Source organism: Neltuma alba, unplaced genomic scaffold, assembly GCF_004799145.2.
Source record: "Neltuma alba isolate B1F8T4 unplaced genomic scaffold, ASM479914v2 tig00011324_pilon, whole genome shotgun sequence".
NCBI lineage: Eukaryota > Viridiplantae > Streptophyta > Magnoliopsida > Fabales > Fabaceae > Neltuma > Neltuma alba.
Genome location: NW_021636031.1, coordinates 1 through 120854, shown reverse-complemented (window position 1 = coordinate 120854; position 120854 = coordinate 1). Strand labels below are relative to the sequence as shown.

The following is a 120854-nucleotide window of genomic DNA, read 5'->3' as shown; positions in this document are numbered from 1 at the left end:
TGGGGTGTAAAGTAGCTCTACTTCCCAGTTTCTCTCGAGCATAGATTGGCATTCTAGAATGACGTTCCAATGAGCATGAAGCTCATCAGCTCCATCTCGTATGAGTGTGATGGCCTTAGCACAGTCAGATCAGAGTATGATTTTACAATCATCACCGTCCCAAGCCTAGCGAAACCCCAAAAGGCATGCCCATAACTCTGCAAACAGAGGGTCACCATCTCCCAAATGAATCACGAGGGCCTCGTTAGGATCTCTAATGATACCTCCAACCCCGGCTTTCTTGGAAGATAGGTTAAAGGCTCCATCTACCAGCACCTCTGTTTTACCTGAAAGATGTGTTGAGAACTGATTTTCGTTCACTCCGCAAAGTGTCACTTGCTGAAGATTAGATTTAGCTTGTAGAAAGTTGCTCATTATGGCGTTAGCCTGAAGAATGATGCGATGAATATTACCCATGCTCCGTTGAAAAACCCATTCGTTTCTATGCTTCCAAAGAAGCCAGTAGATGATTACAAACCATTCCTTCCATCCTTCCTCAATCAACCTAACCTGAAGCTTAAGGTTCATGACACACCAGTCCCATAGGTTCTTATTAAAGAAGGCTCACTTCATGGATGGTTTGATAATGGTTTTCCATAACGTCTGAGTTTCTAGGTAGTCCCGTAAGACATGCAAAGCAGTCTCCTTCGCTTTCTGGCACCTGCTACAAGCTTCGTCAATGCTCATGCCCCTACGAACTCTTTCGCTATTGGTAAGGAGTTTATTGTGTAAGGTGAGCCACAGGAAGGTTTTACATCACTGAGGTGTATTCATCTTCCAAACCCGTTTCCAGACTGGATTTAGAGCTGGAGCATCCTCTGTAAGTAAGTTGTAGGCTGACTTTAAGGAGAAATGACCATTTATCTCTGATTTCCATCTCACCGTATCTTCCCCATTTCTTAGTCTAGCGAGTTCCGTTGCCTGATGGACTTTGTTCCAGTTATTTCGAATCCCTCTCTAGAAACTTGATCCCGAGCACTCAAAATCTATCGAAGGGAGGAGATCATTGCCGCATTTGTATTTGCTTCTAATCACTCTAGCCCAGAGAGCATCTTTATTTTTGATAAGGCCCCAACCTGCTTTCATCATAAAGGCTTTATTTAGAAGATTGGCATGAAGAAGACCCAACCCACCTCTTGACTTATCAACGCACACTTCTTGCCAGGAAAGCAGATGCACCTTCCTACTGTCATTGGCAGAACCCCATAGAAAACCTCTAGTTTTCCTGTCAATATCGTCACACATGCCTTTAGGGAGAGCGCAGGTTTGCATGGGATATAATGGGATAGCCTGGATAACAGCAGGGATTAGGGTGTGTCGGCCTGCTAAAGAGATAGAGTTTGCCTTCCAACTGCTTAAACGGGCTTGGATTTTGTCTATCACATATTGGTAAAGATCTTTGCGCACGTTGTCATGGTGAATGGGAATGCCAAGATACTTGCCCAGATCCAGGGTGATTTGGAAGCCCAGTTCCTCAGAAAGCTGCCTCGATCTGTTGTGGTTCACATTTTTAGAGAAGAAAACCCGCATTTTTGATTGACTTACTTTTTGGCCAGATATAGTGCAAAAGTGCTGAAGGTAGTTTTTAATAACCTCTACTTGATCTATGGAGGCCTCAACAAAGAGAATCAAGTTATCTGCAAAGAATAAGTGAGAGATAGGAGGCCCCTCCTTATTTAATTTTATTGGCTTCCATAGTCCTTGAGCTATTGCCTCCTATATCATGTGAGCAAGCTTCTCAATACATAAAACAAACAAGTAAAGAGAAATAGGATCACCTTGTCTTATGCCGTGAGAGGGGGAGAAAGCTTGAGTTTTGCTACCTTCCCAAAGGATCTGCGTGGAAGGGGAAGTAATACATCTGGATAGTACATTTAAGAGATAAGGTGGTAGCTGAATTTCCTCAAGACACTAGATGATAAAGTCCCATCTTAGCCTGTCATAGGCCTTTTCAAGATCAATTTTAATAGCCATGAAGCCCTTTTTTCCTGATTTACCTCTCATAGAGTGAATAACTTCCTGAGCAATTATAACATTATCTGATCCCAAACGTCCAGGAATAAAACCACATTGATTAGGAGATATAATATCAGGCAGAATCTCCTTGATCTGGTTGGTAATAAGTTTGGTGATCGTTTTGTAAATGACATTACATAAACTGATGGGTCTAAAGTCTCGAATTGTTTCAGGCTGCTCCTTCTTAGGAATAAGGACTATGAGTGTGCCATTAATATCATCGATCATAGATGGGTCCCTAAAAGCCTCTTAAATGGAGTTAGTAACTGCATTCCCCACATAATCCCATTGACTCTGGAAAAATAGAGCATTAAGTCCATCAGGTCCTGGGGACTGGAGAGCCCCCATGTTAAAGATGACTTGTTTTATATCTTCACTAGAAATTTTTCCCCCCATCAAGCGAAGCTTATCAGCATCAATTCTGGGATAAGCAAAGGACAGTGGAACTGTGGGGACCACCTCGCTATCAATCTGAAAGAGATTGGTGTTAAAAGAGAGCGCTATCTGTTGTAACTCTATTCTCTCGTAACACCAAGTGCCATCATCATTCTTTAGAGCTTCTATCTTGTTGCGTTTTTTCCGTGCATTGGCTTTGGCATGGAAATATTTGGTATTTCAGTCACCGAGACCATACCATTTGCATTTAGCTTTTTGGGCCCACAAGAGTTCTTCTTGTACTAGTATAGACTCCAAGTCACACCAAATTTTTTGCATGAGAACTTCTAGGGACTCTTTGTTCACATAGTGTGCTGAGAGGTTACTTAATCCCTTAAGTCTATTGAGAAGGTGACGGCGTTGCCTCCCCAGGTGGCCAAAGACTTCTTTACTCCATACGTTAACCTTATCAGTGAAGTAGAGTACTGCGTCATGCCATCATAGATCATTGTGCCAATTTTCCTGAACAAAGTCCTTGAAACCATCATGTAGGACCCACGACGCTGTAAAACGGAAAGGGACTTCTCTTCTAGTAGTAACCCCATCATCACTAGAAAGCTTTAAGAGAACTGGCCGATGGTCAGATTTGAAGAAGGGAAGATTAAGTACCGAGGCATGAATGAAGGTTTGCATAAAAACTGTGTTAACCAAGATTCTATCAAGCCTTCTTTCGCACCGTTCCCTTTTCTAAGTGAAAAAGGGTCCTTTACAGCCCAAATCAATCAACCGCAAGTCTGTAACCCATTGACTGAAGTTGCAATCAATGGTAGAGCCCACACATGACGTTGAAGCTCTCTCATGCAAATATAATGTACTGTTGAAATCCCCGCCAATGCACCTGTAACATACTATTTAAAAAAAACTATAAAATATTTTATTATTTTTTAATAAAAAAATTAAAAAAAAAAACCACCCCACCTTTTTCCACCGACAGTGGAAAAAGGAGGGGGTTATTAATGAACATAGAAGGGAAAAAAAAGCAGAGAGAGGGGCGGCTGAAGAAAACGAGATGAGACGTAGTAAGTGTAAGTTGAAAAGAAGGAAGGAGTATTAAATAGAGGAAGGAAAAGAAGGAAAGGAACGGATGAAGGAAGAATTTTTGGGAAAACAATAAATGAATGAAGAAAATGGGAGAAGGGATAGTTAGAAGTTGGAGAAGTGAGTTTAAAAGAGAAGGAGGGGAGACGGAAGAGGAAGAGAGAATGAAAGGAGAAAAGAGAGTGAGGAGCGGAGAGGAAAAGAGAGAGAAAGCTAAATTGCAGAGTACCTAACAGTTTGAAGATCATTTAGGTACACAAAACTACTTTTGTTATCATATTTTCTTCATGAATATTTTCTATATATTTACAGTTTATATTATTAGTATTATTATAATGTTTAGAGAAAATTTTACTGTTGGGTATAGAGTAAATATGAAGTTTGACAACGTATGACCGTAGAAATTTAAAAATATATTATTAAGAAATTTTAATCGGCTTATATTTATTCAAGGATTATTTTGAGAGTTTTAAATTAATTTTTTAGTTGAAAAATGTGTGTTATTCGAGGATATAGAATATTTTTACTGATTAAATTTAAGTTAAATAATTATTAGAATTATTTAATATATTATGTAGGTTTTAATCGATTTAAATATTGAATTTGTCAAAGATATATTGTTGAAATAATTTTTGAAAGCTTAAAGAATTGTAAATTGAGAATTTTATGAAATTAAATAAAATTTTAGTTTGTTTATAATGCAAAGAAGTTATTTGGTTTGAGAAAAAGTTTTAAATAAGATTATAATAAATAATTGAGAATTTTATTTTGGGTAACATATATATATTTATTTAAGTTAGTAAATTTAAATAGTTTTATATGTAAATTATATTTTTAGAATAATATTATATATCCTTTATATAGTAAAGTTTTGGAGAGTTAATATATTTATGTAATTCTAGTTTAGAGGGTAGTTTTAGAAGTTTTGAGTAGTTTTGAGTTTTATATTAATAAATACTTATGTGCAATTTTGTAGACTCTTGAGAATTTTGGAGTAATTTTTGTGTGATTATTTGTAAGCTAAAGAGTACCAGGTAACTCTAAAAATTCTTTCTTGTACATGTGAATTGTGTATGATTATATTGTGGATTTACTAATTTTTATATCAGACTGAAAAGTAGTATTATGATTTCAAATAAATGTTTTGATATGTTATTTGATTTTGTTAAGATTTATTACTCTTAATTACGATCAATATTTAAATATATTGATGGCTAAGAAATTGTCATGAGTTGCGATTAAATGGTATATAAGTTTTATTACTATCTTATCTTTAAAATATTTGAGGACGTATTTATGATGTAACATTATTGGCATCTGACATGTATTGTTAGGCTAAGGATAGAAGGAAATTGCATGGATATAAAATTACCATGTGGTATGCCATCACTCGGTACACAGTGGATGGCACGTCAGGGCTCCTTCTTCCATGTTTTCCTTTGGTCGGGAATTCATTGGAGCTGTGGGACATGTGACACCTCCCTATTCACAAAGGAGGGGAGCCATAGTCCGAGCTTGAGCTCTATATCTTTGGCCGGATATATCTCTTGTATCGTTGAGCTTGGAATAATTCAGTAAAATGGATTAGTTCCTATCAGACTATGTGTTAGCCTATGGCTCCAGTCAGCGGTATAAGGGTGGACAGTGATATAAGGGAAGTAGCATATTGCATTATTTTGGATATATTAGAAAAATAAAATGAATTGAATGTATCAAATCCGTGATTTTTAATATATTTATATACACACATATAAACAGATTTTTGGTTTATCATATATGATTTGCTTGTATAAGTTAGAATTTCAGTAGTTACTGAGACGTTTGATCTCACCCTCTATATTAACAATTTTCAGGCGAAAGATCTAGTAGGAATCAAGGGAAGGCACCAATGGAGTGAGCCGTGAAGGCTTTTGTACTCCTCAAGCACATGCCATGTTATATTTTTATTTGCTATGACTATAAGACTTGAATAGTTTATTTTGTTGTTATGTTAGAAATATTTTGAAATTATGAGTTGTTTGAAGTATTAGAAATTTGTATGGACTTTTAATTATGCCCCACAACAATGACTATGAGCGGAAAACTCGTAACGGCAATTAAAATATACCACTGGGGACCAAGGTTTTGGTTTACTGATGGTGTTTCCCACAGGACGAAAGAAGCCCTATCATTGGGGGTTCAATTCCTCCCACTGAGCTTTTTTTTTTTTGTGTGTGTCTAGTTTGATTTCGCTACTTATCATTTTCTTCAAAGCCTGCAAAATACATCATATGGGGAGTTAAAATAAGCATTTCTTCAAATGAAACATCAGCATCTCTGTTAAGACAGGCTACTGCATTTTTCTAAGGACATCTATCTCCTCTCATGGATACTAATGATAAATAAATTCTTCCCGCCAAACAATGCAGATTGAAAAAATTGGATGGCATCTAGGCCCTAACACAACAACTATTTAATGAATTCTAGTAAATGCCAATAACCTTGCAATGTTGGGACAACCACTAACCATATTTCGAAGTAAATTTCAAAACATACAGAACCAATGTAATAATAACATGCTCTGACTTGTAATCACATGAAACACACAATGTTAATCAAGGTAAGCAACAGTAATATAAACAGCCTCTTTAATTCTTGTGACTAATCTTAAGCACATCAATGTCATAGTTTCATTCTCGTCAAAGCAGAAGGCCTACCAGGTTGCCAGGAGAGGTAACTACAAAATATTCTAGGTACCAATAACATTGCTATGCCCTAAAGCTCCACAAAATTCCAGGGATTAGGAGTGAGCAAAACCAAACTGTAACCGAAAACCGAACGAACCGAATTCAATTTCAGTTTTTCGGTTACATATTCAATTTTTATTAATAATTTGGTTTTGTGTTTGATTTGATTAGTAGAAAAAATTTCGATTATAACTGAAAAACCAAAATAAATATATTATATATTTATATTTATAAATATTATTATAATAAATATATATGTGGGTTTATGTGAACTCTTAAAATATATTTATATTCAATAAATACGGTTATGATAAATATTATTATAATAAATCACATTGAATAATGAAATATTTATTAATTAATGATTATAATTGTGTTTTATTATTATTTTTAATTTAAAATCACTTTTCATATTTATCTATTTTGGTTAATAGGTAAACCAAACTGAAATATTTCTGTTAATTTAGTTTCAGTTAGTTCATTTAATCGATTTTGGTTTGGTATTTAAAATTTGCTCTATTTGATTATTCGGTTAATTCGATTATCATCGATAACCGAACTGAAAAACCGAATGCTCACCCTACCAGGAACATCAAGAATCAGGACATCAAAAATGTCATTGGGACCAAGAAGACTCAAAACCGCTTTTCTCATGGCTGGTAGGCGGAATCGTTAAGGGTGCTTGAGATCATGAGATATGAAGAAAACCTATTTGGATCATCAAAATTTGTTGCGGAAAATTCAAACACCATAGAAAGAATGACGAAAGAATAACAGACTGTCATAACGACTAGGTTTGTTGCTGCCTAAAAACGAAGCAACATGTACAAATAGAGGAAGAATAGCGAAGCAATAAAAAATGGTAGGTGGTTTCTTCTAGGGTTTCAGATTGCCCCAATCCAGAAAATGAAAATTAAGGCCCAACAAGTTTATACTTTTATCTCAAACTACGTTACGTGGATTACTATCATCTTTGGGTTCAACAGCCTATCACCCCAATCAGCCTATCAAAGTTTAAGAACTGAGCATCCCCAAGAACAATTTTGTGTGTGCGCGCACGCTCGCGTTTTAGAAAGTCACCATAATGCCAGGAGCTAAACATCTCCACAGCAAAAAAAAAAAAAAAATGCAGAATATAAGTGACGAACACAATACTTCTTTAACTCTTATCTCTAAGGTATTAATTTTGTAGGTTTAAATTCACCCAGTATCTTAGAGTATTTTGTGGTGTATACAACACTTTAAAATATCTTTTTTAAACATGTCTAACATCTCAGTATTTTTTTGGGTACATCTAACAATGTGAAAAAAATTTTAGCTGCATCTAACATCCTAAAATATTCTTTGATACATCCAACATTAATACACAAAAAATACTTTAAGGTGCACCCAAAAAATATTTCAGGATGTTAGATGTACCTCAAAATATTTTAAGGGACTACGTGTACCTAGGAAAATATTTTTAGGATGTTGAATGCATTTTAACCCTAATTTTATTGCTTTACTCCTTTCCATATATATATATATATATTATAAAAAATAATATTTTATAGAAAATATAAATTAAGAAAAAACATATACATTCATGTCGAAAATTTAATGAAATTAGGAAAAAATGTACCTTCTCAAGTTTCACCTCATGGAAGGGGTTAAAGAAGTACTCATCTTTTCTTAATATATGACCTAATTGGAAAGTAAATGTTAGTTCTATATATAAGACCTATTTCATATGTTTATTAATTTTTTTAAAATTAACCCTATTAATATTCTCCTAATAATAATCAAGTAGAAAAAAGGAAGAGAGAATTAAAAAAGATACTTACAGTATTTTAAGAAAAAAAGTCATATTAACTAATTTAACTAGTATATTTAATCTATTTAAATGAGAAAAATATTTTCTTAATGAAATAACAATACTTTTTACCCAACTTTTAGCTTTTCCAAGTATTGATTCCACCGTCTTTTTTATATATTCCTTTTCGCTAATTCTTCGTCTCTCCTCTATATTCAACACGTAACTTTCACTTGGATTGCAAAGAGATCCCGAAGATTTATCCAAAGAAAGAACCTGCGTGCTGCCCAAGTTTTCCTTTCATCCTCTTGACTTTTGAGGCCGTTTCTGTAGCTCTTTCTTTTTCTTTTTCTTTTTCCTGTATGGTTATTTTTTTGGCCAAAACTTTTGTATGGTTATTAATCCCACGGCTTGATGTCTTATTGTTGTGTTCACATTCAAAAATAGAAAAATAAAAAAACACTTATACTACCACACATAAAAAGAATATTTTAGTAATAAAAATATTAGAAAAATGATCAACAAAGTACATATTAAATTTTAAAAAGACAAATAAACCGTACTAACTATTTTTGTAATAATTTTGATTACTTTTGTAATATTTTTAATATGTCAAGATATATAAAATTTATTATTTTGAAATTCAATAAATATTTTTTATGGTTTTTCAAAATGGTCCCATTTTCTATTTTAAAACAAATGATAGGTCCTGTAAGTAAAATCTGCAGACCAAATTTATTAGCTACTACCGATACAACGATGTTGAAAAGTTAAATCTACAAACAAGATGCAAATGGATTACCATCATCTCGATTTATTTTAAGATAGATTTATATATTTTTTTATTTTTTATAAGATATAACATGCATGTAAGTAATTTTACTTGTTGAGCAATGAAAATATTACTCATAATGTTTTTGAGGACAATATTTGCCGCAAACCTTGATTTTAGTTTCCATCATTTCTCAAACTAATTTTTTTATCAAATTTTCAACCGAAAAAAAACAGAGTTCTTTTACACAATTCAACGCCATAATATCAATGACCAATTTAGCATATGAAAACAAACTCATTTTGGATGCACACAGTGAGGTACACACTGTTATTAAGATGTTTATTTGTCATCGTTATTTAACAATGTTAATTTTTTTTAATTTTTATTTAAAAATAAAGGCATTTTTTTGGGGGTTATATCTAATATCCTATATCTATAGCGAAGAAACTGCTGCTGATCATGGCAAAAAAACAATCGTTTTTGGCATGGCAAAATTGCATTATGTAAAACCGAAGGATCAAGGGTACAGGTAAACAGCCCCTGGTCCACTACAAGCCATAGAACACGAGAAAGATGATACAGAGCAATTCTCTTGCTAACTTATTAGAACATCATAATTTACAAAACCGACTGGAACCAAACAAAAAACAAAAAAACAAAAGCAGATACATCACACTACTTTAAATTATTGATAGCTTTCTACGCTTTCTATCAGCGCAGACCAGATATCGCCATCATTCTAAATAACCCTTGCTCATCCAAGGTTGGAGACCACAGCAAGAGTAAGTTGATGTCAAATTCTCATGCATCAAGTGGTACTTCAATGCTAGAATTTGGCATAAATGGTGCACAAACCATTGAGTTTATATTTTCATCCAATTGAAAGAGTGCTTGAATCATTAAATCTATAGATTCAGATTCAATTGATTGGGAAGGTATTTGAACCTCTGGGTTCATAACTTCACTTGAGTGAAAAAATGTTTGAATCAATGGATCTTCTGCTTCATTTGATTGGGAAATCATCTGAATTATTGAGTCCATAGCTTCATTTGATTGGGAAGGTATTTGTGTCAACAAACTTATAGCTTCATTTGACTGGGAAGATACTTGAGTATTTGAACTCATATCAGAGAAACAACATTCCTGAAAAACATAACAACCAAATATTAGTTCATTTGCCATCTCACATACGACTTGTAAACTTTAAGAATTCCTTTACTTACTCTTGAATTCATAGACATATTTACCTGATTTTTATCTTCAAGTATTATATTACTTGCCTTCCTCTTATCATCAACTAAGTGATAAGTTTTTTCTTTTGTTTTCTTCTCGTTGTTCTTTTTTAACCAGCATAAAGCATGAGTCCTCTGTAAGTTGGAGCATAAAATTAGAAATGAAAGTTGGAGCATAAAATTAGAAATGATAGTATTGATAATTTTGATTGAAAAAAAAATATTACACCAAATGACATACTAATGAGAATGGACAGGATCACCATTTACCAATAATAAATATCAGTTACCAAACAGCGAGAGACATTAAAAGAGTAATATAAAACCAATGATAGCCACGCTATTTACTCTAAAAATTAGACCTGAAAAAACCCCATATTAATTGTATGACCATAGCACAAAATCGACAGAAACACAATATATACTCTTTATTATCTAAGAACATCTATCTCAAGAGAAAATCAACATGTAATTTACCTCATGTGCTGGTAAGGTAGCGTCATGATATTCATGAATTACCCAATTAGTTTTCAGTGCACAAGGTTCGTGCTTTTTATAGAAAACTAGATTCTTCTCGGTCCCAATGACATTGTTAGTGTCTTGATCTATGATTTTACCGCCTCTACCAGTAACTTTCCAGAAGCCACGCAATGTTCTCCTGTCCCTCCGGGCACTGTTAGAGTACTTATAATTGTAGGGACTGAAGAAAAAGCACTCCGAATCGTCAAACTTATTCGCCAAAAGCGCTGGAGAAGACCAAGAAAGCAAAATCAAACGCCATAGCATAGGAAAGATGACGAAGTCTAAGAAATTTGAAAGAAAAATTTAAATTAAAGTACCTAGTATATCCCCGGGTTCGAGCTTGCAGGCATCAATTTCCGGGATGGTGTTGTGGACGGAAGGATCACGGGCCTTCAATTTGCGGCGGAGGTAGTGAGCGACGAGCTCTTTCTCCGTCGGACGGAATCGGTATCCCACCGGCACACGTCTCTTCGTCGGAGCTGAATTTGCCATGGCTGTCTCACCGGTAACAATACAGCGTCGGAAAGGGCAAGATGCCTAAGGAGACGGAGAGAGGGGCGGGGGTGGTCGGAGCTGGCAATTTGGATTCAAGGGAGCACTGGGCTTTATCTCTTGAAGCGAATAGCAGAGGCGCACCTCTTTCTTAAATAATGGAGAGATAAATTACAATTAAGTTGAAAATAAGCAGACGATGATGCGTGAAGACCTGTAATGTTCGGACACGTAAAAAGTACAAAACCGCGTAAGACTAAAGAGAATCTTTTGGTCTTTGGACTCTTCCCCTCAATTATACCCCACTTCACCCCTCTTTTCTTTGTTCCCAGTCAGTTACAAGTCCCAATCACAGTCATAGTATCTCTACTCTCTGAAGGTTCTGGAATGGGATATTAAACATTAAAAATATATAAATAAATAAGAAAACTTGCTCACCAAGGCGACAACTTTGAATATTGAGGGATTTTGTTTTTATTTAACCTCGTTCGGATGGTGACAAAAGTATCATATTTGTGTATAGTTTCTCTGCTTTTTTTTTTTTTAAAACTATGTTCTCTTCTCACTCACATAAAATTTAATTTTCACTCTATTTCATGCCAGCTTTTTCATTGTAAATTCGCACAAGTTTTATCGTGACATCAAGGAATGTGAAATCATAACAACTCTGAAAATACATAGTTTATAATTTCATTATCATTATCTTAATCTTCAACATATAATGAAATGGTTATAAAGTGTTCAATCTGATGATAACTTTAGCAGATATCCATCCAAGGTTATGCACTCGATTGTAATTCCAAGTATTCTGAAAATGAAGCAAAGGCAAGACTTGCTCCCCAAGTTTTAGAGTTGTAGGCTGGGGATGGACCCTACCATCTTTTCTGAAGCTCTTCTTTATTATGGTTTGTTATGCTCCCCACTAGGATTTGTTCCCTGACCTTTATTATTTCACTGGTTCATGAACCATGAAATGTTTATCAAATGTAACTATCGTTTTGGAATTACTTATTCCCCCTTTTTTCAATTCTTTTTTTATTCCAATCCTTAAAAGGCAATAGATAGGTGTTTTTCTAAATAAAATTTTTATACACTAATAAGATCTTATTTATAGTTTTCGTTAACTATAAAATTTTGTTTGTAGTTTTTGTTTCTAGTTTACAAATAAGATTTTATAATTAGAACTTGAGATAATATATATGTTATTTTCTCAACTGTTTAACATCAATCATCTTTTTGGTATATAGGTAAGGAAAATTTGTCATTTTGAATACCCAAAATGATAGGTATATATATTATTAATATAATTAAGGAAAGTTTGTGTCCAAAGGTATACATATTATTAAGTTTCCAAAAGAATTAAAAATCTTATTGAAATAGATTATCTTTCTAATGATGCTAAAATTTATTTTTATTAGAAGGTATATATATTTTATTTTCTAATCTCACATCTACTATACTATAGATGGCTTGTTTAGAATAGTTTATAAACAGTTTTGTTTCGATCATGATTTACGAAGTACAAGATAAATAAGTGAGAATAATTTTATCTCAACTTACATAAAACACACTTCTAGTTAGCCAAAAAAAGTAGTATTAATGCAAACATAATTTAATCAGGAGTAGATCACAACTTTATTACAACAAGCACTAAATCATTTGAAAAACTGGTTTAAACAAACACTCAATCCCAAGAACACTTCAAAAAGATAACCACAATCGTATTTTTTCTCCCTAAACATAATAGGTAGGTTTCCTTTCTTTATTGTCTCGACGCATATGTCAGATACTGTAAGCGCTTCCAGTTACTCTTACTTATCCTCACTCAGAGACCACAGCAAAAACGAATCCACATCAAATGCGTCTTCTGGCTCATCAAGTAGCATCTCACTGGTTGACCCCACTTCGTGCGGTGAGCCTCCAAAGTCACCTGACTCCGGAATTTGTAGCTGAATCATATATCAATCATCAAGTATCAGTTCTCATTATGTTTCACATCTTGAGCTTGTATATGAAATATATGAACAATATACTTATCAGTAGCTCGAGAATTTTTCTACTTACTCCTGGAATCATATCATTTGCTTGATTTCCGTACTCGGCAGCCATAGTGTCCTTTGTCTTCCTTGTCTTATCCGTCTTTTCTTTTGTTTTCTTCTCGTATTTCCTCGTTAACTTACATAGAACATAAGTTCCCTGCGACACGGAAGAATAATCAAGCATTTGTTTGTCGAACCCAGATATAATCTAGAAGAAACGATAACAGACACAATGCTCCACACGTGAAAATTGGTGTTGAACATTTAGTCACCAATTAGTTGAGTTTCCGTAATCTCGCAACTATAAGCAAACAAAGAATAGAAGCTTACCTGGTTTGGAGGAAAAAGGTCATATTCATGAATGATCCAATTACTTTTGGTGCGTCCTTGGTAGAAAACCAGACTCTTCTTGGTCCCAATAACGTTGTTGGTGGCAAGATCCCTGATTTTTCTGTCTTGACCGGTTACTTTCCAGTAGCCACTCGATGTTGCCCTATTACACCGATTGCTATTAGGGTACTTGTAACCGCGAGGACTGAAGAAATACCATTCTGGTTCGCCTGACTTGTTCAGCGAAAAAGATGAAACAACAGCTGTTGGATAAGAAGAAGAAGAAGAAGCAAGATCAAACGGCAGAGAATCGTAAGATGATTGAAGCATAAATAATAATGTTACAGTAAAACAAGTATTGGTTTGTAGAAGAAGAAGATGAAGGGTTTGGATTATGAGACCTGGTAATTCCCCGGGTTCGAAATTGCAAACGTCAATCTCAGGGATGGTATCGTGGATGGAGGGATCATCAGCCATCAATTTGTGTCGAAGGTAGTGACCGACGAGCTCTTCATCGGTGGGGCAGAATCTGTACCCCAACGGCATATCTTGCTGCATAAGAGCTGGGTCCGCCATGGCTGACTCTCAACTATAACCTGACGAGCTTATCAAAGGGCAAGCGGAGAGCTTGAGGAAGAAGAAACCTATAGAGAGAGAGAGAGAGAGTGCTTGTGGCGACGTTGTTTGGTCGGGAATGACAATGGAAGGCAATACTCCAAAAGTTTGTCGCTCTAAGCAAAACTCGCATCGCCATTTAAAGAGGGGGGAGTGAATTTTGAATTAAAATAAATAAAAATGATGTTTATTTATTTTTATCGAAGGCAAATACAAATACATAGAGGTTATATAAAGTGGGGGTAACTAACAGATATATTTTTGTGAAGGATGAAGCTCAAAAATTAAATAAATGACACGCCATGAAAGAATAATTTGTGGCGTCTTGGGTAATCTTAGTAACTTCGGGCGTAAGGAGGGGAAAGTGGATGACTCATGCATGCAAACGACGATGCGTCAGAGAACTTGTAATGTTTGGACACGTAATCAACTGTGGGACCCACCAGCAAATAACCGTGTCTGTACAGGTCAAGACCTTGCAAAACTCCTTCCTCATTCCATCCTCCTTTCGAATTTTCATTGCAAAATTGCAACATTTTCTTCTTTTCTTTTTTCCCGCTTCCCACCCCTTTCCGTTGCGATTCTAAATCAGCTTTCTCTCTTTTAATCATCATCGAATCTCACGCGTTTTTCTCTGCATAGTACAGTTTGAAAGACCAGTCGTATTCTTTTGTGAAAACCAAGCATCTGTCTCAGATTTCTTATTTGTCAATTCGTGTAACAAATTAATGAAGCGTTCCATCTTATTCCTACATCTGCGCTTTTGCTCTTCTTTGCAAGCACCATTTTCGGGCAAGTTTCAGTAAACGCAGGATCAATCGAAATAATTCTGAGATGTGTAAATTCAGCTGACCTTGCAAAACTTTGCTTGACTAAAGGGTACGGTCTTTTGGAAAAGAAACAGAAACCAACGACGTATGATCTCAGTTGAAAAAAAAACACTTTCATCCCTCCCGGGGGGACAGCGAACAACAATTCAATGCCATGGGTAAATGTACTGAGATAAGCTGCTTATTTCAGTACATTACAATTCTCAACAGAATTTAAATAAGTCAACTATACAAAGATTTCGCTATAGGCCTATATCCACAAGGGAAAAAAATAATTTAGCCCCTTTAACTAACTTCACAGACCATTTATGACAATTGCGAAGGAAGCCGACGAGGGATTGCATCATTTATAAACCCCCTTTAATTAACTTCATTTCAGACATTATCATAGGCAAAAGCCTTGGACGAAACTAGGAAAGGGTCACCCCCTCCTTCATACCTCCTACCCACCAGTAACGAAAGGCATCAATGGAATCTCCCACATGATACCTCACACACACACACACAGAGAATAAAAAGGAAGGCTTGCATCCCAAGTTTGAAATTTTGAATATTCTGAATTTGTTGAAACATGGTGAGAGTCACTGGTCAAGTCTCTTCCTGTGTTAAACCCCACCATGACCATCCATCCCACCGCAAAGTGCCTCTTCAGTCTCCCTCTAAAAGGAAAACAAAGTCAGCTTCTCATGTTTTCACTTTTTATGTGGGGTTTGTTATGTCCCCCCATCCCCACCTTTATAAAGTTACCTTCTATACTCGTATCATTATGAGCCAGAAGTTCGCTGCGGGTACATTTTCCTGATGACGTCACATCCCAATGACTATATCCTTATGGTAAATTGAGGGAGGATTTGGATTTTAACTCAGCTAGCTAATTTATGTGCACTACAAAAAAAAACAGCTAATTACCAACAGAATTAGTGACAGAATAATTTTCGTCGCTAATTTCTGACAGATTACCCATGAAAATTTCGTCGCTAAATTAGCTACGGAATTAGCGACAGAATCTAATCCGTTGCTAATTAGCCACGGAATTTTTTTCGTCAGAAAATTCCGTGGTAAACTTTTATAATTAAAATTAGTCACAGAATTTTTTCCGTCAGAAAATTCCGTAGCTAATTCCATGGCTAAACTTTTATAATTACGATTTGCGACAAAATACTTTTCCATGGCTAATTTAGCCACAGAATTAGAGACAGAAAATTATTCCATCCCTAATTTCCATGGCTAAAATATAATATTTAATATAATATAATATAATAATATAATAAATATATAATTAAATTATATATCTTATAAATATTAAATAAAAGAATTAAATTTAAAAATATATTTATGAAAAAATTATTTACTATTTAAAATTCAAAATTAGTGTCATTGAAGATTAATATTATATTAAAATAATTTTTTAAAAATAAAGCATTATAAAATAAATAGTAAAACAAATATCTAAAAATTATTTTGTTACAAAAATAGTTATGATTAAAATTATCATATAGTTTATTCTTACTTTCTAATAATATATATGTGTATAAATAATTATTTGTGTAAGAGAATATTATATATATATATATTTAATTTTGCATAATAAGTCAGTAAGTTCATTGCAGCTCAACTGGTGAAGTCGCGCTCGTGCACAAGTGAGGTCTTTGGTTCAAACCGTGGAGAAGTCACTTTACAGAGGAATTATATGGTGGCGACATGTGGTAATACAATTTTAATTTTTTTAAAAAAATATATTAGCGACGGAATTTCAATTTACTGACGGAATTTGATTCCCTCGCTAATTCCGTCGGTAATCCAATTAGTGACGAAAAAATTAGCGATGTAATCAATTATGTCACTAATTCTATCCGTAATTTGATTTCGTCGCTAAATAAAAATTCCGTCCGTAAATTCTGTCGCTAATCAGATGTTTTTGGTAGTGGTGAAGGATCTAACCCTTCTATTATTTCCATTGCTTGTGGTTTCCATACTCTTCCTTGAATTGTTACCCTGTCTTCGCCCTGCTTTCCTTGAATTGCTCTTTCTTCTGAATAGCAAGATGCTTCATTATAGGTCAACAGACTATCCTGAAGATTCAAAATGATGCAACCCTTTGTCACTAATATTTTGTTAGACTTAATGGATGGGAATGATTCAAATGATATAATCACTGCCGCAATCAAATTATCAGTTGTTTTTGGTGTTTCCTTGTATTCTAAAGATTGTATGCCATTAAAGAAGCCAAGATCTAGAATATTCAAGTCAAGAGTATTAGGAGGTTGGTTCATCGAGCTAATACAAAATCGATGTTCTATGGCAACTCAATAAAACTCATTGTCATTTGGATCAATGTGACATCTTGCATTGTCCTGTTGAATATAAATCGGCTCCCCTATTTAATCTCTAGGCCACTTTGCTTTTATGGTGAGCACAACATATCTAATAAGAAACTATCTACTAACTTTTTTGGTAACTAATTAAAGTTATAGGCTTTGTTATCAATGAACCTACAGGTGTATTAACACTTTTTCTCTTTGCTAGCTCTTTTGTCACTAAAGGAAAGACTCCAATTTTCCCGAAGAAAGTTTCATTGCCTTCACTGTCAAACCTTGGATGGCCAACACCAACCAAGAACATGACCTTTCCAATAAAGTTTTTGTTTTGCATAGTACGCAATGGATCATTTTCTATTGATAGCATGTAATGGTTCACAGTCTTTTTAGTCATATAGAACCACTTCTCATCAATGTGAACTACATTATACATGCTTTTAAAAGTTAGATCTCCTAGCACTAAACCACTTTCAATCGTGGATGAAAAAAACTATAGTCTAGCAAATCTTATTCTCTGCCCTTAAATATGGCTTAATGGCATTAGAGTGATGTTGGATAACTCCCTTCTTTTGAAGTCTAACTAAAGAGGTTTTATTTATATTCAGTACACAAGATAGATCTCGCAAGGTCATTCTCTTAGCAAAAGGAACTTGAAGAAATTGATTAGTATGAAGTTCGACTCTCTTGCGACCACAATTTCCTGTTTTTTCATGACATGCACCATCCCCAACCTTTGTTTTTTGCCAAATACGTTTAATGATAGAATTGGATACCGAATACATTGATGCAACCTTCTTCATACCCCCTCCAATTAGTTTCCCATCTCGATTATACTGCAATAGGAGATAGGAGATGGCTCTGCGGTCTTCATGACTCAAGAACCTACGGTGTTTGCTTATTCCATGATACCTAATAGCACTTGCAGATTTTATTAACCAGGAGAGACAAAAGTAACAAAGCATAAAAAATTAAAATTAATAAACATGGAAGAACATGCATATTCTAGTTTGAAACAAACAGAAATACTACTAATACAAGGTGTTGATTCAACTAATAATCCATGCGATGGAAATACTTGGCAGACAGCTCAGTTATCCTTACCAGCCAAGAACCAAAAGAAGATGACACATATAGATGGAAAGAGAAAGAGCAGATCCCTCTAATTATAAAGAATAAGCCAAATAAGCAAAACTCAGAGCAGGACACAACCTCTATATATATAGATATGATTACCATAGGAAGTCATAGTCTCAAAATTATAAAAGAAGCATGTAAAATTAAAACTCAGTGATTTGATTTGATTTGATTTCACTAACTACTATTTTCTTCAAAGCCTGCGGAATACATCATATGGGGAGTTAAAATTCGCATTTCTTCAAATGAAATGCATCGGCATCTCTGTTAAGACAGGCTACTCCATGTTTCTAGGGCATCTCAAGGATATTAATGATAAATTCTTCTCACCACACAATGCAGATTGAAAAAATTGGGTGGCGTCTAGGCCCTAACACAACTACTGTTCAATGAATTCCAGTAAATGCCAATAACCTTGCAGTATCTGGACAACTACTAATCGTATTTCGAAGTAAATTTCAAAACATACTGAACTACTGTAACAATAGCATACTCTGGCTTGCAATTGCATGAAAGACACGATGTTAATCAAGAGGTAAGCAACGGTAATATAAACAGCCTCTTCAATTCTCGTGACTAATCTTGAGTACATCAAAGTCGTTGCTTCATTCTTGTCAAAGCATAAGGCCTATCGGGCTACCAAGAGAGGTAACTACAAAATATTCTAGGTACCAATGACATTGTTGTGCCCTGAAGCTCCAAAAAATTCCAAGGACATCGAGAATCAAGACGCTAACAATGTCATTGGGACCAAGAAGACTCAAGACCACTTTCCTCGCAGCCAATAGGTGGAATTGTCAAGGGTGCCTAAGATCACAAGATTTGGGGGGAAAAAAAAAACCTACTTGGATCATCAGAATTTGTCACAAAGAATTCAAACCCCATAGAAATAAAGACGGAAGAATAATAGGGTGTCATAAGCACTAGGTTTGTTGCTACCTGAGAATGGAGCTACATGTAGAGATTCCAGCAAAGAGGAAGAATGGCAAAGCGGCCAAAAATTGTAGGCGGCTTCTTCTAGGGTTTCTAGATTGCCCCAACCCCAAAAAACAAATTGGGGCCCAAAAAATCAAACTACATCACTTAGATTATTGTCATCTTTAGGTTAAGAAGCCCATCGATTTGTTAATCAAAGAAAGCCCATGACCTTGTTAGTCAAAGAAAGCCCATTACACCAATTCGCCCATCAAAGTTTAAGAACTGAGCATCCCCTAGAAGGATTGTGTATGCGCACGCACATTTGTGCGTGTGTTTTTTGGTTTTAGAAAGTCATCGTGATGCGAAGAGGCAAACGTTTTCACACAAAAACAAAAACAATGCGCATAATATGAGTGATGAAGCCAATGCTTCTTTACGCCCTATTTCTAAGGTATTAATTTTGTGGGTTTAAATCCACCTAACATCTTAGAGTATTTTGTGATATATTCAACACTCTAAAATATTTTTTTTAAATATATCCAACATTTTAACATATTTTTTTGATGCATCTACCAATGTGAAATATTTTTTTTAAGTGCATTTAACATCCTAAAATATGTTTTGATACATCCAGTATCAATGCACAAAAATACTTTAAAGTGCTAGACATACCTAAAAAATATTTCATGATACTAGATGCACCTCAAAATACTTTAAGATGCTATATGTACCTAAAAAATATTGTAATATGCTGAATGTACTTTAAGCCTAATTCTATCGTCTTAATCCTTTTAACATATATACTTTATAAAAAATAATATTTTATAGAAAGTAAAAATTAAGAATAAAAATATACATCCATACAGTAAATTTAATGAAATAAGGAAAAAAAATATACTTTCTCAAGTCTCACCCCCATGGAAAAGGCTAAAGAAGTACTCTTCCTATCATTAATATATGACCTAATTGAAGAGTTGATATTAGTTTTATAAGTAAGACCTATCTATATGTTTACTTTTTAAAAAAAAAATAACCTTACTAATTTCACTTAACAATAATTAAGTAGAAGAGAGGATGAGTGAATTAAGAAAGATACTCATAGTATTTTTTAAAAAAAATCATATTAACTAATTTAACTAACATAACTAATCTACTAAAAGTATTTTATTTCATGTTATAATTATAGTGCGTGTTTTGAGAAGAATGAAATAGCAGTCCTTGTTGCCCAAGTTTTAGCTTTTTCCAAGTATTGATTCCACCATCTTTTTTGTATATTCCTTTCATTAATTCTTCTTTCTTCGTCTCTCCTCTGTATTCAACGCGTAACTTTCACTTGGATCGCAGAGAGATCCCGGAGATTTATCCACAGAGAGACCCTACATGCTTTCCAAGTTTTCCTCCCATTGTCTTGGCTTTTGAGGCCGTTTATGTAACTCTTTTTTTTTTGTATGGTTATTTTTTTGGCCAAAACTTTTGCATGCTTATTAATCCCACACATAAAAATGGAATTTTAAAAGGGAGAATTACAATGAGGTCCCAAGTAATTAAAACAAGTTGTCATTCTCACTGTAAACTTGTTATTTCAACTGCTCATGTTACTTGGACTACTTGTGTACTGAATGTAACCTTTTAAAAAAATAAACTGTGATAACTTTCAAAATGGTTTTAACGGGTCAAAATATGTAAAAGTTACTATTTATCGTTTTGAAATCCAACAAATATTTTTTTTTATGATTTTCCAAAATGGCTCCATTTTCTGTTTTAAAACAAATGATAGGTCCTGGAAGCAAAACCTACAGATCAAATTTATTGGCTACTACCGATACGACGATTTTGAAAAGTTAAATCTACAAACAAGATATAAATGGAATACCATCATCTTGATTTATTTTAGGATAGATTTATATATTTTTTTCTTTTTCATAAGATATAACATGCACGTAAGTAAAATATTACTTGTTGAGCAATGAAAACATTACTTATCATGTTTTTGAAGAAAATATTTGCGGCAAACCTTGATTTTAGTTTCCCTCATTTTTTCAACTAATTTTTTTTTTATCAAACTTCTCAGCCAAAAAAACAGAGGAGTTCTTTCACACAATTCAACACCATAATATCAATGACCTATTTTAGCATATAAAAACAAACTCATTTCGGATGCACAAGGTGAGATTCACACTCTTATTAAGATTTGACGTCATTGTTATTTTAACAATGCTAATTTTTTAAATTTTTATTTAAAAATAAAGGCTTTTTTTTTTTGGTTATATCTGATATCCTATACATACAAGGAAGAATCTGCTGTTGATCATGGCAAGACAACAAACGTTTTTTGCCACAAAAAATTGCATTATGTAAAACAGAGGGATCAAGGGTACAGGTAAATAGTCCCGGGTCTATTACAAGCCATAGAACCCAAGAAAGATCGATGATACACAGCAATTCTTTTACTTAATTATTAGAGCATCATAATTTCCAAAACCAGCAACAACAAAAAAAACCAACTAAAAAAACGGAAGATACACCACACGACTTTAAATTATAGATAGCTCTCTGCGCTTTCCATCATTGCAGACTAGATATTGCCATCATTCTGAATAACCCTTGCTAATCCATGCCCGGAGACCGCAGCAAGAGTAAGTTGAAGCCAAATTCTCATGCATCAAATGGTAGTTCAGTGCTAGAATTTGACATAAATGGTATATAAACCATTGAGTTTATATTTTCATCTGATTGCAAAAGCCTTTGAATCAATGAATCTATAGATTCAGATTCAATTGATTGAGAAGGTATTTGAACCTCAAGGTTCACAGCTTCATTTGAGTGAAAAAATCTTTGAATCAATGGATCTTCTACTTCATTTGATTGGGAAAACATTTGAACTAGTGAGTCCATAGTTTCATTTGATTGGGAAGGTATTTGTGTCAACAAACTTATAGTTTCATTTGACTGGGAAGATACTTGAGTGTTTGAACTCATATTAGAAAAACAATATTCCTGAAAAACATAACAACCAAATATTAATTCACTTGTTAACTCACATACACCTTGTAAACTTTAACAATTCCTCTACTTACTCTTGAAGTCATAGACATATTCGCTTGATTTTCATCTTCAAGCATCATATTACTCGATTTCTTCTTACGAAGAGTTTTTTCTTTTGTTTTCTTCTCGTTGTTTTTCTTTAACCAGCATAAAACATGAGTCCTCTGTAAATTGAAGTATAAAATTAGAAATGATAGTATTAACGATTTTGATTGAAAAAAAAAGTATTACACCAAGAATGGATGGCATCAACATTTACCAATAATAAATATCAGTTACCAAACAATGAGAGACATGAAAAGAGTAATATAAAACCAATGACACTCATGCTATTCACCCTAAAAGTTAGACCGGATACATATAACCATAGCACAAAATAGATAGAAACATGATATATACTTTTTATTTTCTAAGAATGTATGTAGAGACATCTCATAAGCAAATCAACATGTAATTTACCTCATGTACTGGTAGGGTAGCATCATGATATTCATGAATTACCCAATTAGTTTTCTGAGCACGAGGTTCGTGCTTTTCATAGAAAACCAGATTCTTCTTGGTCCCAATGACATTGTTAGTGTCTTGATCTATGATTTTACCGCCTCTACCGGTAACTTTCCAGAAGCCACGCAATGTTCTCCTGTCCCGCAGGGTACTGTTAGAGTACTTGTAATTGTAGGGACTGAAGAAAAAGCACTCCGAATCGTCGAACTTGTTCGCCAAAAGCGCTGGAGAAGAACAAGAAAGCAAAATCAAACGCCATAGCATAGGAAAGATGACGAAGTCTAAGAAATTTGAAAGAAGAATTTAAATTAAAATACCTAGTATATCCCCGGGTTCAAGCTTGCAGGCATCAATCTCCGGGATAGTGTTGTGAACGGAAGAATCACGGGCCTTCAATTTGCGGCTGAGGTAGTGAGCAACGAGCTCTTTCTCGGTCGGACGGAATCGGTATCCCACCGGCACACGTCTCTTCGTCGGAGCTGAATTTGCCATGGCTGTCTCGCCGGTAACAATACAGCGTCGGAAAGGGCAAGATGCCTAAGGAGATTGAGAGAGAGAGAGAGGGTGGTTGGAGGTGGCTATTTGGATTCGAGCGAGTACTGGGCTTATCACTTCAAGCTAGTAGCAGAGGCGCACCTCTTCTTAAATAATGGAGAGATAAATTACAATAAGTTGAAAATAAACAGACCATAATGTGTGAGGACCTGTAATATTCGGACACGTAAAAAGTACAAAACCGCGTAAGACTGGAGAGAATCTTTTGGTCTTTGGAGTCTTCCCCACAATTACACAGCAATTCACCTCTATTTTCTTTGTTCCCAGTCAGTTGCAAGTCTTAATCACAGTAATAACATCTCTGCTACCTGAAGGTTCGGGAATAGTGTATTAAAAATTAAAAATATAAAAATAAATAAGAAAACTTGAGGGATTTGACAAAAGTATCATATTTGAGTATATTTATTCTGTTTTTTTTTTTACGGTGTTATCTTCTCACTCATCTAACAAAGCATAAAATTTAATTTTCACTCTATTTCATGCCAGCTTTTTCATTGTAAATTCGCACAATTTTTATCGTTACATCAAGGAATATGAAATCATAATAACTCTGACAATACATAGTATATAATTTCATTATTATTATCTTAATTTTCAACATGAAATGAAATGGCTATAAAGCGTTCGATCTGGTGATAAGTTTAGCAAATATCTTGTGATTCCAAATATTCTGAAATGAATAAAAAGCCAAGCCTTGCTTCCAAAGTTTTAGAGTTGTAGGCTAGGGATGGACCCTAGCATCTTTTCTGATGCTCTTCTTTATTATGGTTTGTTATGCTCCCCACTAGGACCTGCTCCCTGACCTCTATCATTTCACTGGTCCATGAACCACGAAATGACCATCAAACGTAACTTCTGTTTTGGAATTCCTTATTCCCGTAGCAGATTGTTCAATTCTTTTTTTTTTTAATGATAAAACCCCATTTGCGTTTTATTCCTATCCTTAAACGCGATAGACAGGTGTTTTTCTAAATAAAATTTGAGAGATTTCTATAAAAAAATCTTTAAATTTAAAACTTTAAGTCTTTTTTATTTCACTTTAATAACAATTGATAATATTTAAAAAGTAAATGATAATACATTTTTATAATCATTTTAAAATTTCAGAGGTATTTCTTTATGATTTTTTTCATAAAATTTTTGTACACTAACTAACTATATATATTATTTTCTCAGCACTTTAATATCAATCATCTGTTTGGTATACAATTAAGGAAAAGCATATGTCATTTTGAATACCCAAAATGACAGGTATATATATTATTAAGTTGTGGTTAGCTTGATTATTATTACTGTTTTTAACATTATTCATTTTCATTTTTATTCCAAGGTATGTATATTTTACATTTGACCGGTACATTACAAATGACTTATTTGGAATAGTTTATAAGAGGTTTTTTTATCATGATTTACAAGATAGAAGGTAAATAAGTGAGAAAAATTTTATCTCAATTTATATAAAATATTTTTATAAGTTATTTTAATCGTGATACCAAATAGGGCCAAAATCTGTTTCTTCCTATCAGAAGTTTATACCGAGGAACATGGAAAGGGGGAAAACATTAATCTCTTATAGCCAAAGGAAATAGTATTCATGCAAACATAATATGATCAGGAGTAGCAACTTAATTACAACAAGCGCTAAATCATTTAAAAACTGATCCAAACAAATACTTAATGCGAAGAACACTTAAAAAAGATACACACCACAATTGTATTTTTCCTCCTTGAACATAATAGTTTTTTCTCCCCTTCTTTATTGTCTCAACGCATGCATGTGCCTGAGACCGTAAATATTTCCAACTAGTCTTGCTTATCCTCAAGCGGAGACGACAGCAAAAACGAATCGACATCAAATCCGTCTTCTGATTCATCACGTAGCATCTCATTGCTTGACCCCACCTCGTACTGTGAGCCTCCAAAGTCACCTGAGTCCGGAATTTGTACCTGAATCATATATCAATCATCAAATTTCAGTTCTCATTATGTTTCACATATTGACCTGGCATATGAAATATATGAACAATATACTTATCAGCAGCTCGAGAATTTTTCTACTTACTCCTGGAATCATATCATTTGCTTGATTTTCATAGCCGGCAGCGATACTGGCATTTGCCTTCCTTGTACCATGAACCATCTCATCCGTTTTTTCTTTTGGTTTCTTCTCGGATTTTCTCGTTAACTTGCATACAACATAAATTCCCTGCGACACGGAAGAATAACCAGGCACTTGTTTGTCGGAACCAGATATAATCCGGAAGAAACGATTATACACAAAATGTTCTCCACATGAAAATTGGTGATAAACATTTAGTCACCAATTAGTTAAGTTTCCGTATTCTCCTAGATATAAGCAAACAAAGAATAGAAGCTTACCTGGTTTGGAGGAAAAAGGTCATATTCATGAATGATCCAATTACTTTTGGTGCGTCCTTGGTAGAAAACCAGACTCTTCTTGGTCCCAATAACGTTGTTGGTGGCAAGATCCCTGATTTTTCTGTCTTGACCGGTCACTTTCCAGTAGCCACTCGATGTTGCCCTATTACACCGATTGCTATTAGGGTACTTGTAATCGCGAGGACTGAAGAAATACCATTCTGGTTCGCCCGACTTGTTCAGTGAAAACGATGAAACAACAGCTGTTGGATAAGAAGAAGAAGAAGAAGCAAGATCAAACGGCAGAGCATCATAAGATGATTGAAGCATAAATAATAATGTTACAGTAAAACAGGTATTGGTTTGCAGAAGAATAAGATGAAGGGTTTGGATTATGAGACCTGGTAATTCCCCGGGTTCGAAATTGCAAACATCAATCTCAGGGATGGTCTCGTGGATGGAGGGATCATCAGCCATCAATTTGTGCCGGAGGTAGTGACCGACGAGCTCGTCATCGGTGGGGCAGAATCTGTACCCCAACGGCATATCTTGCTGCATAAGAGCTGGGTCCGCCATGGCTGACTAACAACTATAACCTGATGAGCTTATCAAAGGGCAAGCGGACAGCTTGAGGAAGACGAAACCTAGAGAGAGAGAGAGAGTGGCGTCGTTGTTTGTTCAGGAACGACAATGGAAGGCAATACTCTAAAAGTTGGTCACTCTAAGCAAAACTCGCATCGCCATTTAAAGAGGGGGAGTGAAATTCGAATTAAAATAAATAAAAATGATGCAGATATTTGAAACTGTATAATTTCAGTATTATACATAGAGGTTATATAAAATGGGAGTGACTAACAGATATATTGTTGTGAAGGATGAAGCTCAAAAATTAAATAAATGGCACGACATGAAAGAATAATTTGTGGCGTCTTGGATAATCTTAGTAACTTCGGGCGTAAGGAGGGGCAAGTGGATGACGTCATGCATGCAAACGACGATGCGTAGGAGGACTCGTAATGTTTGGACACGTAATCAACTGTGGGACCTACCAACAAATAACCGTGTCCGTACAGGTCAAGACCAGCGTAAGCGGAGAGAGAAAGAGAAGCGAAATCCTTTTTCTGAGTTGAGGGCTCCCTCCTTCCTCATTCCTTCCTCCTTTCGAATTTTCATTGCACAATTGCGACTTTTTTTCTTTTCTTTTTCCCCGCTTCCCCCCCGTTTCCGTTGCGATTCTAAATCAGCTTTCTCTCTTTTAATCATCATCGAATCTCACGCGTTTTTCTCTGCATAGTACAGTTTGAAAGACCAGTCGTATTCTTTTGTCAAAACCAAGCATCTATATCAGATTTCTTATTCGTCATTCGTGTAACAAATTAATGAAGCTTTCCATCTTATTCCTGCATCTACGCTTTTGCTCTTCTTTGCAAGCACCATTTTCGGGCAAGTTTCAGTAAACGCAGGATCAATCGAAATAATTCTGAGATGTGTAAATTCAGCTGACCTTGCAAAAATTTCCTTGACTAAAGGGTACGGTCTTTTGGAAAAGAAACAGAAACCAACGACGTATGATCTCAGTTGAATATTAATCGACATTGTTCATTTATTATTAAAAAAAAAAACAGCGAACAACAATTCAATGCCTTGGATAAATGTACTGAGATAAGCAGCTTATTTCAGTACATTACAATTCTCAACAGAATTTAAATAAGTCAACTATACAAAGATTTCCCTATAGGCCTATATCCACAAGGGAAAAAAATAATTTAGCCCCTTTAATTAACTTCATTTCATACATTATCATAGGCAAAAGCCTTAGACGAAAATAGCTAGGAAAGGGTCAACCCCTCCTTCATAACTAACACCCGCCAATAACGAAAGGCATCAATGGAATCTCCCACATGGTACCTCACACACACACACACAGAGAATAGCAAGGAAGGCTTGCATCCCAAGTTTGAAACTTTGAATATTCTGAATTTGTTGAAACATGGTAAGAGTCACTGGCCAAGTCTCTTCCTCTGTGTTAACCCCACCATGACCATCTATCCCATCGCAAAGTGCTTCTTCAGTAACGAATCTTTTTCGTCAGTTTCTCATGTTTTCACTTTTTATGTGGGGTTTGTTATGTCCCCCAATTCCTACCTTTACAAAGTTACCTTCTATACTCGCATCATTATGAGCCAGAAGTTCGCTGCGGGTAGATTTTCCTGATGACATCACATCCCAATAACCATATCCTTATGGTAAATTGAGAGAGGATTTGGATTTTAACTCAGCTAGCTAATTTATTTGAAGGGATCTCCTAGAAGATGACTGTTGGCAAAGAAGAGGACGAAATAGACAAATAGAAAAGCAAAGAAATAATAAACAAATGCTTTTTGTATTGCTTCTGACTTGGTGTAAAATGACAGCATCACAGGTCCCTATATATAGGCTAAGAACAAATTGAATATCCCACGTATCTCGGTCCTCTAACCCACTAAGTTGTACACTATCACCTTACTTGAGAAAATAAAGGACTCTGGAGAAAATAAAGGACCACTAAATACATTACTAACAGCCTTGAGGATAAAACAAAAAAATAAATTAAACAAATAGAAACGTGGAGAAAAATACGAGCATCAGTTTTGAATTATTCTTCAACACTCCCCCTTAATTCAAAACTACAAACACCAAGTAATTCTCTGAAATAGCAGAACTTCTCTTTTGATAAAGCCTTGGTCAAAACATCAGCCAGCTGCTCTTGTGTGCTGCAATATTCCAATGCTATCTCCTTCTTTGCTACCAGATCACGAATGAAATGATAACGAATATCAATGTGCTTGGTTCTGCTGTGAAATGTTGGATTCTTTGTCATGGAGATAGTTGCCTTATTGTCACAAAATATCTCTGTTGGTCCCTTCTGTTGTTGTTGAAGATCTACAAGCACTCTTCTTAGCCAAATAGCTTGACAAGCTGTTGAAGTTGCTGCATAAAACTCAGCTTCTGAGGTTGACAATGCTACAGTAGCTTGTTTTTTTGAACTCCAGGTGATCACTCCTGAGCCTAGAGTGAAAACATTAGCTGAAATACTTTTTCTATCATTTAGTGAGCTTGCCCAATCACTATCTGTATACCCACACAACCTGAAATTAGAGACTTTAGAGTACCAAATGCCATACTCCAAAGTTCCAGCAATATAGCGTAAGACCCTCTTTGCAGCTCCATAATGAACAGTTGAAGGTTGCTGCATAAATCTAGAAATAACACTGACAGGAAATGCAATATCAGGTCTAGTGTGGGTTAGATAAATTAGACCTCCAACCAAGCTTCTGAATCTCCTTGCATCTGCCATCTCTCCTCCATCTTCTTGCTGTAATTTTTCATTTATATTCATGGGAGTAGCTGCAGGTTTGCAATTAAGCATGTGAAATTTATTGAGAAGGTCCCTGGCATATTTCTTTTGTGAAAGAAATATTCCATCTTTAGCTTGATAAACTTCAAGACCAAGGAAGTAATGTAGTAAGCCCATATCTGACATTTCAAACTCATTCATCATTTGAGACTTAAATTCATCCACAAGAGCAGTAGAGGAGCTACTATAAATGATATCATCAACATAAAGACAAATAATGATGAAATCATTACCTTCCTTCTTTACAAACAAGGTGGGTTCATTTTCACTTCTCATATACCCCTTTTTTTGAAAATATCCATCAATTCTGCTGTACCAAGCTCGAGGAGCTTGCTTCAAACCATACAAAGCCTTTTTCAACTTGTACACCTTTATTTCACTGCCTTCTTTTATAAAACCTTCTGGTTGTGCCACATAGACTTCTTCTTGTAAGTCTCCATTGAGGAACGCTGATTTGACATCAAATTGATAAACTGGCCATTGTAGTTGTGCAGCTAATGCTAGCACTAATCTCACAGTTTCAAACCGAGCTACTGGAGAGAAGGTTTCTTCAAAATCAACACCATATTGCTGTGCATAGCCTTTTGCCACAAGACGAGCTTTATGCTTTTGTAAGCTTCCATCTGCAGCAAACTTTGTCTTGAACACCCACTTTAAGCCAATTGCATTTTTACCATCTGGTAAGTCCACCATCTCCCATGTTCCATTCTTTTCAATAGACTTCATCTCTTCCACCATTGCTTTTTGCCATTCTTCCTTTTCAGTTGCTTCTTCATAGCTTAATGGATCTGAAACAGTAAGAGCAAATTGACAATTATATATGTCAGTACTATATTTGGGATTTGGCTTTTTGGTTCTTGTTGATCTTCTCAATGGAATTGGTGCAACAGAAGACTCTTCAAGAGTTGTTGAGGAAGAGTTTCTGCTAGATGAATCTGTTGTAAGTGGCTCTTGCCCTTCCTCTTGAGAAACTTCTATAGGAATCACTTGTTGCACTTGCTTAGCATTCCAATCCCACCTAGCACCTTCATTGAATACTACATCTCTGCTGATGGTAATTTTGCCACTTATGGGATTATATAGCTTATATGCTTTTGATTCAGAAGAATAACCAACAAAAATATGTTTTTCAGATTTCTCATCAAACTTTTGAGAGTAAGTTTTAATCAAAGCATAAGCTATACAACCAAAAATTTTGAAGTGGCTTACCGTTGGCTTTCTACCAGTCCAAGCTTCATATGGTGTTTGATTACGAACAGCTTTTGTGGGAGACAAATTGAGAAGGTAAACAGCTGTTGCAACTGCTTCTGCCCAAAAATAAGTAGGAAGTTCTTTCTCTTGCATCATACTTCTGGCCATCTCTACTACAGTACGATTTTTCCTTTCTGCCACACCATTTTGTTCTGGTGTATGTGGTGCTGTAAGCTCCCTACAAATTCCATTTTCATCACAAAAGTTCTTAAACCCAGTTGAGATAAATTCACCTCCTCTATCTGTTCGAAGTGTCTTTATTAAAAGACCACTTTTTCTTTCCACAAAAGCTTTGAACTTCTTGAACCTGTCAAAAGCTTCAGACTTGTTTTCTAAGAAGTAAACCCAAGACATACGACTACAATCATCTGTGAACAGTAAAAAAATACCTACTACCACCAAGAGATCCCATACTCATAGGTCCACACAAATCAGCATGCACTAATTCAAGACATTCAGAGGCTCTCCAAGCCTTACCAACAGGAAAAGATTTTTTACTTTGCTTTCCATAGACACATCCTTCACAAAAGTCAAGAGAATCAAGTTTTGGTAAACCATAAACCATTTCTTTTTGATTCAACAACTTCAAACCACTGATATTTAAATGCCCATATCGTAAATGCCATAGTCTAGTTTCATTATCACCACTAGCAGCCAAAGCATATTTTTCAAGCATTGAAACATCCAATGGAAACATTCTATTTTTGGCCATAGGAACTCTAACAATGATTTGCCCAGATTTCTTATCTCTAATAGTGCAACAATCATCATCAAACAGAATTGAATATCCACTACTCATTAATTGCCCAATACTAAGCAAATTATGAGATAGACTAGGAACATGCATCACATCCAGGACAATCTTAGCATTACCTTGATTGGTTTTAATGCTAACAGTACCTCTACCTTCAACTTGAATATGCTTGTTATCACCAAGGGTCACGTCTGATTTCTGAGACTCATCAAGCTCCTTAAATAGAGACTTGGTTCCTGTCATATGATTGGAACAGCCACTATCCAAAAACCATACATCATTAGTTTTTTCTTTTTCACAAAATAAGGCCATGAACAGCTTACTTTCAGCATCTGCATTGTCTGCAAAATTGGCTTGGTTGTTCTCATCTTTCTGCTTTTTCCAACAGAAAGCTTCTTTGTGACCTGGCTTTTTACAGTAATGACATTGAAAGGTTTTCTTCTCTTCATTTGAACCTCCCCTGCCTTGTCCTCTTCCTTGGCCTCTTCCTCCTCTTCCACGGCCTCTACCATGTCTGCCACGACCACTACCACGACCGGCAGAGTTTTGTGGTATCTCTTCCTTCACCTGAAAAGCCTTTTCCTCATGCTTTTCACTAGACCTGAGCAACCTTTCTTCATGGGCTTGCAAAGAGCTCATCAGTTCATTAAATGAGTAATCAGACAAGTCATGAGCTTCCTCAATCGCAGCAACAATATGTTCAAACTTTGGAGTAAGACTCCTTAAAACTTTTGCAACAACAATTTCTTCAGAGATATTTTCCCCATAAGACTTCATTTGATTAACAAGAGAAGATACTCTAGATAAATAAGTCTGAACAGGTTCACTGCTTTTCATAGACAGAGTTTCAAAATCACGACGGTAAGTTTGCAATTTTACCGTAATCACTTTTGAAGAACCTTGAAACTCCTTTTTCAAAATCTGCCAAGCCTCCAGTGACGTTGTTGCTGCTGCAATTCTTGAGAAAATCGTCCCATGGACAGCTTGTTGAATGAAGAACAAAGCTTTGGCATCCCTCTTTTTGGTTTCTTTTAATCTTTCCTCAGCCTCTTCATCTACATCGATGTGATCCACAAAGCCAAATTCCACCAAGTCCCAAAGGTCTTGAGACATAAACAGCGTCTTCATCTTGATACTCCAAAACTCATACTTTTCACCTGTGAAAATGGGTATGAGCGGTTGTGAAGAAGAAGAACCAGCATTCACAGTGAAAGCCATTTTGCTTTTCGTCCTTTCTCTCTCCTCTCGTGTTTCCCTTGCTCACAGACACTCAAAAAAGCAGAGAAAGTGTTCTGCCTAAACCCAAAAAGTGTCTCACACTAATATCCAATGGACCCAAATCTCACTCTATTGCCCACAGAACCAACCTGGCTCTGATGCCACTTTTGTTGGCAAAGAAGAGGACGAAATAGACAAATAGAAAAGCAAAGAAATAATAAACAAATGCTTTTTGTATTGCTTCTGACTTGGTGTAAAATGACAGCATCACAAGTCCCTATATATAGGCTAAGAACAAATTGAATATCCCACGTATCTCGATCCTCTAACCCACTAAGTTGTACACTATCACCTTACTTGAGAAAATAAAGGACTCTGGAGAAAATAAAGGACCACTAAATACATTACTAACAGCCTTGAGGATAAAACAAAAAAATAAATTAAACAAATAGAAACGTGGAGAAAAATACGAGCATCAGTTTTGAATTATTCTTCAACAATGACAACCCTTCTATTGCTTCCATTGCTTATGGTTTCCATACTCTTCCTTGAATTGTTACCCTGTCTTCACCCTGCTTTCCTTGAATTGCTCTTTCTTCTGAACAGCAAAATACTTCATCATAAGTCAAAGGACTGTTCTGAAGATTCAAAATGATGCAATCCTTTTCTGATTATCATCGTACTGAACTCATAGCAGGCATGCTAGTAGGTGACTATTAGGATTAGGATTACCTCTTCTCTGTCCTTATCTTAGGGTTTATTGACAGGGATATCTGGAACCTTTCCTCAAAGCCTATTCTTAAGCAGCGGATAAGATAAAAGAATGGCCAGCTTCGAAGCATGGATGAGCCCTCTGAGAACTTGGACTAGTAATTTGGACTAATTTTTCAAGCCAAACTTTCTTTGAAGTAGCGAGTAACTAATACATTTGATAATTCTGCTTGATGGCGCCACATGTAAATAATCTTATACTACCTCTGATCCTAATTATAAGAGTTAGTTTGACTTTTAGTTTGATTCTAAATATAAAATTCCAATTCACTTTGTCTCTCATGTTTATCTATTTTTTTTCCAACTACCCTTGCTTGTATTACATTAACTATAATCAAATACTAGCATAACAATTACATGTGGAGCAATTTTACTTCCTCTCTCCACTTCTCATTTCACCTGTTGAATTAAAATTTGATTAGGTTAGTTTTAATATTTTATAAATATATTACTACCTTTGGTCCTTAATATAAGATCCTGTTTAACTTTTATTTTGATTCTAAATATAAGACCCCAATCTACTTTGTCTCTCACGTTTACACATTTTTTTTAAAGTAGCCCTTCTAACAATGATAGTTCTAGTCAATACACTTGATTAGTAAGGATATTTTAGGAAAGATAACACCTATTTAAGATAAATAACTAACTCAACTTATTTCCTTAATTTCCTCAAATTAGTCAACTAGCTCTTATAATTAGGATCAGAGGTAGTAATACACTTTTAAATTATTAAAATATATATAAATAACTCAAATTGTTAAATTTTAACCGTCCCTGTTTAAATAGCAACAAAAAATATTTAAAAGATTAATTTATGTTTGGAAAAGAAACTAAGAAAAAAACAATAGAAAAATGAAATCCTGGGCATTAAAATATTATTTTAAATTTATAAGCCGGCGCCTCGTGACTGTTAAAAAATTCATTTTAAATCTATGAATAACTTATTTTTTTTAAAAAAATCTATAAACCACATAAAAAATTATTAGATGGACTTGAATTTGTAAATTCTCCAGAAACAACAACCAACAAATACTATAATATGGTGGATTTTATTAATTTGAAGGACTAAATAGTTCTTTGTACACAGAATACTATAGATTCTGATGACAGTATGAAAGGCTAGAACAATAAGTAGAACTGTCAAAAATATAGAAACAACACCAAGAAATACCTAAGCAATTATGAACTTCCTATATCCTATGCATTTGTTAATCACTCTAGAATATCCATCAAACAACACCGAATAAACCTTCAAGTTTTTAGAAACACAAAAACTAAACCCCATTCTTCAATCTCAACGAGGTGGTGGCTGGTGAGTTCTTCTTTTGCAAAAATTAGTAGTTGAAGCCAAAGACTAGTTTGCTATTGAATCATCCAATATTGCCTCAACTATGAATTATCCAACACACAAAATTTAAGCACCATGCATACATATTAACCAAAAGAAAAAAAATACTCAAGGAAAAATTACCTCAAATACTCCATCACTTCTTGTACTAACTTTGGATCACACTTTATTTGATTTGGTAGTGGACCTTCCTTTTCCATGACTTCTTTTCTTATATGTGGAAGATCATATTTATTAGAACCTCTATCCTTCATGATTTCTGCCATGTAACATTCAAGTGTTAAGAATATTTTGTTAGACTTGATGGATGGAAATGATTCAAATGATCTAATCACTGCCGCAATCAAATCATCAGTTGTTTTTTGTGTTTTCTTGTATTGTAAAGATTGTAGGCCATCAAAGAAGCCAAGATCTAGAATATTCAAGTCAGGAGAATTAGGAGGTTGGTTCATCAAGCGGATATGAAACCCATCTTCTGTGGCAACTCGATAAAACTCACTGTCATTTGGATCAATGTGACATCTTGCATTGTCCTGTTGAATATAAATCAGCTCCCCTATTGAATCTCTAGGCCACTTTGCCTTTATAGCAGGCAAAACATGTCCAATAAGAAACTGTCTACTAACTTCTTTGGTAACTGAAGTTATAGGCTTTGTTATCAATGAACCTACAGGTGTATTAACACTTTTTCTCTTTGCTAGCTCTTTTGTCACTAAAGGAAAGACTCCAATTTTCCTGGAAAAAGTTTCATTGCCTTCACAGTCAAAACCTTGGACGGCCAACACCAACCAAGAACATGACTTTTCCAATAAAGTTTTTGTTTTGTGCAGTAGATAATGGATCATTTTCTATTGATAGCATGTAATAGTTCAAAGTCTTTTTAGTCATATAGAACCACTTCTCATCAATGTGAACTACATTATACATGCTTTTAAAAGTTAGAACCACTTTCAATCATGGACAAACAAAACTGTAGTCAAGCAATCTTACTCTCTTCCCTCAAATATCACTTAATGGCATTAGAATGACATTGGATAACTCCCTTCTTTAGAAGTCTAACTAAAGAGGTTTTATTTATATTTAGTGTGCAGGATAAATCTCACAAGGTGGTTCTCTTAACAAAAGGAAAACTTGAAGAAATTAATCAGTGTGAAGTTCAACTCTCTTGTGACCATAGTTTCCTGTTTTTTCATGACATACACCATCCCCAACCTTTGTTTTTTGCCAAATGAGTTTAATGACAGAATTGGATACTGAATACATTGATGCAACCTTCTTCATAGCCCCTCAAATTAGTTTCCCTTCTTGACTATACTGTAATAGGAGATAGGAGATGGCTCTGTGATCTTCATTACTCAAGAACCTATGGTGTTTGCCTATTCCATGATACCCAATAGCACTTGCAGATTTTATTAACCAGGAGGGACAAAAGTAACAAAGCATAAAAAAATTAAAGTTAATAAAATGGAAGAAGAACATGCATATTCTAGTTTGCAACAAATTAAACAGAAATACTACTAATAGAAGGTGTTGATTCAATTAATAATCCATGCGATGGAAATACTTTGCAAACAGCTCAATTATCCTTACCAGCCAAGAACAAAAAGAAGATGACATAGACAGATGGAAAGAGAAAGAGGATATCCCTCTCATTGCAAAGAATAAGCTAAACAAGCAGAACTCAGAGTAGAACACAACCTCTATATATATAGATATGATTACCACAAGAAGTCATAGTCTCAAAATTATAAAAGAAGCATGTAAAATTAAAACTCAGTGATTTGATTTGATTTGATCTCACTAACTATTGTTTTCTTCAAAGCCTGCGGAATACATCATATGGGGAGTTAAAATTCGCATTTCTTCAAATGAAATGCATCGGCATCTCTGTTAAGACAGGCTCCTCCATGTTTCTAGGGCATCTCAAGGATATTAATGATTAATTCTTCCCATCACACAATGCAGATTGAAAAAATTGGGCAGTATCTAGGCCCTAACACAACTACTATTCAATGAATTCCAGTAAATACCAATAACCTTGCAGCATCTGGACAACTACTAATCATATTTTGAAGTAAATTTCAAAACATACAGAACCACTATAACAATAACATACTCTAGCTTGCAATCGCGTGACTAATCTTAAGCACATCAATGTTGTAGTTTCATTCTTGTCAAAGCAAAAGGCTTACCAGGCTACCATGAGAGGTAACTACAAAATATTTTAGGTACCAATGACATTCTTCACCCTGAAGCTCCACAAAATTCCAGGGACATCGAGAATCAGGACACCAACAATGTCATTAGGACCAAGAAGACTCAAGACTGCTTTCCTCATAGCTGATAAGCAGAATAGTCAAGGGTGCCTGAGATCACAAGATCTGAAAAGAAAAAAAAAACTATTTGGATCATCAAAATTTGTCATGAAAAATTCAAACGCCATAGAAAGAAAGACGAAGGAATAACGAAGTGTCATAAGCACTAGGTTTGTTGCTACCTGAGAACAGAGCAACATGTAGAGATTCCAGCACTGCAAAAGGGAAAATAGAGGAAGAATAGCAAAGCAACCAAAAATTGTAGGTGGCTTCTTCTAGGGCTTTCAGATTGCCCTAACCCCGAAAAACAAATTAGGGCCCAAAAGGTCAAACTGCGTCGCTTAGATTACTGTCATCTTTAGGTTAAGAAGCCCATCAATTTGTTAATCAAAGAAAGCCCATCACCCCAATCCGCCCATCAAAAGTTTAAGAACTGAGCATCCCCTAGAAAGATTGTGTGTGCACACGTGCACGCATGTCTGCCTGTACGTTTGTTTTAGAGAGTTATCATGATGTGAGGAGGCAAACATTTTCACATAAAAACGAAAAAATGCAGAATATAGGTGAAGGAAATACTTCTTTAAGTCCTACTTCTAAGGTATTAATTTTGTGGGTTTAAATCCATCGAACATCTTAGAGTATTTTGTAGTATATTCAACACTCTAAAATATCTTTTTCAAATATATCCAACATCTTAACATATTTTTTTGGTGGATCTAACAATGTGAAATATTTTTTTAGATGCATCTAATATTTTAAAATATTCTTTGATACATCCAACATCAATGCACAAAAAATATTTTAAAGTGCTAGACGTACCTGAAAAATAGTTCATGATACTAGATGTACCTCAAAATATTTTAATGCGCTATGTGTACCTAAGAAAATATTTCAGGATGCTAGATGCCCTTTAAGCCTAATTTATCGCTTTAATCCTTTTATTATATTTACTTTATAAAAATAATATTTTAGAAAGTATAAATTCAGAATAAAAATATACATCCATACAGTAAATTTAATGAAATAAGGAAAAAATGTACCTTTTCAAGTCTTACATTAACTAGGCCTGATATATCATTTACTGTGCAGGTTTGAAGCCAATTCATGCAAGAACCAAAAGAATCACACATGAAGGCAGCACTAAGGCTAGTTAGATATATTAAAGACAGTCCAGGCCGTAGCATTTTTCTCTCAGCTAATGGCTCTACTAGCATGGAGTGCTTCTGCGACGCTGACCATAAAGGCTGCACAAATTCAAGGTGGTCAGTTACTGGCTTCCTAATTAAGTTGGGGGGTTCAATTATTTGCTGGAAGTGTAAGAAGCAAAGCACAGTATCTATTTCTTCCGCTGAAGCAGAGTATAAAGCTCTAAGAATGGCATCTGTTGAAATCACATGGATTGTAGGACTAATAAAGGAGTTACATGTTCATGAGGTTGAACCTGTTACCATTTATTGTGACAGCAAATCTGCCATTCATATAGCTTCAAATCCTGTTTTTCACGAAAGAACCAAGCATATTGAAATTGACTGCTACTTTGTAAGAAAAAAATTGCTAGCTAAAATGATAAATTTCAAGCATGTCAAGTCAGAGGAGCAACTTGCAGACATCTTAACTAAAGCTCTTGGGGGTCCGCAGCATGAGTATATTCTGAGCAAGTTAGGAACTTGTGAATATAGAGTTCCTAACTTGAGGGGGAGTGTGGAAAATATTCAAATATGTTTGTAATTTGTTGGGCTTAGTAGTCCTATTCAGTTTGCATTAGTTATGAAATTGGGCCTACATATTGGACCCGGAGGCCTATAAATAGTCTTCTTGTGATCTGTTTTGGGTGTGAGATATTATCAATAATATAGAAATATTATTTTCAGTTTTTGGGCAAGGTCCATTATCACTTATCATGTTTTTGAAGAAAATATTAGCGGCAAACCTTGATTTTAGCTTTCGTCGTTTTTTAAACTATTTTTTTTAATCAAACTTTTCAGTCAAAAAAACAGAGGAGTTCCTTTTACACAATTGAACACCATAATATCAATGACCAATTTTAGCATATAAAAACAAACTCATTTCGGATGCACAAAGTGAGGTGCACGCTGTTATTAAGATGTTGATTTGTCACTGTTATTTTAACAATGCTAATTTTTTAAATTTTTATTTAAAAATAAGGGCTTTTTTTTTTTGGTTATATCTGATATCCTATACATACACGGAAGAATCTGCTGTTGATCATGGCAAGACAACAATCGTTTTTTTGCCACAAAAAATTGCATTATGTAAAACAGAGGGATCAAGGGTACAGGTAAATAGTCCCTGGTCTATTACAAGCCATAGAACCCAAGAAAGATGATACACAGCAATTCTTTTACTAAATTATTAGAAAATCATAATTTACAAATTAAAACCAACCACAAAAAAAAACCAACTTAAAAAAAAAAAGGAAGATACACCGCACTACTTAAAATTATAGGTAGCTCTCGACGCTTTCCATCAACGCAGACTAGATATTGCCATCATTCTGAATAACCCTTGCTAATCCATGCTCGGAGACCGCAGCAAGAGTAAGTTGAAGTCAAATTATCATGCATCAAATGGTAGCTCAGTGCTAGAATTTGACATAAATGGTATATAAACCATTGAGTTTATATTTTCATCTGATTGAAAAAGTGTTTGAATCACTGAATCTATAGATTCAGACTCAATTGATTGGGAAGGTATTTGAACCTCTAGGTTCACAGTTTCATTTGAGTGGAAAAATGTCTGAATCAATGGATCTTCTACTTCATTTGATTGGGAAAACATCTGAATTATTAAGTCCATAGTTTCATTTGATTGGGAAGGTGTTTATGTCAACAAACTTATAACTCCATTTAACTGGAAAGATATTTGAGTGTTTGAACTTATATTAGAAAAACAATATTCCTCAAAAACATAACAACCAAATATTAGTTCATTTGCTATCTCACATACGCCTTGTAAACTTTAAGAATTCCTCTACTTACTCTTGAATTCATAGACATATTTGCTTGATTTTAATCTTCAAGCATCACATTACTTAACTTTCTCTTATGATAAGTTTTTTCTTTTATCTTCTTCTCGCTATTCTGCTTTAATCAGTATAAAGCATGGGTCTTTTGTAAGTTGGAGTATAAAATTAGAAATGATAGTATTAATAATTTTGATTGAAAAAAAAAAATATTACACCAAATGACATATTAAGGAGAATGGACGGGATCACCATTTACCAATAATAAATATCAGTTACCAAACAATGAGAGACATTAAAAGAGTAATATAAAACCAATGACACTGATGCTATTGACTCTAAAAGTTAGACCTGAAAAAACCTCCCAATATTAGTTATATGATCATACACAAAATGGACAGAAACACGATATATACTCTTTATTTTCTAAGAATATCTGTAAATATATCTTTATTTTCTAAGAATATCTGTAAAGACATCTCGTAAGCAAATCAATACGTAATTTTGCCTCATGTGCTGATAAGGTAACACCATGATATTCATGGATTATCCAATTAGTTTTCGAGGATTATGTTTTTTTTTTTAATAAAAAAAACAGAATCTTCTTGGTCCCAATGACATTGTTAGTGTCTTGATCTATGACTTCACTGCCATTACCAGTAATGTTCTCCTGTCCCTCCGGGTACTGTTAGAGTGCTTATAATTGCAGGGACTGAAGAAAAAGCACTCCGAATCGTCAAACTGATTCGCCAAAAGCTCTGAAGAAGAACAAGAAAGCAAAATCAAACGCCATAGCATAGGAAAGATGACGAAGTCTAAGAAATTTGAAAGAAGAATTTAAATCAAAATACCTAGTATATCCCCCGGTTCGAGCTTGCAGGCATCAATCTCCGGGATGGTGTTGTGAACAGAAGGATCACGTGGCCTTCAATTTGCGGCGGAGGTAGTGAGCGACGAGCTCTTTCTCGGTCGGACGGAATCGGTATCCCACAGGCACACGTCTCTTCGTCGGAGCTGAATTTGGCATGGCTGTGTCACTGGTAACAATACAGCGTCGGAAAGGGCAAGATGCCTAAGGAGATTGAGGGAGGGAGAGAGAGAGGGAGAGAGAGAGTGGTCGGAGTTGGCAATTTGGATTCAAGGGAGCACTGGGCTTATCTCTTGAAGCTAAGAGCGGAAGCGCAGCTCTTCTTAAATAATGGCGAGATAAATTACAATTAACTTGAAAATAAACAGACGATGATGTGTGAGGACCTGTAATGTTCGGGCACGTAAAAAGTATAGAACCCGGCCCACAAACCGCGTAAGACTAAAGAGAATCTTTTGGTCTTTGGAGTCTTCCCCTCAGTTACACGGCACTTCACCTGTCCTTTTTTTTGTTCCCAGTCAGTTACAAGTCACAGGGGATATTTGGAAACTCCTGGAAGCGTTTTCAAGAAGTACTCCTCCGCTCTTTAATATATGACCTAATTTTTGAGTTGGTTTTGATCCTAAATATAAAACTCATTTCTTATATTTATCAATTTTCTCTAAATTACTCCTATAAATACTCCATCAACTATAATTAAGTAAAAGAGATAGGGGTATTAGGAAAAATGATTATAGTGTCTTAGGAAAAATGTGTCAATTTTCTTATAACTAACTAACTTACCTAACTTCTTTGATATAATCAAATTAGTTAAATGAGTCTTATATTAAGGATCGGAGGAGTATTTTTTTATAAAATAAGACAAATTTTTTTTTTACATATTTATTTCATAATCAGTAAAAATATTTTTAAAATTTTGATTTGGTTTCTATCCAAATATTTCCTTAATCCTACTCATCATAATATCTCTATTCTCTGAAGATTCTGGAATGGTATATTAAAAATTAAAAATATATAAATAAATAAGAAAACTTGCTCACCAAGGTTACGATTTTGAATATTGAGGGATTTTTTATGTTGAACCTCGTTCGGATGGTGACAAAAGTATATTTTCTCTGCTTTTTTTTTTTTTCCTCTAACCATGTTATCTTCTCACTCACATAACAAAGCATAAAATTTGATTTTCGCTCTATTTCATGCCGACCTTTTCATTCTAAATTTGCACAGGTTTTATCCTGACATCAAGGAATATGAAATCATAATAACTCTGAAAATACATAGGATCTAATTTCATCATTATTATCTTATTTTTCAACATAAAATGAAATGGTTATAAAGTGTTTTATCTAGTGATAATTTCAGCAAATATCCATCCTACCCAATTGTGATTCCGATTTCCAAATATTCTGAAATGAATAAAAAGGCAAGACTTGCTCCCCAAGTTTTAGAGCTGTAGGCTACGGAGGGACCCCACTATGTTTTCTGATGCCCCTCTTTGTTATGGTTTGTTATGCTCCCCACTAGGATTTGTCCTCTGACTTCTATCACATCATTTCACTAGTTCAGGGGCCCCGAAATGATTATCAAATGAAACTATCGTTTTGCAATAACTTATTCTCCATTTTCTTCCATGCCACATTCTTCAATTCTTTTTCTTGTCAAATAAAACCACTGTTGTGTTTTATTCCTATCCTTAAAGGCAATAGATAGGTGTTTTTCTAAATAAAATTTGAGAAAATTCTAAAAAAATATTTTTTAATTTTTTAAATTTATTGAAATTTTGAAATTTTAGAAGTATTTTTTTTTATAAAATTTTTTTGTGAAATTTTTGTAAACTAACTATATATATTATTTTCTCAACACTTCAATATCAATCACGTGTTTGGTATATAATTAAGGAAAAGCATTTTTCATTTTGAATACCCAAATTGATTATTATTATCATTATTATTTAACATTATTCATTTTCATTTTTATTGGAAGGTATATATATTTTACATTCCTTTGATATACTACAAATGGCTCGCCCACAATAGCTTGTAAACCGTTTTTTATCATGATTTACAAAATATGAAGTTAAAAAGTTAAAAAAATTTGATTTTGATTTACGTAAAACTTGCTTATAAATTATTTTAATCGTGATACCAAATAGGACCAAAATCTGTTTCTTGCTATCAGAAGTTTATACTGATGAACATGTTAATTGTCAGCCAAGGGGAAAAACATTAATCTCTTATAGCCAAAGAAAATAGTATTCATGCAAACATAATATAATCAGGAGTAGATCATAACTTAGTTACAGCAAGCGCTAAATCATTAAAAAAAAAGAAGAAAAAGAACAACTGATCCAAACAAACACTTAATCGCAAGAACACTTTAAAAAAGATACACACCACAATTGTACTTTCTCTCCTTTAACATAATAGATAGTTTTCCTTTCTTTATTGTCTCAACGCACGCATATGCCTGATACTCGTAAACGCTTCCAATTAGTCTTGATCATCCTCAAGCGGAGACGACAGCAAAAGCGAATCCACATCAAATGCGTCTTCTGGCTCATCACGCAGCATCTCATTGCTTGACCCCACTTCGTGCGGTGAGCCTCCAAAGTCACCTGACTCCGGAATTTGTACCTGAATCATATATCAATCATCAAATATCAGTTCTCATTATGTTTCACGTATTGAGCTGGCATATGAAATATATGAACAGTATACTTATCAGCAGCTCGAGAATTTTTCTACTTACTCCTGGAATCATATCATTTGCTTGATTTCCATACTCGGCAGCCATACCGTCATTTGGCTCCCTTGTCTCATCGGTTTTTTCTTTTGTTTTCTTCCCGGATTTCCTCCTTAGCTTACATAGAACATAAGTTCCCTGCCACATGGAAGAATAACCAAGCATTTGTTTGTCGGAACCAGATATAATCCGGAAGAAACGATTATACACAAAATGTTCTCCACATGAAAATTGGTGATAAACATTTAGTCACCAATTAGTTAAGTTTCCGCATTCTCCTAGATATAAGCAAACAAACAATAGAAGCTTACCTGGTTTGGAGGAAAAAAGTCATCACAATATTGATATTCATGAATGATCCAATTAGTTTTAGTGCGTCCTTGGTGGAAAACTAGACTCTGTTTGGTCCCAATAACGTTGTTGGTGGCAAGATCCCTGATTTCTCTGTCTTGACCTGTTACTTTCCAGTAGCCACTGGATGTTGCCCTGTTATACTGATTGCTATTAGAGTACTTGTAACAGCGAGGACTGAAGAAATACCATTCTGGGTCGCCTGACTTGTTCAGCGAAGACGATGGAACAACAGCTGTTGGATAAGAAGAAGAAGAAGAAGCAAGATCAAACGGCAGAGCATCATAAGATGATTGAAGCATAAATAATAATGCTACACTAAAACAGATATTGGTTTGTAGGAGAAGAAGATGAAGGTTTTGGATTATGAGACCTGGTAATTCCCAGGGTTCGAACTTGCAAACCTCAATCTCAGGGATGGTGTCGTGGATGGAGGGATCATCAGCCATCAATTTGTGGCGGAGGTAATGACCGACGAGCTCTTCATCTGTCGGGCAGAATCTGAACCCCAACGGCATATCTTGCTGCATAAGAGCTGGGTCCGCCATGGCTGACTCTCAACTATAACCTGATGAGTTTATCAAAGGGTAGGCGGAGAGCTTGAGGAAGACGAAACCTAGAGAGATAGAGAGAGAGAGTGTGTGCACTTGTGGTGTCTTTGTTTATTCAGGAACGACAGTGGAAGGCAATACTCCAAAGTTGGTCACTCGAAGCAAGACTCACATCGACATTTAAAGAGAAGGGAGTGAAATTCGAATTAAAATAAATAAAAATGATGCGGATATTATTTGTTTATTTATTTTTATCGAAGGCATATACAAATATATAGAAGTTATATATAATGGGGGTAACTAACAGATATATTATTTTGAAGGATGAAGTTCAAAAATTAAATAAATGACACGCCATGAAAGAATAATTTGTAGCGTCTTGGACAATCTTAGTAACTTCGGGTGAAGGAGGGGCAAGTGGATGACGTCATGCATGCAAACGACGATGCGTAGGAGGACTCGTAAGTTTTGGACACGCAATCAACTGTGGGACCCACTAACAAATAACCGTGTCCGTACAGGTCAAAGGCCAGCATAAGCGAAGAGAAAGAAGGATAAGTGGATTCCTCTTTCTGAGTTGGGGGCTTCCTCCTTCCTCATTCCTTCCTCCTTTCGAATTTTCATTGCCAGATTGCGACATTTTCTCTTCTCTTTTTTCCTTTCCGCTGCGATTCTAAATCAACTTTCTTTCTTTTAATCATCATCAAATCTCACGCGTTTTTCTCTGCACAGTGCAGTTTGAAAGACCAGTCGTACTCTTTTATGAAAACCAAGCATCTATCTGTGATTTATCTTATTCTTCAATTCGTGTAACAAATTAATAAAGCTTTCCATCATATTCCTACATCTATGCTTCTGCCTTTTTTCGCAAGCACCATTTTTTAGCTGACCTTGCAACACTTTGCTTGACTAAAGGGTACGGTCTTTTGGAAAAGAACAGAGACCAACGATGTATGATAATCTCAGTTGAATATTAATCGACATTGTTCCTTTATTTTAAGAAAAACGCTTTCAGCAAGGGGGGAAAAAAGAAGGAGAAGCGTTGAACCACAATTCAATGTTTTGGTTAAATGTACTGAGATAAGTAGCTTATTTTCCTATGGGCTTACTATTCTGTCTCTTATTATAAGATCCTTTTAACTAAATCGTGCGGTTTAAGAAAACAGTTAAAATAAGTTAAAAACAATTAATATGTAGCAAATAAAATTTTTTTTTCTAAATATGAGAAAGTAATAGTGAGATAAATGAAGAAAGAAAATGCATTAAATACATTAAATTAAAGGTAAAATAAGTAACACTGTATTAAATACTCAGATAAACTCAAAGAAGAGTTGATAAAAAAAAAAACCCATTCAAGAAAATTAGATTTTATAATAAGACACGGAAGGAGTATATCCACAAGGAGTAAAAGTTTTAGACCCTTTAATTCACAGAACATTTGATGAAAATTGCGAAGGAAGCTGATGAGGGATTGCATCATTTATGAACCCCCTTTAGTCAACTTCATTTCATACATTATCATAGGCAAAAGCCTTAGACGAAACTAGGAAGGTTCACCCCCTCCTTCATACCTCATAACCCACCAATAACGAAAGGCAACAGTGGAATCTCCCACATGGTACCACACACACACACACACACACAACAAAATAAAATAAAAAGGAAGGCTTGCATCCCAAGTTTGAAATTTTGAATATTCTGAATTTGTTGAAACATGGTAAGAGTTACTAGCAAAGTCTTTTCCTCTGTGTTAAACTTAAACCCCACCCACGACCATCTATCCCATCGCAAAGTGCTTCTTCAGTAAGGAATCTTTTTGGTCAGTTTCTCATGTTTTCACTTTCTATGTGGGGCTTGTTATGTCCCCCGATCCCCACCTTCATAAAGTTACCTTCTATACTCGCATCATTATGAGCCAACAGTTCGCTACGGGTGCATTTTCCTGATGACATCACATCCCAATAACCATATCCTTATGGTAAATTGGGGAGGATTTGGATTTTAACTCAGCTAGCTAATTTATTTGAAGGGACCTCCTAGAAGATGACAACCCTTCTATTGCTTCCATTGCTTATGGTTTCCATACTCTTCCTTGAATTGTTACCCTGTCTTCACCCTGCTTTCCTGGAATTGCTCTTTCTGCTGAACAGTAAAATGCTTCATTACAGGTCAACGGACTATCCTGAAGATTCAAAATGATGCAACCCTTTGTCTGATTATCATCGTACCGAACTCATAGCAGGCATGGTGGTGGTTAACTATTAGGATTAGGATTACCTCTCCCCTGTCCTTATCTTAGGATTTATTAACAAGGATATGCGGAACCTTTCCTCGAAGCCTGTTCTCAAGCAGTAGATAAGATACGAGCGGATAGCTTCGAAGTATGGATGAGACCTCTAAAAGCTTGGACGAGTAAATCTGGACTAATTTTTCAAGCCAAACTTTCTTAGAAGTAGTGAGTAACTAATACATTTGATAATTCTGCTTGATGGCGCCACATGTAAATAATCTCATAACATCCGACCACGATGGGAGTCACTAAGGACCTTTGTTGTTGTTTTTTTTTTTTTTGGGGGTGACATAAGGAACCTATTGAATACGACCAGCAATTATGAACAGCATCAAATGTTTCCTTGAGCAGATAGGCTCCTTTTTTATTTCAACAGTGCTCCGAAGAAAATTTTAAATTTACTACATAAAAACGGTTCACCTGCGTAGATTACTCAACAACACTAGTCATACCATAACATTTTAATCACAGAGAACATCAAATGACACGGCAACATTAGACGATCAGAACAGCTACAAAATCCCCATTACATAAGAAAGCTGTAGTGAGATTGCATCACTTTCGTAACTCAACCCATGCATCTTACCAAGATAAAAGTTTTCTAATACTCATAACCCAGAACAGTGACTATGAACAGAAACCTGGCAACCGCAAATAAAACATAGGATTGGGGACCAAGATTTCGGTTTAATGGTGTTCCCTACTGAACGAAAGAAACCCTATCATTAGGCTTCAATCCCTCCCACTAAGCTTTTCTCTGATTACAGTATGATTTCACTAATTAATGGTTCCTTCTGAGCCAGCAGAATGCATCATATGGGGCATGGGATATCAGGCAACAAGACTTTCTTTAAAGGAAGCATCGGCTCCCCTCTTATGGCAGGATTCTCCAAGTTTCTGCAGCAACTATCTCCTCTCAGGGATATTATTGATAAAATTATTCACCAAACAATGCAGATCGAAAGAGTTGGGCAATACTAGGGCATAACACAACAATTGTTCATTGAATTCCAGTAACAGCCATTAAACTTGCAACGTCTGGACAACCACTAATCATAATCCCACAGAACTGATGCTGCAATAACATGCTATAGCTTACAATCACATGAAAGACACAATGTTAATCAAGCAAGAAATGACAATATAAACAATCCCTTCAATTCTTGTGACCAATCTTAAGCAAATCAACGTCGTAGTTTCATTCTTGTCAAGGCAGAAGGCCTACCGGGCTTGCAGAAGAGGTAACTACAGAACATTCTAGGTACCAATGACATTGTTGTGCCCTGAAGCCCCAAAATTCCAGGAACATCGAGTGTTAGGACACCAACAATGTCATTGGGACCAAGAAGATTCAAGACCGTATTGCTCCAACCCGGTAGGCTGAACAGGGTGCCTAAAATCACGAGGTCTTTTGAGGGGGGGGGGAGGCAACTATCATAAATCATCCGAATTTGTCACAAAAACGCTGGGAAAGCATAACAGGGGCATAGAACAGGGAGAGAAATTCAAACGCCATATAAACAAAGAGTGAAGAGTATTAGTGTGCCATCTACGCTGGATTTGTTGCTGCCTGATAACGAAGCAACATGTACAGATTCCACGCCTACAAAAAGCGAAAGGGAAGGAGGAAGAATGAATGAAAAGCGGAGAATAGGAAATTCGGCTAAAAAAGGAAGGGACCTCCTTCTAGGGTTTCCAGGGTCCGGCTCCTCGCCGCCACCCGAAGAAACAGGAGGCCGATTTTTATTTTTCTGCTGGAACCACATCTTTGGACTTCTGTCATTTTTGGGCTGAACAACCCATCACATTGTTAACTAAGGAAAGCCCATAGCACCCATCAGCCCATCAAAGTTTAAAACCGAGCATATTCCAGAAGCATGGACCCCACAGTCTTTTCTAATGCTCTTCTTTATTATGGTTTATTCTGTTCCCCGCTAGGATTTGTTGCGTGACTTCTCCCATTTCACTGGTTCATGGAAAATAATTATGAAATTTAAGTATCTTTTTGAGGTCGCTTATTTCCCCTTTTTCCATATACAGTTTCACATTCAAAAATCAATACTACGATCCACCCTTATTTAATATACCATGTGGTTTCAAAAAATATTTTTAATAATAAAAATAACTCTTTTTTATTTTTGAAAAATCCTTAGATAGGTTTTACTAAATGAAATTTACAGATTACTTACTAATTCATTAATATGATATACAAATATGTTTTTTTTTTGTGGTTGAAATATGTTAAAAGTTAAACAAACGAGATTTTTTTAAAACGTGTAATGGGAAAATTTACAAAAAAAATGTATTGTCACTAGTTTTGATGCTTCTCACTTTGATGAATACCTCAAACTCATCGAATCTGAATCGTTCATATTTCATTTGAATTGTCTGGATTTAATTTCTTTTTTATTTTTATTTGTTAAAAATAATTATTTTAATATGTATAAAATCTGAAATATAAATAATATCTTAAGTATCAATTTTTTTTTGAAAAAATAATTTTTCTATTTAAAAACAATTAAATATTTTAAATTTAAAACCGTTCAAATCAAATACAAATAATCCAGATTCAATAAACTTAAAGTTTTCATCAAGATAATGTGCACTAAAACTGATTCAAATAAATGACATACTGTCATGTTTATTTACTAGCATCGATTTACTGGAAGGGATTGACTTAAAGGGATTGGATTACACCGAATCAAAATTATCTAAGAATTGAATTACAAGGGATTATCAAAGTAGGCCACAACTTATGACAAGCCAACTTAGCTAGCTATACAAACCAACCCTTCTCTACAAACAAGCTCGAAATCATTGGAACATTATATTGAAAAAAGATACCACAATTCCTTTTCCTTTTCTTCGTGTCTGACTGCATATACGATATTGTTACCACTTCCAATTACTCTGGATCGGGTCATCCATACTTGGAGTCGATCGCAAAAAAGAATTGATGAAATCAAGTTCTTCGGACTCATGTGAAATCTCAGTGGTTGAGTCCATTTCAGGCGGTGTTTGAATCATTGAATTCATATATGGGTTATATTGTACCTAAATCATATATAAATCAAATATCAGTTCCCATAACGTTTCACATCTTGACGAGCTAGCATGTGATTATATGAACAATATATATTTGTCAGTAGCTCAAGAATTTGTCTGCTTACTCCAGAAATCATACGGATGAGCCCTCTGAAAACTTGGACTAGTAATCTGGACTAATTTTTCATTCCAAACTTTCTTAGAAGTAGTGAGTAACTAATACATTTGATAATTCTGCTTGATGGCGCCACATGTAAATAATCTTATAATATCCGACCTGGACCTTTGTTTTTTTGGGGTCACATAAGGAACCTACTGAATACGAACAAAAATTATGGACAACATCACATGTTTCCTTCAGCAGATAGGCTCCTTTTTTATTTCAACAGTGCTTCAAAGAAAACTTTTAAGCCTACTACATAAAAACGGTTCACCCGCATAGATTACTCAACAACACTAGTTATATCATAACATTTTAATCACACAGAACATAAGATGACACGGCAACATTAGACGATCAGAACAGCTACAAAATCCTCATTACATAAGAAAGCTGTAGTGAGATTGTATCACTTCCGTCACTCAACCCATGTATCTTATCAAGATAAAAGTTCTAAAACTCATAACCCAAGACAGTGACTATGAACAGAAACCTGACAACTGCAAATAAAGTATAGGATTGGGGACAAGGTTTCGGTTTAATGGTGTTCCCTACTGAACGAAAGAAACCCTATCATTAGGCTTCAATCCCTCCCACTAAGCTTTTTTTCTGATTACAGTATGATTTCACTAATTAATGTTTGCTTCTGCGCTAGCAGAATGCATCATATGGGGCATGGGATATAAGGCAATAACACTTTCTTCAAAGGAAGCATCGGCTCCTCTGTTATGACAGGATTCTCCAAGTTTCTGGGACATCTATCTCCTCTCACGGATATTATTGATAAAATTATTCTCACCAAACAATGCAGATTGAAAAGGTAGGGCAATACTAGGGCATAACGCAACAATTGTTCGTTGAATTCCAGTAACAGCCATTAAACTTGCAACGCCCGGACAACCACTAATCATACTCCCACAGAACTGATGCTGCAATAACATGCTATAGCTTACAATCACATGAAAGACACAATGTTAATCAAGCAAGAAATGACAATATAAACAATCCCTTCAATTCTTGTGACCAATCTTAAGCAAATCAACGTCGTAGTTTCATTCTTGTCAAGGCAGAAGGCCTACCGGGCTTGCAGAAGAGGTAACTACAGAATATTCTAGGTACCAATGACATTGTTGTGCCCTAAAATTCCAGGAACATCGAGTATTAGGACACCAACAATGTCATTGGGACCAAGAAGATTCAAGACCGTATTGCTCCAACCCGGTAGGCTGAACAGGGTGCCTAAAAAAGAAGAAGAAGAAGAAGAAGCACCTATCATAAATCATCCGAATATGCCACAAAAACGCTAGGAAAGCATAATAGGGCGTAGAAGAGGGAGAAAAATTCAAACGCCATATAAACAAAGAGTAAAGAGTATCATAAATCATTCGACGCTGGATTTGTTGCTGCCTGATAACGAAGCAACATGCACAGATTCCACGCTACAAAAAGCGAAAGGAAAGGAGGAAGAATGAATGAAAAGCAGAGAATAGAGAAGCGGCTAAAATAGGAAGGGACTTCCTTCTAGGGTTTCCAGGATCCCGCTCCTCGCCGCCACCAGAAGAAACTGGAGGCCGATTTTTGTTTTTCTGCTGGAACTACGAGTTTGGACCCCTGTCATTTTTTAACCAAGGAAAGCCCATAGCACCAATCAGCCCATCAAAGTTTAAAAACGGAGCATATTCTAGAAGTATAGACCCCACTGTCTTTTCTGATGCTCTTTTTTATTACGGTTTATTAGGTTCCCCGCTAGGATTTGTTATGTGACCTCTCTCATTTCAGTGGTTCATGGAAAATAATTACACAATGTAAGAGTATCCTTCTGGGGTCGCTTATTTCCCCTTTTCCATATACAGTTTCACATTCAAAAATCAATATTACAATCCACCCTTATTTAATATACCATATAGTTTCAAAAAAATATTTTAATAATAAAAATAACTTTTCTTAAAAAAAAAATCCTCAGATAGGTTTTACTAAGTGAAATTTGTAGAATACTTATATATTCATTATTCATTAATTCATTAATATGATATGCAAATAAGTTAATTTTTTTGGCGGCTGAAATATGTTAGAAGTTAAACAAATTGAGATTTTTTTCAAGCATGTAATGGGAAAATTTACAAAGAAGATGTAGTAAATGACATACTGTCACGTTTATTTACTAGCATCTAATTTATTTGAAGGGATCTAGTTACACCGAATCAAAATTATCTAAGAACTGAATTACAATCAAATGTCAAAGTAGGTCACAACTTATAACAAGCCAACTTAGCTAGCTATATAAACTAAACCTTGTCTACGAACAAGCTCGAAATCATTGGAACATTATATTGAAAAAAGATACACACCAAAATTCCTTTTCCTTTAACATAAGTAGTTTCCTTTTCTTCATGTCTGAATGCGTATACGATATTCTTACCATTTCCAATTACTCTGGAGCATCCATACTTGGAGTGGACCTCAAGAATGAATTGATGAAATCAAGTTCTTCGGACTCATCATGTGAAATCTCAGTGGTTGAGTCCATTTCAGGCGGTGTTTGAATCATTGAATCCATATGTGAGATATATTGAACCTAAATCATACATAAATCAAATGTTAGTTCCCATTGCGTTTCACATCTTTACGAGCTAGCATATATATGACTATATGAACAGTATATATTTATCAGTAGCTCAAGAATTTGTCTGCTTACTCCTGAAATCATATACCCATTTGCTTGATTTTCACACTCAACAAAGATAGGCTCCCTTTTATCATAAACCAGCTCATCATCCGTTTTTTCTTTTGTTTTCTTCAATAACTTACATAGAACATGGGTTCTCTGCAACATGGAAGAATAATAATTCAAGTATCCATTTTTCAGAATCAGAGCATAGATAATCTGAAAGAATGATAGAGCAACACAAAATTAAATCAAATAATTGTGATGACCCCCATGAAAATTAGTGATAAACATTTAGACTCATCATGTGGCGTGTCAACGAACAAATTTTCCATGCACCTAGCTTGAACTAAACAAGGAATAGAAGCTTACTTGGTTCGGAAGGAAAAGGGTATGATGATATTCATGAATAATCCAATTAGTTTTCATGCCTGGAAGACGTTCTTGGTAGAAAACAAGAGTCTTCTTGATCCCAATGTTATTGTTGGTGACACGGTCCCTAATTTTCCTGTCTTTTCCGGTTACTTTCCAGTAGCCACACGATGTTGCCCTATTAAACCGAGTGCTGTTAGAGTACTTGTAATCGCAAGGACTGAAGAAAAACCATTCTGGGTCGTCCGACTTGTTCAGAGAAAACGACGAAACAGCAGCTGTCGGATAATAATAAGAAGAAGCAACATTAAACCGCAGAGCATCATAAGATGATTGAAGCATGAAGATTGTTAAAGAAAGACAGATATTGGTGTGTAGAAAGAGGATACGTATAGATCGAGGATTTGGATTATGAGACCTGGTAATTCCCAGGGTTCGTACTTGCAAACCTCAATCTCAGGGATGGTGTCGTGGATGGAGGGATCATCAGCCATCAATTTGTGGTGGAGGTAGTGACCGACGAGCTCTTCATCCGTCGGACAGAATCTGAACCCCACCGGCATATCTTGTTGCAGAGGAGCTGCGTCCACCATGGTTGGCTCTCAACTATAATCTGATAAACTTCTCAAAGGGGTAAGCGGAGAATTTGAAGGAGACGAATTAGCTTTGAGTTGTTTGTTTGGAAGAAACAATACAATGGAGGAAAAGAGACTTGAAGTTGGTCACTTTAAGTAAGCATAACTCGCAGTCACAGCTCGCTATAAAGGGGAGATAGTGAAATTGAAATTAAAACAGATAAAAATGAGGTAGATATTTGTATCTATTTTCAGTATCATGCATTGTTCAGCTATATCTTATTTTTTTTAACGAAGGACGAATCATAGGGTCATATATATAATTATATATAAAAGGGGTAACTAATAAATGATGCAGTATATTTTTGTGAAGGATGAAGTTTAAAATTAATTAAATAGATGAACAATCTGATGTGGCGTAATGAATAATCTTAGAAGCTTCGCCGTAAGGAATACTAACGTTAGTGGGGATAGACAACGTCATGCGCGCAGTAAAAGGTCTGTAGGAGGACTTGTAATATCTGGACACGTAATCAAGTGTGGGACCCACCAGTCAACCCGTGTCCTTTTTCTGAGATGGAGACTTCCTCCTTCTTCCTCCCTTCCTTCCTTCGTTCCTTCCTCCCTTCCTTCCTTCAGGTTTTGACCCTGAATTTTGATTTCTCTGTTGCAACTTTATCTCTTTTGTTTGTTTCCATCCCATTCTGTTGCGAGTCTCGATCAGATTTCTGTCTTTTAACCATCATGAAACCTCACGCGTCTTCACTGCTCAGCACAGTTTCAAGGACCAGTCATATTAGTCTTTCATGAGCTTCCAAGCATGTGATCTGATTCCGGTCAAAAAAAAAAAAAAGCATGTGATCTGATCTGTATTAGTCTTCGTGTAACACATTAATGAGACTTTTTTTTCCATGTCTTATTCCCACATTTTTGCTTTTGTTTTTCAATTCTTCTTTACAAGCACCATTTTTTTGGGGCGAGTTTCTGCAAAATGCAGCATCTGTTGAACCACTTTTCTGAGATAATGCATAAGTTCAATTGATCTTATTGCAGCGCTTTGTTTGACTAAAGGGTTCATCTTTCTTGAAAGAAGACCAATAGTGTCTGGTCATGTTCATTAATTATTGCAGGTCTCGTCAAAGATAGACTAATTTAAGTCCTAAACAGGAAAAGAAAAAGCCGAAAATACGAAAATTTGAACACTGCTGTGAATTAATTTCTAAAAACACGTCAAGGGCTGATGGCCAATCTCTTTTTATACATATGTTGACCCCACCATGACCATCGACCCATCGCAAAGTGTCCCTGTGACTCCTGTCTTCCTCTCGTCAAAAATCGAATCTTTTGAGTCAGTTTCTCATGCGTCTTTTTCTTTTTGATGGTTTGTCATGTTCCCCACCACCACCATCAGAAAGATTTTCAATTTAAAATCCAGCTTTCCCACCCTCAAGAATCTAGTTACTGGATCGGTGTTTAATAAGCTATCACCTTTTTCCTTTTAATAAAAAATAACAATTTATTCGGTACTCTTCACTAATATGGATTTGTTGAGTGGGTTTTAGCTCTAATCTATGTAAAATTCTTCTACCATCACTTTTTCGGTTTTTCCAATCATAAATTCACATAATTAAGTTTTACCATTTTGTAAGATCAGATAAATAAACACTGGAGTCATATACTGAACTTCATCTGCATTTTATTTTTCCCAAATTTCCTTAGGCGGATTATTGTAGGCGTCAAACTATTAGTAATACACATGAGCCAAATGGAGATGAATAGGATTGTTCTGACCTATGTTTAAGTATGCATTGTGCGGCAACTATGAAGAAGTTTTGGAACCTGTCTTCTGCACTTTTAAACCACTTTCCTCTATAATATCATATAATCATAGTTACAATGGCAATTCTAATGGAAACTCAGCAACTTTGACTCATATAACATTTTGATTTGCAGAGGGAAGTTACAAAAAGTACACGACAAACTTGGACCGGACTTGATGATCATAAACAACTTGTGTAAATGATATTTTTCTTATTAAGGTTTTCATGTAGGTGTTGTTTAGGAGCCTATAGACATATGGCTATGAGCCCTGTCCTGGCAGACGTGGGGTTTGTATAAGTAAGAACAGCACATTTTAAAAGGTTTGACTGCCTTTTCATATATTCATGCTTTTGTGGTCTGTAAATATTAAGGCTAGTTTCACTGTTTTGTGAAAGACACAATCTCCCATTGAAAACGCCCACAAAAGGTCACAAGAACAGTGCACATATGGAGGCATTTCTGGCTGCAACAGGGGGCATCCTAAAGCTGATGGCACTGCAAACTCAAACTGTGAAGAGCTAGCCATGGAGGCCTGCACAATATTGCAGAAGTATATTGCACACAGATATATATATATATATATATATATATATGTTAACCCATGGTGTGTCAGTCCATAGTAAATAAAAAGCTTCACTTTCGGCTCCTTCTTTTAGGACCTTATTTTCATCCAAGTTGTCTTTGCCTCTCATGCTTAAAAATCATTTCCAAATGTAAAGCCAACTCTTTCAAACTTCCTGTGCTAGACATGGAACCAATTTTATGTAATTGTAGTTTTTCGAGATCATTGTGTCAGCTTTTACTTGATACACATTTCTTATTCTGTCAGGATTTGTTGTGTGTTCTGTTCAGAGAAAGTGCAGGCTCTGAGCTCTATATATGTTCTTGGCTGGCCTGAAATATTTGGAGATATTGAAGGGATTCTGGCAAGCAGGGATGGTGCTATAAAGGATTTTGTGTCCATGTTTCCTCATTCTATCATTCTATTACTCATTTACTCTATCAAATGATACTGAAATTATTTCCATGGTGGTCCAACCTTACTAAGTTCAATTTTGGTATTTATTTTTTCTCTTAATTAAATAAGCAAACACTAATAACTTGAGGTAGGAGTGAGAAATGAACTCCTACCTGTAAAAAAGTTTTCATGTTACTAGGCCACGAGCCATTAACTTTCGTCTAAAGCTTTTATGAATAATTGATTTAATTTCTTAGATTTGGTCAAAATCATGAATTCCATTTCTCTTAATGTGCTTGGCTTGGGTATTACATTTTCAATCAATAGCCATGAATTTAAATGATTAAAATATTTTGAAAGTACATGTCATATAAAAAAGGTAAATTTCAATGTTCAAAATTGGACTGCAAGATATCTGATATGCTTCCATACTTATGTCAAAATGGAGTTGGAAGGCGAATTTGCATGTTTTAAGGAAAAAAGGATAGCTGCAACATGAAAGCAGACTTTTTGTTTTTTTTTCTTTTTGGCCATAGCGTGAAAGCACAGTCTGCTATTATATGTTTCCCCCCACTTCCTGATGATCAATGTCCTGTTATGATCTGAAAAAGCAAGAGTCTTTTGAAAGCTTCTTTTGAGAAGTTTGAAATAGAAGCTTATGCTCATTATTCTGATATTTAAAATTTTAAGGAACCGCGGAATATGTTTAAATCCTTAGCTCTCAATGCTTTATTAGTATGTTATTTTCTTGGCTTTAAAATATTTATAAAGGGATTATTTTAAATGTTGGTAAATAAAAAATAATATGAAAATTTCCTTTAATTACCTCAACGAAATAGATGTTGCCCGCAATGTTGTTTTGTTATTGTTATTTGCCCATGGGAGGGTCTCTGGCTAATAAAGAATAACATAAGCAGGGATATTATGGTACTAACCCTAATTCTTAATATAAAAACTAGTTTGAGATTTAATTTAGTTTTAAATATAATATCCTAATTCACTTTGTCTCTCATATTTATTTATTTTTTCTTAATATAATCTTTATAACTGTTGCACATGTTAAATGTTTTATCAAATGATAGTTCTAACTTTTGACTAGTTTTTTTATCTTTTTTTTTCACTAGCAAATGACAGTTATAGTTAACACACATTGGTTTGTTTCAATTAGTGGTAGAAAATGTAACTTATTTGAGTAAAAATTAGATTGGATAATATGATTTATATTTGAATCGACTTTCATAAAACTCAGCTTGTAAAGTTTAAAAAAAAATTGTTTGGATTATGATTGAATAAGTAAGTTTAGTTTGTAGAATGATCAAAATGGACATGAATTTTATTAAATAATAAAAAATAATTAAAAATATTAATTTACATTTTAAATTATTATAATAGGAAAAATTATATTTAATGAATAAGATATATTTAAATCAGAAGTCTAATGTAAAAATTTTCAAACCAAATAATATAACATAATTAATTGGATAATATACTCTGTGTAATACTGTAATTTATGTAAATATAAAATTAAAAATAATATTAAAAATTAAAAATACTATAAAAATTATTAAAAATTATTTTTACTTGAGAGAATATTAAAAATAAATAACTAACAACTGATTGGGAAGTACAAAGAATATATAGAGAGAAGCATAAAAATAACATAAACATAAGGGCAAAAATATCTTTTAATTTCAAAAAGCTATTTTTACATAATTCACAAGTATTCCTCTGGTTCTATTTATAGGGTAAAGAGAGAAGATTTTTTTTTATTCTATTTATAAATCACTTCATTAAATTTTTATCATGAATTTACTATATTGTCATTCATTTATTATAGTATAGATAGTTATTTTTTTTAAAGAAGTATATATTAAATATAGATAAAGTTAAAAAAGTGTTATATTTTAATGAAGAGTTAATATAGTTCAAGATTTTTCTTGGTTTGTGTGAAACATGTTGGAAATACCGTATAAATAGAACCAGAAAAGTAAGTTTTAGCTGCTTTTGTAATAATTGTGTTTTAAAAAGCAGCTTTTAACCCATAAGTTAAATTGGCTAAAAGTTATGACAAACAACTCCTAAATTTGCAAACTGACTTATCACACCTATAAACTATTTTTCCCCCCTACAAAATGCCTTACCAAATAGGCTGATTATTAGCAAGAGTATTTTAGAAAAAACAACATCTGTTTATTACAAATAACTAATTTAACAAATTTTTTAATTTATTTAAATTAGTTAACTAGTTTTTATATTAAGAACGGTAACTAATTTATTACATGCAAAAAATTAATATAAAAAATTAGGTTTATGTTCTCGTTGTAAAATACGATAATAACGACTTATTATATTTATATTTACAGTTTTATCCCATTTAATTAGCCTATCAACTTCTACTAGGCTTTCCCCAGACTGCAAGTTCTCAAGTTAGTCTACAGTCTACACACATGGAGCGTATGTTATGTTAATAGAATAATAAAAAGTCGAATGTCGTAAGAAACCAGGAACTCTGGTTTTGGCGTAGACGTTAAATTATCAGATCTCAAATCCTCATACAATGTCCTCCCAAGTCCCATCCCACGGCCTAAAAAAATTTGGCCAGGGATCACACCAAATCGGTTAGGATTCTGCACAAGGTTGATTCCACGCACAAACTACAAATAGCACTTTACAGGGATGCTTTTATTGGCTTTACACAGAGCTACACCAACACACTTGTACATAAAAGTTACATAATACCATGCTTGCTCTTGGAAAAACAAGGCTGCTTAGGTTGGATAAGACAAAAAGTATTTTCCTGGGTAACGACCACAAACCATTCTTCACCTCAAAACTTGATTGTTGCCGCCTGCTTGCGCTTCAGATTACTCACGCCATTGAAAAAGCAGTTCTTCCAAGCGGGAAGGCATTAACAGAGCTTCCCACATGATAGCATTTCCCAAATAATGAATACAAACAGCAAAAGCCCTATAACAACATTGCCAAGATATACGAATGGCGGACTAAGGTTTTGGCTTGATGGTGTCTCCAGTTGAATGGAAGAATTCCTCCGACCGACACCAGAGGATTCCTTGCTTGCGGCTTTTGAAGTATTTCTTTTATCAGTAACCTGTGCTTCCCTCTTATTATTGTTTGAACACTCCAGTGTTTCTTTCTGAGCCTGCATGATACGTCATATGGAGAATGGGATATCAACAAGAAGGTAAAATAAGGTTGTCTTCCAATGAAGCATCTCTGTCAAGACAAGCATTTTTATTTTTCTAGCGAAGCACAACTTGGCTTTCTCAAATTCAGATCCTTTGAAGAACTTCACCACGATGAAGTAGAGAAAGATAGAAACCGAATAGTGGGTCTCACCTCTACCCATGTAGAGGCCTAAGTGAGACCCACTATTTTTTTTTTTCCTATCTTCCTATACTTCAACAAGATGAATCATCTCTGTTAAGACAAGTCTCTGCATTTTCCCCATAAAGTGCAGCTTGGTTTTCTCAAATTTAGATAATGAAGTAGACAAGGATAGGAAAAGAATAGAGGGTCTAGCTTCGGCACATTTAGACTCCATATAAGCAAGACCCACTATTTTCTTCCTATCTTTCTATACTTCACTAAAATGAAGCAACCCTGTCGAGACAAGCTTCTCCATTTTCCTTGCAAAGTGCAGCTTGATTTTCACAAATTCAGATCCTCTGAAATATTTCGTCATGATGAATTAGGGCCTGTTTGGGTGCTCCAAAACCGTAGTTTCAGAAGTATTTTTCCGCAAAACGAGGTAACCTCCTCCACATATTTACTTCGTAATCCGTAAAAACACTTCTGAAACCATGGTTTGGTTTCTATCCAAACACTCCCTTAGACAAGATAGGAACAGAATATCGAGTCTCAACAAAAGTAAGACCCACTATATTCTTCCTATCTCTACCTCATCCCCTGAAGTATTTTAAGGACCCGAATTTGATTTTCTCACCTCATTATATGCCTCTTTGGTTGAAATCTTCCTATGTGTTTGAGATCTTCTTGCCCCAGGTCTCAGTGACACAGAGCTGGCTGATCTTGGTCGATATTGGGTTTTGCACGTCTTTAGAGTGGAAGCAGAGCTAGCAAGCTTTATCCGATTGATCTTGAGTGGTCTAGCAGGGGTCGAGTCCCCAGAGGAAGAGTCCACGTCATATTGAAAGGATCTGCCCTTTTTCTCTTGTTTTGCTTCTTGGTTCGAAGAAGGTTCAGAGCTGTTAACCTCTGAAATTAGCATGATTCCACCCCTTGGACCATCATATTTATTAGATTTGGTCGAAGTATCTGGAATATAGCCATACTGTAACAATTTCCAAAGAGAATATACAGATGGTGTTAATTCTTCATGTCGCCAAAAAGAAAACCCAATAAAAAGAAGTGTGCTTCTGAAGTACTCCTCCGGTCCTTAATATAGGACCCAATTGTTGAGTTGGTTTTGGTCCTAAATATAAGACTTATTTCTCATATTTATCAATTTTCTCTAAATTACCCTTATGGATACTCCCTCAACCATAATCAAGTAGAAGAGAAAGATGGGGTATTAAGAAAGATGATTATGGTGTTTTAGAAAAAATGTGTTACTTTTCTTATAATTAACTAACTTACCTAACTTCCTTAATCTAATCAAATTAGTTAAATGGATCTTATATTAAGGACCGGAGGAGTATAATACGCCAGAAATAAGTAATTCACAGGGCATAGCAGAATAACAACGCTAACTCCAAGCTAAAATTTCATTCGCTTCTCAGAAGCTATAGGAGAAAATCAATTTATATTGTAGCAATAATCCTGGGAAATGCACATCACTACAATGCCCTCAATGATTTTAATCTACACAACGATGTTTTGTTTACGAGATATTAGAGATATAGTTCCAATAATATTAGAAGAATGTATCTTTACCTGTGCAGAGACAACTTCTGCATCTGTGTCACTGCTTTCACAGTGCACCATTCTCAGAGGTTGAGAGGGGTTGAACCCATGGACAAAAGCATCTTTCCTTCCCTCGTTCACAGACAGGTCCACCTCCTCCTCAAACAGCTCCAACTCCTCCTCATCATCGGCAAAGATTGAATTCATGAACACGTCAGCATTGTCTTCCTCTTCAGTAGTTTGTAAATTCCAGTTTACAATGCTGTTGTCATTTCCTGTATAGGAATTGAGCCTTGGGGAAAATTGGAAAGAAAATTCCTGCCCATTGACTATGGGAGAAAGAGATAAGAAGTCTGTGTCAACTTCATCTGCTGGGTGTAGTGTCTGAAAAATTGAATCCAGATTGATTGAGGGCGAAGAGGGTACCTAAAACACATATATAAGCCAATTGTTAGTTCTCAGCATGTTTAACACACTATGCATAATTGAAGAACTAGCTCTCAATGTGTCCAAGAATTCTTTTGCTTACATCCGGGATTCTGCTCCCACTTGCTAGAATTTCAAGGTCAGAAGGCACATTGCTACTCGGCTCCCCTTCATCAAAGATTAATGCATCGGTTCCCCCTTCTGCTCTCTCAGGTTTCTTCATTAACTTGCATAGAACAAAGGTCCTCTGCAAAATTTGGAAGAATGATCAGGCATTCATTTGTTAGAACAAAGCACAGTAAAAGCCAAGACAAACCAAGCTCATCCTTCAAAGTCGGGAAGCTTGTTGCCTGAACAATTCAATCACGGCAAGAACCGTAAAAGAATAATCGGTATTGAACTTATATTCCATATCTTGATTTTCTCGGTTGATATATACAAATTATCCTGTCATTTTTTTTCTTTTTAGTTTCATATCGTATAACATATATTATAATAATAAAAAAAAAAGACTTATATACATCTGAAATACGCCTAGTAAAAAAATGAATATTTTTGGTATTGACTGTTTTACCACGCAATCAATGGTAAACATTTCCAATCAAATACTGTGATGTAAAGAAAATTGAGCCATAAAAAGAGTAAAACACAATAATTTCTCATGGTATTCCAGTAGCTAGAGTCGTGAGTCGTAACCACTACCAGAACCAGAAATTTTGAAACCCAAAAAACCCATGTCATAGAACGTAAGCGCAAAATGTTAAATTAAGGAAGCGTTGATGTTTGATAATGCCGAGAAGCATTTCGATCCAAACACCTCAGATGCCCACCAATCCCTGAGCTTACTATTCTATGAAGCCTACCTTGTCAGCAGGAAATTCTAAAGCCTGATATTCATGGATGACCCAGTTGGTCTTGACGCCATGAGGAACACGACCTCTATAGAAAACCAGAGTCTTCTTGGCCCCGATGATCTTGTTGGTGCCTCGAACCTTGATGTCCCTGTCTTTGCCAGTGGGTTTCCAGAAGCCACGCGATGTTGCCCTGTTAGACCGAGTACTATTAGAGTACTTGTAATGGCGAGGACTGAAGAAAAACCATTCTGGGTCATCCGACCTGATCTTCGAAAACACTGAAAACAGCACAAGTAGACAAAGAAAAGAAGAGGAAAATCAAACCCCACTGCATGAGATCATTAAAGCACACAAGTTTAAAAGAAAAACACACACACATATTCCAATTTAGAACGGAGTTATACCTGGTAAATCCGAGGGCTCGTGCTTACAAACGTCAACCTCGGGGATAATCTGGAGAACGAAATCTTCACCGATCAATTTGTTGGTCAGGTAGTAATCCACGAGCTCTTCATCTGTTGGGCGGAATCTAAATCCCACAGGCATAAATTCCAGCAGTGGACCTGGGTTCGCCATTGTTAGTTCAAGTATACAATAAGCTTACGAAATGGAAAAGCAGAGAATTGGAGCTGAAGCTTGAGAGAGAGAGAGAGGGAGAGAGAGAGAGGGAGAGAGGCTTTCAGTGAAGGGTGCTCGGAGCTCGCCTTCGCGACGCCTTCGCTATTTGTAGTGCGAGCAATAGTAGAAGGCATTGACTGACTGCGTACTTCCGTGGTGGCTTAACTCAGAAGCTACCTTTTTTGACACCAACAAAAAAACAATTATAATTTTAAACTCATTTTGTTTTAGTTTTAGCGAATAAACATTTTTAAGCGGATAAAAATTAAATCAAAATTTTCAAATAAAAAATGATTATTTATTTTAAATTTCAAAAACTAAAATTGGAGATATCATAGCATGATAAGCTAGTACATGTACATATTTGTATACATTATTTGTGTTTTCTGTATTGTATTTTTTTATTTTAATATAACAATTTTTTTTAATAACAGTAATGAAAGAAGCTTCCTCCTTTTGTATGTGTGATATCAATGACATAAACCAACATTACAAAAGTATTTATAAACACTTTTACGTAAGTTGAGATAAAATTTTTATCATATTCTATAAATTATGTTTGAAAAGCTACTTATAAATCATTCTAAATAATTCTTAGTCAATAGATTCTACAACTAATTTTACAAATTTGAATTTTTGCATCAATAAAAATAAATAAACATAACATATCTGAGAAAGCAGATAAAACAATAGAAGCAGGAAATGGAATATAAATTTTATTTCATTTTATATCATATATAATTAACACACTCCACTTCTATGATTGAGTTGACGTCGACATGCCTAGGTCATGAAAAGAAACATATCGTAGCAGCTTCAAAACCGTGTTTGTTTTTACTCAAAAAATTGCTTGGAAATTGGAATGGAACACCGCGTAAGGGAGGAATGTGGGTGCCGACTTGGACGCTTCCCCACCACTCTTTACTCTTTTCTCTTCTTTCGGATAACCTACGACACTGTCTTTTTTTTATTACCAGAAATCTACGACACTGTTTACTCCTTTACAATCATCATTTACATATAAAATAAAAGATTAATACTTCTACGCCTCTAAATATAAAAGCCAAGTAGATTTTATATTTAAGACCGAAAAAGTATAATTTTTTATCCCTTAAATTTAGTAATTTAATTTTAGTATCTCAAGTTTCAAATCATAAATTTCTTCATGACACTGTCTTTTTTTTTTTTTAACCAGAAATCTACAACACTGTCTACTCTTTCACAATCATCATTTATATATAAAATAAAAGATTAATAATCCTCCGACCCTAAATATAAAACCCAAGTGAGTTTTATATTTAGGACCGAAAGAGTATAATTTTTTATTCCTTAAATTTAGCAATTTAATTTTAGTATCTCAAATTTCAAATTATAAGTTTTGATTTCTCAAGAAACAACATGACTCAAGTTTTTATTAAATTATAGGAACCGGTATTTTAAATAAAAAGAAACTTGAGGGACCAAAAGATATGGTTTGAAACTTGAGAAATTAAAACCAAAATAAAAATAAACTTAAAACACTAGAATTGTATTAACCCTGAAATAAAACAACAGGTACTTTTTCATTTACATAAGGATTACAAAGAGAGAGAAATGTGCATATAAACAACAGCTACTGTTTTCATTTATATAAGGATTACAAAAGGAGAGAAATGTGCATAAAATGACAAATATTTCCTCTCGCTTTAATGCAGAGACGATTTTTTTTGGTTAGATATAATAACAAGATAACAATCTAAATGCATATTAATCTTATTTTATAATTCTAATAATAAACATTTTTTTTGGTTCGGGATCAATTTTCAGTTAACCATAACGTGCGTTCCGTGAGATAGCAAGAAATGAAAATAAAAGCTTCTTTTGAGTTGCTAAAAAGATCGGCTAACCATATTTTTAATAGAAGTGCTAGCTGATCAACCAATAAGGATTAAATCCAGAACTAGTTCTGCATAACGTGGTGAACCAAGGTTCTAATTCCTACTGGGAGGAGTGCCCTCATTTAGTATCTGACAATATCTCAAATAGGTTTATATTTAAAACCAAATTAAATATCAAACTAACTACAATATTAAAAACGTGAAGAAATAAAATGTCTAATATACTCTAATAATTATAAATATAGGTATAAAAATGATATATTCAATTAACAGAAATATTTAATGAACTTTTTAATCCACATGCTTGTGAAATTAAATACAATTTGTAAGCATCTCGTGTAAAATTTAAAAACGAATTGGTTATAAATGATTCAGTTAAAAAAAAAAAAAAAATAATGACCAATGATAGGAGTAAAAGGGGAGAATTTCAGTACAGTCCCACAGAAGCCACATAATTCCCAATAGGTCCCAAAAGATTGTACTCTTTTAATCTTTAATATAAGATCCATTTAACTAATTTGATTAAATTAAGAAAGTTAGGTAAGTTAGTTAATTATAAAAAATATGACACATTTTTTCTAAAACACCATAATCATCTTTCTTAATATCTCATCTTCCTCTTTTCTTTGATTATGGTTGAAAGAGTATCTGTAGGGGTAATTTAGAGAAAATTGATAAATATGATAAATGAGTCTTATATTTAGGATCAAAACCAACCTAATAATTGGGTCCTATATCAAGGACCGAAAGAGTAGAATTTCAATAAAGAATTAAAAGACCAAAATGAAATCATGCTTCAATATTAAAATACCAGAATCCCCTTTCTTTTTTTAAAAAGGAAAGTTGTACTAAAATTCTCCCTTCAAAAGACAAGTTCCTTCTCTGCACCATTACTGTTGATGACGGGCGATATTGGTAGCCTTTTTCTCTTCGTTGGTGACATCCTTGGACTCCCTCCCTCTCCCCCTCGCTAAAAGCTTCTCCTTCATCTCTCTTTCTCTTTGTCACCATCTTCTGTTTGCTCGACCTGCCTTCACCTTCATCTTCCTTTCTTAGTCCTTTCTTAGCAAACTGTCATGGCTTGTCACTGCACCAGATCTGTTCTTTGTTTTTTTCTTTTTTTTCAATCCGGTTTTTGTGTTTCAAAACCTACTTTTTCATACTTGTTTTCTTAGATGTGTTGGGGAGGGAAAAGGAACAATTCGCAAAGCCAATGAAAATTACAAAGTTTGATCTTTGCTTTCCAAATCTGGTTTTTTATGGTTTATTTTTTCTGTATCTGACGTTGGAGATGGAAGAAAAACAAAGCAAAAGGACGCCTTTTCAAATGAAGAAGGAGGTCGTCAGGGTCGCGGGTCACCGGCGAGGACGGTGTAGAGACGGAACGGGAGAACTTTAGTCTAATTTAAATGTTAGGCATTTTGGCAATGTAATATTGAAGCATAATTTCATTTTAGCCTTTTAATACTTTACTGAAATTTTACAATCTTTTGGTACCTATTGGGAATTACGTGGCTTCTGTGGGCCTACCCTGAAATTCTCCTGTAAAGGTGATAACTTTTAAGTTTTAATAGCACTTAGCTACTCCCCTGCTTCTATTTATAAAGTAAAGAGAGAAGATATTTTTGGTCCTATTTATAGGACTCTGAAAGAAATTTTTTATATGAATATATAATTTTACCCCCCATTTATTATTATATTGACTTTGTTTATATGAGGTATAATATATATTAAATAGGGATAAAGTTGGAAAGTTATTAAATTTTAAAGGAGAGTTAATGAAGTTTAAGGTTTTTTCTAGCCTGTGCGAAACATACTGAAAATGCCTTATAAATAGGACCAAAAGAATACTAGTTAAAATCTGACAACTTTTAATAGTCTCTGTCAAATTAAAATATAAACTAAATTTTGTGAGAGGTGTTTGGGTTTTTTTTTTTTTACAAGATAGTATTTATTTTTATCTAAACATTTAATGAGTTTTTTTAAAAAATTTTATTCTCATACTTTTTTTTTATTCAGTACATCTTTCACTTATTTTTTATTAATAAGGATATATTTAAAAAAATAACATGACTTATATATTGATTGTTTCAAACTGATTTTAGCTAGTTTTTTTTATAAACATAAATAAATAAAATTTAACTTATATTTTGAACAGGAGGGAATAACACCCAACTTTTTAAATCCAAATAACATGGTTAAATAAATAGGATAATTTTAAAGCTTTAAACTTAGAGAGTGGCAGATAATACAATTGTTAAGGGGGTGAATAATTAATGAAACAAAGAAAAGTTTTTTGCTTTTGGGCAAAATGAAATATAGTACTCCTCCTGTCCTTAATATAAACTTAATTATTGAGTTGATTTTAGTCTTAAATATAAGACCTATGTTTCATATTTATCAATTTTTCTTAAGTTACCTATATAAATAATCCCTTAATCATAATCAAGTAGAAGAGGGAGAGAGGATATTAAGGAAGATGATTATAGGGTTTTGGGAAAAACATATCATACTTCTTATAATTAACTAATTTACCTAACTTTCTTAATCTAATCAAATTAGTTAAATAGCTCTTATATTAAGAATTAGAGGAACTGCTATTGATTGTTTGATCTCCTCTTCGTTCAATGCTTTGTTTTTTTTTTTTTTGAGCTGACAATGCCTTGTTTTTATTGAGAAATGATCACAGCCTCTTATGCTTGTCTCAAGAATTCATACTAACAAAGGAAATATTGATGACTCTTGACTTGTCCTTAAACGCGCTGTGCTTCGGTATGTAAAGTCTTCAATGGCCTTGAGGGCCCATCGCTGCTTTGGTGCGGGGCCCAGGAGGATGTTTGTTTTTTTGACCAAGGGGCCCAGGAGGATTTACAGAAACAACGCTTTGTCAAGCCCGAGTTTTGTTGATTGTAGAAAATGCGTTGACACTAAAGATGAATCTAGTGGAATATGCTATTTATTTATATCGTGACTAGTGAATATTTAAATTTAGAAGTGTTTGTATTTAATGGCAAAAAATTATTAGGTTTTGTGGCAAAAAATATATACTACCTCCGATACTTAATATAAGATCTGGTTTAACTTTTATTTTGATTGTAAATATAAGATCCTAATCTATTTTGTCTCTCATATTTATATATTTTTTCTCAAAATAATCTTTTTAATAATAATAGTTCTAACTAATATATTTGATTAGTAAAGATATTTTAAGAAAAATAACACTTATTTATTACACATAACTAATTTAATTTAATTTTTTAATATTTTTAAATTAGTTAATTAATTTTTATATTTTAGTCGGAGGTAATACTTTGTGGCAGGAGATTTTGGGTTTGATAATTTCAGGCTCGGGTCTGGGGATGAAAGAAAAATGTTGGGGATCGACCCAATCTACCCGGAAAAGGATTAAGAATTTTTTTTTTTTTTTTGGGTTTTAGAATAAGGACCTGAATCTTTACACCCAACATGAAAGCACAATGTTATTTTTCCATTCCATTAGTTAATACTCATCGCTAATAAATATAAAACCTAATTATTAAATTGATGATTTTAGTGTTAAATATAAAACTCATTTATAATATTTATCAATTTTTTTAAAATTATTTTTATAGATACTGTTTTAATTATAATCAAGTAGAAAAAGAAGAGAGAGTATTAAAAAAGATGATTATGATATTTTAAGAAAAATGAATCACATTTCTTATAATTAACTAACTTACCTAACTTTTTTAATCTAATTAAATTAGTTAAATAGATTTTATATCAAGTATTAATTTCTTCAGCTTTTCTCACCAGCCCCCTATTCTCCAGTATATTTTGCCTATGGTCTCCTTATTATCTATTATTCACAGTTTACCCCAGCTCTTGTTCTTCGTCTTCTGTCCTAACGCGTCTACCATAATCGTCTGTTGGAACTACTGGGTATTCGCAATGCAATGCGCCATGGAAGATCCCCAAGAACGATATCTAAACAACTCGGAGACTTGCTCCTGGTGGCTTCTATCACAAAAACTCTGTCCGAGTCCGGAACTCGGAACCTTGCCCTCGACCCAGCTCACACATCTCAACTCACTGAGCCTATCCTCCTCCGAATCCTCTCTAATCCATCACTTCATCCTTCAAAGAAACTTGATTTCTTCAACTGGTGTCGTTCGCTCCCAACCAAGTACGCGCACTCCGCCGCCGCCTACTCTCACATCGTCCGCACCGTTTGCCGCGCCGGCTACCTCAACGAGGTACCGAATCTCCTCCGCTCGATGAAGGAAGATGGCGTCGCTGCTGATTCCCAAGCCTTCAAGCTTCTCCTCGATTCTTTCATTCGGTTGGGTAAGTTCGATTCGGCGGTAGAAATTTTAGACTGCATGGAAGAACTTGGTGCTACCTTGAATCCCCAAATGTTCAACTCAGTTATTATTGCTTTGGTAAGAAATAACCAGGTGCGTTTGGCTCTGTTTATATTTCTTAAGCTTCTGGATGCTGAATCCGATGGTTGTGGTGACTTTGGTTCTGCACCTAGCTGCATTGTATGTAACGAAGTGTTGGCTGCTCTTAGAAAAGCAGACATGAAGGTAGAATTTAAAGAAGTTTTTGAAAGACTGAGGAACAAGAAAGAGTTTAAATTTGATATCTGGGGTTACAATATTTGTATTTATGCTTTTGGGTGTTGGAGTGATCTGAGTACTTCTTTAAGTCTCTTCAAAGAGATGAGGGAACGAGAATCTGATGGATCTGGGAGTTCAGTTGGGCCTGATTTGTGCACCTATAATAGTTTAATCAGTGTGCTCTGTAACGTTGGGAAGGTCAATGATGCACTCATAGTATGGGAGGAGCTTAAAGGGTCTGGTCATGAACCTGATGAATTCACTTACAGAATCCTTATCCAAGGTTGTTCCAAGACTTGTAGAATAGATGACGCAACTAAGATATTTTACGAAATGCAGAATAATGGATTTCAAATGGATACAGTTGTTTATAATTCTCTACTAAATGGACTTTTGAAGGCTAGAAAAATTTCAGAAGCTTGCCAGCTTTTTGAGAAAATGGTTGAAGATGGGGTAAAAGCCTCATGCTGGACGTATAACATTTTGATCGATGGATTATTTAAGAATGGAAGGCCAGAGGCTGCTTATACTTTATTTTGTGACCTGAAAAAGAAAGGCCAATTTGTTGATGGAATTACTTACAGCATCATTGTGCTGCAACTTTGTAAGGAGGGTCTACTTGAGGAGGCACTCCAACTGGTGGAGGAAATGGAAAGCAGAGGTTTTGTTGTTGACCTAGTTACCATAACTTCACTCTTGATTGGCATCCATAAACATGGCCGTTGGGACTGGACAGACCGGCTTCTAAAGCATGTAAAAGAGGGTGATCTGGTGTATAATGTTCTCAAGTGGAAAGCTGGAATGGAGGCTTCTATGAAGAGCCACAAGAGTAAGAAAAAGGATTATACTCCATTGTTCCCTTCCAAAGGAGATTTTGAGGAGATGATGATGAACCTTATAACTTCTGATAGTACCCACCTCGATCCAGATGCTGCTACAACTAAAGATGAGGGATTGATATCGTCCTCTGAAACTGATGAGTGGTCTTCATCACCCTACATGGATAGATTGGCCAATCAAATGGAATCTAATGGCTATTCCCCTAAACTGTTTTCTCCTACTCCAGCTCAACGAGTTCAAGAACAAGGTTCAGATTCTTTTGATATTGATATGGTGAATACTTTCTTGTCCATTTTTCTGGCTAAGGGGAAATTGAACTTGGCTTGCAAACTGTTTGAAATTTTCACTGACATGGGTGTGAATCCTGTGAGTTATACATATAACTCTATAATGAGCTCATTTGTGAAAAAGGGCTACTTCACTGAGGTTTGGGCTGTTCTCAGTGAAATGGGGGAGAAGGTTTGCCCAGCTGACATAGCAACATACAATGTGATAATTCAAGCCTTAGGAAAGATGGGAAGAGCAGACCTAGCCAGCTCTGTTCTTGATAGACTACTGAAGCAGGGTGGTTATCTTGATATTGTTATGTATAACACCCTCATCAATGCACTGGGGAAAGCAGGCCGTATTGATGAAGTGAACAAACTCTTTGAGCAAATGAAGAATAGTGGTATAAATCCTGATGTTGTGACTTATAATACATTAATTGAAGTTCACAGCAAGGCAGGTCGATTGAAGGATGCTTATAAATTCTTAAGAATGATGTTGGACGCTGGATGCACGCCCAACCACGTTACGGACACAACTCTAGATTTTCTTGGGAAGGAGATTGATAAATTGAGATACCAAAAGGCCTCAATTTTGAGTGAAAAGGATGATTCTTCTTGAGGTTATGAAGCCTGGTGTAGCTAACTAAACTTCGGAGAATATAATTCTGTAAGTTTCATGAAAGTAGAATTCTGCTCTATAGTGGTACTTTATTGTCGTGAAATGGTAGCTTTAAGGATTGGAAGTCTCAAAAATTTAACACTGTCCGCATTACAAATCTCAGCTTCGTTGGGGAGATTATTATCAAATGAGTGTATCTGTAACGTAACTCTAGCATCAATATATCAAAATCCGCTACAGCATATATTTCAAAACTTAGATTAACAGACAATATTCTACAGAAAGGTAATTGCATAGCATTATAGCAAAAATCCCTTTTTTGGCCCCAAATTAATGAACCAACTCTTTGCTTTATTCTTTATCACCTTCTGTTGCTGCGTCATAATACGTATACCAAACAGGACCTATGGATAACATTTATCATATGACAGCTCATGACATCTTTCTACTCAAGCTCCCATTAGTCTGCTTCACCTTCGAATTTTGAAGAGCCAACATTTCAAATTTTCCTACCTGTTAGAATCACAATTACCAAAAGAAATAACAAGTTAGAAGAGATTATGTTTAAGGGAAGACAAGAAGAAATTAAGGAACAGAAGCCATAGCTAGACTTCTACATACACGCCGATTCGTCTCAACACTTATTATGCACATGTTATTAACACATATTTGTCCAAACTCGTTTATCTTTGGTCTATATATCAGTTATCCCGAAAAATACTCACAGAATGTGTAATTAGAGTTCAATATACATGAATTTTCTTCTGTAAAGAACTAATGTGAGGTTTCTTGGAAATTTTCATCACAGTTTACTCCTATGCGTTACTTTGTGAGATAGATTGCCCTGAGAAAATTCCAAGTTCACGGCGGTTGCTATATTCTTCTCTTAAATACAACCATTCTTTCCATACTTTTGCCTTTCTATAGCCTTTACAAATAAATTTCATCTGTGTTTTTGCCATCATTTGTAAAATTTAAGCAATTCCTCATTCCCTTAAATTCAAGTTTACCGTGCTTTAACATTGTGATATGCCTCTACATTCGCACCAAGTTCTAAGAACTGTTTTTCCAGTTCCTGCTTCTTATTTTTCAACTGCATAACTCATCAATGCTTATGCAAGAATGACGAAAAAAGAAATTGACATCTTTTATATTCAGTGGCATTTCTTGATATAAATTTCTAGAGCTGGATCCCTTGTTTTTCAGTCTTCCGTATAAGCTAAGAGCAAGAAAAAGGCTCACTATTCCAAGGATGGCGTACCATGAAGGCTCTTGCTCCACAGGACCTGACCATCAATGCCAGTAAGATGTTTATCATCAAGGCGTTTCCACGTTTTAATTGACTTGACATCTCCCCAAGTTCCCTTCACTGTTTTCTCCAAGCTAGCTACGACCACTCTTGCTCTTCTAGACCACCCAGCCTTTCCATAAGCATGATATCCAAATCCCCCACCATAACAAAGATGTATACCTGTTAGCTTGCCACAGAAGTCATTAATGTGATCATGGCCAGTGAAAACTGCCTTCACATCTCCAGCTTCGACTAGCGTTGTAAAGAAACCAGAGTTCACGGAAGCCGAGCTAATGCCTTCCTGTCTTACACCTGTGTAGTTTGATGAGTCAAAAAAAGCATATTCTGGTAATGGGATGTGAAAGTATGCAAGACCGGGAGCAGGCGCTTTCTGAGGCATTGGTTCGTGCATGTAGGCTCTCTGCAGAACAAAGAGGAAAGTGGTTGATCAAAAGATAACAACCAGGGGTTAAGTTTTGACATATTAGCAAAGAGCTAGAGGTGCAGATACAACTATAGTAAGCCATTCAATTAGGTCTTGTTCATTAAGGTTCTTGACTTGGGCATCAGGATTAAATAAAGGATTTGGATAAAGTAGTTCAGACTATGGGCTACTTTATCATTTCAGACATAACCTATACTCTGTCTATACATAGGCAGCCAGCCAGTTACACCAGCCACCTTCCTCTAATATTTATTGGTATTAAAAAATCCGATTATTGAGTTGTTTTGAGATTGCCCATTGCGTGTTTCCTTTTGGTTCCACATCAGCTAAGTTAGGATCCGGTGATCCACAGAAATTTCCAGCCATAAGCAGCAGTTGAAGCAACAATCAAGAAGATCAGGATGAACCCATTTAGAGACTAAACTAAAATGATATCCAGGGAAATGATGAAAAAGTACCCGAAGTCTTGCAGATGTTCGTTGGAACCAAAATTGCTGGGAGGGCTTGATCCAACCATAGCCAGGAATGGAAGGGGAAGTGGAGTAATCACCACTATCAAGAAAGTAGAGATTGAGAACTGATTTGTTTGCAAGTTCAGTTCCCTCAACTCCTTTGACCTCCAGGTTATAGTTCCCAAAACCATCAATGATGTGTACTTCTAAAGGATTGAGTTTAGAAAGAGTGTTTTTCAACCCCACAATATGTTTCATCACCCCTTCCCTAGAGAGGGTTCCTTCCTGATCATGATTTCCCAAAACAGCTACCCAAGGAATGTTGGATGCAATTGCTGGAGCAAATGCAGCATCCAATGATTTTGCCGAATCCGAGGAATCAAATCCAAAGATGTTATCCCCTGTCACACCACAATGAACACGAACCTTTATGGGATATCAAACAAACATGTAACTAACTGGCTTCACTACAGGTGCGACCGAAAACTCAAAATCAAATACTTTGTTTCATACATACCAAACACAATCAACGTACTGATTTACAAATCATAGAGATAAATCGATTTTACTATTCCGCATGTATTAACTACTAAAATACGCGTGGATCCTTTCACAAGGATAATATATTAAATCTTTGTTCGTTCTCTAGTATACTGTTTCAATAGGCTGAGTACGAGAACGTGTTTTAAGGTTCATTTCTGTCATCAAACTATTGAATGATTGGGATTTCACTGTTCCTGATGCCATGTTTCACTCGAAAGTATCAAAGGAAGGAGATTGTTTCCAGAAACCAGAAGAAGGATGCGAGTAAGAAGCACAAATACAGAAGATAACATGAGCAAAATATGCAGTGTTTCTATGAAAGTTACAGGTATGTTGCTTCAAAGGACAGCGAGAAAAGCTACATCAGTAATTTACGACAAACTTTTCAATAGGAACAGAAGTGACAAATAAAAAATATGAGCTAAATACCAGTAAATACGATGAGATTGGGCTTCTCGACAAGGATCATTCTCTGAATAAAGGTAGTAGTATTAAGGTCGGAGCAGGAAGCATTCTGAGAAGGAAGCACATCCAAGCAAAGTGTACTCTCGCCATTTGCATAGTGCATATCCGCCACCTGCAATATCTTGAACTCTCCATTCTCACCGAACCTCAGCTTCTGCGTCTCTATTGGGTTAGATTGTTTCGCCGCCAATATGCAAATCGGAAGCAGACAGAAGGAACACACTATCAATGCCACCGGCACCGCCATGAAGTCAAAACCCAACGTCTTCTTCCTGGTGCTCTTAATACCAGAACCGCTTCTACTATTCGAAACCATCTTGGTTAGGTGGTGAGTGTTAAAGGGTTGTAAATGATTCAAATGATGCTCAGAAAACTGAAAAGAGAGATTTATTTAATTCCGGAGGAGGAGGTGAAGCAATCAATATCACCCAGTTGATGTCGTACGGAAAGTAAATGAAGAAAGCCCAAAAAAAAAGTGTGAATCCAAACAAGAAGGTTTCGATGTTTATGTGTGAAAAGGATAGAGATAAAATCGACGAAGGAGGGATGGGAACGGATACTTCTGGAGATGACGAATTTCTAACAATCAGAGTCAGCTCCAGTTTCTTCCGCTTCCCTCGTGAAGCACATACACGATCAAGAAATTTAACAAAACAAACCTTAAAAAGGTTAATTTTCACTTAAAAATCCTTTTTTTAATTATGAAGACAGGAATTAAGGCTTAATATTAGACACAACATAATCAAAGTCAACAGAACCATTATAACAGAACAGTTAGCCGTATATAAAATCTGATAAACGAATGGTAAGTTGAGCTTCTAGGAGTTTCGATATATTCCGTTGAATATTAAAAATTACTTGATTAATGATTAAGGTATATGGTAGTGTAGCTGGGTAGGTGGTTCAATGTTATATATTTTACGTACAAAACAAAGATCTGGTCTCCTCTTTTTTGTAGAGAGATATTGGGCATTAAATGGAATTCAATTCACTCAACAATTATTGCAAGTGAAGGAGCAGAGCCGAAAAAGATGACTAATCACAAACCAAACAAATGCCGACAACCATATGAAGTTTTTTAATGTAAACTTTGTTTGAATTAATCATCGTCATTTTCATGGCTGTACTGTTTTTTGTCCGAAAGTTGAGCTCATCCGTGCATGTGATCCACTTCTTTATGCTTTTCTTATTTGTGCCCACTTTATTTTTTCTTTTCTTTATTACGTCCTACAATATTAATGAACTTGAATCTGCAATCTTCATCCCAAGGGAACAACAATACAACTATTTAAAAACAAAATAAAAAGACGCAAGTTGGGATCTCTATCTCTTATTGAATGAGGTCAAACCTTTTTAAGAATCATTTGCACTGCACTTTGTGATTTTATTACAGAACATAACATCCATGTGGTTTTGATTTTTTTTAAAGTTGTATTTTCCCTACTTGTATTGTTTTTCAGAACGAGAACGGTAAGGCTGATAATTATGAGCTTGGCGTTCACGTCAAAATTGAAAATTCAAAGCATGGAATGGGAACATTACAGTTCATATTTAAATTTATGCAGAAATATTGTTATCTTAAATTTTCTAAATTCAATTTTTTTTTTTCAGAGTTTAAATGTTTAATTCTACAATTATTTAAAATGATTTTAAATATAAAAACTATGATACATAAGTATATTCCAACCTGTCATGCTTTCTATATTGTCACTATTCTGTGCATAACAGTTACTCTGTTTTTTAGCAGCCTGTGAGCAAAATAGTGAAAAGCTGTCCTCTTTATTATCTTAATCAAAATCAACAGAACCATGATACGATAAAACTTAGCATCGCACTTTGATACCTATCTCCGTAGTATTCTTTACCCCCCTCCCTTTATGCAGTAGAATGACCGGGACTGGATCCTATATATAAATATATATATTTTTCACATATATTCAAAGTGAATTTGTAAATTAGGAACAAACACTTGATCTGAGATTCACATAAGTGAAACTAAATAAATAGGGCCTACTCAATGAACCCCATGTTAATTGCAGATCCTTCTGTAAAACTTATCTCACAAGAGGATGCTTTTATGCTGAACAGAGGACTAATCCTTTTCTTTCTAATCACATCTCCAATTAATAATTGAGATAATTTCAATCAAGCTGTGGTTAGATGAGCTAAAAAGTCTTCAGGAATAGACACTGAATTAAAGAGGACCACATATGCACCCGTCTCAGTGATCATAATCTATCACATCAGCCTTTACTCCTGGAAAACCTTAGCAGAATCAACGTCTCAGCTATTAATCTACTAGCAAGAAAATGCAATAATTGAACTAAATTTTAACTCTTGAAAGTATGGCTCCCTTTTCCTGAGGTTTTGAACCCCCTATGTGGTAAAGCGTTCCTCCTCCACATACTGTAGCATAAAAGAGGAAAGACATCAAAGTTTTCTGTAGGAGTCGAACAACGAAATTAGGCACTTCAACAAATGTCATGTTTTTCAAGATGTTATGTGCTTGTTTTCAGATTACGATCATCCCATGGTTCCATAGAATTATTACTGATTATTAGCATTAGCACTTGCAGTAATACTGACGCATTCCCAGACAAATAAAAGGATTCAACTTTTATATGTTATATATTGACTGCTAGTGCAATTCGGGTTTCTCACCAACACAAAATCCAGTTTCCAAAAAAAAAAAAAAAAGCAATACAAAATCTAGTTGGATCGAGTAGCTCAATAAAAGACTGAAAATTTATAGCTAGTTTACTTGGTATCATGAGAAATTAGCCATCAAGGTAGTATCATGCCCATTTTAACTCTTAAGATCAGAAATTTATACATTCATGGAATTTAAATTCTCTGTATTCACAATTTGATTGCATATAGTGTAGTTGGAAGGAGATAGAGAAAAATAAAATAAATCTGTGTCACTCTCTCGTTAACTGCAGTTATAGAGAATCTAATTTTGAGATCATGATCATGAAATAATTTTTTATTATTTTTCTTCCAAATATTTATGTATGGCTTCAGGCCTCCATGAAAGAAGCCTGAAAGGGCCATCTAAAGAGAGAATATATTCATTGGCATAACCAACATTCATCTTCATCAGGTAGCTCCTGAACTAATTTTGAACCTGGCAAACCAGATTCAACGAGAAATGTTCTCTCTTTAGGATATTATGGATTTAATCTATGCTACTCCATCTAATCATATGGTATATATAACTGATGTAGAAGATGCACTCAAATTTTTGCAACAGCACTATGATCTTAATCCATATAACTGTTATCGTTACAACTCAGGACTTCCTCAAATCAGATAAACGACAGTGAACTACAGTACACAAACCTCAAAAGGCACCAACATGATTCTTGTGCGGTTATAACTAACCAAACAAAGATCAAGAATCCTTATGTTTTTCTTCCAAAGCAGAGGACTTGAACCAAGGGACCCACACCGAAGTCTTCTTCTGATAACGCCTAAATGCTTCTGCTCTGTTAGCTTGCTTAACCATGCGGTCTTCAACAAGCGTAGTCACATAAGCCAAGCACATGGTATTTACTAATGCCCCAACAAAGGCCCATCCTTGTCCCAGGTTCCAGGCAAATAAACCTAGTCCCCACCACCATAGCTGCTCTCCGAAGTAATTCGGATGCCGGGAGTAATACCACAAGCCACTGTCAAGCACAGGGACCACAGGCTTACCAAGCCCTTTCAGCTTGTCGTTTCTACTCACAAAGTCATAGAGTTGTGTATCGGCAAAGTATGCTATGGCAATGCCACATACACAGACGACAATGGCTACCAAGTCCCAGATGCTCAAAGGCTGGTTCATCGTATGAATAACATAGAATGGAAGGGACAACGCAATTATAAACACCTGCAAATGAGCAAGACACCAAGGATGAAGCACCCATTTAAATGACATAACATTTGGACCAAACAGCTATGAAGCATTGCTATTTCACAAACATAAGGGTAAGATGTCTAATTCACATCTGACAGTAGGAAATACAACACATAACTTCAAATTGTATTTGAAGATCATAATTTTGTTGTCTCGTATCTGCTAAACAGGCAATCAGACAAATAAGCATGAAGCATCAACACTCGTGTTGAAATAAGATGACATGATATTTCAAATTACGTTTAAACACCTCATTTCTTCTTTTTCCTTTCCTTTTTTCATTTTTCTTTTTCCTTTTTCCTTTTCTTTCTTTCTTTCTTTCTTGTGCCCCATGCTAAACAGACCATTTGAGAAAATTAATACATACTGAATACTCACATCTACACGATACCACATTTCAAATTATATTTAAGCATGCTGTCTCGTATCTATGTAGTACAGGCCATTTAGTAAACAGGTTAAGGGGGTTTCTTTCCAAATTGGTTTAACAGAGGTGGAAGGGAAAGAAACCGAGAAATACTAACCTGCTGAGAGACGTAGACGGCGAAGAAAGAAGTCCACCACCAATGCTTTCCATACTGATGGCTCAAATCGGTGAAGCGCCAATCCTCTCTGGCACCCCATTGCCATTTCTCTCGCCTGAAGTAGTTATGGCTGAGCCTAATACTCCAAACCCATGTCAACAAGATCACGATCCTCGACCTCCACCAATTAAACTCAGCCAAAGGATGAGCCGCATAGTAATGAACAAGCATCACCGGTATAACTGTCCAATACGGGTCAATCATCTGTACAAGCAAAAGTCAATTTCCATACAATGGAGAAATAAAGCTGAAAACCTAATCAAAAGAAAACGCGTTACGCACCCAGTGGCTAGATTTGAGAAGGCCGATGATCCAGAAGAGGACATTGACGTTGAAGAAGAAGAGTACGTTGGCCAATAACAGAGGATGGTGATAGCACCATGCCCACAGATTGGGGCCAGAATCGATGCGAATTGCAGATTCATAGTTCTTAAGGAATGAAAGATAAAAGAGAATAGAGGGAAGAGGAACCAAGAATGCTATGAGAGCATTCTTGAGATTGCTATGACCAGCACTGCCTCCCATGGCGTCTTCACTGGATAACTGTCATGCGCTAAGGTAAACATTTGAACTTTATAGACCCCGAGAAGAGAAAAAGCTTAACCACCAATCATATATGCCAACAGTAATAATTTGCACAGATCCTTTTCTGCTCCCGGTTCCCACCACAGAAGCCACGCCCATTTACATAGTGATAAAGCGGATCCCTTCCCTTATCCCCTACAATGATTAGCTGATCTTCTATGATCCCAGCTCTCCTTGGTCTTTGGACAAAAAAGAAAAAGCCAGATTATAATCACAATCAATATAATTTATTAAAAGGAAAGGAATGGGTATTCTTAAATGAATGCTATCAAGTTAACCTTAAAAAGAGGCTCAAAGCATTTTCTTTCAAAATAGCAAATCCCCGACTTTGTAAGGGACTTCGGTTCCTTATCTTGTCCCTGACCTCATGCATTTTCTGCTTCTTTTGTTAATCTATTCCCTATCTCGATCTTTAAAGTAGCTAGTTAATTTAAACAGATTAAGTAAGTTATAAACAGGTATTCTTCCGGTCCTAAATATAAAATCATTTTTATAGTGTAATTTAAAACTACATTATAAAAAAGGTATTATATTTAAAACTAGAGGAGTATTATTTTTCTTAGAACATGATTGCTAATCATGTTTATTAGATAGAAATTATATTTGATAAAATTTTTAATATGTGCAGCTACTATAATAAGTATTTAAAAACAAACAAACAAATATGAGAAACAAAATAGATTGAAATCTTATATTTAGGATCAAATTAAATATCAAACTAATTCTTATATTAAGGATAAGAAGTGGTATAATCTCTATATATATATGTCATACATTTTTTTTTAGAGAAAATGATACTATTAAATATTTCAAATATTGTTCTCAAAATTTTGCAATGTTTATATGTTAGGTGGAAACATGGAGCACATTAGTCCATCAAATGAGTATTTTAAGTGATGGCTATATCATTTTATTTCACAGGTAAGTTAGAATATACCTGCAATGATGTTTGCCGCCTGCGATGGGGTACCTAATGATATACCTCGAGATTCCCCTCAAATCCAAAGACCCTTTGATGAAAGCCACCCATTATTATTAACCCCTTCAATTTGCTAATCGTGTTGGACTGCATGCCTTTGAAATTGGAGATTAATGGCCGAAATCAGCGCAGGGATTAGAAAACCGGAGACAGGGACCACAAAGTGTCATCAACAAACCATATGCACTGCTCAAGATTTTTATATGTAAATAAAACAACAATGCATGCTTCAATGTTTCTATTTCTTTTATTTAACACTACCTTTTGTTTTTAACGTCAGATCTTGCTTTTACTTTGCATTTGAACTACAAAATACTCTTCTTATCCTATTTATAAAACACTTTTAATATGTTTCATACAGATCAAGAAAAATATTAAACTGTATTAACTCTTCATTAAAATATAATAACTTTTCAATTTTACTTCTATTTAATATATACACCTTTAAAAAAAAATATCTCCACCATAATAAATGAAGAACAATATAATACATTTATGGTAAAAAATTTAATGAAATGACTTATAAATAGGACAAAAAAAAATCTCTCTCTCCCTATAAATAAGACCAAAGAGGAGTAAATCTTATACTACCTCTCTCCTCTTTCCGGTTATTAATATAAAAACTAATTTGACATTAAATTTGATCCTAAATATAATACTTTGATATATTTTATTTTTTATATTTATCTATTTTTTTCAATATAGTTTTTGTAAAAGTTATACGTGTTAAAGGTTTTATCAAATAATAGTTCTGGTTAATACATATGATTAACAAAGATATTATGAAGAATATAACATGTATTTATTACAAATAACTAACTTAACAAACTCTCTTAATTTACTCAAATTAGTTAACTAGTTCTTATATTAAGAATCAAACGTAGTATTAGGATCCGACAGTGTTTTATTATTATACAGCATGCGTGCATTAGTGGCCTGATTGCTTTGGAATATCTTTTTCTGCATTTAGCATGCCCTGTTTTGCTCATCGCAAACGCATCTATTATTCAGCCATCATTCTGTCCACAGCAAAATTGTCCCCCGCGTATATATTTTAACCTCGATCGGACTATGCATGCGTTATGAAAAGCTTGGCCCTGCTACCACTTACAAGCGGAAATAGATGGTATTCTTGACCGTCTTACACTTTGCCGGCTAGAGGGGTTTCAGACAGCAACTCATTCGAAGCAATCAACATGGCTACCAGTGATATTGCCTCTGCTCGTAACTTCAGAGATCTGATTGGAGACACCACGAACTTAACTAAACAATAACCTACAACATTCTGTCTAAAATATACTATCTCCGTTTTAAATTTAGAAGTTAGTTAACTAATTTAAGTAAATTAAGAAAATAAGTTAAGTTAGTTATTTGTAATTAGATGTTGCCTTTCCTAAAATATCCTTACTAATTAAGTTTATTAATTAGAACTACTATTATTAGAAGGATTATCTTAAAAAAAATAGATAAATATAAGAAAGAAAAGTATATTGAAGTTTTATATTTAGAACAAAAAAAACAATATCTCATATTAAGGACTGGAAGTAATAAGATTTAGTTTATATTAAGGACCGAGGTTAATATTATTATGTATTCCTGCTGGCCCTTATCATAGGAGGTCATCTAGAAAAATTCTTTGATCCTTTTTATAAGAAGTTTTGATAGTTTCAATGAGTATTAAATTTTTTTTTTTCATATATGTCTATATTTAATAAGGATAGTGAAAGAGTAGAAATTAATATGATGTTGGAATTTGGTGTAGTTAATGAGGATAATATTAAAAATCATTTGAGTTTTATGATAAATTATGCTTTTAACTGTTTTTATTGGCATGTATGAATTAGTTAGCAACATCTTGATCTTATAACAAGGAGATGGGTTTTTTTTTCCCCAGAAAAGTTGATGAATATTCTCATTGCCTTGCCAAATTGACTCATGACAATGGCAATGTTGACATTTTGTCTATCAGTACTTATCCCCTTGGATTGAATAATGAGGTGATTAGCTTCACATTAAGAGAGGATGTAATTGGCATTGGCATGGTTTTACCCACATGTTCTTTCATTTCCCCCTTTTTTTTCCTACACTTTCATTTTCCTTTTAAAACAAAGGTGCCCTAACGTTTGTTGTGATTTACAAAATAGAATTACTTGGTATTTGCGGGTCCTAAATGTGGATATAATTATAGATTCAGAATTGGATACCTAGAGGCAAGAACTGAAAAAAGTGTTCTATTTTCTTTCTTTCTTCTTCTTCTTCTTCTTTTTTAATAAAGTGCTAAAAGTTTTTTTTTTTTTTTTGCAAGTGAGAATCAACCTTTTAAAATTAAGTGTGAGGTCTGGCAAAAAAAAAAAAAAAGGTGTGAGGAGCAATGGATTTACTGTTATTCAATGTAGGAAGTGGTTAGAAAATTTATTCAAGCCCTAAATATAGTTGATGGAATCCATGATTTTTTTTTCTTTCCAACTTCTTTCTTGCAACCAGATAAATTTTTAGGCAATTAAACTAATCTATTTAAAATATTTTTCAACCAAATTGAAACATGTAGATTATAAATATGAAAATAGGTTAAAAGCACTAGAGTAATTTGTTGGCCAAAGCACATTTTGGTTTTTTAAATTTATATAAAAAATTTAGCTTAGTTTCTTAATCTTGACACGGATAATGTCACCATGCCAGAATGCTATCTTAGCAAATTTAAAAACTGACTCAATAATTAAATGTTGAATAGAAGTTATATTTTCTTGTTCATGTATTTTGATCTCTCCCGAGCGGAGCAGCAGGTTCATCAGATTCCAAAATCAGAAGGAAAGTAGGGAGCTGCGAGGTGATGAAGCAGCTGGAGTTGACTGTGCTTCTATGTATAGCATGGGCGCTAGTACTGCTTTACGGCGAGATGTTTGCCTATTGGGTTCCCTCCCTCTTCACTTGTTCATGGCCTCATCTCCGCTCTTCCTCTTCTAATTCTACGGTACAATTCCTCTATTGCAGATGATTTTGGGGTTGCTTTCCATTTTCGCCTTCTGGAATCGGGAACTTTGTGACTTTACCCTAGGAATTCCCGTTGCCCGGTTTCGTGGTGGTTTGACTGGCTTTCCTGATCTGAAGATCATTCATGGCATTGTTGAAGAATTTGGAGTTTAATGATAAATCTTTGCTGATGAAGCCTATAATAATCATATTGAATCGATAAGAAAATTAGTGGGTGCCATTATGCTACGAAGTTTGAAGACACCAGCTGCGTAACGTTTTCCAAGTTTAATCTAGTGATGAATAAAGGAGTGAATTGTCAAAAACTAAAAAACTGTGACGAAAAAACAAGAAGAAGCCTTTTTTTTTTTGGGCTTCTTTCACACACACTGCGATGTAAACCGGTACTTTATGTCATTTTTCGGGTCAGGGGGCTTCCCGTTTCTCATCTTTTAGGAAATGATGGTGCCCACTCTTTTTTCCCTCTTTGTTCATATTCAGACCCGATGGTCTATCTTTAAGCAATTACATTGGTATCAATGTCTACTATTTTGGTACTTCGTTAATATTCCATTAGGTGATTATCTATCTTTGAGCAATTAAACTGGTGATAGTGTCTGCTTGTTTGGTGCTTTGCCAGTATTCTGCTGTATCAGTATAATCCTAAACTGAAGGCCCATCTTTGTGCTTAACATTGCTTGAAAGAATTGTTGGGAATTCCTTTTATTTTGTTTTGGTGAGAGTTTGGCAACTCTTTATAGGCAAGGTTGGGAAACTTAAGTGAAGGCATGATGGTTTGATCGAATAGAATTTTAATTATTCTGGCATTTTTTTAAAATTAAATATCTTCCTGGTGGAAAACTTAGACAGCCTCAATTCTTAGAGGTGGTCTCATTGTGCTTAAAAGCGATTGTTTGAGATTGATGCACACTTCTATGCTCCATCAGGTTGATTATCTAAAAGTGGCCGTGATTGCAGATCCACAGGTGAACTTACGCCCATCTATTAGTTTATGAATGTGAAAACGTCTGAATCTTATCTTCTGATGGGGTTTTTAAATTTTAACAGCTGATGGATAAAACTTCCCTTCACCTTCCTCCAGAATCACTAGCACTGCAGATTGCTGAACTTTACACTGATCTGTACATGCAGAGAGCATTCTTTGCATCTGTCCTCCCTTTAACACCTGATGTCGTACTGTTTTTAGGTGACTACTTTGATGGAGGTCCTTACTTAACCGATGAAGAGTAAGTTCTGATTATAAACACTTTTACTAATCTATTTGGCTTTCCACAAGATTTATCAAGTTCTGCTGAAATTCTGTAATATATATTTAATTCTTTTGGCTAACCTTCCCCCGTGCCATGGGAGAAGATCTTAATTCTTAGCATTCTTTCTTCACCACCTTTTCATTTAAAAACCAAAGTATCTAAAGAGCTTGTTAGCGTGTTTTCTGGTTGGACATTTAATTTTTTCCCCCCCTCAGTTTATTCTTGTAAAAGAAGACTTTCTTGGAAAGAGAAGTGAAAGTGCTTTAACTCCTTCAGTATGTCTGATCATTAAAGCCCTCCATCTTGCCAAAAATTGATAGGCATGACAGTCCTCTTGATGTAGACCTGAGCATTATACTCTTATGGGTACATATAAGAAAACCATGAATTTATCTGTGTTGTAAACTTATACTGTGGAAACTTGGCTGGCACTTAACGTCAATATCTTCCTTAATGTTTGTGTTACTAAGTCCTTTCTTCTTCTTCTTCTTCTTTTTGACATTTCATCATTAATTCACACTATATTGCTATGGCCAATTTATTCTTCCTGATATTCCTAATGATTGGTATTTTGTTCTTGTTCAAGTAAGCTCTCCTACCTTGTAAGTTAAAAAGACAATTTTTGATGCTCTATGGTCACTATTTATTCTTAATTCCTACCATGAAACCTTTCGTATTCTTTGAATGGGCAGATGGAAGAAATCTTTCAGTCGTTTTAGACATATTTTTGGTCTGAACGAACAAGGAAAATATACAGAAATGCAAGTTTACTACATTCCCGGAAACCATGATATTGGCTATGAATATAACCATGCTCAAAGGCCAGAGGTATTCCAACATGTGATCGCTCACCTTTTGATTCCCTTTTCAAGAAGCACAAGCTGGTTTGTGATGTTATATTCACAAATAATCATTCAGTTATTCCCATTTATGACCTTGGGCTGTGGTGGGCTCAAAGTACTGTGTCAAATCAATGCCAAACATGTGACTAAGGTTGCTCCTATATTTTAGTGGACATATGCACAATCTTTGAGATCACCATAAAAGTGGGCATTGGCATAGCTGAGCTCTCAATCAATTTTACGAAATAGCCTTTGCTTGATTCTCTGACATTTATCTACATATTTGATCATTTTTATAATTTTCCTAAGCAAAATGAGGGAGGATATAAGTTAGCCTTCAGTAAATTACCAAGAGCAAGTGTTATATGAATTATGATCCACAGCAATTTACATGACCTAGCTTGGTATGAGCAATTAGTTTACACTTTCTAGATGCTTTCCTTGTTTTTGATTTCATAAGTTAATAGTTTATCTTGATTGGTTAAAAATATAAATCAAAGATTGAGAAGTACTGTTGCACAACAAAGTCAAAAAAAGAAAAAAAGAAAAAAAAAGAAAAGGTGTAGTAAGAGTAAGCTTGGCTGTTATAGTAGTTAGAGATGACTGTGGAACTAACCATCCAGTTGAGAGGGACGACAGGGTTAGGGCTGTCGAATATTGAATAAATTCTTTTCAGTCATCTTCTGCCTAGAGTCTTCATATCTAATATTCTACTAGTTCAGACTTGAGCCATGGACAATTTCTGCTGCATCCCTTTCATTGATGACATTAGGTTTGGTTTTGAAGTTGAAAATTAATATAAAAGAAGATGAGCGCCAGTTTAACATGGGAAATTTTGGCTAGAACTAATCATTGTGAATCATGTCAAGTTCTTGTTTATAAGATGTGGTTTCACTCGTGCTATATCACATGCAATTTTGTTAAAAAAATTTCTTCCGCATTTTAATCTAAAATTTTGTACTTTTTGTTGATTCCATACAGGTCATGGATGTCAGTATGAATTATCTATTAAATTGCACTTTTTATAATCTGTTTATTTTCTTTGTTTTCTTCTTTGTGTATTAATTTGCTAAATTACACAGGTTATCCGACGCTACGAAGAAACATTTGGAATCAGGAACTATCGATTTGCAATTGGAAAAGTTGACTTTATTGCTGTTGATTCCCAAACAGTGGATGGTAAATTCTAGTCTGGCTTTCAAATTTTACATTTCATCTTCTATTCTTAATGTGTGCTTTGCATACAGAAGTTCTTAATTATGATTACTGTTAGAGATATTATAAGCCATTGCTAGGCCTTTGTTTTTCATTTTTAGCTGTTGGTATGAAATGGTTGTTTGACCTGTTGATTGTCAAAATCTCTAACACTCTCTACAACAAATTGCTCAATATTTCAACCTATGATGAAATAAAAGGATCTTTACTGCATTTTGCGCTTCTTATTTATGTTACGTGAATACATAATTTTTAACTATTCAGTTGGATAACATACTGGGAAAGTAATGTAAACTTGAAGAATTTCAATAACTGCAATTACTGAACTCATTTTTTATGCAGGACATCCAAAAAAGCATCTGGTTTCCAAAACTTGGGAGTTTGTGAAGAACGTCTCTGTTGGTAAGAACAGGCTTATATTATAGCACATTCTTGTGGTGGAGTATATTGCCTATAATCATATATTTCTCTGGCACATTTAGATGATGAAGCGCATCAAAGAGTTCTATTGACACACATTCCTTTATATCGACCGGATGATACTTACTGTGGTCCTCATCGCAATTCACCCATCATTAATCAGGTAGTATCTTTTCCATCCCTCCCCTCTTTTTTGCTTTTTTGAAGTTTGTCTTCAGGAAGCCTATCATATGTTTTGTGGCACTAACCCTTCCAATAGACTAGTATAGTGGTGTGTTCGAATGTTTCTCACCAGCCAATCTTAAAATTAATTATAAGTATTTCTTTTGATATGTTCAGAGGGTATCCCGCACTTCTTCAGATAATGATATATGGTAAGTTACTCATCTCAAAAGCCATGCAGGAAAATTCAACATTGCACAAACAGATAGCAAGGACTCAGTTGACAGTTAGTTCTTTTTCCTTTTTTTCTTTTTTGCCAAAGTTGACAGTTAATTCGATCATACAGGTATCAGAACTATGTTTCTGAGGATTCATCAAAAAGCTTAATGGACATGATCAAACCTGTGAGTTATCTTTATGCTTCTTTGTCTAACGTGCATGACTATTCCACCCTGATTTAGATGTGTAACAAAATTTTAATACATAGTGGATTTGCCAGTAATCATCGTTGATCGGGATTGATTTAAAAACTTAATAAACATGATCAAATCCATTGATATTCTATCTGCTCCTTGGAAGTTTACATTGACTTCTACTGTGATTTGGGTGTGTGACAAAAGTTTTACGCATGGTAGATTTGCCCATAGTAACTGCAGACGCAAGTTGTGTATTTTTTTTTTTTTTTGGGGGTGTGTTCTCAAGTAGTGCTACGTGTGTGTGGTGAATTGCTCCTTCTGTGTTTTGCGCGCAATTTTTTAAAGGCCTTGTGTTTTGGACTCAAATGCTTAGTGTCTTTTCATTATGGAAGTATTTGCTTTGAAGGTGATTGGGAAACTAGAATGAGATTACTGTGTATACAGGGGAATGGAGACATCTCTTTCATTAAACTACTCATAATTTCTGCAGAAGCTTATTTTGTCTGGACATGATCATGATCAGTGCACTATTACTCACCAGCCAAAATTTGGGCCCATAAAGGAGGTAAGGACCATATTTTCTCAGCTCAACATTCTCCCTGATGAAAAACACAGTTAAATTGACAGTATTGTGCAGCACACTCTAGGCACCATAAGTTGGCAACAAGGAAACTTGTATCCTTCTTTCATGCTGCTATCAGTTAGTAACTCGACTCTTCCAAATTCTTCCACTCCGGAAGATTCTTTGTTGACTCACCTATGCTTCCTTCCAATGCAAACACATATATACATAGGGTAATGCTAAACACCAATAATTATGTTTAAACAATTTTACCTTGGCAGTTAAGGCAGCTTTTTGACGAATTGTGTGTTGCTGCAAATGGCAGGTATGCTGTCCTATTTATTCTTACCCTTCTTGCCGCCCTTCTTTGGCCAACAAGTAGCACGAGCTTTTGGCATCAATGTTGGAGCCTAGTGGGCTACAGTAAACAACTAATTTCTAGTGCCCTATTTAGCGGGGATACAAAAGAGAAAGATGAGGATGCAAACTATGAATACGAGATGATGTGGGATGCAGAAGGATCAATGCATCTTGTGAAGAAGCCCTTGAATGCATCTGTTGTAAATTCAACTGAACGGAGTTTAGGGGAAAGGTATGCTTATTATTACTCGGTATATTCTCTTGGAGGCCTAGGCAATCCTATCATTCTTCCTATTTCTGGACCTTGTGTTCTGTAATTCTTGAAACCTCGTCATGTTCTTTTACGTCAGGGGCAATGCTGTGATGCGGCCAACTGCAAGAAAACATGCTTCTCAGGAAGGAGATGTCTCTGTGAATATGGATATGGCTTCAGGCAATGGATTTGATCCTATGGCCAGAATACCTTCTAGAACTGGAAGATCAAAGACAATATTTATAATCCAAAGATTGTTAAGGATGGTCCGAATGATTACAGTTATTGCGGCTGTAAATGTTCCCATCTACGTGATGTTGCTCTACAAGGATTGGATTGACAAATAAAGATGAAGTAAATACTCACTATGTTTTTGCTCAAGGTGGCTCCTAATTTCCTATTAGAGGTATTGTTCAGACTGTGTATCCCTGTTAGAAATTTCAAGTGGGCAATCTTCCATCAACATGATATATTTCATTCCCTGTACGAGGCTTTTTGTATTTTTATCTGGGTAGTTTGAGACATTTTTGTTTTTTCAAGAGGTGAAAGCAGGTAACACATGGGTAACACATATTTAACTTTTTTTGAGCTGAAGTAGAACTTATCTAACTTGTCGATGTCTTTCATGAACTATAAAAAATAAAATAAAAACTTGTCAATGGCAGCGCATAAAGTTGACGGTCTTATATCTTACTTTCATCTGGAGTTCCAATGTTGTTTTTTGCTGATGTTGGGACTTTTTTTTTTTTTGGGTTTTCATGTTGGGCCAACGCAACCTGAACAGGGAGGATTTGACTATCGGTGGGCTCAAACGCCCTTTCTTTTTTGGGGGGTGTTATACTCAAAAACATGCTGTCACCAAATAAATCCCGGAAAAATTTACTAATTTCCTCTTGAAAAATGACTTGATATTTTAACATTCTATCCGGGCGTACATGTGTGTATGTGTTCGGCAATCAAAACTATAAGCCGCATATCACAGCAGAATTTATTTTGATTAAAAATTCTTGAGTTAGTGAATTACATTTTTCAGAAAATTAATTAGAACTACGATTATTCAACGGAAAAAAAAGTATGAACAGAGCTTTTTTTTCAAAACATCTAATCAATTAATCACTAATTAATAATGATTAATTTTTTAAGTGTATATTCGAGCATCCCTATTATTAATAAGGTCTGAGAACAAGTCACCTTTGTTTCATATTGTATTTTTTTAATCAATAATTTAAGAACAAGAATCTAAGAGTTTACTTGTTGCTAGTTTTGAATGTTGTGATTCTTTCGACTCCACGAAGCAAGATGTGCTAGAGTTTGGGTTTTTTTTTTGCCCCTGACAAAAAATGGTTGCATGTAAATTACAAATTCACTTTGTTTTTGGTACTTTATGAAATTTAAAAATTAAATTGTATTTAAAGTTTGTGAATGAGATGGTTTATCATAGATTTCGGGAGTGTTTGGATGGAAACCAAACCATGATCTCAGAAGTGATTTTACGGTTTACGAAGAAAATATATAGAGGAGTTTATCTTGATTTGCGGAAAAGTGTTTCTAAAAAAGAATTTTCAGGATATCCAAACACCCCCTGAATTCATACATATATCATAATAACTTATTTATGCCTTTGTACACATTTCTACATGTGTGCTGGATCCAACGACAATTTATGCAATTCATGAGCAATTTTAAAATTTCAATTCGAAGAATTAAAATGTGCATTATCTAAAAGCGAAGCCAAGGTTTCTATAAAGCAACACAAGGAATTTGACTCTCTCTCTTGGGAACTGTGCACAAGGATTCGTTGCCCACTGCGGCGAATCAACGCCAAGGAAGAGAATCACCTCCGGGGCCCACTGCGGCGGAGGAAGAAAGAGAGTTTCCACATCACCACGACAGGTGGTGGGTGGAGGTAAGCTTGTGAGATGGAGCAAAGTGTGGACGTGACGCTGACCGGGAAAGCAGAAAGGACTCTGAATGAGGATGATAACCGGATGACTAAAAAGGTCAAGATTCGAGACAAAGGTGATACCTTGTCGGACATGGAAACAGAAGAACTGGTGGTCAACCCTGAAGAGGACCACGAGTGGGCCTCACCCAACGATGACTCGCCAAATGCAATGGACGAAGCTACTGAAGAACAAGTAAATGAGAACCCCTCGCGCGCAGAATATCATAGAGAAAACAAATATGCAAGCACACAGACTGAGTTGACTGTGCCATCCTTCAAGGATAAGCTTCTTGGAAATGACACGGCAAGCAGCAGCGCGCATAAACACTCGAAGGAAGAACTGAACCTGGAAGACAGAGATGTAATGGTTGACACGGATGGTCTCATTTCGGCCATCACATTCTCTAACCGAGTGAAGGAGATAATGGCAGACTGTATGAAGTTCGCTGTTATAGTTAAAATACTTGGGCGCTACGTAAGACAGGATCATCTATTCACCAAGATAGTTAACCTATGGCGGCCAACAGGGAATTTCAAGCTCACCGAGCTGGAAGGGGGATGCTACATGGTCAAACTTGAGAATGAATGGGACTACCAGAATGCATTACTGGGAGGACCATGGGTAGTGCTCGGCCATTACTTGACTGTGCACCCTTGGGAACCCTCGGTCTCGCTGCAAAACTTAGAGATTAAGCAGGTCTATGGCTGGGTGAGGCTACCAGGATTACCCTACCATTACTATCATAAAAGTGTTCTGAGAGCAATAGGCGAAGTGATCGGTCAAGTGATAAGGATTGATTACAACACGGAAGGGGTCGATAAAGCCCGATTTGCTTGCCTAGCTGTCAAATTGGATCTAACCAAGCCTTTGGTCTCCAAGATCAAACTAGATGGGACGACTCAACTGGTTGAATATGAGGGTCTCCCGACAATATGCTACCACTGTGGCCGATACGGGCACCTTGAAGTTTCATGTCCCTTGACAACGCAGCAACAGCAAACCCATACACCGTCCAGAGCTGGGCCGGCAGCAGAGCAGACAGCACCGAACACTGGCCAACCGGAGCGTGAGGAGCTGGAGCGTGAAACCTGGATCTTTGGATCCTGGATGAAAGCCCCAACGCGTCCATGGAGAACTGCCCGAGGCGCTAGGAAGGACACTGACAAAAGCAGCCATTTGAGTGATAGCGGCGGCAATAAGTTTGAGGTATTAGCCTCCTTGGAAGATACTAACAATCAGCACGAAGGAAACCCCGAGATGACAGCACGTCAAGAAAAGAGGATGGCTATGCTAGCTGAGCCACAGAGGAAACCTTACGTAGAAGGACACTCAAAGTTAACAGTAAACAAAGCAAAGAAACAAGCAAAGAGTGCAAACTCTACCGTAAATAAGACGCCGAAACTCGCTGCTGACACAATCTTTCACTCTCCTGCCTACCTAGAGACGCGAATCCTGACAAATTTGAAAGCAGGCAACCACTCCGCTGTTGTTCTGACAGACTCACGAAAAGCATTGGACCCTGTGGGACACACAATGGATCGTAAAACTGGATCGTCGCATAAGAAGCCCAGCTCGTACTCTACAGGGGGTAAAGAGAATCTCACACCCAAGCCCCCAGACAAAAGCCCAAGAAAGGGAGGCTTCAAATTACAATCCCCGGTCAAAGTTAGGAATTGGCAGCCTAAATTTAAAGATGCAATTGGAGCCCCCTCAGAAGAGATAACCAAAGCTTTAGCCGACGCTTTGGGGGCCTCCATACCGTCTGATGAAGATTTTAGCTACAAGGAAGCCACAGAGGGAGGCTTCGAAGAAGACTCTGCTTCTGAACGCTCTGAAATGGAGCACTAATTTCACCTTTAATGATTAACTCCTTTTTTGTGTGGAATTGCCAAGGGGCAGCTTCGAGCAAGTTTTATAGAGTACTAAAATCCCTCTTACAAGGGTACAAGCCAGACATTGTTGCTTTGGTTGAACCCCGAATCTCAGGTGCCAATGCGGATCGGGTCATTAGGAGAATTGGCTACCCAAACTCGCACAGAGTAGAGGCAACTGGTTACTCGGGAGGAATTTGGCTATTATGGCGTGCAAGCGTGACCTTACGTGTCTTAATCAACCATAAACAATCCATCCATACCACTATTGAAGAAGCATCAGGGGGAAGTCCCATTCTCTTCACTGCAATATACGACAGTCCCAACCCCTCACTTAGAGAGCAGCTTTGGAGAGACCTCTTGAAGATCCAAGTAAGTGAGGCTGAACCTTGGCTCTTGGCTGGCGATTTTAACGCCACAATCAATGAAGGAGACAGAACCGGGGGTACAAGCTGGAACCGAATGGGCTACCAAAGGTTTAAAAATTTTATACAAGATGCTGGGCTGGTGGATCTGGGTTTCTCAGGCCCAAAATACACATGGCAGCGGGGTAGGCTTATGGTAAGATTGGACAGGGCCCTGGGCAACAGCAAGTGGTTATCGGATCAAGCCAACATGGAGGTACTGCATTTACCGAAGATACAAAGTGACCATAGGCCCCTTTTGATAAAATCTTCAGTGATGAACCGCCAGGATAGACCACCTTTCCGATTCCTTGCATCTTGGCTTCTCCATCCTACTTTTACAGAATGGTCCAGCGGGTTTTGGGCTCAAGAGCATAGCCTGACGGAGAAGCTTCGTAGGTTCACCACTGAAGCCCAAACTTGGAACGCAGAAGTATTCGGCGGCATAGGTCAAAGCAAGCGTGAATTGTGACGGTGCATTATCAACACCCAACGTGCGCTGGAACGGCACCCTTTCTCATAGCACCTCCTAGATCGAGAATGCTCGCTTCTCATAGAGTACGAAAACATATGTCTTAGAGAAGAGGTAATGTGGCTCCAAAAATCTCGCAGTGAATGGATCAATGATGGAGACCGGAATACTAAATATTACCATATCAAAGCAACAATGAGAAGGAGGCAAAACAGAATTTTGCTTCTTAAAGATGAGAACGGCATATGGGAGTCCGACCAATCAAAGTTAAGCTTAATGGCATCAAGCTACTATCGGACCCTCTACTCACTGGAACAGGACCGTCCCTCCCCTTATAAATATACAGGTCTGTTTCCTCCCATCCCTGATCTCTACTCCAACACCCTTGGATGTGCTGTCACCAAGGAGGAAACTAGGAAAGCTCTTTTTGAGATGAACCCATTAAAAGCGCCGGGGGCTGATGGCATACATGCTCTATTCTTTCAATCCCAATGGGAAGTCATCGGTGACTCAGTGTTTAAAGAAGTAAAGGAGGTCTTTGAGGGGAAAATGATCGAACCTGACTTCAACAAAATAATGATTGCTTTGATACCTAAAGTTGATCATCCTCAGACCATACGAGAATTTAGGCCAATAAGTTTGTGCACCACAACTTATAAACTCATAACCAAGATAATTGCTAACCGGCTCAAGACTACAATGCCCCACATCGTCCAGCCGAACGAATCCAGTTTCATAAAGGGGAGGAATATTACTGATAATATCATCATAGCCCAAGAAGTTATTCACTCCATGCAGTGCAAGAAAGGAAGAACCGGTTGGATGGCAATTAAAGTTGATCTAGAAAAAGCTTTTGACCGAATAAGCTGGGAATTCATCAAGGATACTCTTAAAGAAGCAAAGTTGCCTGACTCCCTAATCGTGCTTATTATGAATTGTGTCACGTCAGCTAGTATGCAAGTGATCTGGAATGGCAAGCCTACTATGTCGTTCCTCCCGCAGCGCGGGATTAGACAGGGGGACCCTTTATCACCCTACATCTTTGTACTTTGTATGGAAAGGCTATCATAGGCTATAAGCAAGGAAGTAGAAGCAGGAGCTTGGCACCCCATCCGCATGGGCAGAGGAGGACCGCCTTTGTCCCACCTATTTTTCGCTGACGATCTTATCTTATTCAGCACCACTGAACCAACACAAGTCAGTCTCATCCACCGCATGCTTAGTGAATTCTGTACCTCCTCTGGGCATAAGGTCAGTAACTCTAAAACACGAATCCACTTCTCAAAAAATGTCAATGCCCAGACGGCAAACTCCATCTGTGCACAATTGGGATACCAGAAAACAGCACATCTTGGTCATTATCTGGGAGTCCCTCTCCTACATAGCAGAGTGACAAAAGAAACTTATCGATACATTGAAGAAAGGGTGCAACGCAAACTATCTGGCTGGAAAGTACGCTTCCTGTCCCTAGCAGGGAGAACCGGAGAATCACTTTAGCACACTCTGTCTTATCCGCAATACCACTCTATGCAATGCAAACGACCAGGTTACCAGCGTCCACAAGGAACAAACTTCAAAGCCTAACTCGGAATTTCATATGGGGCTCCAGCGATGACCACAAAGGAATCTCGCTCATGAAATGGAAGGAAGTATGCTTGCCCAAGAAATATGGAGGATGTGGTCTGAGGGACCTGGATCAGCAAAACTCCGCTTTCCTTATCAAGCTCGCTTTTGCTCTCATGTCCAAGCCTGATCTCCTATGGGTGCGTGTCCTCCGCGGCAAATATGGATGGGACCGCAACGGGGATCAACTACTGAAAACCAAGACAGGCTCGCACCTCTGGCGAAGTCTGGCTGCTGTATGGGAAGATGCAATGCTTGGAACACATTGGAGTGCCGGAGATGGGAAGCAAACCCGCTTCTGGAAGGATCACTGGGTGGGCAACCTGGGCCCCCTGAAGCATCTTTCTTTTGCACCCATAGATGACCTGGAATCTCAAAAGACTTTATCACAGTTTGTCACTCAGAACGGTCAATGGGAGACGAACAAGTTTGCTCACAAGCTACCTTCGGACATCATAGCACAGATCACTGCAATGCCTGCTCCCGCAAGCACGGACCAACCAGCACAATGCAGCTGGCACCTAGAAAGGAATGGCAAATTTTCGTTGAAATCAGCATACGGTCTTCTCACCAGAATGATTAGAAGAGGAGAACAGCAAGTGGCATTTGATTTGGAGGTGGCCGGGTCCACAAAGAATTCGAACATTTCTCTGGCTGGCCTTGAGTAGCAAATTGCTCACGAATAGCGAGAGAAGACGGAGACACATGATAGATAACGAAGGTTGCCAGATCTGCGGCCATAGTAAGGAAGATGTAAACCATGTCCTCCGAGAGTGTACACTAGCCTCCAACTGCTGGAATCTACTTATCCCGCCTACAGCTCAAACTCGGTTCTATTCGGCCAATTTTACAGATTGGGCGTATGGGAATTTAGGAAGTGGAAACAGCAATCCCCAATGGTGCATCACGTTTGGCACCCTTTGCTGGAAACTGTGGAATGCTAGGAATCACATGTGTGTATGTGTTCGGCAATCAAAAACTATAAGCCGCATATCACAACAGAATTTATTTTGATTAAAAATTCTTGAGTTGATGAATTACATTTTTCAGAAAATTAATTAGAGCTACAATTATTCAACGGAAAAAAAAGTATGAACAGAGCTCTTTTTTTTTTTCAAAACATCTAATCAATTAAGCACTAATTAATAATGATTAATTTTTTAAGTGTATATTCGAGCATCCCTATTATTAATAAAGTCTGAGAACAAGTCATCGTTATTTCATATTGTATTTTTTTTAATCAAAGTCTTGAAAATAAATTAATAATTTAAGAACAAGAATCTAAGACTTTACTTGTTGCTAGTTTTGAACGTTGTGATTCTTTCGACTCCATGAAGCAAGATGTGCTAGAGTTTGGGGTTTTTTTTTTTTTTCCCCCCTGACGAACAAATGGTTGCATATAAAATTACAAATTCACTTTGTTTTTGGTACTTTACGAAATTTAAAAATTAAATTGTATTTAAAGTTTGTGAATGAGATGGCTTATCATAGATTTCATTAATACTACCTCCGATCTTTAATATAAGATCCCGTTTGACTTTTATTTTGGTTCTAAATATAAAACCTCAATCCATTTTGTCTCTCATATTTATACATTTTTTTCCAAAGTAATCCTCCTAACAATGATAGTTCTAGTCAACACACTTGATTAGTAAAGATATTTTAGTAAAAACAATATCTATTTAGGACAAATAACTAACTCAACTTATTTTTTTAATCTTTTCAAATTAGTCAACTGGCTTTTATAATTAGGACCGGAAGTAGTATATCATAATAACTTATTTATGCCTTTGTACACATTTCTACATGTGTGCTGGATCCACGACAATTTATGTAATTCATGAGCAATTTTAAAATTTCAATTCGAAGAATTAAAATGTGCATTATCTAAAAGTGAAGCTAAGGTTTCTATAAAGCAGCACAAACAAGCATTTAAGTACATGAGATCGCTGCAATTTCCTCACACCGTCATAAGATGCAAAATAGTAAATTATATATTTTTCTGGAATCAATTATTATCGCTTATATGGGAAAAATGTCCGCATGAAGTTTCGCTGAATTTGCATTTTGCCAACCCAAAAAGGTGAAGACGCGTACGATCGGTGATCGGTTCTCCAGCTATTTGAAGTTGAAGCTTAAAATTGGCAACAACAAGTTTAAGTACAAGAAAATTGCCATTGCTATGGGATGTGAAGGACTAAACTGCTATTATTTAAACATCTCAAGATTGTACAGTTAATTGCTTCCATTGCCCTTCATGCATGCTCCGTAGTATACGTCGTGCTTGAATCTTGATGCCCAGATTGTGAAAAAGCGGTGCCTCAGGGTGCCCGTGCTACAAAATCTGTCCTTCCTTCTCCATCAGAAACCCTAATGGGTCAAACATGGGGAAAAAATGGGGAAGGAGAACAAAATGCCTCGGAGATAGAACCCCCATCGAAACCATACCATCTGGGCCATCAGAAACATCTTTGTTCAACGATGTACAGAAGAAGAGGAAGAGGAAGAGGAATAAAGTACTTGCATCTTGATAGAAGAAGCTGAAATTAAGAGGGTGTTCAAACTTCTCAGTCGTCTCCTTGAATATACCAACAGAGCAGCATGGTGGCACATCGGCGTAAAATATAGAGACGAGCTCGCTGCTCCTTCACTAATGAAGCACACTTGCTGCTAAATCCATACTCCTTCTTCTTCGCCGGTACCTTCGCTCCTTGGTTGTGGTATTTCATTTCAGCCATAGGTTCTGATTTCTTAGCCTTCTCCTTTCCAGAGAAAACCCCAAGAAAAGGAAGGAAAAAAAACTCCCAAACAGAGCTTGAGGAGTGATGAGGAACCCTGGTTATAACTTATATATAAACATAGCCGTATATAATTTATATGTACAAGAGGCCACAACTTATGGTTGGGTGAATGGAGTGAAAGGGAAGGGAACGTGGGAAGGCTCGAAAACTGAGGGATTTGCAGGCTTCAGGGGTATAGAATTTGATGAAGGCAAGGCGGAATGAACGTGGGTCTTGAACTTGTTTATGTGAAAGCAATAAAAAATGCACGAGTTTGTGATTACCAATGTAAGTTGAGCTTGTTGGAGTGCGAAAACGAGGGAAGGGTTAATTAAAGAAGTGGCAAAGGTGAGCATGAAAAGGGGGAACTGCTGTAATCCAGACAAGGCACAGAGTGTTTAGCCATGGGAACAAGGACCCGGCACACTTAGGTGGATTCATGGGTTCGATTGGATTCTGCCTTTGCCTTATGTTCCAAAGCCCAACATTATCTTCTGTTTTTGTGGTAACTTGTTTGCTGATAAATTTATTTTCTATTAATGACAGTTTGATAACTCAAGATATGCCCTAGATTATAATGCCTATATACATATATTAGGAACTACTGATGATTATGCTTATTCTGAAGATACTCTAAAATCAGTATCCTTCTGAGGCTGGATTAGATTGGTGGATGGAATACGTTGATCTGGACTTGTTTATTTCATGATAGTATACGATATTCTCTTTCATTTTTTTTAGCAATGATATTCTCTTTCATATTTTGGTATGTAGTTTTTTTACAAGAAAAAGGACTAGGAGGATTAAGAACTTCGGTACTAAATCTTTTTGTGTTCTTTGGGTGAGCGACACATAAATCAGGGTTATCCAAGAAAATATCTGTGGTTAGCTAATTAGGCTTGAAAGATATTGGCTATAACTCTTATGTAATATTTATTATTATTATTAGTGTTTGTAGATCATGAGATCTATTATTTTAATTAGATCGACTTCATCAAAACTTAATTATTCGATAAGAAAAAAGACGTATTTGAATGAAAGGCACACTCTGAGAATTTGAATTTCCTCAGTTTTCTAATGTAAACATGAGTCATTATGTGAGAGAAAAACATAATCGGGTGATTGGGTTTGGATGCATACTTTCTGTCTCTTTCTCTCTAATATAATAACTCATGTTGGCACTAAAAAAAATGGAACAGATCTAAATTCATACTTTGAAGTGAGAATCAATCTTTATATTTCCTTGTTTATTTATGATGTCTGCTTGAAAATTTTATTCCCTAGAGAGTGATGGAGATGTAGTGATAACTAACTAAGTGATATTCTTGAGTATTAATATGGAGGTTTGAAGCTTGGCTTCCAACTTTTAATGACTACCAGAAGTTTGGGATCTAAGCATAATATTGAGTAGAATCTTTTAGGAGATAGTTTCCGCCTATATGGATATTTTTGTTATATATGGCCTGAATCTAGATGATCTTTTTCCTAACTTGGCATTATTTTCAGGCCAAATCGAATGGAAATCTCAAAGGTAATATAATCTTGATCTAAAAGATCTGCATAGTCCCGCTGTTACATGCATACTTGTACAAACACATCTAATATATGCCCACCACTAGCTGTACATAAGCTGCTTATGTTTGTAGTAACGTAGTTGTAAATTTGTATTATTTACACGAGAGATATTTGAGAGATTCTATTATCATCCATATTTGTTACAAAAGGAGCCCTTTTATTTTCACACTACAGAATACTGCTCAAGCCTTTCAATGTAAGTAGTTATACAAAGTATTTGACACAAAATATAACTAATCGGACCTCATCTATTGCATGAAATTCCTGTGGAGCTTATTAGTTGCTTTCCATCCTATTAGAGTTGGTCCGAGTTATTGGAAGATACTATGATTCCCATAAACCAAGAAGGCGTTATATTAATGTGAATATTTTTGAATTCAAATTAGAGGTATCATCAATCATTATCAAACAGGGGACACAATCTTTTCTAAAATATATCAGTAAAGTATCAGTGAGTTGATAGGGGTTAGTTAGAGAGTTTCTTTTAATTCTAAATATAAAATCTCAATTAATTTTAAGACTTTGAGCTTTATTGTTACGCTTTAAGCTAAGAGGAAGATTTATTCTATTTTTGGTGTTTTTTTGTGGGTTTTTTAGGTGGGTTTTTTTGGGGGGGGGGTTTATCGCTTTCCCTTACGTGCGTTGACTACATTTTCCTTGGGTGAACAAAACAAAAGGAAAAAAAAAAAAAAAAAAAAGCTGGAAGAAGAAGATGAGGACTAACATGCCTTTCTTGCATAAGAAGGATCGATTTCATACAATATATTTGGCGGAGTGGGTCACAAGCTGCCTCGGTTTTTAGTTATTACAGCTTTTACAATCTTGTGGGCGATCAGTAGATCTCAAGCAACATGAAGTTTGATGCCTTCCATATGTTAACAGTACAGGGATAAGTGTACTTCAATGCACATATTGCGAAGCTAGCGCATAGTCCAACACTCCGAATGGCTTCCATTACAGTAGAAGAACGAGAGATCAAATTGGTAATCCTGTTGACTTCCATGCATGCACAATAACAATTGTTGAAAGATGTTTTGCCCCCATCAAAGCATCGGCTGTACGTTTTTACCTCTCTAAATATAAAATGGGCTTATCTTTGTATTCACCTACAGATATTGGGAATATAAAACCAACCGGATAGTGAATTTACAGTGCAGGGGTCAAGATACAAAGAAGATGTATATATTATAACTAAGAGAAAATATATAAGAATTAAAAATTAATTAACTAATTTGAGTAGATTAAAAAAATTAGTTAAGTTAGTTGTTTATAATAAATAAGTACTCTTCTGATCTTAAATATAAGACTCTTATACAAGTGTGTATAAAGATTTTATATTTAGGACTAGAAGAGTATTATTTTTTTGCAGAATACTGTTATTGATCATTCATATTGATTAGAACTATCATTTAGCGAAATATTTAATATGTATAACTGCTGTAAGAATTATTTAAAAAATGAATACACAAAATAAACTGGGATCTTACAGTTATATTTAATATCTTGCCTCCGTTCTCCATCTCCCTCCTCTCTTTGCCTTCCTTCGTTTTTCTCCTCCAGTTTCTCCATTTCTCTCTCTTACAAAATCCTATCATGCACCGACCAATCGCGCCTAACTCCAGTGGGTTTTTGCGGGAGACAGTTTCGAATTCTGCCGCAGAATCAGAAGCAGCGAAGCAGAGAAAGTTGTGAAGGTTTGTCCTGGAAAATGGTCGCCAAACTTGCTCAAGAACTAGAGACAGAAAATAGGGCAGAGAGCAATGAAGACGTGGCAGCTTAGAATAAGGCGGTGGCCAGAACCTGCAACGATGAACTTGCGACAAGGAGCATGAATTGTTGCGAGAGAGAGTGAGAGAAATAGCGGAGCACGTTGGGAGAGTGAAGCAAGCGTGGCGTGTTGGGGTTCGGAAAGACGCCGTGAAGCGAGTGAGGTAGGAGTGCCGCCGCCACACTGTGAGAACGTGAACGAACGGGGTTTAGAAATCCTTCTTTCTCCTTTGATGTAATAATTAATAATTCAGATTTTATACCTTATAAAATTATTATTATAATATTACATAAATATGAGAGAGAAAATTAACATCAATTTTTAAAATATTAAATTGAACGATCTATTATTTGGTAGAGATGAGATTCTGAAAAAAAAAAAAAAAAAGAATTACGAAAGGATCAAAACCCAAAAAAATGAAAGGCGGCAAGAGAAGAGAGAGTGAGGGTACTGGATTTAGTCACTCGTAAAATTTAGATCATTTAAATTGAGGGACAATTAGCCTGAAGGACCGGAGAGATATTTAGGGGATATTTAGATGGAAATCAAACCATAATTTTAAAAATATTTTACAATTAATAAAGTAAATATGTGAAAGAGTTTATTTTGTTTCGTACAAAAGTATTTTTTACAAACACTTTTTAAGGATTGTCAAACACATTTTTAATTAAAAGCCTTTTAAAGTGTTATTTATCTTCGAGGACATGAAGGAAAAGAAATAAAACCAAAATGACCCAAATATTCTCGTGCTCCATTTGTCTCGTGATCTTTTCACGTTATTGCTTCATTGTTCCCACTCATGAAATAGTGGATACGTAGAGACAGCCATTTTCTCTGTCGTTAAAAGTTGCTTCATCTTCTATTTTCATATGTCTAAAATTTCTTAATTAAGGCATGATGAAGATGAAAATGAAAATGGTGATGAGATTAACAAGTGTGCAGAGGATGTTGGATCTAGTCAAGGGTGGCTTGGATTTCCTTGATGATTGGATTTGATATTTTGCTTTAATTGCTTCAACTTTGCATTCCCATTCCAACATCAGTTAGCTTTGGAGGGGATCACAGTCTCCACGACATCAAGAAAGATGATTCTATCCGCCCTCTTGATGATTTTATACCTTCCATTCTCATAGTTGTAATCAAAGTATCTAATGATTGAAGACGAAGATTCTGAATTCGCTAGAAAGACATACTTACTGATAAAATATACACCAACATCAACCCTTTCCCTAATTCTAGTCAAATTATAAACTATTGTAATTATAAATTTCTATAGGTCTACACGCAAACCATTAATTAATTTTTCCTACAGAAATTCCCAGAAGGACTATGGCAAAAACTTATTAACACCATCCATTATGACTTATGATTCAGCCGGCGTACTAAAACTACTCTTGGATCCACCGCACTTGTGCAATTATTTATTATTTGTTTTGAAATATTAGAATCACTAATAAGTTAGTTTGCTTGTAAGTTAGGTTAAGAGCTCTTGTCAGCTTGTTGGAGGAGACGCGGGGGCTCAAGGGCAATTCAGTATTTTTGAATTTATATTTTAGTATATGATCCCCTTAAATAATTGTAATTTTTAAAGTTCTCTCCAACAAATATTATTTTTTTTCAAGTCGTTCTCTCTAATTCTCCCTTAAATTTAATATGAATGATTGAGATTTAATTTATTTGTACTTTTTTTAAATGTTTTCTATTTAACAGATATAAAATTGAAAATAACAATATCTTAGTTGATAATTTTTTTCAAAAACATTTTTTTAATTTAAAGATTATCAATTAAAAGTTTTAAATTTAATCCGTTAAAATTATATTTGGATGGTGTAAATCTCATTACAAGCACAAAAGGACCAACACTAGAACTGATTCCGAAAAGAGAAGACCATGGAGAAAAGAATCAGGGCATCAGGCAAACCCAAGTCACTGGCCAGAGATGTTGGAATTTTGATGGTATTTATTTAGAACTTTTCCACATACGGGAATTTTTCCTCCTCTCTTTTCTCTCTCTCTTTCGAGAGTGTTGCACCTTTTTTTTTAATTGTACTTGCTTCTTTATCTTCTTGTATTTATTCATTTCTATTATTCTAGCTCTGTAACAAGCAAGGAAATTTCGAGAACGTTGTACACCTAGCCTGTTAAAGTAAGGTGAAAGAACTACTAAATGATTATTGAATACAACATTCAGCATGCAGCAATTAATTTTTTTTATGCAACAATTACTAATCAGTATTTGACCAACATGTATTGTTAGCTCTTATGTAAATTAGATTCAAGAAGGAATATATATATCTATATATAGAGAGAGAGAGAGAGAGAGAGTGAAGAGTGGTTAAGCAACAGATATAAATGACTTGGCTACTCATGTTCATCATCCGCGAGTCATCCGGCGTTGAGCCAACAAGAAATCTCCTTGGACGCTTCATATGGCAATTATTCATCCTTTCTCACAATCGAAACCCCTCAGCCCACCATTGTAGCAGCATTTGGCTGTTGATACTGCCAGATTTCAGCAACAAAATCATTGACCAAAGAATCAAGCATTTGATCCTCAACCTCTGCTCCTAGTTCAGTAGCATCAACATTAAAATCTAGCCATCCTCCATGTTGGCCGCTCATGTCCTTATCCACAAGTTCGTCGACCATAGAATCCCCCATGGCTCCCCACCTACAAATCTCCTCGTACACTTCATCTGCCAACCGTTCATTCTTTCTCACCATCATAACCCCTTTGGCCCACATTTTGTAACCCCCCCTTGCATAACGCCTACATCTTATGTCCATGCATTCACTCACACAATCAAATATAACTTTCCTGTGTATCCTAGAGGACCTAGACTCACTACCAACATTCTCAAACCCTTCTTTCATACTTTCCAGCTGACTGAATAGATGGGGGCGCACAATCTCTCGTGCTTGACCAAGGACAAAGTCCATAAACATCAGTTCCACATTACACAAACACAATATTTCTTTCACATAGTCCAGTTCCCATGTACTTGATCTTCCAGTCGATGTTGAAGAAGCTGAATCTGATAGCTCAGTATCAGCTTCCGCATGATAAGATTTACGCGAAGTGTTCAGGCCAAAGACTTCCTGATCTTGCACAAAAGAGCACAACTTGCTTTCTGAAATTGGATATAGCAAACATTAGGTACCGATTAGGCATGTCATAGCTAGATTTAATAAAGATGATTGACAGTCCAATCCTCATAAATGAGTGTGCGTGTGGATATGTGCAAAGATGCTGCTTTTACCTCCTGTGCTATTAGCAGCATTTGTGCTGACTAGAGATTCACAACTTTCAGTTGAGCAAGAAGGTTCAAGGACAGCTATTGGGCTCGAGTGTCGACAGTTCAATAGCTGTGATTTCATCTGATTGAACCCAAACTCCTTCATCCCATCAGCAACCTGTAATATTTTCACGTTTGTTATGATGAAATGGGCATGCATATGGAAGACTAAATTTTGTAACACTGCAAACTTCAGTGCCCCTCTAAATGATTCAAATTTTTCATACATGAATTACTACTAAATGTTTCAGGCACCCTCACTACTTGCAAAACAGAAGACAAGACTATCCATATGCTTAGATATTGATCGCCCCTTAAGCTTTTGGAATGTATTCATTCTTGATACGGGCTTGAAGGGGGTATGTCAGAGGTGATAAGAACAATAATTTATCGGCTTTTTCCTGAGCACAGAAATAAATTCCTTTAAAGCGTCTACTATTAAATTCTATACTCTATAGTACAATTATAACGTGGACAATTTTTACAAATGGGCACACAGTATTGACTCCTTAGCGAATGGTTCCTCCATTTGTCAAATTTTTATTGGACAATTATGAAACACCAAAAAGGTGTCTCTAAGTTCCTCCTCCTCTATCAACTCAAGCTTGTTGAATGAATAGGTTTATGACTCTTGTTTCTCGGAACAGGCCAAAAGAGTAGTAATTAGCCAGTCACATCTTTTATTCTTTTAAGCCTATTGTCACATCAAAGCAAATCAAGTCTAAATTTTTCTTTCTTTTCTCTTTTAACCCTGTGAGTTGTCATTCACAAAACAGAATAAATAAAACTAGCATTCTAAACAATTCTAAATGAGAATTATAATTTTTTCACATACCAATGACTTGTATTTTGATGTTAATTCAGGGAGACTAGTGGGGGAGATATCAGAATAGTGCCTGGTGCATAATGCATCTGTAGATAGCACGTCTTGGTCCTTTTGTTGCAACCTCTGGAGGTGGTTAACTAAACTAGGGGAAGATGTCGGATCTACTGAGTTTGATGCAATACTAGAAGATGTCCTGGCTTTATCAGAGCTATTACATGAAGGATCGACTCCATACATAAATTCCCTCAGTTTCTGTTCTAAAAGAATACTCAAGGCATCACCAGATATTACATTGCATCCTACTGGAGTTGTTGCTTTCTCTGGCTCAACCAATTCTTGTTTAGTGTGGTGATCCAAGGAACAATCATTACCCTTCTGACGAACTTGGCCAGATGCATCAAAGCCATTGTTATTTCTTGTCAATGGTGTGGTGAACGTAAACGAAACTACATCCATGTCTTTCCTTTTGACATCTCCTACCCAACTAAAACTGTCCTTACCTTCTAGATTACACTCAATAGGCTTCTTTGTTTTGTCAATGAACAAAATATCAACAGCCTGATCATTCCAGTCCTTGTCTGTTGATCTTTTCTTTCTAGGGAAATTGTTTGTACTGGCATATAAAACTTCATTTTCACAATCAACTGCCCCCAACCTTGACTTCCTGGTACTACTTTTGGATTTCCCAGTAGATCTACTACTAGAACTTCTTTGACGCCCATAGGAGGAGTTCCCTGACAGAACTTTCCTATCACTGGAAGCCAAAGGCTTTGATGGTAACTTGCCCTTATCAACTGAACAATTCTGTTTTTCATTGTTTTTCCGGAGAACACCAGTAGTACCTTGCACAGAAGATTTTTTCTGCATACTCTTTTGAGCATTAGTCTTCAATGGTGGGTTGGGTTTTGGCTCATGATGTTCTTTCTGGCCCGTCAAACCTCTACTGCCATTCCAATTCTTTTGAGAAGGTTCAGAAAGCCTAATTTTCTTTGAGAAACCTCTCTGTGTTCTTTCAAATCTCTGGCTCTAGATGTTATGGTAGACAAACCAGAAAGAGGTGTTTTTTTTGAAGGCTGGTCTTTTTCTTTAAGACTTCGAACCTTCAATGATAGAGAAGATGAAGCCATGGATGGAGTTTTATGCTTTGCAGTAGCTTGGGGCCCAGGTTCAACAATCCTTGCAACAGCTTCCATTATATAAGCAGGATTGTTGCCTGGAACAAAGCCAGGACTCTTGATAGGAGACAAAAGCTTATGGCGTGTGACAGGAATTGATTTAGCTGACTTAGGTGGCAATACTTCAGTTCGGAACTTCTCAATTGGCCTGCTAAGGATCTTTTGGGGCTTTGGCTCCATGAAGTTCCTAGAAGAGCCCTCAACTTTTTCAAACAAATTTCCAGAATAAATGGCCTGATCATGCTGATAGGTCAGGTTTTTCCTACAATATGGAGCATCTTGAAGAGATCGGGTATCAAAATATGGAGAAGAAGAGGGCTCGGGAAAACTAGGAGGGGGCAGAGAATCTAATCCCATAAGCCGAGCAACCACGCCTGGCACCCTTGTTCCACATGCTTCATCATCTGTAACTGATGAAGCACAACTATGATCACTTCCTCTAACACTTGCCCCAGCTCCAATTTCATCTTCATTCACCTGAAATTTTTGAAGTGACTACCTGAATTTCATGACCAGAAACAGTATTTTAGAGAGCAAGTGATTGTGATATTACCCCCACATAGGGCCAAGTCATTGCCAAGCTGTCATCAACATTTTTCGCCTGCTTCAAAGATTCTTCAAATGCTGAAAAGAAAAAAAAAGAAAAAAAGAAAGAAATCAAAATCAAAACCCGTAATCATTAATGCCATTAAACCTTCATAGAAAGGATGCACAAGGCAATATCCATAAACACATTATCATTTAGTCAAGACAGACAGCATGTGTACCTGGCACATCTGACTTAGAAGCAAACAATTTCTTCCGAGATTTTGAGGTCCAGTCAAACAACTGGAAAAACCCGCCAACTTGCCCTCCTCCACTTTTTGTTCCTTCTTTCTCAACTCCCATTCTTGAAGCAAAAGTAAATAGACCTTCATAAAATATTTCTGATAATACAGAAATATTAATCCTTTAAATCAAGATAAAATTATAATCCATCTGAGAAGTTCAAAGAAAAATAAAGTCGATCTAGAAACCTACAATAAACAATAGTACATTGGAGTAACTGTATTAAATCAAGATGCGTCCACGGCACAGAAGAGCAGGGCCAGAAGATTTCGTCAGTTATCAAGAGCGTCATAACATTCATTGTACATTTATGTTCATCTTTTGGTGTAAAAAGTCCATTGTTAACAATGTAAATTTTAGAATAACCGAAACTGAAGATTAACCGGATACGAGGAGACCAATACAGAGATTATCCTTAAAGATTAAAAGTCATACCGCCTACCTCTTGTGTGAGATAAAACAATTATAACCCCCGCAGCCTTATATGGCGCTACACAAACTGCAAAGCATGGATACAGCCACTGCTAATCCCTCCAATCAAGCATCTGGTCCAGAATAATTACACTGACATGTGAACTTAGTGTGAATTACTACACTAATCAAGTTTCTTCAGAATAAAACCATAATTACCACAAGCAGCGAATGCTACTTCTAATGAGCAGATCACACAAACCAACAGCAGTTACAGTTGTACCAGTTCAGGGTACAGAATCAGATTATCAATCAATTGGGCTTTACCGGAAAATGACTAAATTAATAGTCAATAACAAGTAATTACATTTCGTATCTAAGCAACTATCAGCTATCTGACAGTGATACGCCAGTATAAATTATTGTCATTTATCCACCTCCGGTTAATTAGGGATATAATTAACTTGACTCACCAGACCAGCTCACGAAATTGAGAGATTATTAATTTGAACTCGAACATGAACTCAAGTATTCTACCAACATTAATAGAGAAAATAATATAACCTGAATGATCTTCTAAAGAAAATCCTGAGTGTCCAAAGAAATGTTCTCGCCTTTTACAATCTATTTATCGAGTCCATTGACTTCATATGGTGAAAAGGATGAAATAGATAAATGCAGGAAAACTAGTAATACATACAAGTGTTCTTTTGACTCATCGTTTTTGGACGTGAAAACCTCAACAAGAAAACATCATTCTAACAGCCCATTACCTCAAGGCACCAGATTGAGGTCAATCAACGGTCGAGAACAGAAACTCAATCCAGAAAATAAGAAACAATAGTTGACCTGCCACTTAATACATCAGTACCGACGAACTTGCGACGAGTAGAGCGTGCATTGTTGTGAGAGAGGGTGAGAGCAATGGCGTAGCACGATGGGGGAGTGAGGCAACCGTGGCGAGTTAGGGTTGGGGAAGACGATGGCGCGAGGGAGTGAGGAAGGAGTGTCGCGTTCACACTCAGAGGATCGGAAGGAATAGGGGCAGTAAGGTCATTTACCAACTTTTGTACTCATGTCTTGGGCAAATTTTTAGATTTTAGGATTTTGGCTCAGTCTTAGAATCTATTTTATGATATAAATTATCCTATAAAATAAATTTTATATTTAAAATAAGAGGAATTGTATTTATTTAGAATTTTTTTGAGCGGTTTTAAAATAAGAAAATTGGAGAAAAATATTGATTTAAAATTTAATTGACAAATAGTCTCAAAAACTTTGTAGGTCCTTAATATAAGACTCTGTTTGACTTTTATTTTAGTTCTAAATATAAGACCTCAATCCACTTTGTCTCTCATATTTATATATTTTTTTAAAAGTAGCCCTTCTAACAATAATAGTTATAGTCAATACATTTGATTAGTAAGGATATTTTAGGAAAGACAACACCTATTTATAACAAATAACTAACTCAACTTACTTTCTTAATCTCCTCAAATTAGTCAACTGGCTCTTATAATTAGGACCGGAGGTAGTACAATATAATATTTTTTGTATGCAATTATTTTTTCATGTGCAGCATATCTCTTTTACACAATTGAATTTTTTTTTACTTTTTTTTTTAATGCAGAAGTCATCTTTTCTTGGGTGTAAACCATATTTCCTATAATATGCAAATTTAGCAAGGAGTCTCTCTCTTTCTTGCATTTCGCTTAACTACCTCGAAGGATATTGTTCTCTGCTTTTGACTTACGGTCACACAGTATCCTCCTCGCTATAAAAATAGAGTTGATTTAGAATTTGTTATAAATAGTTGAGGGGAGTTTTACCTCGACTTAATATACTACCTCCGGTCTTATTTATAATACTCTTTCGGTCCTTATATAAGACTTAATTGTTGAGTTGGTTTTAGTCCTGAATATAAAATTTATTTTTCATATTTATCAGTTTTCTCTAAATTACCCTTATGGATACTCCTTCAACTATAATCAAGTAAAAGAATAATGGGGTATTAAAAAAGATGATTATGGTATTTTAAAAAAAACGTGTCACGTTTCTTATAATTAACTAACTTACCTAACTTTCTTAATCTAATCAAATTAGTTTAATAAGTTTTATATTAAAGATCAAAAAAATATCTTATTTATAAACTATAAATAAAATCTTATAATTAAAACAAGAGACAGTAATAAGACATTTCTACATTGATAGCAAAAGAGCCGCAGTCTCTCTCCCTTACTCCTCTGTTGGGCCACATAGCATCCGATTCTGAAAGTATTAGCATAGAAGCCTATCTCAAGTCTTGCATGCGGCATTTATATAGACCACCACGGAGGGCATCTGGGCAAGTTCCTCTCACTTTCTTGTCTCAGCTTGCACTGAGGACCGCACTATTTTCCCATTTTTAATTCAGTTGTCTGGAACATAGACTCTCAATACTTATGGGCATATTTTAATATTATGATTTAAATATTAAAAGTTAGGACAATTTTCAAAAATTGTTATTTGGTGAGACAGTATTCATTGTTAACTGTAGAGACTAATCTCTTTGAAGTGCAAATGATGAAAGATAGAAAGATATTTGATTTTTTTTTGCTTTTTTTTCCAATTTTGGACAAGTTTTGGAAATAAAAACACAAAAAAAATCTACTTAGATAACTATTCTAAAAATAGTACATTTGAAAAATGATAAAACTTGTTATTCACATCCAAAAAATAAAATTACAAAATATTGTAGTCAAGCAAATAAGCCATAATTTATCTACAGTTATACCTCACTAGATGCTTTTCATGTATGATTTGGTAGAATAACACAAGACAAAACCACAAAAAAAATATCCACAAAGTTATCAATCTAGGACCAGACACAAATTTAAAAAGATAATGTTCTCTACATAAAACAATTCAATGTTGTTTTAAAATTAGTTTAAATGAATAAAGAAATAAGACTTAAATCCCACTGTTTTGTTGAACGGCAAACTTCATTTCATTTCAAGCGCAAAAGTGACAGGAAAGTATGTGTTGCCGCACTTCCCACGTGTCATATAACACAAGACAAAACCACAAAAAAAATATTCACAAACTCACCAATTCAGGACCGGACACAAATTTAGAAGGAACACTAGAAATTTCTCTCTCATACTCTACACAAATTAACATATTTGATTAGATTTAAAATTATAATAAATCACATTATTTATGGTAGCTCAAAATTTACTTTTTATATGGGTATGGTTTTTTTATTCATTCAAATAGAATTTAAATTAGAAACGCAAAATTTAGGAGAAATAAATAAAAATTTGAAGTTAATTAATTATTTCTTCATTTAAACCTCCAATTGATATACTGTTTAATTATGATGCTTCACATTTAGTTCAATATATACAAATCCTAATTAAAATATTATTTAAATTCAAAATTAATTATTAATTTTTTCGTTTGACCCTGCGATTGAAATTCCATTTGTTTATAATGTTTTCCATTTAATTTAATATATTCAAATTTCAATCAAATGTTATTTGAATCTCATTAATTAAATATATTTAGATATCATAATGTCATACTATATCTATTTTTAAATGAATTAAGTATTACAAATTTTTAAGAATATAGTTAACAATGATAATAGTTGATAGTTAATTTATAATGTTCTCTCATTTAATTCAATATATTTAAATCTCAATTAAGATGTAATTGAAATATGATTAATTAAATATACTGACATATCATAATATCATAGCACCCCCATTTTTTAAATGAATAGGGTATTACATATTTTTAAAGATATAACTTATTGATTGATGATGATTGATGTTCTCTGCATAAAACAATTCCGTGTTATTTTAAAATTAGTTTAAGTGAATAAAGAAATAAGACTTAAATCCAACTTTTTTTCCCACGTGTCATAATCGAACGAATCAACGAAAAGTGGGTGCGTCCGCGCGCTTTACACATACAGTCAAACATGTAAATGCTTGGCCCCCCCTTTCTGGTGGAATGATAGATCTCACTCACACAGATGGGTGATTGACATGAATGAACTTACATTAGTCGTTTGAGATCAATTGGTGTATTTGGATTTGCCTGTCTTTTCCTCCACTTACCTTCTTTTTTTCCCCTTAGTGCCCATTTCAATTGGCTAATTTTAAATAATTTTGTCCTACAAGGAATTAATATACGGAGAGTTCTCCCCTTAAATGTAAAAATATTCTTTTAAATAAAACACCTAACCTACTAAAATAATCCCATCTAGTCAAAGTGTCCCCAAAAATTATTTAATGACACGGTATTTTGTTTTCATGCAATTCAAGATAAAATTCTTCTCATGTGCTTATTTCCAACACTGTAAAATTAGTTCTGAAAAGCTAATCCAAATATAGATAAATTAATTTTGAGCCAAACAAGAGAGGAGTTAGTGTGATTATTATTGACTTTGAAATCTCTTTAATTAATTTTTTTAAAAGAAAAATACATATATTAAGCTGAAACTTTGATGGAATCAAAATGAAACATAGTTAATACTTTCCCCCAGTTCTAAATATAAAATTTATTTTAAAATGTAATTTATATTACAAAATAAATTTTATATTTAAGACGATACTTAATAAATAAAATATAATGGCTGAGGAGGCACATGAATGGAAGCACGAGTAGGATTGTGAAAATAGAGAACGTTAGGTTGGTGCGTTGAAAAGGTTCGAGTTTTGAAAGTTAGTTAAGCGGAACGGTCTTTCCTTGGCGTCAACCTAAAAATCTAAGCGTGCCTGAAATGTGGCGCCTCCAACATCCAAACATGCAGCACTCGACAATCAACAACGTAATTAGAAACCGATCATCCGTTCTCTTTTGCGACTGGTGATAACCAACAGTCTCAGCTACCAAATCAATAGCACCCCCTTTTAATTCATGGCCCACCCCCGTCATCCTCGTTATCTTCTCCTTCTTCTTGCCATTCTCGCTTCCTCACCTTCCTATTCTCAATACCACACTCTGCCTCTAACCTCTTTCACTGAAAAAGAGAAGGAGGTCAAGGAGAGGTGCTCTTCTGCTTTACTTCTCTTCTGGCTTCTCTTACTTTCCCTCCAAGTAAGTACTTTTGTGCTTTTGCTCTACTCTGTCAAACTTGACACAAACCCAGAAAGGTTTATCTCTGAATATCCATGCCAGGGGAAATATAGAAATGGCAGAAGGAAGTGTGTGTGTGTGTTGCAGCTTTAGTTCACTACTTTTATGCAAGTTTGGAAGATATTTATGCACTAAATAAGTATATTAATTAAGACTTGTAAAGCCTTAGTTCACTTCTTATTGTACCAGTGTTCGTAAGGATATGGTGATGCTTCTTAAGAGTTGTAGACTGATATGTTTTTAATCAAATAAAAGCATAAAAACAGTGAACTTTGTGTCAATGAGTTTACTGTTTAAGATCGATTTGAGCATGATCCCCAAGTGTATGTTTTTTCTCCCTCATTGATACAGTTTACATGGATTAAGTAATGGTGGAATACCGGCATTTGCTTTCATATATATGTATATATATACATCTCTTACTATATGATGTATCTGTAGAATGGCTGAGGGATTGGATAAGCCTTTGCTTGACCCAGAGAATTTCAGTCGAGAAGGTGTCGATTTGGTAAGTTTCACAACCAAGGCTGACCTTGAATCAAGATTCAGGTCATATTTATCGTACTTTTCAGTTTCATCCTGTACAGAAGAATAACATGTTTGAGTGACTGTTGGTCAGGAACGCATACCATTGGAAGAAGTTTTTGAGCAGCTGAAAACATCGCCAGGAGGACTTTCATCTGATGATGCTGAAGCCAGACTGGAGATATTTGGCCAAAACAAGCTTGAAGAGAAGCCTGTAAGAAGTCGCTTCATGAAGATAGCAGATTTTTTCCCCTCCTAATTCCATGATATAAAATCTGAAGAAGATATTACATGTCTCTAATTGTCAAACATGAACACTGCAAAAAGAGGTCATGTTATGATACAACTAATAGTTCCCGGGGAAAAAGTTTCCACGATACTTTAGTATGTGTCATACTTTGTAAAACAGAGTATCATTAGTTATTGCAGAGGAAATATATAGACAATTCAGTACTTTACCTCCCCTCAAACATTAAGGCGCAAGAGTTTACAATTAGTTCTTCTCTCCAATGACATTTTGGTTTATGAAAGTCACTGTTGAATATTGGATTGAGAAGTTTCAATCTGTTGTATATTGCTTCAGTGGTATTTTCTATGAGGAGACAACAGAAGAATCTCATTGTTCTAGCATCATCATGCACTTTACTGAAATAACCTCACCTGCAAATATTGATGCAGGAAAATAAAATATTGAAGTTTCTGAGTTTCATGTGGAACCCTCTATCATGGGTTATGGAAGCAGCTGCTATAATGGCAATTGCTCTTGCCAATGGGGGAGTGAGTAAATAACATAATTCATGTTCTGCAATCTTTTCTCATCTTTTTTTTTTTTCTTTTTTGGTGAACTGTTTCCTTATTTCTTTATTTGGGTGATATTTCAGGGGGAGGGTCCTGACTGGCAGGACTTTGTAGGGATTGTGTGCCTACTGCTCATAAACTCCACCATTAGTTTTATTGAAGAGAATAATGCTGGAAATGCAGCAGCTGCATTGATGGCTCACTTGGCTCCAAAAACGAAGGTGTGCCTCTTTTTCAATAATCCTCAAACCCATTACCTGTGTTCTCTTTCTTCACAGTGAACATAACTTGTTGAATGAGTTAAAATGTTCTAGAATTATGCAGAACTTCAAGAAGTTCCTTGTTCATGCAGTGTTCCGTTTTTTTCTTTTGGGCCTGATATTAGTATTTTGTTTCAAAATCCCGCACAAGATAGAAGTACTTTATGATACCCGGTCAATGGTCAATAAATTTTACAACTGCTGAAATTTCCCTTCCTTGAACAAAAAGTACCGGAGTTCTCTAACATCCAAATATCCAGGTTCTGAGAGATGGTCAGTGGCAAGAGCAAGATGCAACTATTTTAGTACCTGGAGATATAATCAGCATAAAACTGGGAGATATCGTTCCAGCTGATGCTCGGCTTCTTGAAGGAGACCCTCTAAAAATTGACCAGGCAAGTGTCTGTTAAACTTAGAACAAAATCTTTCGATTCTTTGCTTCACTGATTTCCCATGCATCCGATCAACCTATTTTTTATTGGTCAAGATGGAGTCAATAGTTATCTTGGTTTTTGACTTAAGATAGTTCTCTGCAGTCAGCTCTCACAGGAGAGTCATTGCCTGTAACCAAGAAGAAAGGAGACGAAGTCTTTTCTGGCTCAACATGTAAGCATGGAGAGATTGAAGCTGTAGTCATTGCAACAGGAGTTCACACCTTTTTTGGAAAGGCAGCACATTTAGTTGATAGTACTATAGTTGTTGGACATTTTCAAAAGGTGACTTTTAGAAAATCCTTTAGCGTGGTTATCTGATAACGCTCACTCGATAAAGAATGTTCATATATTCGTCAATTCTATAAATGGTTTAATAGTTTAACTCTGTTATTGACTACTTATCTGCAGGTCCTAACCTCAATTGGGAACTTCTGCATTTGCTCTATAGCTGTAGGGATGATTATTGAACTCGTAGTAATGTATCCTATAGAGAAACGTTCATATAGGGATGGAATCAACAACCTTCTTGTTCTCTTAATTGGAGGAATTCCCATAGCCATGCCAACAGTCCTATCTGTGACGCTTGCAATTGGCTCTCATCGACTTTCACAGCAGGTGTGACTTTTTACTATATTAACCATTAACCAGTGACAGTCAGATTTGAGGTCAAATTCATTTTCCACTATTATATGATTTTCACCAAGACCCAACTGAATTTGATGAAGTTAATATTTTGTCCTCATTATTGAAGAACACGCCATAAATCATATGCTATGTTTAAATTTAATGCACAAAAGCATATCTGTTGCTGACAATGTTTTTCTTATTAAGGGAGCCATCACAAAGAGAATGACAGCAATTGAAGAGATGGCAGGTATGGATGTACTCTGCAGTGATAAGACTGGAACTCTTACCCTGAATCGTCTTACTGTTGACCGAAACCTTGTAGAGGTACATAAAACTGTCCAATAGAAGCTACAGATTTTAGTACCAAGTGTACAGATGATGGATACTTAGACGGTTCTGATTTTTGCTTGTATTCCTTATAGAACCTCGCTTCTGTGATATTGAATAGGTCTTCAACAGCAACATGGACAAAGATACGGTTGTCCTACTAGCAGCCAGAGCAGCTAGGATGGAAAACCAGGATGCCATTGATGCTGCCATTGTTAATATGCTAGCTGATCCAAGGGAGGTATAGATGCTCATGTTATTTTGATGAGGCAAGTTTTCAACCCTGCTTTTGGCATGGGCTAGTACTAAGAGAAGAAAAAAAAATTTCTTTCCTCCACAGGCACGTGCTAACATCACTGAAGTTCATTTTCTACCATTCAATCCCGTAGACAAACGTACTGCCATTACATATATTGATTTTGAAGGCAACTGGTATAGGGCCAGCAAAGGAGCTCCTGAACAGGTATGAAAATTAAAAGAGATTAAATTTTATTTTGATGAACAATATACAATTATCCCCAATGCAGAAAAGAAGGATCTAGGTCATCAAATTTAGAAGTTTCAATTTGAGTTATCACATAATAACATGAGATGATAACTCAAATTTGCATGAGTGTTATGGATTCTCGCCCGTTAAATAATTGGCAGGGGATTTGATTATTATCTTTTATGTATGAAGCAAACCTATTTGGTAAAGTTCTATCTAGGAAATATTAGTCCTATCCCCGGCTAAGCATGCTCCTAACGTCTTACCAAAAAAGTCCTCTTCAAACCTGGGTTTTGCATTACACCTTCACTCTTTATATTGTTTCTTGAATATCAGATTCTAACTATGTGCCAGAGAGAGATGAGATTGCCGGAAAAGTTCATGCCATCATTGACAAATATGCTGAAAGGGGCTTGCGATCTCTTGCAGTTGCCTTCCAGGTTCAGCATCTTACCTATCCTCCTCTATCTTTTCCCGTCCGACTGAATTCACAATGCATTGAAGCGAAAGGGTATCAATTTGTCATTAATAGAGAGAAATTCTGCAATCCCACATCGTAATCATATGATTTAGGCCATTTCTTAACATCATTTTATTTCCATATTGAGCAAAATTCTATGATAACCTTTTCAGGAGGTTCCTGAAAAGTCCAAGGAGAGTCCCGGAGGTCCTTGGACCTTTTGCGGGCTGCTCCCCTTGTTTGATCCTCCAAGACATGATAGTGCTGAGACTATACGTAGAGCACTTAACCTCGGAGTCAATGTTAAGATGATTACAGGTAAATATGAAAGTCTTACAACATATTAAGGGATGTATAGTGTTTCTAGTTCTATAAAAGCCTGTGTTGTGCTATTCCGTTTCTCTACCTGCAAGGTAACTTTGAGTCTTCTGTGTTGTGGTCATCATTGAGGCAATCATTTGTTAATAAATTCTGATTTAGGACTAGTAAAGATAATTCTTCTCCATCTCTTTGTTTTCATCTCCATAAAGATTAATATCAATTCGGGAACTGTAACAACATTACCGTTGAGAAAATTGATTCTTACCATCTTGGAAGTTAGAATAAATGATCACATACATCAGAAATTTTGTTTACTTCTCACATAGGAAATCATTGACGAGTTTGAAGGACAATTAAACCAGATTACATGTGTGAATGCAGGGGATCAGCTGGCCATTGCAAAAGAGACAGGCCGAAGACTTGGTATGGGGACAAACATGTACCCTTCTTCATCATTGTTGGGCCGTGACAAAGATGAAAATGAAGCCCTCCCAGTAGACGAGCTCATTGAAAAGGCAGATGGATTTGCTGGTGTATTTCCTGGTACTTCATCCTAATATTTCACTATTATCTTTCCTTTGTTCTCATTTATATCAAAATACTAAAGAGAAAAATTAGTTTAACAGGAAACCATACACCAAAAATTTGAATAATTTACAGAGCTTCAGTGACTTTGAAGAACAATCAAAATCCAGGTTGTAATATTACACAGACCATCCACTGATTTTTTTTTTTTTTTTTACTCTGCCATACTCACAGAACACAAGTACGAAATTGTGAAAATTTTACAAGAAAAAGCACGTAGTTGGAATGACTGGAGATGGTGTAAATGATGCTCCGGCTTTAAAGAAAGCAGACATTGGGATTGCTGTGTCAGATGCAACTGATGCTGCGAGAAGTGCTGCTGATTTAGTTTTAACTGAGCCCGGTTTAAGTGTTATTATCAGTGCTGTGTTAACTAGCCGAGCTATATTTCAAAGAATGAAAAATATACAGTTAAGTGTCCATCTTCCTCTTCTGCTTTATATCATCGCGGATCAACTATACCATACTGCTTCTATTATTATATATAACATCAAGCTGGAAAGCATGCAACCGATTTGATTTTTTTTGTTTTTTTTTGGCTAGCTTTTGTTGGACTCGGTGTAACACTGATGGCTCATTTAAATGCAGATATATGCAGTCTCCATAACCATTCGGATAGTGGTAAGATAAGTTTCATCGCCTCTATATTAGTGTCATTTTCCTTGAACTTCTATCCAACGTGGGTTTGTTTGGAAATTCATACATTATGTTTCTTACAGCTTGGTTTTATGCTTCTGGCATTGATTTGGGAGTATGATTTTCCACCTTTCATGGTCCTGATCATCGCCATACTGAATGATGGTAAGGGTTCATAACGTATACCCTGCAGTCCCCCCCCCCCCCTCTCCCTTTCAAGCAGAAATAATAATTGGCAAGATAGAGAAAGAGCATATCTTCACCCGGAAAAAAAAAAAAGGATAAAGAAAGGCCATATGGAAACTGAAAATGACAAACCAGATTTTCCTTGTTTTCACAGCATTTCCACTATACGATAGCTCATTATGAGCAAATTTCTACTTTCAAGCATTAACAACTCAAATGTTTACTAATGTCAGCCGTAAGTTGTATATATCATCTTTATCTTTAGTATTATTAAAATTAAAATATTTGTCCATCCATTCTTTCCATCTGGATAATATAGAAGAAATTGCAGAACTGTTTCATAAGATCTGTTTTTTATGATCCCCGACTTTGAATAGTCATAATTCAAAGCGCTAATTTTTCTCCAAAATCAGAGAGAAACAAAATAACTGAACAATCAGAACAAAGAAAATCATTTACATGTAAGGTTTGTACTCAAAGAAGTGTCTGCATTTAGGGACTATTATGACCATATCCAAAGATCGCGTAAAGCCATCACCGACTCCTGACAGTTGGAAGCTGCCAGAGATATTTGCAACTGGAGTGGTTATTGGGACTTACCTTGCCTTGATTACTGTTCTTTTCTACTGGGCCGTAGTGCACACCACTTTCTTTGAGGTAATACTTTTGTGTTTCTTTCTTTGCTAGCCATCATTGTGCTGCTATCATGCCAAGCCAAAAGATTCATAGTTTAGACCAAGTAATCTTTTTTCCCCCTCCTGCAGACACGCTTCCATGTAGCCTCTATATCCATGACAGTGAGAAGTTTCATCTGCTGTATATCTTCAAGTCAGTATCATCAGCCAGGCTTTGATTTTTGTAACACGAAGTCAAGGATGGTCATATCTAGAGAGACCTGGAGGCCTCTTGATGTGTGCCTTTGTTGTAGCTCAACTGGTAATCTCACTCACGCAAATATTTAAACCTACTCCAAGGAATTTGAAAGTGCTGAGTTTTCCAGTAATGCATATGTCTAACCTTCAGTATTGGACCTACAAATATTTTCAACACAAAAGAAAACACCCCCCCCCCAAAAAAAAAAAAAAATCATTAATTTGATTAGAAAATCAAGAAAACTCTAGTTATCTATGATAGGTTTCATTTTGATGTTAACCAGGTGGCCACCTTAATAGCTGTGTATGCACATATCAGCTTTGCTAAAATTACAGGCATTGGATGGGGATGGGCTGGTGTTATATGGTTATACAGTTTGATCTTTTATATACCTTTGGACATTATCAAGTTCACAATTCGCTACATTTTGAGTGGCCAAGCCTGGAATCTGGTATTTGACAGAAAGGTTAGTACCTGAAATAATAATGTATCTTTTTGTTTGAGCTATTCAGTTTCAGGTTCAATGGACTAAACAAACCCTAATTTGTCTATAAACAGACTGCTTTTAGTTCTAAGAAAGACTATGGGAAAGAAGACAGGGCTGCACAATGGATTGTTTCTCAGAGAAGCTTACAAGGAGTATTGAGCGTAGGCTTAGAAGTGAATAATGGAATCGGAAGGCGATCTTCTTTGATTGCTGAACAAGCCAGGAGACGTGCTGAAATCGCCAGGTACCTTTTCTTTTCTCCCCCAACATTTTCTCTTCCAGGTTCTAAACAGAAAGATATCAACTTTCAAGAGCTAAAATAGATCTGTCTTCCCTCAATTTGCATTGCTTGATTCAATATTCATAAACAATGCGAATTCTGAACAAAAATGGTGTGAAACTGAGCAGGCTGGGAGAATTACACACTTTGAGAGGACATGTAGAGTCTGTTTTGAGACTCAAGAACTTGGACCGGAGTGTTCTTCAATCAGCGCACACAGTGTGAAAGCCAGCACAACAACTCCAAGCTTAATCAGGAACCAAATTTTCAGTTTGTGTGGCGAGTTTTGGTATTTCATTTCATTATTCCTAATCAAAGAGAATTGATTTCACGGTACCGAAGACCACAAAGGGATCTTCTTCTTCCTCTTCTATAGAGACAAGCCTCTGCTCATCTTTCTATGCCATTGGGGACTAATAAGATTCTTGTAATTTTCATTAATAAATCATAACAGAGTGAGCAGTGAGCTTTTTTTTTTTTGGGCTTCATGGCATGCTTATTTAGTTAAGTACTTTTCTCCGGTACTTAATATAGGACCTAATTCTTGAATTGGTTTTGGTCCTAAATATAAGATCCTTTATCATATTTATCAGTTT

General features: G+C 35.6%; 10 protein-coding genes, 1 long non-coding RNA gene and 2 pseudogenes across 20 annotated transcripts; 4 read left to right on the top strand and 9 right to left on the bottom strand.

Moving 5' to 3' along the window:
- Window positions 1–9281: 9281 nt before the first annotated feature.
- Window positions 9282–40891, bottom strand: LOC114711967 (protein NTM1-like 9). 5 transcript variants are annotated; one of them, XM_028896414.1, is made up of 5 exons: window positions 40799–40891; window positions 23118–23296; window positions 22756–23024; window positions 10069–10188; window positions 9282–9964 (listed from the first exon to the last, which is right to left on the bottom strand). In XM_028896414.1, the coding sequence occupies exons 2-5, from the start codon at window positions 23290–23292 to the stop codon at window positions 9623–9625; spliced, it is 906 nt and encodes a 301-aa protein (XP_028752247.1). In that variant the 5' UTR covers window positions 23293–23296; window positions 40799–40891; the 3' UTR covers window positions 9282–9622. The 5 variants fall into 5 exon arrangements, with proteins under 5 accessions (XP_028752247.1, XP_028752243.1, XP_028752245.1 ...); XM_028896410.1 differs by lacking the exon at window positions 40799–40891 and having other exon boundaries at window positions 23118–23363; XM_028896412.1 differs by lacking the exon at window positions 40799–40891 and having other exon boundaries at window positions 22798–23024; window positions 23118–23363.
- On the bottom strand, window positions 12772–14137 carry LOC114711974 (protein NTM1-like 9). Its single transcript, XM_028896422.1, has 4 exons — window positions 13838–14137; window positions 13437–13699; window positions 13132–13263; window positions 12772–13016 (listed from the first exon to the last, which is right to left on the bottom strand). The coding sequence occupies exons 1-4, from the start codon at window positions 14010–14012 to the stop codon at window positions 12879–12881; spliced, it is 708 nt and encodes a 235-aa protein (XP_028752255.1). The 5' UTR covers window positions 14013–14137; the 3' UTR covers window positions 12772–12878.
- On the bottom strand, window positions 24993–44404 carry LOC114711969 (protein NTM1-like 9). Of its 3 annotated transcripts, none has more exons than XR_003737181.1 (4): window positions 43693–44404; window positions 43388–43519; window positions 42980–43272; window positions 24993–25012 (listed from the first exon to the last, which is right to left on the bottom strand). XR_003737181.1 is itself a non-coding variant. In XM_028896417.1 (4 exons), exons 1-4 carry the CDS (start codon window positions 44278–44280, stop codon window positions 43129–43131), a joined length of 726 nt encoding a protein of 241 aa, XP_028752250.1. In that variant the 5' UTR covers window positions 44281–44404; the 3' UTR covers window positions 42873–43128. The 3 variants fall into 3 exon arrangements, 2 of the variants coding, with proteins under 2 accessions (XP_028752250.1, XP_028752249.1); XM_028896417.1 differs by lacking the exon at window positions 24993–25012 and having other exon boundaries at window positions 42873–43272; window positions 43693–43967; window positions 44106–44404; XM_028896416.1 differs by lacking the exon at window positions 24993–25012 and having other exon boundaries at window positions 42873–43272.
- On the bottom strand, window positions 25003–26309 carry LOC114711975 (protein NTM1-like 9). Its single transcript, XM_028896424.1, has 4 exons — window positions 26136–26309; window positions 25735–25997; window positions 25418–25561; window positions 25003–25302 (listed from the first exon to the last, which is right to left on the bottom strand). Exons 1-4 carry the CDS (start codon window positions 26290–26292, stop codon window positions 25159–25161), a joined length of 708 nt encoding a protein of 235 aa, XP_028752257.1. The 5' UTR covers window positions 26293–26309; the 3' UTR covers window positions 25003–25158.
- Window positions 44405–49160: 4756 nt separating the features above from the next.
- On the bottom strand, window positions 49161–51345 carry LOC114711976 (uncharacterized). Of its 2 annotated transcripts, XR_003737184.1 has the most exons (3): window positions 51294–51345; window positions 49744–51017; window positions 49161–49627 (listed from the first exon to the last, which is right to left on the bottom strand). It is a non-coding gene; the product is annotated as an uncharacterized LOC114711976 (long non-coding RNA). The 2 variants fall into 2 exon arrangements; XR_003737183.1 differs by lacking the exon at window positions 51294–51345 and having other exon boundaries at window positions 49744–51174.
- Window positions 51346–51917: 572 nt separating this feature from the next.
- On the bottom strand, window positions 51918–63038 carry LOC114711984 (uncharacterized). Its single transcript, XM_028896438.1, has 12 exons — window positions 62738–63038; window positions 62343–62611; window positions 61583–61726; window positions 61084–61479; window positions 60134–60481; window positions 59081–59329; window positions 58671–58796; window positions 55650–55743; window positions 53234–53395; window positions 52816–53093; window positions 52474–52602; window positions 51918–52353 (listed from the first exon to the last, which is right to left on the bottom strand). Exons 1-12 carry the CDS (start codon window positions 62907–62909, stop codon window positions 52207–52209), a joined length of 2514 nt encoding a protein of 837 aa, XP_028752271.1. The 5' UTR covers window positions 62910–63038; the 3' UTR covers window positions 51918–52206.
- Window positions 63039–68746: 5708 nt separating this feature from the next.
- Window positions 68747–71176, top strand: LOC114711963 (pentatricopeptide repeat-containing protein At4g01570-like). The gene has a single exon (XM_028896403.1). The coding sequence runs from the start codon at window positions 68764–68766 to the stop codon at window positions 71155–71157; it is 2394 nt and encodes a 797-aa protein (XP_028752236.1). The 5' UTR covers window positions 68747–68763; the 3' UTR covers window positions 71158–71176.
- Window positions 71177–71379: 203 nt separating this feature from the next.
- LOC114711965 (probable inactive purple acid phosphatase 29) lies at window positions 71380–74907 on the bottom strand. Of its 3 annotated transcripts, XM_028896407.1 has the most exons (5): window positions 74753–74907; window positions 74318–74652; window positions 73352–73746; window positions 72400–72869; window positions 71380–71670 (listed from the first exon to the last, which is right to left on the bottom strand). In XM_028896407.1, coding segments are annotated over exons 2-5 (1149 nt in total). In that variant the 5' UTR covers window positions 74601–74652; window positions 74753–74907; the 3' UTR covers window positions 71380–71669. The 3 variants fall into 3 exon arrangements, with proteins under 3 accessions (XP_028752240.1, XP_028752238.1, XP_028752239.1); XM_028896405.1 differs by having other exon boundaries at window positions 74318–74907; XM_028896406.1 differs by having other exon boundaries at window positions 72419–72869; window positions 74318–74907.
- A 2444-nt stretch (window positions 74908–77351) lies between these two features.
- On the bottom strand, window positions 77352–79380 carry LOC114711966 (uncharacterized protein C594.04c-like). Its single transcript, XM_028896408.1, has 3 exons — window positions 79121–79380; window positions 78779–79042; window positions 77352–78227 (listed from the first exon to the last, which is right to left on the bottom strand). The coding sequence occupies exons 1-3, from the start codon at window positions 79361–79363 to the stop codon at window positions 77748–77750; spliced, it is 987 nt and encodes a 328-aa protein (XP_028752241.1). The 5' UTR covers window positions 79364–79380; the 3' UTR covers window positions 77352–77747.
- Window positions 79381–83179: 3799 nt separating this feature from the next.
- Window positions 83180–89289, top strand: LOC114711964 (metallophosphoesterase 1-like). The gene is made up of 13 exons (XM_028896404.1): window positions 83180–83373; window positions 84320–84358; window positions 84441–84619; window positions 85336–85471; window positions 86568–86664; window positions 87043–87102; window positions 87183–87283; window positions 87460–87494; window positions 87629–87686; window positions 88189–88263; window positions 88336–88493; window positions 88586–88852; window positions 88971–89289. Exons 1-13 carry the CDS (start codon window positions 83233–83235, stop codon window positions 89218–89220), a joined length of 1596 nt encoding a protein of 531 aa, XP_028752237.1. The 5' UTR covers window positions 83180–83232; the 3' UTR covers window positions 89221–89289.
- Window positions 89290–92678: 3389 nt separating this feature from the next.
- On the top strand, window positions 92679–93566 carry LOC114711983 (uncharacterized). The gene has a single exon (XM_028896437.1). It carries the CDS (start codon window positions 92679–92681, stop codon window positions 93564–93566), a length of 888 nt encoding a protein of 295 aa, XP_028752270.1.
- A 9898-nt stretch (window positions 93567–103464) lies between these two features.
- On the bottom strand, window positions 103465–108874 carry LOC114711992 (uncharacterized; annotated as a pseudogene).
- Window positions 108875–112814: 3940 nt separating this feature from the next.
- Window positions 112815–120738, top strand: LOC114711990 (ATPase 10, plasma membrane-type-like; annotated as a pseudogene).
- Window positions 120739–120854: the final 116 nt, after the last annotated feature.

Excerpts from the sequence above, each read along its gene's own strand:
- LOC114711974 (XM_028896422.1), bottom strand. The coding sequence starts at position 14,012 with ATGGCGGACCCAGCTCTTATGCAGCAAGATATGCCGTTGGGGTACAGA. Across the intron at positions 13,700-13,837 it reads CGAACCCGGGGAATTACCAG|CTGTTGTTTCATCTTTTTCG; the intron begins GTCTCATAATCC and ends CTTATCCAACAG. Across the intron at positions 13,264-13,436 it reads ACCTTTTTCCTCCAAACCAG|GGAACTTATGTTCTATGTAA; the intron begins GTAAGCTTCTAT and ends TCCGTGTCGCAG.
- LOC114711967 (XM_028896414.1), bottom strand. The coding sequence starts at position 23,292 with ATGGCAAATTCAGCTCCGACGAAGAGACGTGTGCCGGTGGGATACCGA. Across the intron at positions 23,025-23,117 it reads TGAACCCGGGGATATACTAG|CGCTTTTGGCGAACAAGTTC; the intron begins GTATTTTAATTT and ends GTTCTTCTCCAG. Across the intron at positions 9,965-10,068 it reads TACTTGAAGATAAAAATCAG|GAATGTTGTTTCTCTGATAT; the intron begins GTAAATATGTCT and ends TATGTTTTTCAG.
- LOC114711975 (XM_028896424.1), bottom strand. The coding sequence starts at position 26,292 with ATGCAGCAAGATATGCCGTTGGGGTACAGATTCTGCCCCACCGATGAC. Across the intron at positions 25,562-25,734 it reads ACCTTTTTCCTCCAAACCAG|GGAATTTATGTTGTATGCAA; the intron begins GTAAGCTTCTAT and ends TCCGTGTCGCAG. Across the intron at positions 25,303-25,417 it reads CAAATGATATGATTCCAGGA|GTACAAATTCCGGACTCAGG; the intron begins GTAAGTAGAAAA and ends TATATGATTCAG.
- LOC114711969 (XM_028896416.1), bottom strand. The coding sequence starts at position 44,280 with ATGGCGGACCCAGCTCTTATGCAGCAAGATATGCCGTTGGGGTTCAGA. Across the intron at positions 43,520-43,692 it reads ACTTTTTTCCTCCAAACCAG|GGAACTTATGTTCTATGTAA; the intron begins GTAAGCTTCTAT and ends TCCATGTGGCAG. Across the intron at positions 43,273-43,387 it reads CAAATGATATGATTCCAGGA|GTACAAATTCCGGAGTCAGG; the intron begins GTAAGTAGAAAA and ends TATATGATTCAG.
- LOC114711984 (XM_028896438.1), bottom strand. The coding sequence starts at position 62,909 with ATGGCGAACCCAGGTCCACTGCTGGAATTTATGCCTGTGGGATTTAGA. Across the intron at positions 61,727-62,342 it reads TAGAATTTCCTGCTGACAAG|AGGACCTTTGTTCTATGCAA; the intron begins GTAGGCTTCATA and ends CAAATTTTGCAG. Across the intron at positions 59,330-60,133 it reads CCAAAGAGGCATATAATGAG|GCTCAGAAAGAAACACTGGA; the intron begins GTGAGAAAATCA and ends CGTATCATGCAG.
- LOC114711963 (XM_028896403.1), top strand. The coding sequence starts at position 68,764 with ATGCGCCATGGAAGATCCCCAAGAACGATATCTAAACAACTCGGAGAC.
- LOC114711965 (XM_028896405.1), bottom strand. The coding sequence starts at position 74,669 with ATGGTTTCGAATAGTAGAAGCGGTTCTGGTATTAAGAGCACCAGGAAG. Across the intron at positions 73,747-74,317 it reads CAATCTCATCGTATTTACTG|GGGATAACATCTTTGGATTT; the intron begins GTATTTAGCTCA and ends GTGGTGTGACAG. Across the intron at positions 72,870-73,351 it reads GAACATCTGCAAGACTTCGG|AGAGCCTACATGCACGAACC; the intron begins GTACTTTTTCAT and ends TTTGTTCTGCAG.
- LOC114711966 (XM_028896408.1), bottom strand. The coding sequence starts at position 79,363 with ATGGGAGGCAGTGCTGGTCATAGCAATCTCAAGAATGCTCTCATAGCA. Across the intron at positions 79,043-79,120 it reads TTCTCAAATCTAGCCACTGG|ATGATTGACCCGTATTGGAC; the intron begins GTGCGTAACGCG and ends TTGCTTGTACAG. Across the intron at positions 78,228-78,778 it reads CCGTCTACGTCTCTCAGCAG|GTGTTTATAATTGCGTTGTC; the intron begins GTTAGTATTTCT and ends GCTCATTTGCAG.
- LOC114711964 (XM_028896404.1), top strand. The coding sequence starts at position 83,233 with ATGAAGCAGCTGGAGTTGACTGTGCTTCTATGTATAGCATGGGCGCTA. Across the intron at positions 83,374-84,319 it reads CTTCCTCTTCTAATTCTACG|GTTGATTATCTAAAAGTGGC; the intron begins GTACAATTCCTC and ends ATGCTCCATCAG. Across the intron at positions 87,284-87,459 it reads ATTCACCCATCATTAATCAG|AGGGTATCCCGCACTTCTTC; the intron begins GTAGTATCTTTT and ends TGATATGTTCAG.
- LOC114711983 (XM_028896437.1), top strand. The coding sequence starts at position 92,679 with ATGATTAACTCCTTTTTTGTGTGGAATTGCCAAGGGGCAGCTTCGAGC.